A 144179-nucleotide genomic window follows, 5' to 3' on the forward strand; every position below is an offset into this window, starting at 1 on the left:
CTAAATGTTCAATCCAAACAACATTCCGAATAGCTTTGAGTTAGCGTTATTCTTAAATAGTAGCTATTCTAGCTATTTTTAATCTACTATTTTCAACAGTAACTATTCTAGCTATTCTCTAGTGCATCCAAACATACTGAACGACCACGTGGCCTATTGGGTTAATGGGCTAGGTTTAAGTCTGATTTGAAATATATTTTTAATATACAAAGATAGATCTGACAACAAATTTGTTCCATTAGAAAGTACAAATAAATATGGAATATTATAACTAGTGATCGGTCAACTTAACGTGACATGTGGAAGTGATGAATGAGGAATTGAAAATTAATATTTTTGACCACAGATCCATGTAACATATTTTATCTGCATTGATCTACTTAATATATTAGTCTTGTCAGAAAGAAAAAAAAAAACAGAAGATAATTTCTAATCTATAAAAACATTAAGAAATAAAAATGAGTAAAACCAGGGTGTTTTTATGAACTCGAAGTCTAAAACTCATCAAATCGGTTTTAAACAACGAATTCGAACCGTTGAAACCGACCTACCTTACGAGTGATGCATCTAGATGTCAAAATATTTAATTTTTAAATTAATTTTGCATAGAGTCAGTTTGTCAAAAAACGTTCAAAAAATGAATGTATTAAAATTAATTTATCAATTTTCTAATTTTGACCGCTTAACTTTATATTAAATTAATTTGAATGTTTAAAATTTTTCATCACTCGTAAGGTAGGCAACTTTCAACAGTTCGGATTTATCATTTGAAGCCGATTTGACGAGTTATACTTAATAAAAACAAACAAACAGAGTACCAGTAAATTTTTATAAATTTGGTAATTCTATGTATCCAAAAGTTTGAATTGGATTCTTACCGGTTTCTAAAAAAAAGTAGTTTTCTCTCAAATATAAAAAGCATTTAAAAAAATAAATGAAATATTTTAAAATTTAGATGTATTAGAAGAACTCCATCAATTTTCTTGAAAACTTTTTGTATTTTAATAGAAATCTAAAAAAATGGCTGGTTTGAATTGGTGGGAATTCAACTGATTGAAACTAATTCAAATTTTAAATTGATAAATTTCTCACCAATACCGATCTTTGTACCATAAAAATTTAGTGGTACTCTTCGTTTCTTTCTCCTTTATAATATTTTCTATAGACAATTTTTTTTTTAAACAAAATGCTCCTTTTATTTTGGTGTGGTCATAATAACTCCACTTTTACTTTAAAAAAATGAATTTAAATAATTATTTCTGAATTTATCTTTTTATTTAAAACCGATTTAACTGTTAAAAAAACATACTTTTACAGATGAAAATAGCGGCCCAAAATAAATGAACGGAGAATATTAATTACTGCAGTCGTGCTATTTTTTTTTTTTTTTTTTTACTTTTTTCCGAAATAATGCCAGTGATTTTACTTTTATTTTTTTCTTAATTTTTTGTCAATAAATAGTTTTCTGCATTGGGTGTTTTTCCTTGTCGCTCATTAGCCAAGCACTCAGAAGTAGGTGAGGATTTTTTTTTTAAAATAGAACTAATTTTAAATATTTTAACATAATAAGCATTATTGATTTGGTTTTTATAAAAAACAGCTCCACCAATGCGCATGATCAGTGGAGACAAAAACATGTTTGCTTCACCGATTTGCAAGATCGGTGTAGCTATTTATTATTAATTCCTGTGGTTAGATTTGATTTCTACGGTTAGATTTTATAGATAACTCATAAAATAGCTCCACCGATCCGCTGAATCAGTGGATCAAACATGTTTGTGTCTCCATGTATTTATGTAAAATTTTAATCAATGGTGCTGATTTTGTTAAAAATATTAAATTTGATTCTATTTAAAAAAATAAATCCGTAGGTGATATTGGCAGCTTGTTAGTTCGCCATTTGTGGTATGAAATTCTTTAATAAAGGAATTAATAAATGAAGGATACGCATATCGATTTGTTGCTGTAAATTTTAGAGCGCTGATCGGATGTCTCAAATTTAATCGTTATGCGTCTCTTTATTAAGATTTGTGGAGTAGAACTAGGGTGTTCTTAAGCTCACCAAAGTGTTTGGTGAGCTTAACTTCAAAATCCATTAAATCTGTTTCAAATGACGAATCCGAACCGTTGAAATCCGCCTACCTTATGAGTGATGAGTCTACGTGTGAAAATTTTAAACATTCGAATTAATTTAGTATAAAGTCAAGCGGTCAAAAAACGTTCAAAAAATGAATGCACTAAAATTAATTTATTAACCTTCTAATTTTGACCGATTGATATTATGCTAAAATAATTCAAATGTTTAAAAATTTCACATGTAGACACATCATGCGTAAAATAGACGGGTTCCAACGGTTCAGATTCGTCATTTGAAACCAATTTGATGGATTTTAGAGTTAAGCTCACCAAATATTTTGATGAGCTTAAGAACACCCTAGTTCTACTCAGATTTGTGCTATAAAAAATCTCTCTATATTAATTGCTCTTCTCAATTTCATCATTATTATTATTATTATTATTATTATTATTATTATTATTATTATTATTATTATTATTATTATTATTATTATTATTATTTCGCTTGTTATGCCTCTATCTGCATTGATCTACTTATTTTTTTTAGAAAAATAATGCTCCTTTTTATGATGTGGTCTGACCAAGGATTTAAACAGTGATTATCGCGATATCATGAAAAAGCTAAAAAAACAGCTATAGCGCCGAAAATATAGTAAAAAATAATAATAACACAGCTATAATCAGCTATTTAAAATTAGAATCTTCAGTGTGTCCGACAATATCCCCTTTTTACTTAAAAACATTTTAATTAAGTAATTATTTCTAAATTTATATTTTTATTAAAAATTTAACCGATTTAACTATATACGAAAAACAAATTTTGACAGATGAAATTATCGGATGGAAAAACTGCCCGGAATCATTCCTGTCATGCTTATTTTTTATTTTTTTCCGAAATAATACCACTGATTACAAGTTATGGCATTTGCAAAAAAGTTTGGATTCGATGTTCATGGGAAATAGATTTGGATCAGAGTCAGGGAACCAACTCTGCTGCTCTCCAAATAGGAGAGCAGGACTCTGTTATTCTAAATCGAACCGTTTATCTGTGTTGAGATCTGTGCATAAAAAAATTCAACGGTCCGATTTAGAATAACAGGGTCCTGCTCTCTTATTTGGAGAGCAGCAGAGTCGGATCCCAGAGTTGGATACCTTTTAACATTTTTTTGTGCTCCGTTTTAATATTTGTATGTATATTGGACAGTCATGATACTCATTAGATTCAAATTTTACTGTGCCTCGTTGTAAGATTCTTGTGCACAAATCTCAAAGCGTATTAGACAGTTTTGATGCCCATCAAACCCTAAGTGCAATATGTCGTTGTGATTCGTGCACACTCCGTTCTAAGATTCATATACATAAATTTTGAAGTGCATCAGACGGTTCATATGAAAAAAAATTGAACCCGATGAGCATCAAAGCTTTCTGATGCACTTTTAGATCCGTGCACACCTGTTCTAAAGTTCATGCACACGAATCTTGAAACATATCGGGCTCGTTTTATTCTAATGAGAATAACTATAAGAAAGCCGATTATTAATTTGAATTGTGTTTTTATGTCCTATATGTCAAAAGATCAGCATCGTAATAATACAACAAGACACGATATGTATGTCGGTTATGTATTGTAATTTGTGTATCTTACAACGTGTCTTTTTGTGTACTATGGTTACCTTTTGAAAAATTAACACGACAATTCGATATACTGATTGGTCTATCACAACACAATCCGGCACGACTAAGAAAACAACATGACACTTTTTTTTTTTACAACATAAATCCAGACAATGAAATTTGTTCTTTTAACATTATTTTTTGCGACATTATTTTTTTTATTTACAATTGTTTATATCTTCTTGACATTTTTTTTCTGATTTTTTATAAACTAATTTGAAAAATAAAATAAAATAAACATAACACGTGATCAATAACTAAACATGACTATCACTATCATGATCAAACGTGTCATATTTAATTCCAGTGTTATACAAGATTTGCCTGTGGTCACTATTTTTCATCATTTTGATCACAATACAAATAATAATTTCATCGATGTACACATGACGCGGGATCAGCTTTGTTTAGTCATGTCAGGGACACGAATTTGGGTTCCGAGACTAGCCGAAATTTTTATTTATAGCATAAAATAAATAAATCAAATCTCTCTGATTTTAAAGAAATTCGAAAATTATTCGAGCCGTACAGACATTCTGCGGACTCAAATACTGAGGTCAGCATAGACTTTATGTGGCTCCAGACTAGAGTTCGCAGAACCATTATGCAGTCCCAACTTTTTTTTTATTTTAAGAAAATTTATTAACTAAGAAACCTATACATCAGTTTCTGTGCCAAAAATCTTAGCGTTGGAAGAGAATGGTCGGCGAAATCGTTTTTTGTGCCAACTTTTTGTTTATTATTAATAAATTTTCTGTAAAAAAAAATGTTGGAACCGCAGAATGGTTCTGTGAATTTCAACTTGGGCAGCAAAAGGTTGTGCGGATTCCAATATTTGTGTCCGCATAACACTTCTGCGGTCTGAGTAATTTTCAAATTTTGATAAAAGTAAGTGTTTTGAATTTATTTTTATTATGCTATAAATAAAGAACAATTATATTACTCCCCCCCCCCCCCCCCCCCCATTCCATCCCCCCACCACCCCCCCCCACTCTATCTCTCTCCAAATTAGTTTGATCTCATTTCGATCTCGTTCGCATTTCTCACGATTTATGAAAAATTTTGCGAATCTAAAACCACGAACGTTTTCTACGTAATTTTCTCTTTCAAATGAGATCCATGATGACATACTTTCGGACAACTTGTTACAGAAGTATTTATCCCTCATCATGCAAGTATTTATATCTATACAGACATATGAAAATATTACTATCAATTATTATAAGTATTTATACTGACATATGAAAGTATTAATATCATGTATTATAAGTATTTATACTGACATATGAAAGTATTAATATCATGTATTATAAGTATTTATACTGACATATGAAAGTATTAATATCATGTATTATAAGTATTTATACTGACATATGAAAGTATTACTATCAATTATTATAAGTATTTATACTGACATATGAAAGTATTAATATCAATTATTATAAGTATTTATACTGACATATTAAAGTATTAATATCATGTATTATAAGTATTTATACTGATATATGAAAGTATTAATATCATGTATTATAAGTATTATATGCAAAAAAATACTTTTCAGTATAGATATAAATACTTACACGATGAGGGATAAATACTTCTGTAACGACTTGCTCGAAAGTATGTCATCATGGATCTCATTTGAAAGAGAAAATTACGTAGAAAACGTTCGTGGTTTTAGATTCGCAAAATTTCTCATAGATTGTGAGAAATGTGGACGAGATTGAAATGAGATAAAAAAAACCCACCTCTAAAAACGTGCATGGCCCCCTCCATGTGATTTGAGATTCCCCTCACCCTCCATGAAAAAAATGTGCATGGTCTCCTAAATACTTTCGTACTTAGAGATAAATAATTTCGTTCTTAGAGATAAATACTTCTGTACGTAAGTATTAATACCTTATGAAAAAAAAATGACAGCTGGAGTTTTTTGGCATTTTGTGCGGGATTAATTGCGGGGTGGGAGGTGCGGGGTTAATTATCAGCCTCCATAAATAAAAATTTCGGGGAGATGAGGAGTGCACATGCAGTTAACAGTGTGGCTTATCATTCACCACACTAGAACATGAAATCAAGAAATATCGCATATTTTGGCATGCCACCGTTATCCAAACAGTCGCAAGAGAATTTGCGTTTGTATTTTTTCTCTCTCTCTCGTTTTGGTCGCCCAATTCTTTTGGCTGTGGAGTTGGTAGCATGAATTTAACAGGCAAAATATAAATGAATAAAACGTACGCCGAGTGGTTGGCATGTCCAAATCAAAAGTTTTGCATCAAAATTTATGATTTTGAGTTTTGGTTGGATTCAACCATTACCATTTACCACTGTTAGTGGTTTTTGAGTTTCTTATCAATTCACTGCCAATGCATATAGATTATTAATTAAATAAAATAATATAAATTTGTATAAATTAATTTTGTAATAATTTATCAACTAAAAAATTATAGAAAATGATCTATATTCACTTTATCAAGTACGATCCGGATATAATAATAAATGATTAAAAGCTATCACTGACAATCCTGAACAATGATGCCGAATATTTTTTTTTAGCACCTCAGAAAATCGTAATTAAATGATTACCACCCTAATCAACATATTTCAAAACATACCACCCATACCAACTCAGTCAATGCATCAAATTGGAGTCCGGATCTGCTGAAATTCCGAAAGGAATTTCAGAAACTCTACAATCCTAATCTCTCCCTATCTCTCTCTTCTTTCTCTCTCATTAGAGTTGTTAATGAGAGAGAAAGAAGAGAGAGGAGAGAGATAGGGAGAGAGAAATTTCAGGGTCCCTGAAATTCCTTTCGGAATTTCAGCGGATCTGAATTCATCAAATTGGGCTAGTGCGCAGACTGGGTTGGGGCACCAAATTGGAGCCTTTTATGCGTATAATGGGCAGCAGTGGCCATTTTGGGCATCAACCTAGTCTACACACCAGCCCAATTTAATATACGGACTGAGTTGATATGAATGGTATGTTTTGAAATAGAGTGGGGTTAAAATGCACCCTCCTTTTTGTGCTCCTAACGTGCACCCTCCCCTCGTTTCTTCATTTTTAAAGTTCAAATAGTTGATTTGAATCTACCAACGTGTTCTACATATTAAAATGTGCTTGGAGACCAAATTTTACATTTTTTGGAAATTTTTTACTATTTTTTCAGAATTTTTTATTAAACTAAACAATAATAAAAAATTCAGCACAGTGATGATTTTAAAAAATTCTGAAAAAATAGTAAAAAATTTCCAAAAAATGTAAAATTTGGTCTCCAAGCACATTTTAATATGTAGAACACGTTGGTAGATTCAAATCAACTATTTGAACTTTAAAAATGAAGAAACGAGGAAAGGGTGCACGTTAGGAGCACAAAAAAGAGGGTGCATTTTAACCCCACTCTTTGAAATATATTGATTAAGGTGGTAATCATTTAATTACAATTTATTAGAGTGCTAAGTAACAAATTTCGGCTTAAAGCGGCACTAACAAAAAGTTTATGATAATTTTGTAAAATCTATCAATTTTTCGTGAACAGCGGCTAAAATTAGTCATTTTTTTCCATTTGTTTCAATGGGCGGAAACCCCACCAGTATTTTGCTGAATTTTTTATTTGTAAAAATGTATCAATATTTTTATAAGAGGAGGGATCTATTTACAATATTTGTAAGTTATAACATCTTACAACAATTTAGTTTTGTGATTTTTAAAGTTTAAACAGTTGATTCAAATCGTTCAACATGATATTTATATTAAAATGCGCTTGGAGATAGAATTTTACATTTTTTTATTTTTTTTTACTATTTATTAAGTATTACAAAACTATTATTTTTAGACAATTTTGGACCAATGAAAAATAATAGTTTTGTAAAATACTTAATAAATAGTAAAAAAATATAAAAAAATGTAAAATTTTATGTTCAAGTACATTTTAAATAAAATGTAGAAAATTAATTTTTTTTGTAAATAAAGAAATAATATTGTAGAAAAATAATCTCTACAAAATAAATTTATTGTTTGAAATTTGAATTGTTGTTTGGGATAAAAGAATGACATAAATTTCACGTTGTTTTCATCACTAAGAGACCTTATACATCTATAGCTAGATGCTGCCATCAGCAGAGTGGGACCAGTACTCCTTGACAAGTTCCCGAAACATTGATCCCTCTGTATTCATCAGCTTCATCGGCTCATCATATTCTACTAGTTTACCTACGTGAGAGGAAAAGAAAAAAGCAGCTAGTTAATTGATAAAAAAATAACAACTGTAGATAAGGACCTACCTCAGCCCAAATTTGGTAAATAAAAATATGTGCTAACCATCACTAATGGCGAGGACCATGGTGCAATCCATGACGGTGGGGATGCGGTGTGCGACCGTTATGACTGTACAGTCTACGAACTCAGTTCGAATCGTCTTCTGAAGAATTGCATCTGTTGTATTGTCGATTGATGCAGTTGCTTCATCCAGCACCAGTACGCGGCTTCTTCTTAAAAGAGCTCTGCCAAGGCAAAACAGCTGCCTCTGGCCCATGCTCCAGTTTGAGCCTTCTTCTACAACTGTGAGGCAGAAAAAAATGCACTTAGCTGAGAAAATAATATATCGATGCAACTTCACAGTGAACTTACAGATCACAACTTTATGGCCTTCTTCTTTTGTATCAAAGCCAATATAGTTTTGATTATTATTACTTTTCCAAACCACACTTACAGTGCTGCTTAATCTCTAGAAGTAGACCACAGAACATGAGGATAAATAATTCACACGAGGAACTATAGGTATTTCAGTTTTGTAAAAGTGGCAAGTTATTGAACTTTATTTTGAAAAACACAGAAATATTATAGAGTTAGCACCTAGTGAGTCCAAACCCTGCTCCTTCTCCTGAACTGCTTCCCTAAGCTGGCATTTGTCAAGAACCTTCGAAAACAAAAACAGTAAATGAACACATGTTACTTGTTAGATAAACATTTAATATAAAACAAAATAGCCTACGAGCAGTCTGGAAAAAAAAAAAATTAATACATAAGAAATGAGAGGGATAACCAAATTTAAAATAATTTATCCTCCTTTTGTATTCTGACTTCTGAGAGAGAACCCACTCCTAGCACTATTGATGGAAACGCTGACGCATTACAACAAGATTCACTAATAATTCGAAAATCTGTTGTTTTCAACACCTTCCAACAAATAGATGAACTAAGTAGTTTTTATGAACTTTGCAAATTATTTTCCAAATTATTTGTGAATTTCATGAAAAAGAACTTATTATTTCGTATTACTTGCAAGATTTTGTTTTCTTTCTGAAACCATCAACATTTTGGTACATTTATATGCAGTGTAAAAAACAAATTATTGTCAAACTATATCCTTATTATGCCCATACACAATTTTTAGATCTCCCCAAATTATTCCCAAATTCCAAACTTGTTAGTATGCCAGACAAAAAGAGTCTAGTCAAAACTTTTACCAGTAACAAAACCACAACCAACTTTAAATTTCACTGAAACTTACCTCCCATATTTGCTGATCGGAGAATTGACCTAATGGATCCAAATTGTACCTAACTGACCCATGAAAAAGGGTCGGATCTTGTGGTATAATACCAAACCGAGATCTCAAGTCATGCAACCCTATCGTTGAAATGTCCAGTCCATCTATTATTATCTTTCCTCCTGCAGGCTCCACCAATCTAAACAAGGCACCAATTAAGGTTGTCTTTCCACTGCCAGTGCGGCCCACGATACCAATCTTGTGTCCACCTTGAAAAGTACATGTTATGCCGTGAAGTACTAGGGGTGTGTCAGGTCGGTACCTTATCTGTTGAATGAAGAAAAAATCTTGACAACTCTTAAGAGACTGAAGTAGCTTGGTAGGATATCAGCTTGTAAAAAGTTCATTTTTGCAAAGAAATGTTATATCATGCATGTGTATTCTCTTTAGTACAGGCCTAGAGAACAGAGATACCAATACCCTGGATGGTATTGGTATAGGACTGGACTTGTGGTACTTGTTCAGTACAAAACTGGCACAACTTTTGTGCTGGTCAATTAAGTTTCACTTGTATAGGACTGTAAGCCTGATTTGAAATATCATGATCCTAGATTGAAATCCTTGATTGTACCTAAGAAAGTCATATCTTGAACCAAGATGATGCAGAGAGAGGGCATGTTAAAATCTGGCCCAAGTTAGAAGGATCCATCGGGCTCAACTCGAATCTGAAACCATACTCAATCAATTTGGGACCTGACTTTCTGAAATGACCCTAACTGATTCAAACCAACCACACATAAATGTTTGCCATATACATAATAGCCTGCATACAAGGGTGGAGTCAGACTTTCAAACCATGTCAAACGTAAATGGGAGTCAATTTACAGTACTCATGACATTTTACTCTTAATTATATAGAAAATCATATATAATAGAAAGAAATTTAAAAAAAATGGGGGTCTATTGACCCCCTTCATTGTGCACCCCTGCTGGCAAATATATAAATAAATAAATAAAAGTAACCTTTAAATCTTGGATCCTGACAGTACCAATGGCCGGCCAATTAGGAGGAGGTCGGCTGTCCTCTATCACCTCTGGCGCCTCGCTTTCTATGTTCATGTACTGGTACAACCTCTCAACTGATATAATTAAATTTGCAAGGTTGCATTGATTTTGTATGAACAAAACAAACGAATTATTTAGAGAGAGGCCATACGACAGTGCCATTCCCACAAACCCTGCATCCAAATCATTGCACATTATTTATAAATGGAACATATGCATTCTCAGAAAACAATAAAAATGGGTGTTTGGAAAAAAAAAATCTTATCTTTATTGCAGAAAACACGCATAACTCTTTTATATTTGCAAAAAGCACCCAATCTGAATGGATAAGGAGTCTAACAGTATACCATTTGGTTTCTACAATTTTGACTGACATTGTAGCACATTCATCATTGCTTTATTTTTTTTTTTTATATCATTTCACTGGTTAACTATGCATCTTTTTGAAAAGAATGTTTATTTCAATTTATTATTCAAAAATGTTTATTTCAATTTATTCACATACTGATACCATCAGGGGGTTTAAACAACTAAAAAATATAATTCTAGATATAGAAGGAAGTTAGAAGGAGAAGAGTTCAGTTTGTAGAAGAGAAACACTTTTGTTGGTCTCAATATCAGGTCTTGATGATTACATGTTAGTTTATTGAATATGGGCAAAGCGGTCATTTTTAACATTAAATATGCCCATGTCTTATGACTTTGTAATTTAAAAATTACCACAAATTTCTGGTGGCAAGTCCTTCAAACATCTGCAAATTAACTTCAAGAAAACAAAAGGTATTATACCAGCGCCAAATGTTCCAGGAGGAAGCAGTGCCATGACAAGTGCTGATGAGGCCAAAATGGCAGCGCTCATGATCTCTAGCCGTTGGATCAGCCACTCCGTCGAGCTAAAATTATGCAGGTAAGGGCTTGCATTATTATCTATTAGCTCAAGGTTTTTTGCAAAGAAACGGACTTCGTCCTCAAATGCCCTTATAGTAATTGCACCAGCAATTGACTCTGATAAGTGGTTCGCCATGAGAGATTTTGTGGTACCATTTATTCGCATCAGTTCCTTTGCTGAAGCCAGGTAGTATCTCTATATTTAAACCAAAGTTAAAAGGGAATTAACCAAGCATTATATGAAGCAAGAATCTCAATTTCAACCAGTGAAAAATGGCAGACCCTCTAACAAGTCAAAAAATGGTTTGTTGGATCATAAAAATGGCGGAATGGTATAATCTACAAGAAAAGGTAGGGAAGTGACAAATAGTAGATAAAAAATGTACTAAATAAGGAAAACAAAAATTCTAAATGAAAGAAAATAATTTGTGCATTACACTTAGGGGTGCAAATGAATCAGATATTATCCGTCCGTATTTGGAAATTAGATATGGATATCCGAATATCTGTGCGGATACGGATATGGTTTTAAATTTTTAATTATCTGCATCTTAACGGTAGATATATACCATATGGTTTAATATATATTATGAAAAATTTATGTATATATTCAGGGGAGGATGTACGATTTTCATCAAGATAGGGCAAGACATTATGAATCGGATTTAAATAGCTAATTAGATTCAAATCATCAGATAATCAAGTATTAGATAAAACATGATAAAAAACAACAAAATACTATTTTTTTTTTACATAACAAATAACAACAAATATTATCCTTTTACATATTAAATAGCAGGTTTGCGCTTTTCTTTTCGAGTCAAAGAGCAGGCAGGAGAGATTTTCTTTTCATCTGCGTTTTTCTATTCGAGTCAGAGAGCTCTAATATCTATTTAATTTATTTACCAATTGGGCCCTGAACTTTGGACTGTTATAAATTTTGGGCTCACATCACAGGCCAGGGTAGGGCAATATTGTTTTTCATGGACCAAAATCCAGTCCTGTAAATTGGTTTTCGGTTTCCAGAGTAGGGCAATTGCCCTATCCTATATTGAATTGGATCCGCCACTGGATATATCTACGGATATCAGATTCGTATCCGTTTAATATTCGATTCGTATCGGTTTAATATCTGATCCGTATCCGTATTCGTCTAATATCCGATCCGTATCCAATCCGTTTGCACCCCCTAATTACAGTGATACCAACCTGTTAGGGCCGAAAATGTTTTCATTTCATAACTTAGAACTTAGGGGGCTTAAAAAACTTTATTTGACCATATCTCGACATTAAGACCCAATTCTGCTCTCAAGGAGCCTACGCTCGAATGATTAAAAAAAATAAACAAAGATCAAAATGAATTAGTTTAATTGAAAAATGCAATATAATAGAACTCTATTCTTGCAATGAAATACTCCGACAGTGCAAATAATAACAAAAAGGGTACCTTCTAGTAAAACACGTGATATACTAAGATTCTTTTATGATGTACCTGTATTCGAACGGCCAAAACAATCATCAATACCGAGACAAATAAAACTTGCCATGTAACAACAGCCAATATGCCAAGATTGCTAAATGCAGACAGTGTAGCACCTATGGTCCAGACAAAGATAAATGGCACATCCAAATCTACAATAGTAAGGTCAGACGAAACCTGCACATCAAACAAATACTTCGGTTACAAATACAAAATCAATAGAATGATGCTACATCAAATACTTAAGTTTTGAGGAACTTCTCTTTTGGGTGTTTTATTGGCTATGCTGGATATTTAAATCTGAATGAAACAAATATTAGTGTGTATGACCTAGGAGCCAATAGTAGAGAGACTGTTGAGAATAAATAGGCTAGGGTCATATACGTAAGATGTACTTGGGTTTATACTCCACGTTTGTCTAATACTCTAATGAAAGATTAATCTTTTGTCTAAAATCAACTTGGTATCAGAGAATGGATAGGAGACCAGGGTGTTTCAGGGCAAATTAGAGGAGACCTCATCCGGTAGGACAATCGTGTCTGCACCAGAACCAACACAAGTAATGCAAAGGATAGAGTAGCCTAATGACATCAAGCTTGAGGGGACGATAAACTACATGAGTTGGTCTAGGAGAGCGTTGCTGAACCTTCGGATTAAAGGACTTGAAAATTATGTGAATGGGGAGTGCAGTGAGCCAAAGAATAAGGTAGGTGCTGAGTTGAGCACATGGAGTATAATGCTATGTACCTCTTATGACTTGTGAAATTAATTTTTTTTTGTGTAAATAACTTGGTAGTGACTATCAAGTATATATTAGTCATGATATTAATCATGTGAGATCTCATCTAGATATTAACCATGTGATCTCATCCATTCAAGAAAGGGTAAATTGATAATTTCAGAATAGAAGTGCTCTCATGTGGGAGGTCTATTTAAACTTCCATCTTTTCTCTCCTCCTAATTTCAGAATAGGAGAAAGGGATCGATTTGAAGAGAAGACTTGTGATTATCCCTAGCTTGGGAAAGCAACTCTTACTCCATCAAACCTTGGTGGACATGCTTGGAGGTTTTTTATTTTGGAAACTTGGAGAAGAAGACACAAGGCGACGCGGTGCTAGCACCATCTCGCTCCTCTCAGTAGAAGAGATGTAAAATCTATGCTATCTTCTAGTTTAGATGTGGTTTGATATTCATTCTAGAGCAGATCCTTGCAATGAAAGTAAGAAAAAAATGGAAATGCGTACCTTCTTGCGTGTGCTAGAACCCTACAACAAATACAACCATTAACAATTATAAGAAAAAGACTGTCAAAAGCATATTTGCCTCACCCGGCTAAGAATTCTACCAAGAGGGGTAGAGTCATAAAATCCCGTTGGTGCACGAAAGAGTGATATGAGCAAATGGGAGAATAATGACTTGGATGCCTCTAATCCAAGGACAACCACAAAGAGAGACCTGAAGAACAATATGAAAAGTGTCCCAAATCCAATTCCCAAATAAACCAAAATTAACTTCAGTGTTCCGACATTCGGGTTCTGAACATTTGCAGCCATCCATGTGTTTTGCAAAATTTGCCCTATAATAAAAATCATATGTGCCAGATTTGCAAGGAAAAAATATAAATATCCCTTATTCTGTCCCAAATATTGTATGTATGGTTTTAGACCTGTATTGCCCCTCTCTCTCTCCTCTTTCTTTATCAATTGATATGATCCACCTTCTGACAACTTCGAATTTTCTTTCTGGTGCACATTCTTTATGGTTCCCCCTTCAATTTTAATTATCTCATGGCCGCTGATGATTTCATTTTTATTATTTTGAGGGACCATGTTGTTAAGTTTCTCTATTCTAATAGTCTCTCTGTGTGCATGAACGAGATCCTGGAACTCCTTGCATGATGCAAATAATTTGTAGAAAGGGGCAGAGCGTATAATTTCTCCCTCTGACATTAACTGCAAGATAGATACTTGTTATAATTGGTCTAATCTGGTTGATTATAAATTATTTTACATAATCATGAGAATTAGCTAGGGAGTGATAATTACCATGACCCTATCAAATGTGGTTAAGAAGCCGACTTGGTGAGTAACTAAAAGAACTGTCTTGTTTGCCAGAGCTCCCATTACGTATTCCTGAAAAGGAATTAGATAAAATTTAAATAAACAGAAACAAAAACCAACATTCATGCTAATCCCATTAGTACAGAGGATAATCAGGATAGAGAAAAAAAGTTATTCTATGCTAGAAAGAAAAAGAGGAAAACTGAAAATATTCAATCTATAGTCATTTAATGAAGGAACATGTAGATAAGAATGGTTCTCGACAAATAATTGCTTAAATTGGGTTATAAACACATTTTCTAAATGCTTACCTTAAACAAACTGCTAGCAGTATGTGCATCGACCGCACTAAAGGGATCATCAAGGAGGTATGTATCTGCATTCTTGTACAGTGCACGAGCAAGCTGAACACGCTGCTTCTGACCCCCACTCAAATTGATGCCTCTTTCTCCTATTTGAGTTTGGTCTCCAAAAGGGAGAATTTCTAGGTCTTTGACCAATGAGCACCTCTCTAGCGTTTCTTGGTACCTGTTTTATATTGTAAACAAAATAAATCTTTGATGAAAGTATAGGATTCAAAGAAGATGATTGTAATTATACTACCTTTGTTTGTACATGGGAGACCCGAAGAGGATGTTCTCTTGCACCGTTCCGGTTTGGATCCACGCATTCTGAGACACGTATGCTATTTTTCCACAAACTTGGATCTACAATAGATAATTCAACCATCAGTAAGGATGGAGATTAACTATTTAATAATATATTTGTGTCTATTTTTCTCTCAACTCTCAACAAAATGGTTTCTCTAAAATCCAAATTAAAAATCACACTTTTAGTATTACTTCCCAAATGCTGTATCCAATTTACTATTTAGTATACCTAAACAAGCAACAAAAGTGATTCACCTATAAAAGAAAATTTATACCATGCCACGAGTATTGGGGACTTCACCAAGAACAGCTGCCAGTAGAGTCGATTTTCCTGAACCAACCTCACCACAAATTGCCACCTTCTCCCCAGCCTTCACCACCAAGCTCACATTCCTCAAAGTGGGCCTTGAAAGATTCTCATCCCAAGAGAAATCGCATGACTCCATCACTACCAATTTCTCCATACTCGCAAAAGCATCCTTCCTCATATTTTCAGTTTGCAACTCAGAAGCCTCCAAGAACTTTGTGACCCGTGCAAATGCAACTTTTGCCTGGATCACAACCCCGATCACTTCTGGTATCTGGCGTACTGGATCTTGTACCAGGCGAAGAGTCGCAAGAAAGGTGAAGACATTGCTCGGCTCAAGTGGTATTCCCAAAAGATAACATGCGAAGAATGTGGCTGTTGAGACAAGTACAGGGGATGACCAAAAGAGGAGAATGTTGTATGCTTTACGCAATTGAAAGGCCCTTATCCAAACATACTCCTTTTGCCTGAGTTCTTCAATAACCTTCCGAAAATGCCCCTCCCATGCGTAGAGCTTTATTACCTTCATGTTCGCCAAGGACTCAGACATGGCCTTTAGTCTCTTGTCCTGTGCCTCCATCAGCCTTGTTTGAAATTTGTGTTGTAAATTAGCCAAAGGGGCATTACAAGCAACCGTCAGAATTATCACGACCATTGATGAAATGGTTGCTAGACCAACAGCTTTGTAAAGGATCACCAAAGCAATGCATAGTTGCAAGCTTGTGGTCCAAGTTTGGTGGAACCAATACGGGAACTCCCCTATTCGGTACGCATCAACTGTCACATAGTTCATAATTTCTCCTGAAGAATGGGTCAATTTGGCTAAATTTGACAACCTTTGTTGCTTTTTATATATAGCAGCAGATACTAACGACCTAACTTGTAGGCCTAGCCTTCTCGTCCTGAAGTACCATTGCCTTTGCGAAAGGGACTCTGTGCATTTAGCAAAGAACAATCCCACAGCTAAAACATAACCTTCATATTTAAATGCCTCTTGACCCAATGACACCTTAATAAATGCATTCAGGATCATGGGGCCTGAAGACAGAGTGAGAACCTTGAGCAATGCAAAAAAGCCAGAAACAAATATTTCTCTTTTATGGCATGAAACAATTGTCCAAAAAATTGATGGGGACGAACACTTTTGCTTGCTTATTTGCTTTTTATGGTTAAATTTATCTAAGAAAATGGTGTACTGGGTTCCTGCCCGGTCTATTTCACCTAGTTCAGGTATGTCATTCTCTTCCAAAGGCTTCTCATATCCCTTCTTCATTAACGGGTTCAACCACCAAAAGGACATTATGCTAAAAAACCCAGCAGTTGAAAGAAGTGACACATTAGACTTTTGGTTCAATGGAACTGAAATATTATCGGTATTGAGAGGCTCGTAGAGATTTTCATTAATAGTTTCTTCTTCATCTCTAGATTTGTGAATTGCACAAGCAACCCAAAGAAGTGCACCTGGTAGAGACAAGATATCTAAAAACGCATCAGCAGTTAACTTCTTCTCTTTTAAAAGATAAGTGATTGAAGAACCACATGTGAACCCGGCAAATATGGTCGGTAACATGGACCAAATTTTGAGATATCTAAACCTACAGGTGAAGAGCAAGCTCAAAAGGAGTTGGTACAAGCCCAGAGAAAACATTGTAAGCCACCAGTGTGGCGCATAATAGGTTATATATCTCTTTGTAAAATTCTCTATCAACATGTAGGCTCCGAGGCCAAGATAAACAAATGCAAGACCACCATTAATGATAGCTGAGAGTACATGGATAGATGAAGACAGCCCAAAAAGCCTTCTAACTGGGACATTTGCCTTGCTTATTGTGAGAATTAGATTGATTAGAAGCAAAACAGAGAGCATAGAACTAATTGACAGCACCATTATATGGTTTATGCAAGTAGAAGAGTCCAAAATTTCCTCAAGTACACATGCACTATCCCCATAGGCACAGATGGTAGTGCCACATAAATCTGTGAGCGAACCTAAAATAATAAAAAAAATTGAAGAATTTTAGAAGAGCATTAATTAAAACAAAGAACGCCAAAGATAAAGAACTCTAATTTGGGTCTTACTTGCAAGAGAAATCATCTTGCCTGAATCCCAGGTTATGCGGTTGACATTGAATAGCTGCATCCTTTAAATTATGCAAGTAATTAAGTAAGAAAATTTCCAAGCTGAGTACAATGAAAACTTAGATTGTAACATAAAGCTAATCATAGCAAGATATTAGATCATATCCATCTTTTGAAGAGAGGCCATAACAATGTCAAATAGAGATTGCCCCGTAGAACGGGGATGAAAAAGGAGAACTGTTTTTGTGACTTGGTGCCTAATTGAATCTCAATTTATTGGTGTGGGGCTACAATTTGACCATATAGTATAGGTAACACAGAATAGCAGTTTCAAGCAGATGAAAGAAGATCAAAATGAATATGCAATCAAGATGTAGGAAACTTGAGAACCTCAGAAGATGCCAAACAACTCCTAAGATTTCTTTTCTTCACAAATAAATCAATTCAAGCAGCCACAACAATTTTAAAAATAAAAATAAAACAGCTAGTATTATATGTATATATTATATGGGAAAGAAAATTCGACATTCTACGCATACACAAGAGCAGAGCATACTATCAGTAATCAACAGTGAAGTAGTACAACATATATACGACTCGTTGTAAATACAATTTTTATTAATGGAATTGTTAATAGATATTTAAAGTCACTAATCTTAAAAGAATGATAATAAGAATTAAAAAAAAATGGTGCTTTCAAACTTATGCAAAATGTACCCTGCCTCAGTTCTGAAAAGAAAATAACATAATTCTGGAATATTCACATGCAATTTTGTAAACTAACCTCACGGTTGCAAAGCTATCAGAGTAATGTCACTCCTCTTTCCCTTTCTCGTTTGCTCTCTCAATTTCTCGTCTTACAATTGTTTGTTTTCTTTTCTGAGAACTTGATAGTATCGAAGAGAACAATACTGAAAAGCGTGACAGACATTTGGTGAGTTTATGGTCAAGTCTGGCGGCCTGTCCTTTAGCAATAGTGACTCCACACGGGGCAGCGTAAGAGCACTTTTTAAAAAAAAAAAAAAGTCCCTCTCACCTTTAACCGTAAAATAAGTCTTATATTTTCCTATTTCTTTTGGACTCTTGTGCAATAAATTCAACTATGAGTTCAGACAATGGGTACGATTTCACCAAATCTCGATTTCAGAAAATAAAAATATAGCCAATGGGTATGATTTCAGTAAATCTCGAAATACAGAAAGAACGGGATGGGGATGGGATGGTTCTGTAAAGTTCTAGCGTAACTGTGAAGATTGTAAATACCAAAACTGATTATCCTTTTTTACAGTTTATCTTATACTTTTTGTTGGTAATATATTGATACATTTCAAATAATATGAATCCGATTCAAGTATAATCCGAACTGCTCTTTTTGCCAGGACACATAAATCACACCTAACTCGATATTTTGGTAAGTTACATGTAATTTATGTGTCTCAGAGACAAACCGAGCAGGTTGGATTATGCTTGAATCAGAATCATATTATTTAATTAGTTATTATTGGCAGTTTTGTTCAAATAACACAGCCAATCTGTCTTTGTGTTACCAGAAAAATGACTTGAATAGCGAACACAAAACACATTGGATCCAAAGACTAATGATTTCAAGAACCCCGTCCTCTCAAATTGTAAAATGTATTTCTACTCAATTACAGCACAAATAGAAACAGAATACCTATAGGATTAGAAAGAAAGAACAAACAAAATAGCTCTAGGTTTAGAATAAGAATAAAATACAACCCAACTATATACAGGAAATAAGGAAATACACGTAGCAAGTTCTTAATTGTTAAGAAGATGGGCTAGGGCCTTGTCAGTGTCATTGTCATACATTGCCAAGACCTCTGCCACATTTTTAGACGTGAAACCCATTTCTTGAAGCTGATTATATCCCTTCACAAACTCCCGCACCTTCAAATAAGCCAAGTGAAAAGAGATTTTTAACAATAACTAAACTTCCCAATATTAAATTTGCTAAAATGCAGCTGAGCAAACAAGCATACAAACAATCCTTTAGGAAATTCTATTTGGTAGAAAAATCAATTTATATTTGTTGGAGCTTACTTAATAATTAAGAAAGGGCATTATTATAGATTGAGGACTGACTACTGAGAAGGGTTCTAATACCTCATGCCTTTCACACCTCATTATGTCTCATATTTAATATATTAGTTTTCAAAGTCCAAACTGTCGGTCCAAACCGCTCAACGTGATCCAGAGTAAAATATGCTTGGAGATCAAATTTTATGATTTTGGGAAAAAATTGACTATTTTTTAAGATAGGTACAAAATCACTGTTTCTACACTGTTCAAAAACAGTGATATCTATCTAAAAAAATAGTAAAAAAGTTCCAAAAATCATAAAATTTGGTCTCCAAGCATATTTTAGTATGGATATCATGTTGAGCAGTTCAGATTGACAGTTTAGACTTTGAAAACGAAGATATAAAATATGAGGTATGAAAAACATGACTACATGAGGTATTGGAACCCTCCTCTTGTAGATTTCAATGAACATAAATTGCTAACTAGAAAGAAGCCATGTTAAAAATCACAGGAGCCCTTTTTTTCTTTGAATTTTGTGGTAAAGGATGTAGGGGATATTTGCTACCTTTGATTATAATAATTCTCTTGCAAATTTGATAAAATCAAAGTTACCTTAACAGGGTTATCTCCATAATTGAGTACTGCAAATGCAACAGCATCACGTGCCAGTCCAGTTGCAACATATTTCTCCACAGCTGGATCCCCTGGAGGAGTCTACCAAAAAAAAAAAAGGAGCGGGATTACACAATGAAAATTAACAAAAAAACTCCTAAAATGAGTAACAGACGGCAAAGAGTCTGATTCCATCAATAAATTCCAACTGTTATTCTGATAACACTGTTGTGATTCAGTTTGTGAGTGTGGTTGAGTTAGGGTTGGCAAAAAAGCCCACGGCCCACCTGGCCCACCCATACCCACCCCGAGGGCGTTGGCAGGTAGCACAGGTAGGGCCTAGGCCCAAGTTAGGTCAGGCATGGACCTAGGCACAACCCTCCGGCTCTACCCAGCAATATTACGTGTAATTATGTAATATTTTTTGAAATCTTTTGTATATTTCTTGTAATTTTTTATGTATAATATTTATGAAAGTATTTAACATATATTAAGGATTACATTATGTGTTTGTTCATTAATCAATTTCAATAAACTACCTACACATATATTTTAAAGTAACCACATGCTGCTTATAAATAAAACATATAGGTGTTCATATTCAAATTAAAATTACGAAATGCAATTAAAAATACCATATAAAGTTCTAAAAATTATAATATTAAAACTCAATTATTTATTTATTTATTTCTGTTGATTTGAATTTTTTTTAATGACATAGGGCCGAGCTTGGTGGGCAGCACCCCAATTTTTAGGCCCAATGGCAAGGACTGGACGGATCAGGCCGGTCCTAAGATTTGGGATAAAGGGCTGGGTCTAGGGCTTGACATAAACCTGACCCAGTGTCTAAGTTGAGTACGAGAAAATAAGAACATTCTTTTAATATATACCAAGGCTAATAAGTCATTTGATACGCTATAGATGGATTTCACATTTGAAGAAAGGTTAGTTCATCACATCACCAGACTAAGCCCTCGCACTTTTGCATTGGATGGCACCACAAAATGATGGCAAAGGCAAACCAAAAGTAGGGACTTAAATAAAATTTCTTAATAAAGCATGGGGCATTTGAATAAAATTTCCTAACAAAATGAGAGGTAGTTCTGCAATTTGTTGACAAAGCAAGTAAGAGTAAATACTAGAGGAGAAGCTGTAGGGGCAGGAGGCCTTGAAGAAGAAGGCCGTTGGTGGCTTTCACCGACAAATTTGCTCCAATCTGGGTTCTCTTTCTCGGCCTCGGCAAGAATCCTCCTCTCAAATTCAAAATCAAATTTGAAAGTGCTTCGAGGGACATCTTGCACTGGGGGAGTCATTTGGGGCTGCAAATAGAAACCCAAAATTACCCCATGTTAAGACAATTACGAGTTCGAGGAAACAATCCTAGATCATCCACTTCTCTAAATGCATGCTAGGTTTTTGGTTGAAAATATTTTATCTTTTATGGTTCCTGATGAACTTTTGTTTCAGAAAAATACAGGCATGTACTATGATGGTCACCAAGTTTTAGTCACGTTTAATAGATAAAAAAAAAAAACAGAAACCACACACACACACACAAGCAAACACTACTTACAGGAGGCGTGATCTGATATTCTGGTTTTATCATAACTCTGATGCCCAGCCCAGCTGTGTAAAAAGTTACAATAATCAATCAAATTACAGTACCAGCAGTTTGAATATAAGATTATATAATTGAAAATTGAATTGGCATCAAGCCGTATCAACAGGTCTAAAAAACCAAACTAATTTTGAATTGGTATCAAGCCGTACTATTCACATATTTTCTTATGTCCATAAAGGTCCATTCCAATTCTAAGAATGGAGCCCACTAAATTGCTCGTAGACTCGGATAATATATCTTATTACTCTTTTTCTACTGAACCAATTCAGAAATTGGGATAAAATCCTAGGTTCAAGTGTTTAGCTATACGAATTGTCTAGTATAGTAACGAAAATCCAAATCACCACAAGGAAATAATTCAATCGAGTAGACAATCGAAGACTCAAACTCTAAAACCTAAATAGGCACATGAGGACAAGGTAGTTTGATGAGAAATTGGAGAGATAGAGAAAGAGAGACAGTACAGGAAGGAGGGGCTGCGCCAGCGGCGGAGGAGGAGACGCGGTATGAAGCGCCGGCGGAGGCCGACGGATGCGGCGGCATGGAAGCCACTCTCGGGTACATGGGTCCCGTTCGGTTTCTTAGGTCGTAATCCATCAAAGGAGAGAGAGAGAGAGAGACGACGGGAGATATATGCAAATTGCGTGTTGAATATTTCGCGCAGTGTTTCTATTTTCACCTATTTAGGGGGTAAAGATCTTAACAGAGCTGTTTTGGCTTCATGCATCGTACGGAGTAACGGAGTATAGAATTAGAACATATCTGTATATTGTTCTTGCGCTGTATGAAGAAAAAAGCTGCTCTGTTAAAACATTACCCTTATTTAGTGTGCCTATTTCTTTATGAGAAATTTCGTGTTCCTTTTCGGAATGGTCAGGTCCGCTAGTTGTCAATTATGTTAATCGTCAATTATAGCGTTGAACTTGAAGATTGTAATTGAACACGTTGAAATGTTGAGTTCTTTGCTATGTCATGTTGATGAAACCGTTATATGATTTTTTTAGAAGAAGATTGTTGCCAAATTCAATTTTTAAATCAGTGTTTTCAATAATGGTATGTATTTATAGGACAAACGGGATATCGTCAAGCGATTAATCGGTATGTGATTGATTAATTGATTTTTTACTTAAAATTTTGTATTTTCATTAAAGTTACATACATATACTTGTAATTATTAAAAATGATTAATTTAACTGATTAAACTTATCAAATAAATTTATTTTAACTTAATTTTATTGTTAATTAATAAAATTTTATGAATTTATTATTTAAAAAAACTCAAATAAGATATTAAGATGTTTCAAAATATAATACATATAACGGATACATGAAAATAATAATAATAATAATGTCCAAGTAATTGACCGTATAAATAAACGATTCGTAATAATTTGATTACCGCCAATAATTAATCAACCGATTAGTCAGACTAAACGGCAGTTTTTACAACATTGCTTCAAATATCACACTCAACTCACTTTGAGTAAGACTATAGTACTATACATAGCGCAAATTTGAGTAAGGCTATAGTATATCTTATCATAAATTAAGCATATCATTAGTATTTATAAGCATTCATAATAGGGTTTTCTTTGTAATTTTCAGTATAAGCATATCATTAGTATTTATAAATTAAAAAATAAGAAAATTCATGATAATAGGGTTTTCTTTGTAACAGCTTGCGTGTAATGCTATGGCCTTTGTTTAATTCACCTTTTTATATCATATCTACATGGAGTCTGTATCCTCTGAGTGTTTAAAGGCCAAGAGATAGCAAGAAAACCAAAGGAAAAACAATGAAGCACAAAATCGAGGGCAAAATTTCCAATGTATTTTTTTTTCTTTTCAGGTATATATGTCAGAAGAAATGGAAAAACCTAGATTCTGGTAAACAGAAGTGATTGCACTTCTATCTTTGGATGATAATTTTATATCAAGGTATATAATCCTAGGAACCAGTGGTTTCAATTTAGGTATAATTCCTTGCAGTTTGATTTTGATTGAATCTTCCCTTTTTCTATAGCATGGTCCTGCTAATTGGCTAAAGTTTGCAGCATATATATATGGATTTGATAATATAGCTGCTTATATTATTTATTAATATTTATGACTAGCAGTTAATATATGGTGTCTTTTGGTCCTGAACCTGTTTCTTAAAATAAAATAAAATAAAATGAAAAAAAAAAAAATATATTGAATGCACACATCATGTACCGGCTAAGAGTATTGAATGCACATCATGTTCTAATTAAATTAAATACTTCTTATTTAACTATAAAAAATGTTTCTATTTTTATAAAATAATAATTAAGAAGAAATATTATATTATTATTTAATATATTTATTTAATTGCATTATTGATAATATATTAATAAAAAAATTGTATAATATCAAATATTTTAGAAAGAAAAATAGAATTTTCTATAACTAATCTCACGGTACAATCGAACACTTAATTCAACACATTCCCATAATTAATCCCGTGTGTACCCATACTTGTGGGTTCCCACTTTTTCAAAAGTGAATTCTCATTCCCGTCAAATCTCATCTCATGTAATCCCATGACATCCGAACAGGCGCTAAGGGAATGTTATTGCATTTGGTTGGATCCTTCAAAAGGGGAAAATCATATTGCTTCTTTTATCATGTTCAGTGTACTCAGTTGGATAATTTGAAAACTTAGAAATGAGATGTGTTTTCAACACTCCCAAAAAATATTTTAGAACAATTATTTTAACTAATTATATCTTTGATCAAATTGGACACGAATAATTAAGAGATATACCAAAAACTTGGTGCATGCATGGCTATTCCACTACATATCTGAGATCCCAATAACACTCAGATGGTGGTATATCAGAGACCAAGTGAGGAAGATGATTCCTCTTGAGTACAGAATGACATTGAGAAGTTTGTTGTTTATGGGATGTAATACATATTAGTTGTATCTCAGCATTATCATGTTTTTGAATCTAAACAGTAGCTGCTATTAGCAAGTGTTATTTCTGAACAATTTATATATGTAGCTTTAATTCTGAACAATTTAGGAAGCTTTTGAACATTGGTCCAAGGATATTTGTGATATTATAACACACAATCCTTTTGATTTAACTGGTTAGTGGTTACCAAGTTTCTCTAATAAAACGGACATATTAATATGGAGAATTTTCAGATCAAGTGATTTTCTAAATATCTAAAAAAAATAGTAAAAAAAATTTCAAAAAATATAAAATTTGGTCTCCAAACACATATTAATATGGAGAACAAGATGAACGGTTCGGATCGACCATTAGAATTTGAAAACTCGAATATAGAGCCGTAGCACGGTAACAACCCGTGATATGCATAGTAACATAGACTCACTCATAACCTTTTATCAAAAAAGAAATAAGAGATCCAAAATGCAGAGTGCAAGAATATTTTTTATAGTAAAGATCGAGTTGCTTAAAATAATTTTAGTAATAAAAAATTGCTAAAATTTTGAAATCGAATATAACAGGTCAACAATTATTTATGATGTCACCGAAAAGTTACAAGAACTATGAACTGAGTTATTCTGTTATTGTCATTTTCAAAGATTAATTCTTTGAACTAGGCTAATTAACATTTTTCGATATTCGTGCTAAAAATGCATATCATTTTCAAAGATCAATGCTTGGTCTGATTGACATCTTCAGCCTATGCTAATATATTTATCAAAATGATCTCCAGAAAATTAATATGTAGAATATATTTTGCCAGTTGAAAGTAATTCACTATATATGTACCAACTTTTGGGAGACTTCATTCTAGAAGAATAAAAATTAATGTGATGTTCATCATCAATACCAAATATGACTAGTTGCATTTTGTTTTCTTTAGAGTGCGCATATGTCATTTGAATTCATATACTTTGTCGTGATGAGTATGAATTAACTTGTCTTGTTTTTTTGAAGGTTAACTTGTTGTCTTGTTGATGTCTTATCTCGGTGTAATGCGTCAAAGATGTGACCTGATTATTAACTTAATAAAAAAAGGAAAGGAACTGGATATCAACCTACTACATCACAACACTATTGATATCCACCAAGGCATTCAAAAAGATTGAATGCTGGAGTCAGCAAAAGTTCTTTAAAAAATAAAACAGCAAATTCAAATCTTGTCCGAGATCAGGCTGTATAATTAGGTGAATTCATATTATTTGAGGCAACTCAAATTTGAATTTGAATCCGAACCATCAATTACAAATTGGTACAAATTCTAGAACTGTTTGTTCCTTATTAATTTGCTCCGTAAATTTCGGTCAGACTTTGAACTAATTTAAACTTTATGTTACAACAATTAAAGAATGAGGAGGGTTCAAATGTACCCAAATTTTTGTGCACCCAAATGCACCATATTTTTCAAATCTTACATTTTCTGAAATTTTTGTGCACCCAAATGCACCAAATTTTTGTGCACCCAAATTTTACATTTTTTGAAATTTTTTTACTATTTATTAAGCCACTTTGAAAATCACTGATTTTACATTTTCTGGACCATTGGATCAGCCATTTTCAAAGTGGCTTAATAAATAGTAAAAAAATTCCAAAAAATGTAAAATTTGGTCTCCAAGCACATCTTAATATATAGATCGCATCTAACGGTTCGGATTGACTATTCAGACTTTGAAAACAGAGAAAAAGAATAGGGTACATTTGGATGCACAAAAATTTGAGTGCATTTGAACCCTCCTCTTAAAGAATACATACTCATAATTAAATAGTACCTGAAGCCATTCACAATGTTATGGACGGAAAAGGAAAACAAGCTTTGTCAATTTGGTTCATGCTGTTCCGGTTTTGCTCGTCGAAACAAATCAATCATTATGATCCAACGTAAGCCTGATAAGGAATTATTCTGTTCGGCAGCGTTGTTATGTAGTTTCAACGGAATTTTGGTTTGAAATTGAAGGTAGATGAAAGCGAGATGTACAAGAAACATATGGACTGATGTGGTGGCACGGTTTGAGAGCCGATTTTTAAGAGTTAGCCCAACGAATTAGGGAACCAGCATGATTGTTTTTTTTTTTTGAAAAACCACAAAGACCGAGTGGAGCATTCGGTCTCCACTTTTTTTTTTCTCCAGACCGAATGCTCCACTCGGTCTCACCATTTTTTTCAATTTTTCACAGATTCGGCCACATAAGATCCGAATAATCCTTTTATGTATATGTATAGAGAGTGACTTGAAATTTTAAAATCCAAAAAGTCGATCCGAACCGTTCATCTTGTTTTCCATATTAATATGTGCTTGGAGACCAAATTTTACATTTTTCTGAATTTTTTTACTATTTATTAAGCCACTTTGAAAATTGTTGATCCAACGGTGGCTGCTAATTTTACTGTTTTGTTAAGCCACCGTTGGATCAACAATTTTCAAAGTGACTTAATAAATAGTAAAAAATTTCAGAAAAATGTAAAATTTGGTCTCCAAGCACATATTAATATGGAAAACAAGATGAACGGTTCGGATCGACTTTTCGGATTTTGAAATTTCAAGTCACTCTCTATACATATACATAAAACATATGCCACACCGTTTGCCGCACGGAAAAGTTGAAAAAAGTTGAAAAAAGTTGAAAAAAGAGTGAGACCGAGTGGAGCATTCGGTCTGGAGAAAAAAAAAAGTGGAGACTGAATGCTCCACTCGGTCTTTGTGGTTTTTCAAAAAAAAAAAAACAATCATGCTGGTTCTCTAAAAATTGTTTTTCTATTTATGGTTTATAAAAAAATTCCGGGAAATAAGCATATATGCACGTGTGGATCTAGAATTTCTGACATGATAGGATACTAATCGGATTTAAATAACTAATTGGCACTAGTATAAAAAATCCCTTCACCGACTGTTCAAATACCCCTACACTGACTGTTATAGCGGCGTCAGTAAAGCCGGCGCCAGTGAAGGTTACCTTTTACTGATACTTGAAAAAGAGTCAGTATTGAACACAACACTGACGCTCTAAAAACAGTCAGTGTTGGTATTCAACACCGACTCTTTTTCAAGCGTCAGTGTTGAACACCAACATTGACGCTCTAAAAAGAGTCAGTGTGGTATTCAACACTGACGCTTGAAAAAGAGTCAGTGTAGGTCCTAAAAACAGTCAGTGTTGGCATAAAAATTTTGGCACGGTTCTGCTTGTATTGAGACTAGCCTCCATATTTTGGTAGCCATATAACTATTCGACATTCATTGACATTAAATAGAATATCATGCAAATAATGTAGACAACATAAATAAAATGCAACACAATTTAACAACATAACATGTTCATTCACAAAAAACCACACTATAGCAAAATTTACATAACCCATAAAAACAAAATATGCAACTGAAATTAACAACATTGTATTTCTTGTAAATAGGTTAGAAGTTGTCCAAGAAAAATATACAATTCTTGTAGTTGACTGGACTAAGCAAGGACACGAGAAGTCTAATTAATTACCCAAAATTGCTCCAATTATCGCTTGACAAGAGAGGCTTACTTCATGTGTGCTTTGACAACAAACTCAGCAATTTTGAAAGGTACCTTGCAAGGATACGATCAAGCAGTTGACCTCCTTTGCACAACCTGTATTAACAGAATGTCATTAATCACCTCCAAATATCCACACTGAAATTTGGAAAGGACTAAGCATTTCACGCAATATATAGCTCACTGGTTATTGATTCATCACTATTATAATGAAATAAGGCCTACTATTGGTGTAGAAGCACAAATCACGGAGGATTAGGACTTTTAGTTTGGAACTAATGAATAAGCATTGCTAGGAAAAAGGTGAGTCATACGGACTGATTTCTCCCATGGGTAACTCATTAACTTATCAGATACAAAAATATTGCAACTCATTTCATGTAACCATGTTTATTATGAAATATGTTATAATTATAAAATCGATTAACACAACATTGATATATTTTTTTTAACTAATTAAAAATTGTTTGGCACAGTTCATGGTAGGACTGTTCTTAGCTAATTAGCAAATTGAAGTGAAATCTTAGATAAAAATTTAACAAAAATATAAATATTGAATAATAAAAGGTCCAAAAAATTTGACCAGCTCATTTCCTTAGAATTGTAATGATAGGACGTCTCACCATCAGACAATTCATGTCTTGTTCTCTTGTTCTCATTCATTCTATTTACGAAATAGAGCATCGTATATCCGAAATAAAAAAAATGAAATACGCAGAATCAGTGAAAGTTCGAAAGGAAATGATTCAAGGATCAGACTAACTCGGATCAGAGGTAGGCAGTAGACACATCGAACAATTAGTAGTGGATCAAAAAAAAAAAAATTAAAATTCAGGAGTAGCCACTTGCCTACCCCTAAGCTAACCTAGATCTGCCAATGCATATATGTACATGAATATTTGAAGTATTTATTTCTTATTTTTTACATAAAGTAAAGTAAATGCATTAAAATTATATTTTATAAAAAGCGTCAAGGTTTTAAATTATTTTAATTATGTAATGTCATTTATATTTTTATTTCTTTAATCATTAAAATTATTTTTTATAAAAAGTGTTAAGGTTTTAAATTACTTTAATTATGTCATGTCATGTCATTTATATTTGGGGAAATTGTGAAAATGCCACTGCAAAACCGTGGAAATGTGAAAATGCCACTCCGAACTTTGAAATTGAAAAAATGCCACTCCAAACTACAATAATTCTGAAAATGTCATTATTGTTGTATTCTAATACTATTTTTATTAAGAATTAATTGAAAAATACTGTTTTAGTATATGTATTTATGTATTTCCAATTTTGCCCTCCATACAATTGTGAAAATGTCATTATTTGCCACCGTACCCTCCAGTTCAGGCTGTTCCTCACGTCTTGACCCTCCCGATTTCTTCTAAAGGGAAATCAAAGGCTGGTTTGGATTTGGGCTCGGATTCTAATTCGGATTCCTCGACCGTTATGCCTCTCTCTCATGCTCTCTCGTTTGAAGATGACGAGGAGAAGTTGAACACGAATACTTCAACAGTTACGCCATTGACGCACGATCTCTCAGTTGAAGAAAAACGAAAAGAGCAAGAACCTCAATCTATCAGTAACGCCATTGACGTACGATCTCTCAGTTGAAGAAAAACCCGAATTTTGATGACCGACCTGGTCCAAGCAAACCAGCGACCCCACCCATGCCGGTTCAAGAGAGCTCTGCTTGGGAATTCTTTGACCCTTTTTCCAATTATGATGAATTCTTGGAGAGGTATGGGAATTTGAACTCAAATTCAAATTCTTATCTTAGCAGCCCTGACTTGACCAGAGTAAGGAAGCAAGAAGGCATCCCTGATTTGGAGGATGAGATTAACTTTGAAGAAAAACAAAAGGAAAGAGAAAGAGAAAAACAAAAGGAAATAGAAATAGAAAATGAAAAACAAAGGGAAATAGAAACAGAAAGAGAAAAACAAAAAGAAAATGAAAAGGAAAAGGAAAAGGAAAAAGAAAAAGAAAAAGAAAAAGATGGAAAAGATAATGGTATATTGGATCCCCCTATCAGTGTCACCATGGAAAATGTAAGTATCAGTGCTGAAGGGTCAGTTGGGAAGAATAAGGATGTGCGATTTGAGGATGAAAAATCCACAAGAACACGGGATTTCGACAATGGACCTGACATGTTAGTGGCTGTTGAAATTAGAGATATGGGGCAGGTAATGGAGGAGATTAAAGAACAGTTTTGATTAAGGGTAGTTTGGGTATTACTATTTTTTTAAAGATTAATACAGCAATAATGGCATTTTCACAATTATTGTAGTTTGGAGTGGCATTTTTTCAATTTCAAAGTTCGGAGTGGCATTTTCACATTTCCACGGTTTTGTAGTGGCATTTTCACAATTTTCCCTTTATATTTTTATTTGTTTAATTTAGTTTTCCTTTTCTTATATATTTTTCTTTTTCTCATTTAAGATACATTTCATGTTGCATACGTATATTCTTTTTTCTTTTTCTTTTTTGAAATCCTGACATAGGCTGACCAAGAGGTTGCATACGTATATTCAAACTTGTAAATATTTTTGGAATCTTATTTTGGATCATACAATTACCAAAAAAATAATAGATTTAAAATTATTTTAGTTATAATAAATAAAGTAAAAGTTTATAAATTTTGTATGTAAATATGTTACTCGTAAAATAATTAATTTTAATAATTTAAATTTATTATTGAAAATCAATCTAATAAATTTTACAGACACAGACTATAACATCACTAAAGTAAACATGCATAGCACTCTCTATATATAAACATAAAATCCGTAAACGAGGACTTAATTCGACTTTCGCATTTCGGAAGGGACAAATGAAAGATGAAACCGAAAGCCGAAAAAGCAAGGGTTACATGCATGCACAATATTCCAATAGAAATATAATATTAAAATCATGCGGTTAAGGTGAGAAGAGAGGACACTTGTAAAATAGCGCCATCACGCTGCCCCGTTTTCTCTTGTCAGGAGAATCTGTTGCTAAAGGACAGGCCGAAAGACGTGAGCGGTGACGGATCGAATTACTTTCCCGCTATTCTCTTTGCGTAAATTATACATTCTCCAAATCTGAGGTAACAGGATATTTCTGTTTAGATGTGAACTGTCTGATCAGAATCCGGCCCGAGGTGGGATGCACAGGTCACTTCAATATTCGTGCGGATTCTGATCGAACGTCTGGATCTAAAGAGAAATATTCTGTTACCTCAGAGGGAGAGAGGGAGTGGCTCAGTGGCATTACTCTGATAGCTTTGCAAGCGTAAGGTTAGTTCATAAATTATAAATTGAGAGAGCGAGCGAGAGAGGGAGACAGGAGCGACATTGCTCTGATAGCTTCGCAAGCGTAAGGTTAGTTTATACAATTGCATGTGAAATTTCCAGAATTATGTTATTTCTTCTTTTCAGAGCTGAGACAGTACATTTTGCAGATGTTTGAAAGAGCCAAATTTGTTTTTGTTTTTTTTTTATCCTTATTACCATTTCACTCTGTATAGTTTCATTGGAAGATACTTACGGGTTAAAATGGTCTTAAGATTATGTTGTATTACTTTACTGTCTATTACTGATGGTATATATGCTCTGATCTTGTATATGCGTATAATGTGGAATTTTCCTTCCCAAATTATATATTATATATGAGTGAGGCTATTGTACTATGCGTAGCGCATATTGGCCCACACTATTGACTCAAATCTTTGGTTTGAAAGTACTAACGATCCAAAACCGTCCAACATGGTCTCCATATGAATATGTACGTGTAAATTAAATTTTACATTTTTTTTGAATTTTTCTACTATTTTGTAGATGGATAGAAATAGAATATCACTTGATCTGAATATTCTGAATATTCTGGATCATCCAAAACAGTGTTTTTTCTACCCATCTAAAAAATAGTAAAAAATTCTAAAAAATGTAAAATTTAGTTTAAAAATACATATTCATATGGAGATCATGTTGAACAGTTCGATCGACCTGAAAACAAAAATATTGATTTGTAGTAGGGACCAATCCGCTATGCATGGTACCATTGTCTCACTCATTATATATAGTACGAGCTCTTTTGTTAATTTTTATTTCTAAATGCTTGTGGCTGCTTGAATTGATTGATTTGTGAAGAAAATAAGTCTTAGAATTTGTTTGGCATCTTCCAAGGTTATCAAGATTCATGCATCTAGATTGCATATTCATTTTTATCTTCTTTCATCTTTGTAGCCCCACACAATATTAAGAATCAATTATGCACTAAGGTCATGTTTGGTTGTGGAGTAAAGTTACTCTGAATTAAATTGCTTACTTCAAGTTAAGATGGATTGAATTAATCATGTTTGGTTGGAGTTTAGTGGAGTAAGTTAATGATGGGAGAGAAAATTATAAGTTGAATGGTGTTTAGTGGAGTAAAGTTACTCCGAATTAAATTGCTTGCTCCAAGTTAAGATGAATTGAATTAATCATGTTTAGTGGAGTTTAGTGGAGTAAGTTAATGAGGCCAAGATAACATTGCAAGCCACCAGGACCCATAGGTGGAATAAGTTACTCCACCTAAAGAGGTGAAATAACTTACTCCAGATTAACTCAAATGGTACTCTCTTAATCCTTCAAATTTACTTTTCGTTTGGCTATCACTTAAAGGTGGTAGCCAAACATGACCTAAGACACAAAGAGGTTCTTTTCCTTTTTTCTTTTGATATGAGGCATTTCTCTTCTTGACATGTTGATATGGCTATAGCTAGCTTTTGTGCTAAGGCAGTGGTATGCTGTTTTGGCAAATTAACAATATGATGATCACACTACAACAGGTTTTGGATGTACATAAAACAGCCAGTTTCAGAAATGGAACAGGGTGCAAAGCCTTATTTTCCAAAAAAAAATGTTTCTATCTCTCTACAAAAATGGATATGATCTCTACAAAAGATATGGATATGATCTAACTCTTAGTTTTTCTGTTACTAAGTTTTCATTGTACCCCGTTTGGGAATTTAATTTCTTACTTCTACTTGCATAATTTGAAGGAAGCAGGAGCAGCTATTCAATTTCAAGTGGATAATTCAGGATTCAGGCAAGATGGTTCCTCTTGCAAGTAAGACCCAAATTAAAGTTCCTTATCTTTGGAGTTCTTTGTTTTAATGCTTTCTAAAATTTATCATTTTTTGTATTATTTAGGTTCGATTACTGGTTTCTGTGGCACTACCATCTGTGCCTATGGGAATAGTAGTGGATGTATTCTCGCAGAAATTTTGGACTCTTCTACTTGCATAAACCATATAGTAGTGCTCTCAATTAGTTCTATGATCTCTGTTTTGCTTCTAATCAATCTAATTCTCAGAATAAGCAAAGCAAATGTCCCAATTAGAAGGCTTTTTGGGCTCTCTTCACCTATCCATTTACTCTCTGCTATCTTTAATGGTGTTCTTGCATTTTTTTATCTTGGCCTTGGAGTATATATGTTGTTAGAGAATTTTTCTAAGAGATATAGGACCTATTATGAGCCACACTGGTGGCTTGCAATGTTATCTCTGGGCTTGTACCAACTCCTTTTGAGCTTGCTCTTCACTTGTAGGTTTAGATATCTCAAAATGTGGTCCATATTACCAACCATATTTTCCGGGTTCATATGTGGTTCTTCGATCGCCTATCTTTTAAAAGAAAAAAAATTAACTGCTGATGCAATTTTAGATGTCTTGTCTCTACCGGGTGCATTTCTGTGGGTTGTATGTGCAGTATACAATTCTAGAGATGAAGAAGAAACCATTAATGGAAATCTGTACAAGCCTCTCAATAGTGATATTATTTCAGTTCCATTGGACCAAAAGTCAAATGTGACACTTCTTTCAACTGCTGGGTTTTTTAGCATAATGTCCTTTTGGTGGTTGAACCCATTAATGAAGAAGGGATATGAGAAGCCTTTGGAAGAGAAAGACATACCTGATCTAGGTGAAATAGACCGGGCAGGAACCCAGTACACCATTTTCTTAGATAAATTAAACCATAAAAAGCAAACAAGCAATCAAAAATCTTTGTCGCCATCAATCTTTTGGACAATTGTTTCGTGCCACAAAAGGGAAATATTTGTTTCTGGCTTTTTTGCATTGCTTAAGGTTCTCACTCTGTCTGCCGGTCCCATGATCCTAAATGCATTTATTAAGGTGTCAATGGGTCAAGAGGCATTTAAATATGAAGGTTATGTTTTAGCTGTGGGATTATTCTTTGCAAAATGCACTGAGTCACTTTCGCAAAGGCAATGGTACTTCAGGACAAGAAGGCAAGGTCTACAAGTTAGGTCTTTACTATCTGCTGCTATATATAAAAAGCAACAGAGGTTGTCCAATTTAGCCAAATTAACCCATTCTTCAGGAGAAATTATGAACTATGTGACAGTTGATGCATACCGAATAGGGGAGTTCCCATATTGGTTCCACCAAACTTGGACCACAAGCTTGCAACTATGCATTGCTTTGGTGATCCTTTACAAAGCTGTTGGTCTAGCAACCATTTCGTCAATGGTCGTGATAATTCTAATGGTTGCTTGTAATGCCCCTTTGGCTAATTTACAACACAAATTTCAAACAAGGCTAATGGAGGCACAGGACAAGAGGCTAAAGGCCATGTCTGAGTCCTTGGTGAACGTGAAGGTAATAAAGCTCTACGCATGGGACGGGCATTTTCGGAAGGTTATTGAAGAACTCAGGCAAAAGGAGTATGTTTGGATAAGGGCCTTTCAATTGCGTAAAGCATACAACATTTTCCTCTCTTGGTCATCCCCTGTAGTTGTCTCAGCCGCCACATTCTTGGCATGTTATCTTTTGGGGATACCACTAGAGCCGAGCAATGTCTTCACCTTTGTTGCGACTCTTCGCTTGGTACAAATTCCAGTACGCCAGATACCAGAAGTGATTGGGGTTGTGATCCAGGCAAAAGTTGCATTTGCACGGATTGAGAAGTTCTTGGAGGCTCCTGAGTTGCAAACTGAAAAAATGAGGATGGATGCTTTTGAGAGTATGGAGAAACCGGTAGTGATGGAGTCATGTGATTTCTCTTGGGATGAGAATCTTTCAAGGCCCACTTTGAGGAATGTGAGCTTGGTGGTGAAGGCCGGGGAGAAGGTGGCAATATGTGGTGAGGTTGGGTCAGGAAAATCAACTCTGCTGGCAGCTTTTCTTGGTGAAGTCCCCAAGACTCGCGGCATGGTATAATTTCCTTTTATAGGTCAATTACTTGCATTTGGTTTTTTAAAGACTGAAATCATTTTGTTGAGTGTTGAGGCAGAATTAGACTCAAATCTATAATTAAAATAGTTAATCTACATCCTTACTGATAATTGAATTTGCTAAATGTAGATCCAAGTTTGTGGAAAAATAGCCTATGTGTCTCAGAATGCATGGATCCAAACTGGAACGGTGCAAGAGAACATCCTTTTTGGGTCTCCCATGAATAAGCAAAGGCAGTATAATTATAAACATCTTCTTTGAATTCCATACTAAATTAGCGTATATGAGTAACACCAAAACTTTCACCAGAGAATTTATTTTATTTCCTTTTCAACAGGTACCAAGAAACACTAGAGAGATGCTCATTGGTCAAAGACCTAGAAATGCTCCCCTTTGGAGACCAAACTCAAATAGGAGAAAGAGGTATCAATTTGAGTGGAGGTCAGAAGCAGCGTGTTCAACTGGCTCGTGCATTGTACCAGAATGCCGATATATACCTCCTTGATGATCCCTTTAGTGCGGTCGATGCACAGACTGCTAGCAGTTTGTTTAATGTAAGCATTTAGAAAAAAGTGTTTATAACCCAATTTAAGCAATTATTCGTCCAGAAGCCATTCTTATCTCATGTTCCTTTATTAAATGACTATGGTTGAATATTTCCACATTTCCTTTTTGTTTTCTAGAATAGAATAAATTTTACTGGGATCGCTATCCTCTGTACTAATGTGATTATCATGAATTTCTGTTTATTTAAATGTTTTCTAATTGTTTGCAGGAATATGTAATGGGAGCTCTAGCAAATAAGACAGTTCTTTTAGTTACTCACCAAGTTGATTTCTTACCCACATTTGATAGGGTCATGGTAATTATCACTCCCTACTTCTCATGATCATTTAAACTAGTTTCTAATCAAACATACTAGACCAATTATAACAAGTATCTGTCTTGCAGTTAATGTCAGATGGAGAAATTTTACGTTCTGCCGCTTTTTGTGAGTTATTTGCATCATGCATGGAATTCCAGGACCTAGTCCATGCACACAAAGAGACTGCTGGAATAGAGAAACTCAACAACATGGTCCCTCAAAATAATAAAAATGAAACCATCAACGGCCATGAGATAAGTAAAATTGATGGCGGAACCATAAAGAATGTGCTCCAGAAAGAAAATGCAAAGTTGTCGGAAGGTGGATCTGATCAATTGATAAAGAAAGAGGAGAGAGAGAGGGGCAATACCGGTCTAAAACCATTCATGCAATATTTGGGACAGAATAAGGGATATTTATATTATTCCCTTCTAGTTCTGGCACATATAGTTTTTGTAACAGGCCAAATTTCACAAAACACATGGATGGCTGGGAATGTTCAGAACCCAAATGTCAGCACACTGAAGTTAATTTTGGTTTATTTGGGAATTGGATTTGGGACAGTTTTCATATTGTTCTTCAGGTCTCTCTTGTTGGTTGTCCTTGGATTAGAGGCATCCAAGTCGTTGTTCTCCCAGTTGCTTGGATCACTCTTTCGTGCACCAATGGGATTTTACGACTCTACCCCTCTCGGTAGAATTCTTAGCCGGGTCAGACAAATATCCTTTTGATAGTCTTGTTCTTAATGGTTGTATATTGTTTGGTTGAGATTTGAATATCCAGCATTACCAATAAAACACACAAAAGAGTAGTTCCTCAAAACTTATTAATAGTTATTTGATGTTGCAGGTGTCATTCTATTGATTTTGTATTTGTAACCGAAGTATTTGTTTGATGTGTAGGTTTCGTCTGACCTAACTATTGTAGACTTGGATGTGCCAGTTGCCTTTGTTTCAGCCACAAGTGCTACATTGAATGCGTATAGCAATCTTGGTGTATTGGCTGGAGTTACATGGCAAGTTTTATTTGTCTCGGTGTTTATGATTGTTTTGGCCATTCGAATTCAGGTACATTATAACAAAGTCCTTTGTATATTACGTGTTTACTAAAAGGTACTGTCTTTGTTAGTACTTACTTGCATTGGTGGAGTATTTCATTGCAAGATCAGAGTTATATATTATATTGCATTTTCAACTAAACTAATTCATTTTTCTCTTTGGTTAATTTTTTTAACTGAAGCGAACGTTGTCTCCTTCAGAGCATAATTGGGTCTTAACATTAAGAAATGGTCAAATAAAATTTTGGTAAAACCCCTCTAAGTTTAAGTTATGAAAATGAAAACTTTTTGGCCCCAAAAGGTTGGCATTTCTATAAGGGTATACACAAATCATTTCTTTATTTAGTATATTTTTTTGATCTACTATCTATCGTTACCTTCTTGTTAACTATACCATTCCACCATTTTTACGATCCATCCAACCATTGTTGACTTGTTAGGGGGTATGATATTTTTCACTGGTTGAAATTGAGATCCTTGCTTCATACAATGCTGGTCAATTTCCTTTTAACATTGGTTTACATGTAGAGATACCACCGAGCTTCAGCAAAGGAATTAATGCGAATAAATGGTACCACAAAATCTCTCATGGTGAACCTCTTATCAGAGTCAATTGCTGGTGCAATTACTATAAGGGCGTTTGAGGAAGAAGACCGTTTCTTTGCAAAATACCTTGAGCTAATAGACAAAAATGCAAGCCCTTACCTCTATAATTTTAGCTCATCAGAGTGGCTGATCCAACGGCTAGAGACAATGAGTGCTGCGATTGTGGCCTCATCAGCACTTGTCATGACATTGCTTCCTCCTGGAACATTTGGCGCTGGTATATTACTTTCTTGTTTTCTTTAATGTAATTTGCTATAGGTGAATGACTTTTGTCACCAGAGAGCTGTGGTGATTTTAAATTACAAAGCCATAAGACATGAGCATATTAAATATTAAAAATGACTGTTTAGCCCATATTCAATAAACTAACATTTAATTATCAAGACCTGATATTGAGACCAACAAAAGTGTTTCTCCTCTGAACTGAATTCTTGTCCTTCTTACTTCTGTTCCTAGAATTATTTTCTTATTGGTTTAAACCCCTGATGGTATCAGTATGTTAATAAATTGAAAAACATTCTTTTAAAAAAGATGCATAGTTGATGAATGAAGTGATAATAAAAAATAAAGCAATGATGAAAGTGCTACAATGTCAGCCAAAATTCTATAAGCCAAAAGGGATACTGTTAGATTCCTTATCCATTTATATTAGACGAGTTATGCAAATTTTCTGCAATAAATATAAGCTTTTCTTTTTCCAAAAACCCATTGTTGTTGTTTTCTTAGACCATATCTTATGAGAATGAAAATGGAGATCTCACTTGACCTATCGCACCTGTTCCATTTTAAAATAATGTGCATTAATTTGGTTGCAGGGTTTGTGGGAATGGCACTGTCGTATGGACTCTCTCTAAATAATTCGTTTGTTAACTCCATACAAAACCAATGCAAACTTGAAAATTTAATTATATCAGTTGAGAGGATCAACCAGTACATGAACATAGAAAGCGAGGCACCAGAGGTGATAGAGGACAGCAGGCCTCCTCCTAATTGGCCGGCTATTGGTACAGTCAAGATCCAAGGATTAAAGGTTATTTTTTTTATGTTTGATAAAAATGGTGATTCTGATTCTGGCATGTGCCAGCATATGCTGACTATTATGTATATGTGGCTAACATTTATGTCGGGTTGGTTTAAATCAGTTTGAGTCATTTCGGACTCAGTCAGGTCCCAAGTTGATCGAGTATTCTTTCAGGTTCGGGTTGAGTCTGATGGCTCCTTCTTACTTTGGGCCAGATTTTAACATGCCATGTCTCTGCATAATCTTGGTTCAGGATATGACTTGGTTAGTTACTATCCAGGATTTCAACCTAGGATCAGGATACTTCAAATCAGGCTTACAGTGAAATTTATTTAGCCAGAACAAAAGATGTATCATTTTTGTACTAAACAAGTTAGTATTTTCTTTTTATTTATGTTTTATAGGATTTGTCCATTTTGGTAGTGAGTACCACAAGTCCAGTCCTGTACCAATACCAACCCGGGTATTGTTATCTCTAGGCCTGTACTAAAGAGCACTCACATGCATGGTATAAGATTTCTTTGCAAAAATGAACTTCTCACGAGCTGATATCCTACCATGCTACTTCAGTCTCTTAAGAGTTGTTAAAAAAGTTTCTTCATTCAACAGATAAGGTACCGACCTGACACTCCCCTAGTGCTTTGCGGCATAACATGTACATTTCAAGGAGGACACAAGATTGGCATTGTGGGCCGCACTGGCAGTGGAAAGACAACCTTAATTGGTGCCTTGTTCAGACTGGTGGAGCCTGCAGGAGGAAAGATAGTAATAGATGGACTGGATATTACAAAGATAGGATTGCATGACTTGAGATCTCGGTTTGGTGTTATACCACAAGATCCAACCCTTTTTCATGGGTCAGTTAGGTACAATATGGATCCATTAGGTCAGTTCACTGATCAACAAATATGGGAGGTAAGCTTCAGTGAAATTATAGTTGTTTGTAAGTTTGTTAATGGCAGAACTTTTGACTGGGCTCGTACTTTTGGGCATACTAACAAGTTTGGAATTTGGGAATAATTTGGAGATATCTAAAATTCGTGTATATAATTTGACAATAGTTCATTATTTATATTGCATATACATATACCAAACTAATGATGTTTTTAGAAAGAAAACAAAATTTTGCGAGTAATATATATGTTAATAATGTTCATTTTCATGAAATTCACAAATAATTTGGAAAATAATATGTCAAATTCATAAAAACCATTTAATTCGTCTATTTGTTGGGAAGGTGTTGAAAATGAAAAATTCACGAACTATTTGTGAAGCTTGTTACTATGCTTTTGAGTCATCAATAGCACTTGGAGTGGGTTCTCTATCAGAGTACAAAACATCATAAATTTGTTTAAATTTGGTGATCCCTTTCATATCTTAAGTTTTAAATGTTTATCTAACATATGTTCATTTACTGTTTTTGTTTTTGAAGGTTCTTGACAAATGCCAACTTAGGGAAGCAGTTCAGGAGAAGGAGCATGGTTTGGACTCACTAGGTGCTAATTCTATAATATTTCAATGTGCTTTTTTAAAATAAATTTCAATGTCACCTGGCACTTTTACAAAACTGAAGTACGATATATAGTTCCTCTTATGAAATATTTGTTCCCAAAATTTATTGAACAAAAGAGGTTCTAGAGTTTGCAAAAGTAACAATTAAAACACTATTGGCTTCGATACAAAAGTAGAGGCTATAAAATTATGGTCTATAAGTTAACTGTGAAGTTGCATCTATATATTATATTCTCTGTTGAAGTCTTTTTTTTTTCTGCCGTGCAGTTGTAGAAGATGGCTCGAACTGGAGCATGGGCCAGAGGCAGCTGTTCTGCCTTGGCAGAGCTCTTTTAAGAAGAAGCCGCATACTGGTGCTGGATGAAGCAACTGCATCAATCGACAATGCGACAGATGCAATTCTTCAGAAGACGATTCGAACCGAGTTTGTAGACTGTACCGTCATAACAGTCGCACACCGCATCCCCACTGTCATGGATTGCAACATGGTCCTTGCCATTAGTGATGGTTAGCACATATTTTTATTTTCCTAATTTGAGGCTTGATTGTGTTATGATGTTAAAATTGCTATTGGTGGTAAATGTGGCGGCTGTTTGGTTCGGGAGAAATAAAAATTAGATCTAGGTGATTCTGATTTCAAATTGTTTTGTTGTTGGGAACAATTTGGGTCCAATGCCCATCGGATCCTCTTTAAGATCCGTGCACATCTGCTTTAATATTCATGTGGATCTAATGCGCATAGATCCTAAAGGGTATCGGACGGATGCGGAACCCATCAGACCCAAATTGTTCCCTTAGTTGTCCAGCTAATGAGGTTAATTGGTATAGGCCACTTGTTTCTCAAATTTTCTCTGCTCAGGTTCATTATTAGACTTCCAAAATTTTATGGATGGCCAGATTGGTTTTGGGCTCTTCGAGTAGGTCCTTGTCTACAGTTGAATTTCTTTTTTAAGATTTTTGATTCCTTGCCTTGTTGGTATTTTTGTTTGTCTATTTATGAACTTAATAAGGCCCAATAATCTTTAGCAAACTCTCACCACCAAGAACCCTTACTAAATAGAAGCTTTAATAGATGTAATAGTTGGTGTATCAGTTTAATAGGTTTTGTTGATGCTAATTGGTACATGGAGCTTGAATATGTATCCTCTTTGGAGTTCTCTAACATTTTGCCCTTGTTCCTTCCTAAAAATTCTATTAATTAACAAGCTTTTTTTTTCCCCCCTTTTAGGTAAACTAGTAGAATATGATGATCCAATGAAGCTGATGAATACAGAGGGATCAATGTTTCGGGAACTTGTCAAGGAATATTGGTCCCTCTCTGCTAATGGCAACATCTAGCGTGTATCTTGAACTACTTAAACTAAATAAAATTGATACTCTTACAGTGTCGCTTTATTTTTAAATCACATTGTCTGAATCGGACAAAACAAAAAGTTTCTCTTTCACTAACAACACGATAAACAATAGCAGACATGAACACAAATAATTTTGCAGCTTAGATCTGATTCAAGGGGTCACAATATTGGAACTTAATTTATGAGAGCATATATATCAATAAAAATAATAGAAATTAACTCAGAGTATCTTTATTTTTAAAATTAATTAGACATTAAATACCACGTTTGATTAGAAATTAGAATTGAAAGTCCAATGTAGAATTAGTAATAAACAATTACGAATAAGAATTCATAAATTTGTAAATATGACAATTAGAAAGTATTTTTTTTTAAATAAACCTGTTAATTATAAAATTCTTATATGTTTCAGAAATTTTAAAAAATTGTCAGCTTGAATTAAAAATAAGAATAAAAAGTTCAATGTAGATGTGAATTCTGGTTTCAATTACGCATGGCGGAAACATGCCAAATCGCATGTTCTGATTTCTTTAAGAGTCGTAAATGCTAATTTAATGTGCTTACATGGACCACATCTTTTAATGACGGTAAAATATTGTCCGGTCCGGGTGCTTGGTAAAATATTTTGGTGTAAAAAAGTAGAGTGAGTCTATGGTACTATGCATATCACGGGTTGTTACCGTGCTACGGTTCTATATTCGAGTTTTCAAATTCCAACGGTCGATCCGAACCGTTCATCTTGTTCTCCATATTAATATGTGTTTGGAGACCAAATTTTACATTTTTTGAAAAAATTTTACTATTTTTTTAGATATTTAGAAAATCACTTGATCTGAAAATTCTGGACCATCCAAAAACAGTGATTTTCAATAAATCTAAAAAAATAGTAAAAAAATTTCAAAAAATGTAAAATTTGGTCTTCAAACACATATTAATATGGAGAACAAGATGAACGGTTCGGATCGACCGTTAGGATTTGAAAACTCGAATATAGAGCCGTAGCACGGTAACAAATCGTAATATGCATAGTACCATAGACTCACTCAAAAAAGTATTATTCACCAAACAGTTCCCCCGAAATATAAAGAAAAGAGTGAGTCTATGGTACTATGCATATTACGATTTGTTACTGTGCTATGGCTCTATATTCGAGTTTTCAAATCTTAACGGTCGATCCAAACAGTTCATCTTGTTCTCCATATTAATATGTTTTTGGAGACCAAATTTTACATTTTTTTGAAATTTTTTTTACTATTTTTTTAGATTTATTAAAAATCACTGCTTTTGGATGGTCCAGAATTTTCAGATCAAGTGATTTTCTAAATATCTAAAAAAATAGTAAAATTTTTTCAAAAAAATGTAAAATTTGGTCTCCAAACACATATTAATATGGAGAACAAGATGAACGGTTCGGATCGACCGTTAGGATTTGAAAACTCGAATATAGAGCCGTAGCACCGTAATAACCCGTGATATGCATAGTACCATAGACTCACTCTAAAGAAAAAGTTAACACACAAATGTTGGACCGGATAAATAAAAAACTTTGGATCGGAAAATATAACACATCCACATTATGCATTTTTCACAACGGATTGAGAAGAGGACTAGAGAAGTACAGTGCCTAATCCTTACAAGAAAAAAATGAAGAAAGTTTGGTGATATACCCGAAATTTGTTAGTTATTGTTTTAATATTTTAACTATGTCATAGTCTCATAGACTTATGAAAAAGTTCATCCGATTTTTTTATTAATAGAAATAAAATAAAATAAATATCGAAAAACGGGATTACTTTTGATTATTTTCGAAATATAGGTATAACGGGTTTACACAACCCGTCCCACCGGACGGGTCTAATTATCCCGTCCGGGTTACATTCCGTTAATCCATCATCTTAATTAAATTCCAACCCAAAAAAAAGAAGAAAAAATCGGACGGTACTACACAACCCGTCCTGGTTTTTTTAAAAAGAAAAAACAAAAACAAATATCCGGACGGTACTACACAACCCGTCCTGGGTTAAAAAAAACAAAAAATGTCGGACGGGTTAAGTAATCCCGTCCGACAAATAATGTGACTGAAGAAAATAATCAAAATTTTCCGCTGGTCTGCAAAATCGTGATAATCTTCCGATTGAGGGATTTTGGGTGTGACCACCATTAACACCCCGAATATAACCACCGCCGCTCCCCACGCAATCCATCTACTTTTCTCCATTGTCACGAGCTTTGTCGAATCGACTCAAATCTAATCTCTCTCTTTCTCAGGGTAAACTACGAAGCGCATCGGTCATGCAGAAACTGGAAAGATTTCCAAAAATAAAAAACAAGCAATAAGAAGGGAAATTGCAGCCTTGCAGACAGGTGTCCAATTCCGAAATGAAAAGACTGGGAACTAGATTCGTGAGTTTCAATCTGGTATGTTCGTTAAGTAATCCCGTCCGATATATATATATATTTTTTTTAAAATCCGGGACGGGTTGTGTAGTACCGTCCGGGTATTTATTTATTTATTTATTTTTAAAACCAGGACGGATTGTGTAGTACCGTCCGATTTTTTCTTTTTTTTTGTTTGGGTTGCACGAATTTAATTAAGGGAATGGATTAACGGAATGTAATCCGGACGGGATAATTAGACCCGTCCGGTGGGACGGGTTGTGTGAACCCGTTATACCTATATTTCGAAAATAATCAAAAGTAATCCCGTTTTTCGATATTTATTTTATTTTATTTCTATTAATAAAAATTTCGGAAAAGTTCATTACTATCATCCACGCACCACTAGAGTGCACAAAAATCATGATATCTATACACTTTCAGGCTTATGCGTATCCTGGAGATGCGTGAATGATAATAATCGACATTTTTAAAAATTCATGATAAAATTGAAATATTAAGATGGTAGCTAAATTTTTTTCGATATACTAAATTTTTTTTTTTTTTTTTAAAAGTTGGTGGTAGCTATCAAGGTTCGTGAAGGAGAATCGAACTCTCGACCTTTGAGTATAACAACTCTAGGACATTTTTATAGCCAATTGTGCTACCTCCCCTTTCTACGATATACTAAAATTTTAAAGTTGAGAATTTTCTAGGAAGAACTCTTCTCACTGTGCGATAGTGCAGTGGTAAAGAGGGCTGATGCACTAGTCATAGAGTCACAGGCGAATTTAGAATTTTAATCAAGAGTAGACACAAAATATTGACAATGTATAATTTTTTTTTTGACGAATCAGAACGAAGTAGTGGATGGGAATCTAAAAAAATCGCAGCACAACCGGATATGTCACGACGCGACATGGTTCCATCAGGGCACATATGACGATTACATAATGTGACTCGCGTGTCCTATGTCATGACTATCTTTCGAAAATTTGGACACATCATGTGTGATCACGGCGTGATTAATGTGTTCTGACTAGTTTTGTAAATAAAGGTATGCGGTCGTCGGACAGACAGGGTACCGCCAAACGATTAATCGGGAATAATTGTCTATATAATCAGAAATAATCGGCCGATTAGTCAGAAAATTCTGTGACAGTTTAGTCACCGCCAATGACTAATCGATCGATTAATCAGTCTAAACGGACGTTTTTTATAACACTGGTTCTGACCATTCATGTGCCATGACTATATTGTTCAAAATTTGGTCACGGTAAGACACGACACGTGATCCAACTCATGGTACATATTTATATCCTTAGTAGTTGATATTTTTTTTTCTCCGAACTAATCAACGATTCTTGTAAGTGGAGTAGTGAATCAGACCGTGTCTTTTTTCTTTCTTTTACGCAAATAAGTTTGAACTGACTTTCTTTTCTACGCAATTTTCTTCTATTGAACTGTAAATTAAATTCAAAAGTAGACATTAGAGAGATTCAGAAGTAGGCACAGGTATGAAATCACACTCCATTTAATTTTTTCTACGCATAGAGCTATGGTTTGACTCTTGCTTATAGCATGATTTTTGCTCAACTAATTGGTCTTGCGCAGCTCACGGTTCATGGTGCACAAAAAAATGAAATGGGGACAACATTTGGTTCCATGTCCGGTCTACAAAAGGGGATCAGATTCGTTTGCAGATGTATCAGCTCCGTATTCGCACAGAGAGGGGCCGTATCAACACGTTTCAACGACCATACCGGAAGGTTAAGGTTAAGGATACGCCACGTCGTCTGATACGCCAGCTGGCATATCGAAAGCGTATTGGGTCCGTATAGTACCTGTATCGGTATCCGATGCACACCCGATACGGGTACGGGGTCCATTATGAACATAGATTTAATCCAAACTAATTTTTGTAAGGTTTCCTCTCTTATCATGAGCAAATATAAAAATTAGTGTGAGGTGACTTAGCTATTTCTTGTGATTTTGAAAATTTTAATTAAGTATATTAAAATTTAGTTGATTTCTTTTTTATAACTTTTTATATAATTTAATCTCCCTTATAAAATATTAAATGTTTACTGATAGTTTTATTTTGTGAGTGTGAAAACTTAAATATCTCATATCACATATTGTGTATTTTAAATTTTAACCACCTCTATAAATTTTTTCTAGTTCTGTTCTATCTCCATCTCTTATTCTATAATTTATGTAAAATATACTTAGTAATCTCAAAATTAATGTATAAAATTGTAAGAGAATATGTGTAAGAGAGTGTTATTAATTTGATAATATCATTATATTGTAAAAACACTAAATATAGTGATTTGTGGAGATGAGTTACGGTGAGTTGCGAAGTAAAACACGTTTCTACTTCACGCCGTATTGAAATAAAAGTAATGTGATCTCCATATTGAAATGTGCTTGGAGACCAAATTTTATATTTTTTTGAATTTTTTTACTATTTATTAAGTAATTTTGAAAATTGTTGTTTTGCTGTGAACAGTAAAAAAAATAAAAATTTCTGGACCATCCGATCAGCGATTTTCAAAATTGCTTAATAAATAGTAAAAAAATTCCAAAAAATGTAAAATTTGGTCTCCAAGCACATTTCAATATGGAGATCATGTTGAGCGGTTCGGATTAGTCGTTTGAATTTTCAAATATTAAAATATGAGTGTGAAGTAAAATAGTCGCTTTACTTCGCAACTCACCGTAGCCCATCTCGTGATTTGTGTAGTGTTGCTGTGATTTATTCCTGTAACGAATTTCACGTAAAAAATTATGTATCTTTTATTTTCTTGTATTTCATTGTTTTCGTGTACATTTCATTTTTTTTTTACTTGAGCGAACATTGATATATGTCTGCATGTTTGATGAAATAACCTTATTTTTAATATTTCTGCATTCTTCCCCAACAATCACAGAAGAAAACTTGATGTTATGTGCTCAGCAGCTCCGTTTGTTCAACCGATTAGTCCTTGCTCCTTGGCTCCTTGCCAAAACACCAAAAAATTCACCAAATGCATTTTTTATTCATGAACTGCTAATGTCTCATCTAATCTAGTTATCTCCCGACATAAGCTAACCGAAACCATTAATTTCATTCAATTAAATGCCTAAAATAATAATTGCAACAAATCGCGCTTAGCTTCTCTTTCGTATCGATTTCCACGCCATGCCTACTTCTCCCAAGCTCTTCTCTTCGTACTCTCACTCTCGCCGCTTCGTTAACCTCCGCCGCTTCATCCCTCTCTTTTGCTTCCTCTTCGGCCTCACCGGTTTCCTTTTTGGATCCATCTCGTTCTTTTCCGCTAACTCGCGGACCCCCAAATGCGCAGGATCCAACCCGCTCTCCGTCTCCGTCTCGTGGGATCTGAATCCACAATCAGGCGATGGAGTTCTGGGAGGTAAGGAACGACACAAGGTGATGGGCTTTGTTGGGATTCAAACGGGTTTCGCATCCGCTGGGAGGAGGAAGGCACTCCGATCCACTTGGTTTCCTTCAGATCACCAAGGCCTTCTTAGGTTTTTCAGATATTGGAGCTATCTCAAATTTATTTATTCAAATTTTAAGCACCTGTACTTTCACTTGAGGTTTAGTAAAATATCTAGCTAAATATGCTGTCATTTTGATATTTCAATTTTTTTTTTTCACAGATTGGAAGAGTCAACAGGACTGACCTTTAGATTTGTGATTGGAAAAACCAAGGATAAATCAAAGATGGCTGCTCTTCAGAGAGAGATTGAAGAATATGATGATTTTATCCTTTTAGATATAGAGGAAGAGTATAGCAAGCTTCCTTTTAAAACGTAAGAACTAATTGTAATTTACTGGTTTTAGTCAAGTTTATCCAGCATGTCATACAATCAGTTAAGAGTTTATAAAAGGAGATAGCTGATCTGATCTGGTGTTGTAGGTTAGCGTTCTTCAAGGCTGCATATGCATTGTATGATTCAGACTTTTATGTTAAAGCTGATGATGACATTTATCTCAGACCAGGTAATTTGTATTCGTAACTTTTAGTACTATTGCTTTTTATTTTTGGTTTGTGTGGGATTTTGGTGAATGCTTAACTTATAGTAGCATTCTGTAACTTATGTTGTTATGCACTATTTTTTACTTAGTGCTGATTTGATACTAAAGAGCTAGCAATACAGGCTCAGTCCAGAAAAGGGAAACCTGTATTAGGCCTTTAGTTTTGTTTTATGTTCAGCTTGTAGTCAGTGTACTTCATTCCTCCGAGATCATCATGCAATTCATAATTAACCTTTTTCTTTAAATGACAAGATTTAAAGTTAAAATTACCCCAATACTGAAATCATCTAGAAACATAAGGCCCAATCTGTGTCAGACCAAAAAAATGTGACAAATGATTAATGGGTTGATGACGTGAGTCCGTGGGTGATGCAAGATATGTTTAAGTTTTAAATAGATGTGCCAACCTGACTATAACCATTATGATTCCTACATGTATATCCATTGTCAGGAAGAAATCTTTGTTCTTGATTTTTGTTACTTCCATTAGCACAGGTTAAGTCCATTGCTCTATTAGGGTCTCATTCCTGCACTTAATATAGGGCACTAACAATTCTATATCAAAATATAAACAAAATCATGACTTTACTTTTCAGATCGGCTTTCATTACTTGTAGCTAGAGAGCGGTCTCACTCTCAGACCTACATAGGATGCATGAAGAAGGGCCCTGTTTTTACTGATCCCAAGTTAAAATGGTTAGCATTTAATAATCTAGTAAATGTTCATGGACATGAATTACCTTACTAGTCATTCAAACCTTATGAAGTGCTTCAATAAACAAACAAGCCAGTTGGAATTGTCAAGTTAGTTTAAATCAGAAACTAAAAATGGGAAAGTTTGGTACAAAAGAAAAGTAAGTAATACGCTATTGTTACAAATACTGTGATGTATTAATTAGCCTGACCCTTTAATATACTTCTAAAAAACACAGGTATGAACCTTTGTCACCCCTTCTTGGAAGGGAGTATTTTCTTCATGCATATGGGCCTATCTATGCACTTTCAGCAGATGTTGTTGCAAGCTTGGTCGCTCTTAGAAACAATAGGTAAGTTAAATAAAATTTGTATCTGTGCATTTAGAAAACCTCAGTACCATCACATATAACTGTGCTAAATATTAGTCAGGCCTTTAATGTACACCACATCACTCTTAGAAACAATAGGTAAGTTAAATAAAATTTGTATCTGTGCATTTACAAAACCTCAGTACTATCGTATATAACTGTGCTAAATATTACCCAGGCCTGTAATGTACACCACATCACTCTTTTCATAAATCACCACATACCTAGCACTATAGCTGTATTGTAACTAATTCCAATACCCAAGTTACCGCTTTTGGTAAACTGTGTAGATTTAACGAAGGAGATATATATTTGGCATACTTCAAGGTAATTGAGGAGAATAAACACAGAATAGAAGTTCTAGGAAAGGGATGATATTGTAAAATTTCCCCTGGCAGAAATTGACCATTGCAAGGGTATGGTACTTTTAGTCTCCATAAAGGATGTATCTTTTCTCTTCTCTCAGTTTTCTCCTTAAAATCTCAAACAGCTTTAGGATGTTCAGCAATGAGGACGTGACTATCGGTGCGTGGATGCTAGCGATGAATGTGAATCATGAGAACGAGCTTTCACTCTGTTCGTCTGATTGCACTTCCTCTTCTATTGCGGTCTGGGATATTCCAAAATGTTCAGGTCTGACCTCCTTCCAAATTTTATGGCTGGTCCAAACCATCTAAGCCTCACCTATAATGGTTAACACACAGGGACTTGAACCTATGCTATTGATTTGTGTTTATTATAACTCATCTCAACTGACATGAGCTTTTTGTATGGGCCTACCTGATCCAACCAGAGCCTTCTCTTTATGCTTAATTATGGCCTTTGTTTGAAAGCACACTAAATGGGTAAACTGTCTCTTAGACCCGATCGCACTTTAATAAAATTATGGTGGCGTGAGCTGCCTCCTGCTGCCAAACATACACCGAATATCTTTGGGTTATTACACCAAACTGTTAAAATTAAGGTTTATTAATCAAACTTTCTTGATATTTTTGTATTTTAATGAAGCCCATTTATAAATGGTTTTCTGGGAAATGTAGCAAGCTACATCTCAAAACTCTTTATTAAAATTCAATTTGAATTTCGAACATAAATAGTGAGAGTATTTAGGGAGAAGTTTCTTTATTTATATTGGAATTTCTTCGTCGTCATGGATGTTATACATGGATTGCATATATGACCCAAAAAATAGGAAGTCAGTTGCAGCTTATAGTTTGATGTCAGTAATGTTGCAAAACAAAGGCTGAGATAGCAGGGGTGGGGACAAATCAGATGTATGCTGTTCCAAAATTTGAGTATATTTTGAGTAGTTAATGGAACTGGAGAGGCATTGGTTCGAGTGGTTATGATTTTGCTGGTACCAAGTGCTATTTGCATATTATAAAGTTGCACATGGAGAGTAAATTTTAAATTATTTTCATTCAGGGCTCTGCCAACCTGAGATTAAAATGCTAGAGCTGCACAAAAGAGAAGAATGTCATGGCGGGCCCACCACTTCTGATAGGTGACCCTGTACATGTAATCAGAGAATATTGCTATTCCAGGTTTCATCTTTGTTTTAGGTTTTTATTCCCGAATTAGGCCTTTCTTTCACGGCTTGATTTTTTTTGGGACATGATAGGTCAGAGATATTTTATTTCTTTAATTTCTTTTGTTTTCCTTTCCTTTCTTTTTTTTTTCTCTCTTTTTTTCCTCTTTTTTTGGCTTTTTTTTTTTTGGCATGTTATTGGGTAATTGTTTCATGATGCAAATCCGTAGGCAAGTTAATGTGATTAATTGTTCTCTCACCAGTAGAGAAAATGAGAAATTATTCTCTGGAATAAAATGTAATTTCAGAAAAAGTAAATCCCTTCTCAGCATATTGTTTTTGAAGATTCTTAAAATTTGACAATGTTAACTGAAGGTTTTGAGTTGACATGTGCACGATAAACTGAAGCTCTTAGATTTGTAGCCAATTAAGAAAACTAGAATAATTATCAAAACAAAATTGACTCCAAAAATAGCAAAACAAAAATTCTGGACAATTGTGGCAACTTGGATTGCTGCTAGTAAATTCTTTTCCAAGATATTTCATTATTATTTTAGTAATATCTTAACTGGTAAGTGCAATAGTAAATAAAATAATAAGATATTGCAAACTAAAAACAACTACTTTCACGTTAACTCTGGAATTTCTTCAAAGGATTTGGTGAAAGCCCAATTGTGAACCCATTTTTTTTTCACTTCCAGTGTTAAAGTATTGTATGCTTCTACGACTCAGATCAGAGGTGCTAAGTCACTTTCATGATTTTAAAATTTTTAATTATGTATATTAAAGTTTAATTAAATTTTTCGTATTTTGTAAGTTTTTGTATACTTTAGTCCCCTAAGTAAATTGACAAATGTGTGTTTGAATGAAGAGGATATTCTCAATTCATTCTTACAATGAAGAGTACAGTAAAAAAGATGAATTCCTCTTCTTCTTTTTTAAAATACTGACTGTGGCTGTCAGTTACAAAGCATAAAAGAAAACTGCAAAACAATTACAACCCACATCTAAGCAACAAAAACAACAATCAGAAGATGGATAGAAAGAAAAGCAGACTGTCCTTGAGAGAGGGTAAATATGTAAATACTTCGATTATTTTCAGATGTGGGAATAAGAAGCGTTACGATTTATTATCTCTTTCAAAGTATCATTTTTTTTTTTTTTTTTTTTTGGATATTCTCAATTTCATTCTCACAATGAAGGGGATGGTAAGAAGATGAATTCTTCTTTTAGCACTTACAATATGTAAATATTTGAGAGCTAGCCTTTAGTCTAGTGGTCAAGACATATAGTTTTTATGTGGGAGGTTATGAGTTAGAAATCCAATTGAGGGAGATCCTTTGTTTTAATAACAAGAGTATTAAATATATATAGTTGAGTGGCTTGATTTTCAACCTTTACTCAAGAAACAATATATGTAAATACTTCGATTACTCTCACAAGAGAGGGTAAATATCTTACTTTTTGTATTTCTATGTTGTCTCTATTATTTAGAACTTTCAAAACTTAATATCTAAGTATCAAATATAGAAGTTCGCCAACTGACATTTTTCAAAGTGAAGATATTGGCATTTTTGGAGAAAAAAAAATTATTTATGATGTGTTTTTTAGCATGCCTTATAATAAACCAATTAGAACGAAGGAATTAAAAACTCGTTATAAAACTATCAAAAGTGTGGAACTTCAAATCTCTATGCTGGTTCAGCGGCAGGAAGCAAAGAAAAAGAAAAAAAAAACAAGAAGTAACAAAAATAAAGAGTTTAAATGGTTGACCTGAAGCCGAAAACCTCAAGTTAATTCAGCCCAATGAATGACCCCAAAAATTTGAAGTTGACCTGAAAAAAATAAATATAAAAGTTCCACACCATACCATATATATCATTTAGGATAATTAATATGAAGTTCCAAGTTCAATTTTAACTCTAGTACTACTTGTGTGCTTGGTTGAGGGTCTAATTATTTCTCTGATTAAGTACCATATCATATATTAAATTCCCTCCCATTGTAAAGTAGTAAAATAATACAAACAATTAGGTGGACTTGAACATCAACATAAAATAATACAAATACTCTCTGACTGTTCTGAAGTGGTTTGCTCAATCTCGCATAAGCCACCGCTAATCCAGGATTGGAGATCGTCTCAGGAAATTTGGGAGGCATGGACTGCTGAATCAGATGGGGGTAGCTTTACTCTCTCATATTGTGATAGGAATATGGAGGGATTGACTATAGCACATGATCTTGCGAATCTAGGTAGAGTTAAGGGTTGGGAAAGAATGGGATCAGAGAGGGTCCCAACTGTAGCAGATGGAAGTTGACCTATGGGTCTTGTAAGAAACCAAAAAAACATATAACACTTCGTTCAATCCTTACAGTAGAAAATATTCACATCATCAACGAGCAAGTACTAATCCCAAATACATATATAGTTGGAACAATAAAAATGTTCATAATTTGTATTTCTACCACGGATTAGGCGAAAACCAGAGTGATCAGTATTGACTTTCTGCAACAGCAAGTGAACAATATTCTATAGATTGATTGGTTATATAATAGATATGGGGATGGTCGCCATGAAGGAAGTAAATACAATTTCCTTAGGTCCCATGATACAAAAGATGAATCAGCATATAGACCTTGTGATTCGATTATCGACATCTTCAAACATTTTCCATTCATAGCTATTAAGATAGTCTACTCCGTAATGCTTATAATACATGCTTAACTTGAAAATCTCAAAGTGTGGAATGCCATCCAAGTGGTTATTTGCCTTTTCATGTGTTACTAGCAACAAATCGCCTGATGATTCCACTAGAAATTTTGTAGAGCCTAGTTGTAGATTCCGATAGGTCTTCCACACTAACACGAGTTGCATATCAATGGTATACTCCTTCATGGTAATTCTATAAAGATAATTTGTATCAATTACATAAAAAATGCCCTTATTATTTATGAGATTCTCAATTTCATGAGAACGTTGAGGAGATTAGATCCATTTGTTATCTCCGACCCTGCAATAGTATATATGACTAAAATTGCTAGCAAACATCGCCATACAATCGTCTTTATTAACTATAGGGTTTGAAGAAACTACATTTTTCATAGCAACAAGCATTGATAATGAAGATAACGACGGTAAGCATACTTCTGCTTCTGTAAGTGGATTTATAAAGGTGGCTTCAAGAGTAGTATAGTCAACCACAAACAACCAACCTATCAATGAACCCGCAATCCATTTGTTTCTTGTTTCAAACAATTTAAGTTGATGTGAAACCTTTGCAACCTTCTCATTTGAGAGACTGAACATAATATTAATCTTTCCATGCATTGCATTGTTGTGTTGTAGTAGTGGCGTGGGTTTCCTTTCTGTAAACAATGCGATGTGGGGAATTTGGAAGGAAGGCGGTGAATACATGTTACAATTAATGAAGATGCTCAGGTACGTAGTATAGACCAGCAATCCATGGAGATATGTGCTGGAAAAGAAATATCAAGAATACATGTTACAATTAATGAATTTTTGACCGGAAATAGTTAATTACTTTAACACACACATCTTTTATTTTAAGATTTTATCATCAAGAGAGAGCATTGACTGTATCTACAATTGCTGACAGAGATTTAAGGCACCTACTTACAAGGTATACTATACCGTTGGATCCAAGGCCCAACATTTTCAATTGTTCAGTTTCCACTTTTTAAGGAAACATTGTGTTTTTTTAACAATACTTGAAAAGACAATGCTGCTCTCAAAATAAAAATAAAAACTGAAAAAGTTTAACAGGGGAAAAGATTAGATTATCGATTGAAACAAACTAAATGTAAAATTATCTCACACTTAATGCGGTTGTGCGGTTCCTTAAAATTTACTCTTCTCTTTTATAACTTTGTAACTTTCGTTCTTTCTTTTTAATTAATATCCAAATTATATTTTTCAATGGCCTTAAATGTGGGAATAAGGAGAGGATTTATTATCACTTAAAAATATATATATATTTTTTTTGCATATTATAAAGTTGAATCTCACAATAAAATTCAAGGGTGGGTAGGAAAATGAATTCTTCTTTTAGCACTCACTATCAGTATATACTTTAATAATTTTTAGAAGAGAGTAAATGTCTTTCCTTTTGTTTTTCAACAGTGCCTTCTTTTTTAGAACTTTCAAAATCTAAAATCTAAGTCTCAAATATTGCAACTCAACTGACATTTCCTAAGTAAAGATTATGACATTTCGGTAAAAAAAATATTAGTTGTTTATGATGCATAATAACTAATCGACCAGTTAGAACTAAAGACTAATACTATTTTTAGTGTGTATAGTTCTCAGTTTTCTTAGACAAACAACAAGTTACGGAATTAAAACCTCATTATAATATAATCAAAAGAGAAAAACAATATGTATAATTGAGTATTGGAACCTGAAAATCTCTATGCATGTATGTTCAGGGGTCAAGAACCAAAGAAATAGAAATACAAAAATTAAATTGGTTTAATTTTCAGGTCATCGAGACCCAATGAATGACCCCAGAGATTTCAAGATAACCTAAAAAAGAGAAGTACATAAATGGCACACCATTTACCATTTAGGATAATATATATCAAGTTGAATTTCAGCTCTTGTCGCGCGTGTGCTTGTTTGATGGTACCTAATATGTCTCCAATTGAGTTCCAACTCAAATATTAAATTCCCTCCAATTATAAATAGTAAAATAATATCAAACAACTAGATGGACTAAACTCCAACATATAACACTTCATTAAATCCTTGCAATAGCAGAATATCAGATCATCAACGAGCAAGTATACTAAACCTAATTAAATACATACCAGAAATAATAAAAATGTAAATAATTTGCATTTTTTTTACCAAGGATTAGGCGAAACCAGAGTGCTACATCGAAATTTGTTGCAACATCAAGCGAGAAGTGTTCTAAAGACCGACTGATTAAATTATAGACAACTGGTTGGAGATGTCCCATGATACAAAGATGAATCAACAGATAGAGACCCATTAATTGTGCCCAAGAAATATGATTCGGTTACCGACATCTTCAACCTTTTCCCATTCAAAATTGTTGACATAGTCTACCTCGTGATGCTTAATATAACTGCTTGTTAACTTGAAAATCTCAAAGTGTGGAATGCCATTCAAGTGGTTATTCGCCATTCCATTAGCTACAAGCAACACATCGCCTGATGATTCCACTAGCAATTTTGTAGAGCCTAGCTGTAGATTCCGATAGGTCTTCCACAATAGCACGAGTTGCATTTCAATGGTATACTCCTCCATGGTAATTCTATAAAGATCATAATTTGTATCCATTGCATAAAAAATTAATGCCATTATTGTTTATTAGATTCTCAGTTCCATGAGAATGTTTGAGGAAGTTCCATTTGTTATCTTCAATCCTGCAATAGTATATATTACAGTGCTAGCAAACATCACCATACAACCGTCTTCATTACCTATAGGGTTTGAAGAAACTACATTGTTCATATGAACAAGCATTAAAAATGAAGAAAATGACGGTAAGCATACTTCTGCTTCTGTAAGTGGATTTATCAAGGTGACTTTAACAGTAGTATAGTCAACCACAAACAATTACCAACCTCTCAATGAACCTCCAATCCATTTGTTTTTTGTTTCATACAATTTGAGTTCATGCGAAACCTTTGCCACCTTCTCATTTGAGAGACTGAACAGATTGAGATTATTTCCATGCATTACATTAATGTGTTGTAGTAGTAGTGACATAGGGTTTCCTTTCTGTAAACAATGCGATATGGGGAATTTGGAAGGAAACCAGTGAATACTGTTCTTGAAAACGGAGCGTCATGAGATGCAGACAGCACCGAAACTTAGAAAATCCTTATGGTTGTCTAGTTTTTCAGCAAATATTTCTACCATATGCTCTGGAAGTATAGACCAACAATCCATGGAGATATGGGCTGGAAAAGAAATATCAAGAAAACATATTTCAATTAATGATTTTTCGAGCAAGAATAGTTTTTTTTTTTGAGTGGAAATGCCCTTAGGCTTTAACTTAACACTTACCTCTTATATTTCAAGATTTTATCACGAAGAGAGCATTGACTGTATCTACCGACCACAATTGCTGACAGATTAGGCACCTACTTATAAGGTCATAATTTCGTTCAAACCTATGTTTTGCGTTAACTAGGATATTGCCTTCAAAATCTTTTGTTATATTTCATTCAAAAAAAAAAATCTTTTGTTTTAGTCTTTTTTTTTTCTTAAATCTTCGCAGAGGCTGCGAATCTTTTTATTATAGTCATTTTATTGATAACGCACTACAAGAACGTTCAAATTGACAAAGTTTTTTTCTTTTTTTGTATCAGCATAAAAAATTCTAAGCCATCTATATATATTATGAAATTAAATTTCGAGAATTGTATCGGCATGAAAAATTCTTCATCATCATGACCATGAATAATTTTGAACCATTTCTCATAATTAAAAATAAAAATGCATAAATAATTTACCATTTTCTGATTACTTTTGTCAGTACTTTCATTAGTACTTTTGCTTTAATTTAGAATTGATTTTGTTGTGCTCTGAGAAAAGCTAGTTTAATCAATCTAAGTACTTTACAGTAATTGTTACGTTACAGGTACAAATGTGATACCATTGTTTGAACTTGTTGTTTCTCATGAAGCTGGTGGATATCCAAAATTTCAAAAAAAAAGAAAAAAAAGAAAGAAAGAAATGGTAGAAATATGAGTATCTAATTAAATTTAATGAAAATATATTACTTACATGGTTCTTTTACTTGGTGTTTTTCCCATCAAAATCCAGGGAAATTATTAATGAATGTTTGCTTCTTCTTTTTTGCTTTTGGTTGAAAGAGAACTTATTGTTCGCTAGAAATAGAAGAAGAGCAGCGTCTGTAGCTCTTATTTTTATCTTTTTCTTTCATTTCCTATTTTAAATCACCTTTTTATACCTGTTTACTATTTTTTCTTTATTCGTCGCCTTAAATTCTGATTTAGTGAAGGGACGACACGTCTATGTTGAGAGAGGGGTGGACACATTTAGTGAACCTATTGATTGTTTGGTGAAATAACGAGGTCTAAACTCTAAACCTCTTATGTATTTCAAGTTTGGGTCTCAACAATATTCAAATATGGTGACAGAGAGAAGAATTTTTTTTTAAAAAAAATATATGAGCCGTACATTTAAATCTAACGGTTAAAAATGTAAGTGGACAAGAAAATAGTGCTTTTATGGGCTGATTCTTGAATAGGCTGGTATAGTACTATACCGTTGGATACTTGGATCCCAGGCCCAACATTTTTAAATGTTTAGTTTCCTCAGTTTAAAAGACATTTTTTTTTTTTTGACAATAATTAAAAAGACATGCTGCTATAAAAAAACGACAAAAACTGAAAATTTTAAAGTGGAAAATATTAGATTCTCAATTGAAGCCAAAAAAATTTTAAATTTACTTTACGTCTAAGAGTATCTTAGATTTGGTGCCAAATTTTTTATTCATATTCTAAAAAAAACGAAATTTCAAATACAACTTCTGATTTTAAAAATTTTGCCTCTACCACTGAAATTGCATTCAGCAGACTCTACCTCCTGCTGGCAATGCCAGCCCTACTGTTTTTTTTTTTTTTTTTTTGTATATCTAGATAATGACTCAAATTATTTTGGATTGACGGCTCATTGATATTTTTGTAATGAAACATCAATGTACTTGTGTTGAAATTAACTAGAGTATAAAACATCAACACTTTATCAATAATTTTACAATAAAACATCGATACATATTTCTAAACTTTAAACAGTCATAACTTTTGGTAGAAACTTTGATTTGAATATTTGACCACAATTTGGACTTTCAAACTTTCAAAACATTGACTATTAATTTAATCTCCATATGAAAAAGTAAAATTTGATCTCCAAGTATTTTTATATAGAGATAATGATTAATGGTTGGGATCAACTATTTGAATTTTAAAACAAAGATATAAATCTATAGTACAGATCAAAGTGTGCTATGCATATTACCATAGCCTCACTCAAATGATATGTATATATATCTTCTTTTTATTTTCATAATTATCAAAATTATTCGTGTTAAAATATTATTATCAGTAGATAATACATGTTTATATATGAAAGTATATATGGATAAACATTGCAAAATTTGTTTTAGCGACTAATCAATAAAATAAAAATGATGTTTTTTCGGAATAATTTTTTTAGGCTCCCCACTAATAAATTTCCATAATATGCGTGAAATTTTTATAAAAATTTAAAACATATAAATCTTATTAAAAAATTGATTCCACTTGTGCTACATATAAATTGAACTCTTGAAATATGACACTTGCAATAAACTTAATATAATTTGTTTCCTTACATAATTAAATTATGAACACTTGAACATTACTCATAACAGAACCAAACATAACGCCGAGAAATAAAGCCTTGAGGTTTACTTGTTCTCTTAGCTTATTGACCATTTCTAAGATAAAATCACTGCATATATATATATAAAAATAACAAATTGGGTCACTTGAATTTATAGTTCATGTTGGTGTTCTAGTTGTGCAGAATGGGAGGGCTGGCATAGGGGCCTTTGAGCCATCCATTTGTGATCTGACGGTAGGCTGCCTCTGTCAAGTGGATCCCATCCCAACTGAGGTATTTTGAAGGATTAGAGCAAGCACTGGCACCTGCCATGCCACAACGCTTGCTGTTGTCATAGTTGTACTTGCCTCCCCCGGCCCCACAACATGCTTGCAAGCCAGAGACAAAACCTATAAAACAGATGCGGTAAAATGTTATTACAGAATTGGATATCCACACAGATGACCACATGGAAATCGTTACACAAAATTTTCATTTTTGCCTGTAACAAGGGTCAACCGAATCAATCTAGGTTTGCACAATTAAAATGTTATTAAAGAATTTCAATAATGTTGTAGATAGGGTTTTAAATTAGGTGCACAATACATGATCACACTGAAACCGCTACAAAAAAATCTAACTGCCTTTTTTTTTGTCTGTAACAAGGGTCAACCGAGTCAATCTAGGATTACAGCATTGTCTTTTTTTTTTTTTTTTTTTGATTAAAGTCCTTAGGCACTCACACAACACACTCACACGACTCGAACCCATGTTCTCCCGTGGGAGAACGGATGTCTTATCCAACTGCTCTAGACAGTGTTGACAGGATTACAGCATTGTCAAGTATAGATTTGTGACTTAAGTGCACAATAAAATGTTATTACAGAATTTCAATATTATTGTAGATAGCCACACACACATGACCACACGGAAATCGTTACAGAAAATCTGATAGTTATTTTTTTGTCTGTGAGCTGTAAGAAGAGTCAATTGAGTCAATCTAGGATCGTAATTAGGTGCACAATAAATAGGGAAGTTGGGATATATGCAAATTGCAAAGTTGGAAACCACTATTTGTTCACGGATGACAACTGTTTCGTTTGAACAGGCTTGATTGCTTGATGCGTCAATACTGGATAGCTAAAATCAATCAACAATCTGAGACAATGACCTAGGACCAATTATATTTGGCATCTCTGTAGCACCACAAGATCATATTTTTTGAAAGGAAAGGAAAGTATGAACTGTCCTGTCACTTTTATTTGTAAGTAATAACTATTTATTTATTAAGTAAATAATATATAGTTACTTACATCTATAAACTGTACGTAAGAGGTGGACTCATAAACCCTTTCTGATCTTATAACAAAGGATTTTATTCAATTTTTTTATTATATCTTATTAAAGGTGTAACTTCATTTCAGCTGCATTTCAGGCAAATTAATAAATGCTTGAAATGTTTAATATATAAAACCATATAATTTGTTGTATAATTCAAAGGGAACAAGCACCTATTTATAGGCTTATACAACAAGGTAATTTTTTGGAAGGAAATAAACAATTGCTCCAAATACATTCAGCATATATACATGTGTTATGAATAATTGAGGTCTGCTTCCTGTCCTCTATCCAATTAACTATTATGTCCCCATATCCCTTATTTCAGCAAATTTCTTAAATTTGGCGTACGTGTTTTATTTAAGGAACACTTTTTGGTGTGTTGAGATGTCTAGATATGCAATTGTCATAGGAGGTATCCTATATATCACGCAATGCAACCGTGCATGATTGAATTAGGTCAATCTCATCACCATCTCTTTCATTCCATTTGGTAAGCAACCAAAATCAACCTTCTTTTACAAACCACCAATAGTGTATGTATATATATACCACCAATCATATAGTCTAATTACACCAATGGACCTTGCAAATCAATGCCTTTCATTTTCTGATGATCTAACCACTCATGGGACTTTTGAAAAGTCAGAAACAGGATAATTACAAACCTATTCATGTATGCAATCCGATTCTTCTCAAGTCCAAAAATACAACATATATGCAAAATTATGAAATTTGTGATAAATATATAATATATGCAGAAAATATACTTTGTGGTTGTTATATTTTTGGTCTGGTATTAAATATAGAGTGAAATTAATGAATTAATAAATATTATGTAAACTCACCGTAGCTGGAAGGACTTTGCACCATGGAAATGACTTGGCTGTAGAAGTCGGCGTATATAATTCTCGTACTGGGATACTTGCTTTGGAGGCTGTTTATAGCACTCTTGAGCTTTGAGTTGTGGTAGTTGGCTAAGTTGTTGAACGACTTTAGGCAGCCAAGGCTGTCATAGTCGCCGGCATTCGAGCTCTGGTACAGTGACAGGTACACAGGGAAGCACCCGGTTGGAAGGACGGATGGTATGACAATGTCCACTGCTCCCAAGTTAATCAGTTTCTATTTAATTAGGACAAAAAATCAATCACATTCCTTAATTTTCATTATTAGTTGGGGATTGATGTGCTACGTCAGCGTGTCATTAATATAACTAACTTTTCTTAAGACCAACGATCAAGAAAATTTAGGTATATATTTAATATTTGGCAAAATAAAAAAGTTTAGTTAATTTGTTGAACAAATATTTGATAAAAAGGACAGTTTAATTACCTACCGATACTAGATATTAATTTGGAAATAAAAAAAAAGGAAGATAAAACTGTTTGAGTATAAAAAAAAGGGATCTCTACAAAAATGAAGGATTATCATGTAATTTTTCATATCTTATAATATTCTTGAAAAAAAAAAAATTTCTACCTCAGCGCCATTAGAAATGGCTTGAACAATTTGAGGGACATAAGCGCTTGTTTGCTCAGGGGTACGGCCCCCAAACAAGTTAGCATTGTAGTCGTTTCCTCCAAGTTCTCCAAGAACGAATAGAGAATTCTTAAAATATGCCTTGCAATCTAATTTCACAAATTAAATAAATATTAGAAGTTATATAGTCGATCTCACATTACAGACTAATTGAACTCAAGATTGTTATATTATAGTATTATATTTTTTAAACAAAAAAAAGGGAAAGAAAAGGATTTGGAATAAACCCATCCTTATCTAGGCCCTACATGGCCTTCAACTAACACATAATTGTATACCAGTTATATATGTACTATTCACTAGCTAACATATACTTCTTCCTTTTTTAATATTTGAATTATAGATATTATTAAATTCATTTATCCTATCAATATAGGACAGCCTATCTAAGTTGGTGTGCATTTATTCTACTATAAATCCTTATCTTATATTTGTTTTTATACGGCTTCCTTGTTTACAACTAGTATAAAACAAAATGTATACAACAAAAATAAAATAAAATGGTTTCATAACCCTACTTGAGCCGCAGACAGAAGAGGCAATGTTTTGAAACCACTGGATTTGGGTGTCCAAGGGTCCATTGTTCCATATGTTGCTTCCCACCCCAATTGAGTAGAAGAAATCCGAGGTTTGTGCCGTCGCACCGATGATTGCCATGTTTGCGCCTTTTTTGAAGTCGCTTCCTGATGCCTTTGATGGTGGTAGCAGGGGCAAACCAAAATACTGAGCTGTGAAATATAGAAAGTATAAAAGAAAAGTTAGTGTGGCATAGTAACACAAGTCGATGTATAATGAGGTGTACTTGCATATTCGGAGTATTGGTTTAGTAATAACATGTTTCTATGTTTGAATACTAAAATCTTTAATTTATTGAAATACTACTGTTACTTCTTTCAATGAAATAGGTAGACTTCTCACCTAACTTTTCAAATAAGTTTCTTCAAATAGTAGGTAATAAATAAAACAATTCCTGTACGTAGTTATACTAATAAATTAAAGCTGTGAATCCACTAATAATTAATCAAATTTATCTGTTAATTACCTATTTCTTTAAGGACTTGACATGGATCAAAATATCAGCTTTATTTACTGCTAACTTGCTTAGTGCCAACTCAGTGCACATGCAAATATTCTCACTGAGAGTCGGGTAGAACTTAAAATTAATATAACATTACCAAGGAAGTCTACAACAAGACGGCCGTCAGAGCAGCGGCACGTGACCTTGCCGAAATATGTCTCGCCGTAAGGTGGCTGAGCCAATGTGAGAGACGACGGTCTTCCACTCACGCACAAGTTGCCGGTGTCAGAGACCGAATCACCAAAACTATAGATAGCATTGTACTTTTGAGAATAGGAGGTGTGAAGATAAGAGAGAAGGAAGAAGGAGATGAGAACCAATGTCTTCATTGTTTCTAAAAAGATGTTGTTTGATGTTTCTAGCTAATAGATACAAGTGATCTATTAGCTAGCAAGAGATGAGATATGCAGAAACTAATGGAGAGAAGCATATATATAGTGTTTACGTATATATATTTTGGCGGTTGCCATGTCCCTATAGTTATTACTGAAATTTGACTTTAGTATGATTGTGGAGGCCATCTCTCTTAATAATTTTCTTCCTGTTTCCAATATTTTTATAATTTATTTAATACCCATGATGTTTGACCATGAAAATAGGTACGAACCTAACTGTCTATGGATCAGAGGGTGAATATATAGCATTCCTTATCAACATATATCATCACTAAAGTAACAGAGGTATGATTGAAGTTTATTATGAAAGACAAATTTAACACTGTTGATTCAGTAATCAGATCGAAGTTCATCTTCTAATATAATTCTTCATTTGTCTAACAAATTACTTACAAGTCAATAATAATTTATCTGAGCATAATAACACGACTGAGTGTAACATATATACCAATAATAATGAAGAATTATTCAAACTCAAAATAGTAAATCGGAATCCGAATCTCAGCTTTATGCTGCTATATCAGACCACCAAACTCTTCAAAAGCTAGTGTAATTGATTACTGCCAGAACCTGATACACATAAATGTGAATTCAAAAAATAAATTTGATATTAATTTTGTTATTGGATATGCTGTAAACTTAACTATCGCACATTTTGTTTTTGAGTATGGTAGATAATTGGCCACATGCACTTGATAGCACCTTGTCCGTTTGCCCAAAAAATAAATGTTCTATCCACTATATATATATAGAGGAGGGTTCAAATGCACCCAAATTTGTGTGCACCCAAATGCACCCTACCCTTTTTCTCCATTTTCAAAGTCTGAATAGTCAATCCGAACCGTTAGATGCGATATACATATTAAGATGTGCTTGGAGACCAAATTTTATATTTTTTGGAATTTTTTTACTATTTATTAAGCCACTTTGAAAATCGCTGATCCAATGGTCCAGAAAATGTAAAATCAGCGATTTTCAAAGTGGCTTAATAAATAGTAAAAAAATTTCAAAAAATATAAAATTTGGTCTCCAAGCACATCTTAATATGTAGATCGCATCTAACGGTTCGGATTGACTATTCAGACTTTGAAAACAGAGAAAAAAAATTTGAAAGATAGGGTGCATTTGGGTGCACAAAAATTTGGGTGCATTTGAACCCTCCTCATATATATATCCTTTTTAAAACTTAATCCAAGGATTTAATTAGAAAGTACCTATTCCAATATATCCCAACAACATAGTAATTAGCTTTCAGTAAATAGCATATCATATTGTTAAGTAATAGCATAAATTATGTATAAATTTGAAAAACTTTTGGACATCTAACCTTTTTATCAAATTTGGTAAATTAGTTGGTTGTTAGGTGTATTGCGGAAGTTGGCACTTCAATTCATGATAACTCCAAATAAAAGCGCTCCAACACTAATTTCTCAAAAAAAGCGCTCCAACACAAGATGTTCGTTAAGAGATAACAACATTCTATCATTAGTGTATCTTTCATTCAATTTATATGATAGCTCCCAATAACAACCCCAACACGAGATATAATGTTCTATCAAGCAAATACGAGTTCAGAAAGGTACTCTCAGCTACTAAATTAATAAAGGGGCCTAATTTTTTGTTTGAGGGGTCAATTAGTGGCACTTCATTATTGTTTGAATGTGTTTTGTTAAGCCACCGTTGGATCAACAATTTTGTAAAATACTTAATAAATAGTAAAAAAATTCAGAAAAATGTAAAATTTGGTCTCCAAGCACATATTAATATGGAGAACAAGATGAACGGTTTGGATCGGCCATTTGGATTTTGAATTTTAGATTTATGGTCCAATGCACAAACCCCTCCATGCATTGCAATCCACCATAGCCCATCTCTCTCTCTCTATATATATATATTTTGATAAATAGATATCTATATTTGGGTACACACACACACACACACACACATATATATGTATGTATGTATGCTTGTATTTGGCATTGTCAAAGTTTTAAATACATTAATTCCTAATAGTTGAATTATATTAATTTTTGTTTTTGTTTTTATCCTATTATTAATACTATGATCATCACATCATAAGTGTGTCAAGTGATGGGTCACATTAATGTTAATCGTGACAAATGTGGAATTAATTAAGTTACCCCAAACTAAAGTTGTTGGTAGATCTTGTTTAGAAATGATCTGTAATATTTTTAGTAGTGCACGTTATACTAATTAAGTATTATATAAATAACTAGCTCAGCTAGGGTTTTATTGGAAAATTCAACACCAAATTACACAATATTTTGTACGTGAGTACGTCGACGTTGCAAAATCCTTGCTTTTGAAGGTTCTCTATATTGATTTGATATATATATAAGTGCTGGTGTGGGAACGAACTTAATTTAATTAAAAACTCAAAACGGTGTTAAACCTATAATATGATCTTCATCTCATGATGAGAAATTTTTATATTTATTTTCTCTGTCAGTGACAAACTCATGCAGATACGTACGCCGACAAGGGCATGTGGCATGCAATTAAATAGATGGAACGCCAATCAAGTACAAGTGGCCTTTGTTTAAAAAATGGTTTAATTTAATCTAAGAATTAAATTGTTCTACGTGTAGTTGAGCTGGTCAAATACTCCAATTGACATCTTTTGACTGAGCCAGTTGATTTCCCTTTCTTGCGAGAAATCTCTGGTCGTTTGAATTGAAATAAAATATATTATAGATACTTTACAGTTGTTTTTCGTCCTTATCCAAATAATTTCGATGAGACACTCTTTATTACAGATGCCGGGTGCGCCACAGAAAATCCAGTCGGTTTATAGAAGTCGACAATTGACCTTTGTTTTTCTGTGTTCCTAGCTTATATATATTCCTGTACTTCAGAGATGATTTAACAAATTGTAGATGCATAATATGTTACAGTTACATATCTCACGGGATGGTTGGCTTCTAGTTGCTTTCTTTCTGCATTATTCCAAGTACTTTTGACCTTTTTGCCTCAATTGTTTCACGAATCTTTTATAAAAATTTAAGGAAATAAAGAATTATGTAGTCACCGAATTTGTCTAAATTAAGTGTTTTGACAAACTATACAAAGTTTAGTGTTTCAATAATCGTGCTCTACTTTTAAAAAAAGGTTGACAACGAAGTTCTAAAACACACACAAAACATAAACGTATATATGTTAATTAGGTGCGACATATTAATATTTTTTAAGCATAAGATGAGGGTAAAAGTGGATAAATCTGTAATCTTCCATACAAAAGGATTATACGAAAAATTAAAACATAGTAGAATTTGATTTATTTATTTTTAATTCACGGATATACATCAAAATATATTTGGATGCACTATAGAGTAGCTAGAATAGCTACTATTTGAAAATAGTAGATGAAAATAGTGATTTTTGGAAGAGTATGAGAATAGTGTTGATGTGGTGCTATTCGGAATAGTGAAAATATTGTTTGGATTAAACATTTATAATAGCAATGGAGGGATTGAACATTTGAGAGAGCACCATTTGCTATTCCGACTTTTTGTAGGAATAGCGGAATAGTGCTATTCTCGTTGTTCCGAATAGCAATTAATTATGTTTGAATGGATCGGAACAGCGCTATTCTCACTATTCTCAATACATCCAAACATAGCCGACAGCTTTGAGTATACGTAAAAAACAGCTTTGAGTATAATATATACCTTGTTTTCTAGGATGGTGTCATTTATATGAAAATGTCATAATATTCAGTGGCGAAATCACATGCATGGGATATGCCACCTTGTAAGATATTTTTGAAAAATATATTTCTTTTATGAGTGAATCCCATGGACAAAAAAAAAACACTCACTTTCTTTTTGTTCATTTCAGAATTTGCCTTCTTTTATTATTATTTTTTTTGGGTCGTAAGCCATTAGGTGATTTTATTAAACATCAAAACAAATTACAAGTCTGTTCTAGCGTAGATATTCCTATTACACAAAGGTAATATCCTATACTCTGAACTATTTGTAAAATCTTTCACTGCAAAAAATTACAGAGAAGAGGAAAAGTAAAATCAGTAGTTACGAAATGTTCAGTTCGTATCATATTAGCAAGTTAATGGATATGTTCATTATCTTCTTTTATTATTATAATTGTTAGAAAAAAGTTAAAAAAATTGCATTTAAAAGAATTGTAAAATTATATCTTATTTTTAAAACTTTTGTTCCATCTTATCACACTTTCTGGCTCCCTTCCTCATAATATTTCGTCAAATGAGGGTAGCATAGAATACATAACAAAATAAAATTAAGGGTAAATTTCGTCATAGGTCACTAAACTTTGTAATTTGTCACTCAAGTTTGATTTGTCATTTTTTAGTCACTCAACTTTGTTATTTGTCCCAATCAAGTTCATTTATACTTTTTCATCCAAAGTCTTAACGGAATATGCCTATTCCGTTAGTATTTTGGATGAAATATGCTCATTATGTTAATATTTTGGATGGAATGAGTATATTCCGTTAATATTTTGGACGGAATGAGAATATTCCGTTAATATTTTGGACGGAATGAGAATATTCCGTTAATATTTTGGACGGAATGAGAATATTCCGTTAATATTTTGGACGGAATGAGAATATTCCGTTAATATTTTGAACGGAATGAGAATATTCCGTTAAGATTTTGGATAGAAAAGTATAGATGGACTTGATTGAAATAAATAATAAAGTTGAGTAACTAAAAAAAGACAAATTAAACTTGAGTGACCAATTCGTAACAAGTAATAAAGTTTAGTGACCTCCAGCAAAATTTATCTTAAAATTAACTATAGGCATGATGGATATAAGGAAATAAAATAGACATTTGAACTTTTTTTTTTGTGTGAGGAAATATTTCTATCCACCACCAACTCTCGTCTTCAGATTTATCACCAGCTTCCATCTCTTCTTTTTTGGCATCACTCACCGTTTCCTTTTTGGTGTCACAATGCGCCCCATCATCATTTCTCGTTATGGTAAACACCTTTAATTTCTTCATTTTTGTGTTTTCGTTTTTGAGCAATTTCTCTCATCAGCATTAATTAATTTGTTTATCTAAAAGTTCTTTTTTGGTATTCTATAATTAATATTACCGATGTGATTTAAGTGTGGGACAAACATGTTTATACATATGAAAGTAATATTTAATTTGCAAGTATTAACACGTAGAATATTTGGTATTGACACATGAAAAATAAAATTTTAATTAGATGAGCAATGTTTAAAATGATGCAATTTCAAGTTTTCAACACCGGCTTGTGCAAGTATAAATATTAAAAAAAATTCAACACATCAAACATGAAATTTTAATCTCAAATAGTAATTAGAATGTTGTATAAGTCTGGACACCAGTTTGTGCAAGTGTAAGCATAAAACATATTCGATTCTACTGTCTAAAATTTGTAAGTTTGAACAACATAAAAAAAAAAAATCCGATATTAACACATATTTATGTGGGTGTAATTGAACGAGGATGTTGATAAGAGGTGCGAGAAATGAGCAAAGGAACGAAGTGTGAGCCTGTGGATGCAGAGTTAAAGAGTGTGCGACTGCCGACTAGCCTCTCCTTCTTTATTTTAGGCAATACAAAATTACTATTTTGGCTATTTATGGTAAAAATCATAAAATAATAATATAAAAATAAAAAGAGGGAGTGGTAATGCTCTTGTTGTGTAGTGATTGAATCTAAATTTTTTTGATAAGTAACATTCAATGAGTGTGTGGCAAGCGACGGGTTTAGAGAGGGGCCTCAAAAATTATAAATTTCATGTGTAGTTTTTTTATAATTTCTAATAAAATTTTATATTTTATCCTCTCCATGTTAATGAAATATTTGTTTTGTAGCAATAATTATATATATCTTTTATTACAATAAATTTCTAGTTGCGCTTACGTGTGTGCCATTCTCTAATGATAAGCAACTTCCCTTCGATATTTTGAGTGGCGATGATTAGCAGCCCTTTCATTAAAAAAATCATATAAAAAAACTTTCTCCACATATTGATGACCTGCATCATGTACATTACCTTTTCATAATCCGTAGCCTTTTTTATTGATGAATTATTTGTTTTTATTCCATTACATTTGGATTTTAGTGTGATGGTCTGATGGACAAGGAAACCGACGGCCTAATTCGTCCCAGCTCCATTTCTTTTTTTACTTTCTCTTTCATCATTTTCTTTTTTACACCTTTTTCAAATTTTGGTAGGTGCATCGATCCATGTGCCTGGATGCATTCTCTGGAATTTTGGGATTCAAATCTGCTCTTTTTCTCAAGAAAAGGAGCACCCTCCTATTCTATTCTTCAATTCGAAATGTTCAAAATTGATCAAACATTTTAAATTATATCTGATTTATTTTATTAAATTATATTGATATAAATGAAAAAAGTAATTGAAGTTGTTTAATCAACTTTGAACAGTTCGAATTAAAAAATAGGAGGGTGCTCATTTTCTTAAGAAAAGGAGTAGATTTGAATCTGGAATTTTGAGATGCCTCAGGAGTCAGGACTGCATAGTAGTAGTCTGTAGTAGCAGTTAAGGGTGTTTAAACGTTCGGTTCGGTTAAAACTGATTAAAAATCGAATTGAACAAACCGAAGTAAATTTCGGTTCAAACTGAAATAAATCTATTAATGTCATTATTAATGAATATTACATATGTTCATATACAAATTGTTCAATTCTATACAAAATATTTAAACTAAAATAAAATAAAAGAAGCAATGATTGGACCAAACATAATATAAACCATACTCGAACAATATAATTCAATAAGTTCGATTTAGTCGGTTTTAAAAATCTGAATCAAAATGATCTATTTAAACCGAAATAATTCAAAAATTCAACCGAATTGATCCATTTGAACTGAAAAACTGAACAATTTAAACTGAAATTTTTTGGTTCGGTTGAAAACCGAACAAACCGAACCATTTGAACAACCCTAGTAGTATATTATTTAGATTATCTGATTCATTATCCCTACTCGATCAATACATGTGCATTTTACGAGGTTTAAATGGCCAGCTCATATATACGCGTAAAGATTCAATTGCAGTATATATGAATCCTTTGACTTAAATTGGATACCGAATTGGTGACTATTAGTGTAGTACGGACAAAAGCTGATTGGTTACTACAGCTAGCGAGGTAACAAAATTGTATAACTTGTGCTATGCTAACTGCTAAGCCTGTGATTCAGGTAACAAAATTAGATAGAACTAAGCTAGATTATTAAATTAGTGATAAATTCTAGTACAAATTAGTTCCCTTACTAAGACGAAAAGTTCAAGTACGAATTATATATTGTTGGGTTAAGAGTAGAACTAGGGTGTTCTTAAGCTCACCAAAGTGTTTGGTGAGCTTGACTCCAAAACCCGTCAAATCGGTTTCAAATGACGAATCCGAATCGTTGGAACCCGTCTATTTTACGTGTGATGCGTCTACATGTGAAATTTTTTAACTTTCGAATTAGTTTAGTATAAAGTCAATTGGTCAAAATTAGAAGGTTAATAAATTAATTTTAGTGCATTCATTTTTTGAACATGTTTTGACCGCTTGACTTTATACTAAACTAATTCAAAAGTTCCAAAATTTCACATGTAAACGCATCACACGTAAAATAGGCGGGTTCCAACGGTTCGGATTCGTCATTTGAAACTAATTTGATGGATTTTGGAGTCAAGCTCACCAAACACTTTGGTGAGCTTAAGAACACCCTAGTTCTACTCGTTGGGTTAATGCGGGAGAGATGGGGTTTTGATGGACATCACATAGAGATCTTTCTGATGTTAAATGCAAATCATACGATTTGTGTCGATATTTATGAATATCGGACAATTTAGATTTCAGAGAGCCGTTGGAATTAATGTAGATTAAAATTTGTTGACACGAATCTCAATACAGAACAGACAATTTAGATCGACATCAGATGAATTTCAGTCTGTTGCTCAATCACAACCCCTTCTCTCTCAGAAGCGCAACTAGAAAATTGAGATAAAAAGGGCTAGATGCATATCCATTATATTATTTTCCTTTATGAGGGTGGCTACTAGTATTAATTTTTATAACATTTCAAGATTTTAGAGGACATAAATGAAAATTTCCAATTGATAGGGGTGGCTTAGCCCCCATTCAATTACACTATGTTCCGCCATTGTCTTCTCTCCCAGTACAAATTATGTTGGGCTATTGCGGGAGATGATTGAGGGGTTTTGATAGGCATTAAACTGAAATCTATCTGATGTCTGATTTAAACCGTCTAATTTGTGTCGATGTTCATATAGACAGTTTAAATTCGCTGAGCGGTTGAAATTAGTGTCGATTTAAATTTGTTAGCATGAATCTCGATACGAATGATACAGCTTAAACCGGACATCAGATAAAATTTGTGTAATGCTCATCGGAAAACCTCCTCATCAAACCGGACATCTCGATACGAATTCAAGTACAAATTAGTTTCAAAATTATCCAAGTACAAATTAAGTTAGGATATTGCATGCATGCATGATGCATGTTAATTATGGTAAGAGGTTGGTTTCAATTAAATTAAACAACTAATTAATTATGCATGGGGACATGTGCATTTACTCTAACTAATAGCCAACTGCATTAGCTTAGGGTTCTTAGCTAGCGTGGTTGGGTTGCATTTTTCCAAGTGGTTGCGTGCATTGTTTTGTTTGTTAGGTGGTTTATTCGTACGGTTCGTTGTTCAGTGCTTCTTCTGTACTCTTTCTGAGCTCAAAATTCTTCTCAACACATTTCGCTATCTGTCTCATTTTTCCAACTGCTTTAGTTGGTCGAGCCATATACGACTCTTTCAAAGAAAAAGAGCCCATAAAAGGCCTTTCAACTTTTTTGTATGGAAAAAATTACCGATTAAAAATACATGATTAGGTAATAATTTGGGATGCAACATAAGTATAACTATATGAAGAGTAAGCCGTTTTTAAAGTATCAAGTCTTTTATGTCTCACATTTTATTTTTGTTTTCAAAGTTTAAACAGTCGATCCGAACCGTTTAACATAATTTCTATATTAAAATATGTTTGGAGATCAATTTTATAATTTTTTGAAATATTTTTACTATTTTTTTTCTGAATATACTTTTCTATTTATAATTTTAGATATGTACAAAATCATTGTTTTTGGAACGTAAAAAATTGTAGAAAATTTTGAAAATATATATATATATAGAGTGAGTCTATGGTAATATGCATATCACGATTTGGCACCGTGCTACGGCTCTATATTTGAGTTTTCAAATCCTAACGGTCGATCCGAACCGTTCATCTTGTTCTCCATATTAATATGTGTTTGGAGACCAAATTTTACATTTTTTGAATTTTTTTTACTATTTTTTTAGATTTATTGAAAATCACTGTTTTTGGATGGTCCAGAATTTTCAGATCAAGTGATTTTCTAAATATCTAAAAAAATAGTAAAAAATTTCAAAAAATGTAAAATTTGGTATCCAAACACATATTAATATGGAGAATAAGATGAACGGTTCGGATCGACCGTTAGGATTTGAAAACTCGAATATAGAGCTGTAGCACGGTAACAACCCGTGATATGCATAGTACCAAAAATTCAACGGTCTGAATATAGCGATTTTGTTAAATACTTAATAAATAGTAAAAAAAATTCAGAAAAATGTAAAATTTGATCTGCAAGCACATTTTAACATATCAATCAAGTTGAACGGTTTGGATCGACTGTTTGAACTTTGAAAACTTTGAAAATGCACGATGTCATTCGATGTCACCAAAAAAGGGTGTCATCCGATCCCTCCTCATATATATATATATATATAGAGAGAGAGAGAGAGAGAGAGAGAGAGATGGGCTATGGTGCATTGCAATGCATGAACCCCCTATGCATTGCACTATAATCACGGATTTAAAGTCCAAACGACCGATCCGAACCGTTAGATGTTTAATCCTTATTGAAATGTGCTTGGAGACCAAATTTTATATTTTTTGGAATTTTTTTACTATTTATTAAGCATTTTTTAAAATTAATGTTTTGCTGTGAACAGTAAAAAACAGTAAAATTTTCTGGACCATCAGATCAGCGACTTTCAAAATTGCTTAATAAATAGTAAAAAAATTTCAAAAAATGTAAAATTTGGTCCCCAAGCACATATTAATATGAAGAACAAGATGAACGGTTCGGATCGGTCATTTGAACTTTAAATCCATAATTTATAGTGCAATGCATAAGAGGGTTCATGCATTGCAATGCACTATAGCCCATATATATATATATATATATGAGGAGGGTTCAAATGCACCTAAATGCACCCTATTCTTTTTCTCTATTTTCAAAGTCCAAATAGTCAATCCGAACCGTTAGATGCGATATATATATTAAGATGTGCTTGGAGACCAAATTTTACATTTTTTGAAATTTTTTTACTATTTATTAAACCACTTTGAAAAATTGCTGATCCAATGGTCCAGAAAATGTAAAATCAGCGATTTTCAAAGTGGCTTAATAAATAGTAAAAAAATTCCAAAAAATGTAAAATTTGGTCTCCAAGTACATCTTAATATATAGATCGTATCTAACGGTTCGGATTGACTATTCGGACTTTGAAAACGGAGAAAAATGATTTGAAAGATAGAGTGCATTTGGGTGCACAAAAATTTGGGTGCATTTGAACTCTCCTCTCTCTCTATATATATATAATTTGATCTTCAAGCACATTTTAATATGAGGATCATATTAAGCAGTTTGGATCGATTGTTTAGACTTTAGAAACGAAAATAGAGATATAAGGTACGATTCAGACATGAAAGACGTGAGATATTTAAATTCTACTCTATAAATTATCGTCATAATAATTTTTGATAGACTCTGCAGCTTCTACGAACGTTTTACAAAAATATATATACTTTCTGATAGAATCTCTAGAGAATATTTGAAGATTAAATAAGATTGTGATCTGGAATAGTATCTCACAAGATTTAGGGCATTAATTTTTTAGATTTAGATTTATTATATATACTTACGAAAAATGATAGCATTTATATATAAATCTTTGGCTTCATTTTAATACAACAAATGAATAAAATAAAAGACTAATGATAATTACATCTCTAATGCATCCAAAAGTATGGTTTTAAAAAAAAATAAAAAAAAAATAAGGTGTTTATAAATTCAAGTAAAATTATTTATACTTTGCATTTTATGCAATTGATGAAGTATTTAACTTAATCTTTCTTATCTTCTTTTAGAAAGTAAGAATGGTCAACACTTTATATACTACGTATACAAACTTGTAAATTTTGATAGAAACAACTTGCATGCATGTTAAGTATAAATACATTTTAGATGTTGCACATCGGTGTAAATATAATTTTTCCAAATGAAATTGTAATTTTCTTGATCAACTATATTTTTCTTAAGAGAGTAAGAGTATAGATATTAATCGCAGTTATTAAAAAATGATCTTGATAACAATCCCCGCAGGTCTATCCCCGCAAAAAACCCCGCACAAACTGCCAAAAATATACCGCTCAATAATTAAAACTCCGCATAAATTGTTAGTATTTAACTTGAAGCATCAAAGTATTTATTCTGGATTTTCAAAGTATTAATCCCTATGCAATGATCTCTATTTTTGACTGAACAAATCAATCCATCAATTATCCCCGCACAAAATTTCCTTTTTTTTTGAATTGTCCCCGCACAACTGGGGACCATTAAATAAACAATCCCCTCATAAATACTTATCAGTTATCCCCGCACAATTTTTTTTTTTTGGATTGTCCCCGCACAACTAGGGACCATTAAATAAACAATCCCCTCACCCAATGGTAAATATTTCTCAGACATAATGATAAATACTTTATGCTACATGAATAAATACTTTATGTTACATGGATAAAAACTTCTCAGACATAATTGCAACTTTCAGTAAAACATCAATAATAAATATTTTCAGACATAATGATAAATGTTTTATGTTACATAGATAAATACTTCTCAGACATAATTGTAATTTTCAGTAAAACATATATGTATGTCAAAGACAACGATAAACACTTCTCATAATCAATGATAAATACTTGTCAGAAACAATGATAAATACTTTTCTTGAACTTTGTTCTTCAACTTGTTAATAACTAATGTTTAATCAAATCAATGTATTATTATGTCAGAGACAATGATAAATACTTCTTAGACATTATGATAAATACTTGTCAGAACAATAATAAATACTTTCTTTATGTTGATCCTTGTATTTTTTCATTGGAGATGCAATTTTGTTGGAGACCTTTAACCAAGAGGCATCATGTCATGAATCACATGCACACTCCTTTTTTGATATGTCGGATCTAATACAACTAAGTATGTATGAAATTTCGGTCCAAACTAGATCATAACCAAGTATTTTGGCAACATGAGCCCAACCTTGATCACATGGTTATTAAGTGATAAGGACATAACTTTTATATAAACAATTATATTGGATCTTGAGGAGTATATGTTATGTGTTGGATCACATGGGATTGCATGTGTACAAAAGGCAATATGTATATATGTTGCATGAATTGAAATATGTTATGGTTTTATATGAATTCATATATAATAATCGGCCCAACGGAAGTTTGTTGTATATTTTTCATATAAATAATTTAAACCATATAACGTTATTTTTTTTAATAATTGATTGTTATCAATTTTTATCAACTCTAAATTGCAATTTTCAGTAAAATATATGTATATCAAAGACAATGATAAATACTTCTCAAGCATAATGATAAATACTTCTCAAGCATAATGATAAATACTTTATGTTACATGGATAAATACTTCTCAGACATAATTGCAATTTTTAGTAAAACATATGTACGTCAAAGACAATGATAAATATTTCTCAGATATAATGATAAATATTTGTCAGAACAATAATAAATATTTTCTTGAACTTTGTTCTTGAACTTGTCAATAAGTAATGCTTAATCAAATCAAAGTATTACCATGTCAGGGACACTGATAAATACTTCCGAGACATAAGGATAAATACTTGTCAGAATAATGGTAAATACTTTATTGAACATCAATAAACAGATAAATAATTGTTAGCGGTGATTGTTATTAAAGGACATTATAATTAATGCGGGGATTGTTATTAGAGGACAGTATAATTAATGCGATGATTGTTATTAAAAGAACATTATAATTAATGCGGAAATTGTTATTAAATGATAGTAATTAATGCGGGGATAAATAGAAATTCGTAGTGGAATTAATGAGGGGATAAAATGTAGTTAAGGAAGTTAATTTGGAGAGAGAAAGTGGGGGATAAATGGGGGGACACGGATGAGGGGATTGATATAATTATTCATTAAAAAAGACCGGGGCAACATCAATTAATTTTCTCCAACCACGTATACCTGCTTTTCAACACAATCTCAAAAAATATATATCCGGAAATTGACAGAAAGTTACACCTCAGTTCATAAAATAATTATTTGCACATGTCGTCGAAATTATGCCTACTAAATGGATTATATATTCGACGTTAAATAAAAATTCTCTGTATTCGGTTGGTTGAAAATCCGGTTTGTCTTTTATCACTAAATAATTTTATAGTTAGTTCCATCGTCTTTTGTTTTAATTTTCCATTTTTTTTATATGTAAATCAGTATCTTTTTTTCTTATAATTCTTGAAAGTTTCCTCGGAAAGACCGAAATTTTTTTTAGTTAGCACCCATAAAATCAAAATTAATTGATTACCACTCAACTGATATTTTTCAATTCATACCACCCACGTGAATTGGGTATACACATCAAATTGGATTGGTGTGTGGACTATGAATGTGCACCAATCCAGTGCTTATATTGGGGAGGCGCACCCATTTTTTTTGTGTTTCCATTTTTTTTGTGTTTCTGTTTTGTGGTTTTGGAGTTAAAAGTTTTAATTTGGAATTCTGAATTTGAATTTTCATTAAAAGATACAAAAATTAACAATTAGCTAGTTTTAACTAAAAAATAGTCCAAATAAAATCACAACAAATAAATTCTATTACATTCAAACTAATAAATTCTACTTCGACAAAACATAAATTGTACTACAACATAATTAATAAATCCTACTACAACATAACATAAAAAATTTGTCTCAAGCACACCGTAACCACCTCTTGAACGATGAAACTGCCATAAGAGAATATCTATTGTTAAAACAATTGTTAATTCTTTGACATGTAATTTAAAAAAAATATTTACCTTATTAAGTACGATTTCTCGCATCCCTTCTTCTTCTCGTATTCTTCTTGAGGGTTGCTTTATTGGTCTAGTGACTCTTTTGTCTTCCTTCTAATATATACATCCACATTTGAATCCGATTGTGTCGTCTCCTACCCAAGTTCACCAACTGATGCTCTGGATTATTCTATCTTTCATTTTATCCTTGCTGTCATACGTTATCTTCTCAAACAATTCATGTCTTTCTCCAACCTAATTTACAAAATTAAACAAAATTAAATTTAAAAATTTAATAATGAAATTAAAATTAAATATAAATTAACAAACGAACTTAAACGTCACAAAAAAAGAGCTGTCAACCTCTTCAAACCCTGATGTGTCATGAAATTGTTTGAACATGTGTCTTTCCCCACGACCCAATATCAGCCACTTCTAACTACTATGCACAAGACGACTAGTATCCTCATCACTGTTATCTGATGCCCCACCGTCTTCACTAGCATCCAATTTGCTCTGCCTCCCGTTCTTCAGGATCCTTATCCGTATTGTCAACATAATAAAGCAATTCTGAGGTTTTAGATCGGTCTCGTTCAGATTGTTCTGTCTGAGGTTGGCTATCACATATAACTCTAGGAATTTAAAAAGAGTGGTCATATTCATTGTCATTTGGACATACAACCCTTGACTGGTATCGTCTTGTACCAGAAACTGTTGGAATCATGTTTGGTTTCCTTGGCCAATATTTATCCTTGCGGTAATTACTGGTTCATAATTATGGTGGTCAATACCAAGTTGCTGGTACACTTAACTAGTTACACCTCTAAAATATAAACATGAGCTGATATTGAACATTTTATGAGGTTTGATACTGTAATAAGCCCCTTTGGCTCTTGTAATACTTCACCACCAAAATAACAAGCAATTCCTGTCACAGTTGGTTGAAATAAAGGAGAAACCTAACAATTAAATATTTACACTAAATTAAAAATACTGCCAAAATATATATATATATATATATATATATATATATATATATATATTTAAGAAGGACCAAAGTGCTCACAAGTTACTCTTCTTTTCCTAGCTTTCTCACTTGTTCTTCCCCTCTCTGCCTCCTTGCTGGATGAATAAATCTAAAATTTTTGCTTATATAACATCAAAGGCTTGGTGCGCCTCCTCAGTATGCGCATGGATCAATGCACATCCCCAGTATGCGCACCAATTGGTGCGCCTTTCCAATGTGCACACCAAATTAGTGTGCATTCCCAGTTCGCGCACCAATTTGAATCAATGCGCGTACCCAGTCCATATGGATGGTATGAATTAAAATATGATTTAGACAGTGGTAATCAATTAATTTTAATTTTATGGGATGCTAACTAAAAAATTTCGGTCCAAAATAAATGTTCTCGAATGTTGAATTATTCTGCTATAGAAAGCAATGGCTAAAATTAACTGTGCTAATTGTAGTCGGCATTATTTTTTATTTATTTTTTACTAAAATTCATTGTTAAGATATTATCATGGCCAGTCACTTCATATAGATTCCCAATAAATCTCCAAAAAGCGCTGACGAACAACTAAAGCAGCGCACTACCCCTATCTCTAAACCCAACAAACAAAAGTAAATTACCGTATGAATTAAGTGCTAAAATAATACCATAATTTTAATTATATAATATAAGAGTAAGGTTACGGTGCTATGGGTTGCATAGAGGACTACGGTGTTACGGCTCAATATTTGACTTTTTAAAATTCTAACGGCCGATCCGAACCGTTCATCTTATTCTCCATATTAATATGTGTTTGGAGACTAAATTTTTTATTATTTATTAAGCCACTTTGAAAATTATTTATCTTAATTGATACAAATTAACTGTTTAAACTTTAAAAATAAATATAAAACATAAAATACACGAGACATTTGAACTTTCCGCATAAAAAAAAAAAACTAGATTATATTTATTATATCATGGTGTTAGTCAGTAATTTATGAAGCACACAAAAGAACACAAGTGTCTGAGTCTGACGTGACACGACATGTTATTTATAATTCAATTATTGTGAGACATGGATGCCGACGTTATATCGGATATATACATATATAATACGTGTCAAATACATACTAATTAAGTTTGCATTTATGTTGTATAGATTGCGACCAGCAAGCAACGAACTTCCGATATGGACACCAACAAAATAAAATGGGGTGCCTTTTTCATTTCAGTTTAGTTGATAAATTAATTGGTTTGCTATCTAATCAAGGAAGGAAAGGGGCATCCCTAACAACCAAAGTTGGTTCTCACTGTTGGCTTTTATTTCTTGGAACGCATCTTCAATTCAATCCCCAATTATTCACTTCTATAATTAGGAAAATTTATTTAATTATTCTTTGTTTCTTGTATTATTATTTTTTTGTAACTCAGTTGACCAGCTCTCTCAGCAAAAACCAAAAAAGGAAGAAGAGAAAAGATAAAGAAAATGTTTCCAATTTATCTTGCCCAATTGGTGGCCCATTTATGGTAAAAGGTTGGATTATACGGCCCATTTTACAAGAAGTATAAAATATAAATTTCATTGTATTCTTATTAGGTGTTCCGGAACGGATAGTGATAATATTCGTATTCTTTTTTTATTTACTGGATACAGAGATACAAATCAGATATTAGATATTGATATGGATACAAATACATATCAGGATATTTATTAAAAATATATTACAAATATACTAAAGTTAATAATATTTATCTAATTATAATGGTGAATAACATATTTTTTTTCGTAATTTATATTAAAATATATGATATATATCTATTATTCAGATACAGATAATTGAAACACAAAGCCATATCAGTATCTATATCCACACGGATATTTAGCTATCAGATATTCATATCTAATTTTTTGAACAGAAATTGAATAGGAATCGGATATTATCCATACCGTTTTCACCCCCTGAGCACTGAAAATTTTACTCTCGTCTGCTACTTTGTCGCTGGATCATCTTATTTTTATTATAAAGAGGACCGATTTTGTAATTTTCAATTTTATCATTTCAGAATGTGGCGCCAAAGATAAATTGAAGCTAAGAAAAGAAATATGGGATGTTGAGATTTTGGACATATATGCGCATTGATGACCAAACTTTCCCTCAAATTAATGCCAGTATTAATCACTTCACCTTCAGTTTATCTTGTGATGCTTTTTTGAAAGGAATTCTTTTACCAAGGTCAATGTTTGCTTTTACAAGGATAGCTTGCATTTTACCTACTCAAGGACAGAGAGTGTTTTATATATATATATATATAGAGTGAGTCTATGGTACTATGCATATTACGGGTTCTTACCGTGCTACGGCTCTATATTTGAGTTTTCAAATCCTAATGGTCGATCCGAACCGTTCATCTTATTCTCTATATTAATATGTGTTTGGAGACCAAATTTTACATTTTTTGAAATTTTTTTACTATTTTTTTAGATATTTAGAAAATCACTTGATCTGAAAATTCTGGACCATCCAAAAACAGTGATTTTCAATAAATCTAAAAAAATAGTAAAAAAATTTCAAAAAATGTAAAATTTGGTCTCCAAACACATATTAATATGGAGAACAAGATGAACAGTTCGGATCGACCGTTAGGATTTAAAAACTCGAATATAGAGCCGTAGCACGGTGCCAAATCGTAATATGCATAGTACCATAGACTCACTCATATATATATATATATATAGAGAGAGAGAGAGAGAGAGAGATGGGCTATGGTGCATTGCAATGTATAGGCACCCTTGTGCATTGGACCATAAATCATCGATTCAAAGTTCAAATGACCGATTCAAACCGTTCATCTTGTTCTCTATATTAATATGTGCTTGGAGACCAAATTTTACATTTTTTGAAATTTTTTTACTATTTATTAAGCCACTTTGAAAATCGCTGATCTGGTGGTCCATAAATTTTTACTGTTTTTACTGTTCATCCGGATTTTCAGATTTTCAATAAATCTAAAAAATAGTAAAAAAATTTCAAAAAATGTAAAATTTGGTCTCCAAGCACATATTAATATGGAGAACAAGATGAACGGCTTGGATCAGTCATTTAGACTTTGAATCGGTAATTTATGGTCCAATGCACAAGGGGCCTATGCATTGCAATGCACCATAGCCCATCTCTCTCTCTCTCTCTCTATATATATAGAGTTTGGCTAATATAACATCAGTGTCATTTCAGCCTACATAACACCAACTCTAAAACCTATCAAATCGACTTCGAACGACTAATCCAAACTGTTCAAACCGATTTACATTATGAGTGATGCGTTTACATACAAATTTTTTATATTTTTGAGTTATTTTAGTATCAAATCAAGCGGCAAAAATATTAAAAAATTAATGTATTAAAATTAATTTAAAAACTCACACATTTGACCTCTTGACTTAATACTAAATAAATTCGAAAAGTTATAAGTTTTGCATGTAAACGCACAACTAATGAAGTAGATGGGATTGAACGGTTTGGATTCATCGTTTGAAGTCGATTTGATAAGTTTTAGAGTTGGTGTTATATAGGTTGAAATGACATTGATGTTATACTAGCCAAACTCATATATATACAGTGAATGAGCTGAAGAAAAGTAGCCTGAGCTTTGAGACATTTTTTGTAGACTTGCCTCTTTTCTCTAATCTTGATCAGAACGATTTCTTACACTGTTCTTTAAAAATTTCATGAGAGAGAAGCCGCGTAAAAAGCTTACTTTCTCTACACCCCAATTTGAGAATTACAAAATATGAATAATTTGTATATAGAGTTCTCCTCTTTCTTTTTCTTCATCTCAAAATTTAGCATTTTGAAGCAAATATACAAGATTAAAGTCCTTTACCGACTTATAATAGTGATAACAATACCAGGAAGACGCTTATTTTCTCTCCTTTTTAAGGACATCAAACAAGTTCTTTTATACTACCAAGTACTTGGTTTTTCTTGTGTGTCATGACTCTTGAAAAAAAATTTCCGCTCCTAATTGTGTCTTGAGTAGCTGAGTCTGCTGAACTCAATTTTGAAGCTGTACTCGAGAGAGAATTTGGCGACGAATGAATTGCTTGTACCCTGTACACTATTCAGCAAATGCCCCTTGGAATTAATAAACAAAACATTGCAGCTCTTGTTCAACTTTTTCAGAAGCCCATGATCTAGTGTTCAAAATACAAGCTCAAGTTACAGGCCCAATATATAAAAGTGCATTAATGAATTTTTTTTATTATTTTTTTTTGTTTAGGAAAACCCGGTGGTGGAAAAATGTTGCAATGAGGGAAATGTTAATAAACCCCTCTATAAATCCCAGCCATGGCCGCAAACACATTTGGTCCGTGGCTTAACCAAACAGTAAAATCATAAGCTACCGTTGGATCAGCGATTTTTAAAGTGGCTTAATAAATAGTAAAAAAATTTCAAAAAATGTAAAATTTGGTCTCCTAGCACATTTTAATATGGAGATCACATGTAACGGTTTGAATCGATCATTTGAACTTTAAAAATCGGAAAACTACTTGGTTGGACGGAAGGCTAGGAACAATCAATTGTATATTAGTCTATCTCTCTCTCTCTCTCTCTCTATATATATATATAAAGAGAGAGAGAGAGAGAGGGGTATATATATAAATATATATATAGGAGGGTTAAAATGCATCATTGGTTTTGTGCTTCAACCATACTCCACGTCTCTATTTGCGTTTACAAAGTTCAAACAGTCGATCTGAACTGCTCAACATGTTTTACATATTAAAATGTGCTTAGAGACCAAATTTTATATTTTTTGAAATTTTTTTAGATAGGTATAAAATCACTGTTTTTGGATGGTCAAGATGCAGTGATTCTGTACCTATCTAAAAAACTAATAAAAAATTTTCAAAAAATATAAAATTTGGTCTTTAAGCACATTTTAATATGTATAACATGTTGAGCTGTTCGGATCGACTGTTTGAACTTTGTAAACACAGATAGAGACGTGAAAAATGATTGAGGCACAAAATCAATGATGTATTTTAATTCTACTTCAAATAAATTCTTATATTAAAATCTATATATATAAATTCATATTGAAATCTACATATACAGTCCCAAACTGCAAATGCTTTATACGCTTTAGGTAGTGGTTTTCTATATACGTGAATAAAATCGCATTTTAAAGCATTGCCCGAAACATATTTGATCGGCCAATCGAAATACTATCATATCCGTACTTCAATAGGATTTAACTTAAAAAGGATAATTCGGTTTAAACAGTTCAGTTCTTATTTGGGTCGCCATTTTAATTTGATTGGTTCGATTGGGTTTTAAAAAAAAATAAAGTTTGAATTATCTATTTTGTTTTGATTTCAACCGAACTGACTCTTTGAAGTTTGAACACCCCTAATGTGGTCCGAAGACACTGTAAATATTTTTTAACAACGAAAATCGCATGATGGAATATTGTCACCTTATCCAAAAAGAAAAAAACATAATTATTCAATATAATGGTTTTATCATTTAGTTTATTTTAATAATATATAATAGAGATGATAATAACGAAGGTTGTGCATGAATATTCCACTTATATAACATTTATATCGGAAATATGACTGTGTTTTCCATTGATATTTTGCAAAGAAACTTGTGTAACCTCCTATAGGACCAATTAGGATCCGGTTAAGGGATGATTTCGGCGAGATTTTCCTTTTTTTCATTCTTCAATTTTTTAATGACAACTTGCTTTGCTGTGTTATTTAAATTCTTCTTGATTACAGGTGTGCATATCAATACAAAATAGCACTTGATATATATAGAAGAATAATCAAATGTTTGCACCATATTCTGTGAATAAATTTTACTATGAAGATTTATTAGGAATATATTTATTTTGTTTTTAAGAAAAAAAATCTTCTAACTTTAAATATTCACAACAAAAATCTTACGTAATTTTCTATATATTTGTGTTTCTTGTTTGAATTCTTCCCTTGAATAAACGACCAACAGATTGGGGGAAATAGGTGCATCAGAGAACCCAACAGATTGCTGAATAGAATTGTGTCTTTTTATTCCTCAAACATGTTTTTCAATGCGAATCAGAGTGATCAGATTTCATAATTATTTTTTCCAATTTTGAAACGCGGAGTACTGGCAATTTCTTACTATTCGTACCAATCAAAGGAGGTGATGTGATCTCGTATTTCTGTTTATAAATAGAAGATATATAACAACTAAAATTTGTATAATAATATATATTGTATATAATGAGACTACAATATTACGCATATTGTGCATAGCGCACATTAATCCGTAGTATGAATTAATATCTTCATTTTCAAAGTTCAAATGAATATGAACCAACAAAATTTCATATGAAAACGTACTTGTTTAATTAAATGTTACATTTTTTTATATATATTTTTACTATTTATTTAACTAGGTGAAAAATCACGTGATCTAAATAATCAACCAATCAAAATGTAATGATTTCTACTTATCTAAAAAAATAATAAAATGTATCTAAAATATAAGTACCATAGCCTCACTTATTTATACATAATGAAAATTTATATAAAAATCAGACATTTTAAATATGACAACATAATATTTACACGTCTCTTTTAAGATAGCAGAGGAGCTAGGATAAAAAATATTTTCGAAAAAAAAAATCATTTCTCTTAAAATAATAAAGTTGTCACGTCACGTGAGGTCCTAAATCAAACAAAAGATTTGAAACTTTTGCAAGAGCCAGTTCTGGCATTAAAATTTAGCTTTGTATCAGTGGTTCTCAGGTGTCCTACTTTGGTAAAGAAACTTGTCCTATTTAACAAATTATTCCAAGTGTTTACTAAAAAAAAAGCTAATTAATCCAACTGATGAATGGAAGTAAGATATGATTTCGTAAAGAACCAATGGCGCCAAAAGCACCTGTATACAGGGGTGCAAACGGATCGGATAATATGGATATTATCCGACCGTATCTGAATTCGTATCCGAAAATTTGATATCCGAATATCCGTACGGATACAGATATAGATATGGTTTTAAATTTCAATTATCCGTATCCGAATAGTAGATTTATACAATATAGTTTAATATATATTATGAAAAAATTAATGTTATTTACTATTATAAAATATGGATATCCGTATCCGGTTAATATCCGATCCGTATCCGTCTAATATTCGATCCGTATCCGTATCCGGAAAATAAAAACAGATATGGATATAATTTTACCACTATCCGCTCCGTATCCGATCCGTTTGCACCCCTACCTGTATATTCCTCATCAATTATGTTAGTGTCAACTGCAAAATTACAAGTTGAAATTAATATATGGGTTTTAATTGGTTCTTCAAAAGTTCAAAGCAATATCTACAACTTGAGATGAAGATAACAAGGTAAAAAAAATATATATATTTGTCTTTTTTATTTGAAATGCATTGCATATTCTCTGGCTTCTTAGCTTAAAATGTAATTCTTTTCCTGAACAAAATAAATAAATAACTTTGACATCCAATAAAAAGCAGTATGTGAAGACCTTGTTTGATTTATATTTATTTCAAATTATTTTATTTGATTAAAATGTAATTCTTTTTGTAGTGTATACCACTCAAACTATTTAATGCCTATTGTATATCCTTTAATTCTTTAAAAACTTTCAAATTTACCCATTGCTTCTACAATATATCTTGTATAAATATCATTCAAGTTAAATCCTTTCATATTTATCGATGAAGTTAAATAAATATATTAACTCTAGTTAGTACACACCAAACATAATTATCCTTATTTTTCTAAACGTGACTTTTTTTTTATATATTTTATCTTCTTAAAATGTTCATATCTGGTCATTTTCTAGTTGCTCCTTTATTGAAAACTACTTTTCTAAATTGAAATAATTAGAGAAAAATAGTTGATTGATAAAAATATTAGTAATTCAAGAAGTTTTAACGAGTATATTAGAAATTAACTCTTATTTTTGTTTGTTATTGGATAGCTAATTTAAGGTGCATTTTAAATTTAATCACTTCTAGAACACTTTTTTTGGACTTGAACAATTTTTAAATATACCATAATCCAAAAAAAAAAAACCAAAATGCCATGATTTTCTGAATATTCGAAAAATAGCATGGCCGCCTCCCATAAAAGCGGCCACTTTTTTGGTGGCCACATCTAGGCGTATATCCCTACTAGAAGACTATATCTCTCGTAGATGCCATGCTATATTTTATATTTTTGTCTTATTAGGATTTCGTGAAATTAACCTAATTACAATTTCTCTATTGGTCTAAACATGATCGGTGTTAATTTTGACAGCTACTTAAAATTTGGACTTAATTTACTTGGTCTGATAAAAATAAGTACATTTGGTAAAATAAACTAATTATTTTGAGATATAACTAATTTTGGTACAATTCAATATTTATTTTAGTCAATATCTAAGTTTGGTACAATTCGATATTTATTTTGGTCAATAACTAATTTTGGTACAATTCTATATTTATTTTGGTCAATAACTAAGTTTGGTACAATTCGATATTTATTTTGGTCAATATCTAAATCACAAATTCTAAACCCTAATCCTAATTCTACTCCTAATCTTACTCCTACTCCTACTCCTACTCCTACTCCTAATCTAAACTAAAAATTGTAATTATAAAGAAGGAAAAAATTACCCGATTCAAAGGGATTGAAAACCAAACGAAATTGTGACAAAAATGAAACCAACGCCCACTATTTATAGGGCAAGGGGGTGGCTGCTTCTCCTAGATGCGACCAGGTGTGGCCGCTTCCCCTAGATGTGGCCACGGTTGCTGGGCCTAGAAGCGGCCCAAAATCTTGGCCCACTTCGCCTAGATGCGGCCCACCAAATAGTGGCCGCTTCTATAGGATGCAACCATGCTATTTTTCGAATTTTCATAAAATCGTGACGTTTTGGTTTATTTCATTTTGAATTATGGTATATTTAAAATTTTTGGTTTGATGAGACCTCTTCCCATAATATTCAACAAATTGTAGCTTAGTCAAGCAAAAGTGTTATCATATATATATATATATATTTAAGCAGCTAGGGGTAAAAAGATAAGAGGGAATTATTTGTATACTCATTTAAACATTTTAGAGTGAGGTTATGGCAATATGCATATTATGAATCCACCTATGCTATCTCTATTTTAAATGTTCAAATAGTTGATTTAAACCGTTAAACATGATCTTTATTTCAAAATATACTTGTCAACCAAAACTTAATTTTTTTTTTTTTAAGAATCATGTTTTTACTATTTTTTAGATTGGTACATATAAAATCACTTGATCTAAAAATTCTAGACCATCCGAAAATAATAAATTTCTACCTATTTGTACAAACTGTAAAAGATTTCTAAAAAATGTGAAATTTGGTCTGCAAGAATATTTTCATGTTGAGATCATATTTAACATTTGCATTGACTATTTGAACTTTAAAAATAGAGATATGGATCCATAACACGTGTCGATCCATAATGTATTGTGCATACAACCATAGCCTAACTAAACATTCTAAATTGCATATTTCTCCATCAAAACACTTTAATTTCTTATTTCTCCATTTTAAATTTAAATGATTATTGTCATGCTCATTAAAAACTTCTAAATATTTAAATTTTCCATTAAAACTTGAAAATTACTTATTTCCCCGCTAAAATCAAACAACATTTGTCATTTTTACTTTCTTTAATCTAATTTTAAACTTTTGTTTCAACAGGTTATTAATCTTTATTTAAGATGAAAGGACTAATTTATCTTCAAACTCATTCTTAATGTCCAATTACGATCAATATTATTTTGCATTCTAATCAATAAAATATTGAATGCTAATGGACAAGTTTAGCTAGTGAATTTGTATTGATGGAAAATAAAATCTTGATACAAGTGTAGCCAATTTGTATTGGTAGAAGTGACAAACTGACAATCGTCTTTTTAATTTGTTGTCAAATTTAATTTTACAAACCAACTGATGTCAAATTAGATACAAAGTTTTATCTGGTTCATAAATCAATTTCTATAAAATCAAGTACTTGTTAAGTTTTTTCATGTTCCACTTCTTTTTTTGAGTTTGAGTTTGCGGAAAGCTGGAATTAACTTGTAGCAAATGATTGGGAAAATTACCGCAGTGAATCTGCACTGTCTATTCTCTGTAAGAGTCGTGGGATTTTATTTATAAAAAGGTAAATAAAAAAAAAATCAGAAAACGAGTTGATTAATATCTAAATTACAAAAATCATCATGACCGAAAATAATTTCCGGTTATCTCATGGGGTAACTAAGAAAAAATTTCGGTTATCCTCTTGCTACTCCATTACACACTGTGTTAGCACAGATTTTACAAATAAAAAATAAAATAAATAAGGTGGTAACCGAAATCAATTTTCAGTTACCATGGAGCAAAAAAAAATATATATTCTTTTTTAAGAGTGATGCTTCTATGGACATAAGGATCTATTTGTAAAATAAACATATTTTTATTTTCAAAGTTCAAACAGTCGATCCGAACCGTTCATCTTGTTCTCCATATTAATATGTGCTTGGAGACCAAATTTTACTATTTATTAAGCATTTTTTAAAATTGTTGTTTTGCTGTGAACAGTAAAAAACAGTAAAATTTTCTAGACCATCAGATCAGTGACTTTCAAAATTGCTTAATAAATAGTAAAAAAAATTCCAAAAAATGTAAAATTTAGTCTCCAAGCATATTTCAATATGGAGAACAAGATGAGCGTTTCGGATCGACGTTTTGAACTATAAAATCGCAAAATATGAGCGTGAAGTAAAATAGTCGTTTTACTTCGCAACTCACCGTAGCCCACCTCAATATAATATTATGTATATATAATATGAGATGGAATATGGTGAGTTGCAAAGTAAAGCGACTATCTTTTGTGGTAGTGACAAGGAAAATGCTTAAAATTGTTCAAATTCAATACCGAATATTATATCCGTTTTCAAATTTTCATACCAGATACTGTTTTCGGTGAAGATGATTTTTGTAAAAAAAAATTGTAACCACGTTGATTTAGTGAAGCTTTTAAAAAAATTGATTTCGTAATTTTTTTAAATTTAGTGAAGCTTTAAAAAAAAATTGATTTCGTAATTTTTTTAAATTTAGTGATGCTTTTTAAAAAAAAAAAAAAAAAAAATCCCTTTTGGCAGATCACAGTGCGGAGATGCTGCGGACCAATCCGAGAAAACGCATGCTAAGGGGGTCCTTGGCCATTTAAGGCACCAATAATGCTCCGACATGTGGCTAGAGGGATCATTACCGTGTAAAACCTTTTATTGGCAATTGTATATTTTTTTCCTCAGAAAAATAAAAAATTGTATAAATTTAAGGGTATTGGCTAACTACCTTAATTTGGAGGAGGGTGCGCCAATTTTCAAAATGGATTTATTCCAACTGAAGTGCATGAATCACTAGCAAGTTGGCCGTTGCTCAACTAATTTGTTTCTTTCTTCTTGTAATATTATTTGAACTTGTAGGCTCCTTTATAATAAAAAGAACTTTGGAAGAACGCATTGAGCAATAAATTATAGCTGATTAGTTATTCAAAAATCTGGAAAGGAAGATACCTTTCACTAAATAAATAAGAAAAAAATATTGCGACCTTCAGTGCATGTATAAGAAATCTAGTGCAGAGTTTGTCATTTATCATTACTTCCACAGGGGCCTGTTAACGGTCATATATCCAACAACTGCCTACCTCAATGCATATATCCTAAGTTAGCACTTTGATCAGAGGATTTGACAATATCTACTTTGCATATTTTATGACGAGGAAATAATGATGGTGTTGTCACCTGATAAGCCGATTTTTTTTTAATTAGCACCTCATTAAATCCGAATTAAATAATTACCACCCAATCAGCGATATTATAATTGTTATCACTTATGCATACTCAGTATGAGCACCAAATTGGGTTAGTGCGCAGACTTGGGAGGCACACCAATTTGGTGTGCATACTAGATTGGCGCACCGTAAGTTTGATTTCAAATCATAACATCAACTCAAAGATATTAGTACATATTAGTCACGTGGTACAATTTGAAAAGCAATGTACAATAGATAATAATACAAAATTTTCCTTCTAATTTGAAAAGTATTGTACATTAGATATGATTAGTCACGTGGGTACAATTTTTCAACAGTTCCTCTTACTAATTTGGTGCGATGTACCTAATAGATCGTAACATCAATTCAAGCAGAAAAAAAAAAGGAAAAATCATTGGTGTGCCAACTCAGTATGCACACCAAATTGGTGTGCATCCCCAGTCTACTCACCAACTCAATTTTGTGCGTCGACTGGGTATACATGGGTCCAGGGGCGGAACCAGGAGGCATTCATTTGATAAGTTTGAGGGGTGCCACATGAACATGACTTCTTTGGTGCACAGTATTTTAATTAAGCAAATCAGATTTTATGGGGGGGGGGGGGGGGGGGGGTGCCTGGCCCCTGCTTGCACCCCCTTGGTTCCACCACTGATATGGGTGATATAAATAAAAAAATGGCTGATTGGATGGTAATTGTTTAATTTGAATATAATGAGGTGCTAACTAAAAAAATTTCGGACTGATAAGTGAATCTCTCATTAAGATACCAACTTAATTTTTTCTGTATTTAATATTTTTGGCTGAAGAAAATGGAAAGAGTGGGTGGGTGGTTTGCAACATTATTAGAAATATTGGGTGTTAATGGTTCCGATTCAAAATTTGAATTGAGTTCAATAACTGATCCAAAGTTTTTTTTTTTTTTTATCATTCCGCACATATTGTGAATTTGCTACAATATTCGAAACCACATAATAAAAATAAGTTTGTATGGGAATCATTGGGTTCAATCAAAAAGGAAAATTTTCAAACGAGGGTCAAGCCCCCGTTTGTATATTGATTAAAAGAAGTACATATATAGATCTTGAAATAAGACCTAGATACAAAACAAAAGGAAATAGGTCTCAAAAGATTTGAGAGCCTGATAATAAGAAAGAAACAGAAATGAAAATTTTAGAAATAAAAGTAAAAGAACAAAGAAAGAGAAAAAAGAAAAAGAAAAATTGACAGAAATTAAAACTCTTCTATTTTGCCATCTGAAGTGACAAATCTAATGCATGTAATTCCATACGCATTTGCCACCTTCCATATTCTATGAGTATGAGAACCGATTAGGGGGGCATTCTTCAAAGTAAAGTAAGCTGATCTAACCGTGAAAGAGCCCGATTTATCTTTCTTCCATAATACATCATCTGGCTCTCCTGTAAGACCTTGCTGCTGAGCCCATTGAAATTCTGTTATTGCTCTATCAGACATATTGGATAAAAACAGAGAAGCAAAATGTGGAACCTGAACTACTTCCCTGAGTGATAGCATTTTATCAATAACATATGAATATAGTTCAGAGTATTTGGTTTTCAAGAATAATCCTAAACCCCAATTATGCTCCCAGAAAGCTATTGTAGTGCCATTACCCGGGATTCTTTGTGTAAAACACTCGATAAAATCTGTCGAGAGTTTTAAATTTTGCTTGAAAAATGCTTGCATGCTCTGGTAATAATTAATGGATGATTGTCCCAGATTATTTGTATGAAGGACTTCCATAATTGCTGTCGAGGTGATATCCATTGCCAATACCAAATCCATTTGGCTAATAGCGCTTCATTGAAAATTTTCAGATCCAATACACCCAATCCTCCTAACTTTTTCGGTTGACATACTTAGGGGTGGTCAAACGGTTCGGTTTAATCGGTTTTGGACCGAACCAAATTAGTTCGGTTTAAACGGTTCGGTTATTTCAGTTTATTGGATCGGTTCGGTTGGCTTTTTAAAACCGAATTATAACTTCGGTTCAGTTCGGTTTGAAAATTTTCAAAACCGAAATAACCAAACCGACCGAACTTTCATATAATATGAATTTGATCGGAATCACCCCGGTTTATTTTTTAATACTCCGATTTATTTCTTAATCAATTGCTTTAAATACTTGGTTTATTTCTAAATATCTTAGTTTATTTCTTAATACTCCAATTTATTTTTTAATATACTTCGGTTTATTATAAATTAAACCAAATTAGTAATACATGGAGGTTTGGACCAATATTCTCGGCGACTGGCCCTTCATATGATTAAAAAAAATTATACCAAATTACCAATGACATATGACTTTTTTCTCGCATTGTAATTATTAAAACTTAAAGAGTTTAATCCCGTTCTTAATTGAGAGAATCCACAACATATAATATTGACTAAATTAGATATTTTCTGTCATAATTAATTTGGTCGATGATAGAGGAATGCTACGGAGATAATACACACACTGTGAATAAGTTTGACTAATTAATTACTTTTCAATTTTCATACTTCACATAACTTATCACAAACTTTACACAATATTCTAGCAAACTCACTGATGATTCGACGAACTTTTCTTTCTAAAAAATATATATATATTCAATTTATTGATGTAATATTTAGATTATTGATCTTATTGTCCATTGGTCTTAATATTCAGTTTATTTGTCTTAAGATTTATGACAAGTCTTAGGTGGCATTATTATTTATTTTAAGGCTTAGGCCCCAAAAATTATGTTATATTATTATTTCACAATTCAGTTTATAGACATTAGTATTCATTTTATTGACTTTATTATTTAATTTTAAAAAAAAATCGACCTTCGATCGTCAAAATTTTGACGAAGCACCATTCAACTATACGGGAAGTTGACCGATCCGCCAAAAGGTTGTCGGGGTTTTCGTGGAGATTGTATGAGATCGATAGAGAATTAGATTGTTTAAAATCTTGAATAGTAATGACATAAAATTAATCAATCAAGAACAGAGTTAAATGCACTATTATTTTGTGCTCCAATCATACTCGACTTTATTTTATTTTTCTGTTTTCATAATTTGAATAATTGATTCGCAATGCTCAACATGATCTTCATACTAAAATATACTTGAACACATGAAAAACACTTCATAAAAATAAATCAAATTTTAAAAAAAATTTGAGGGAGGGAAGACCCTAGCCGCCAAAACCCCCCACAACCCCCACCCCCCACCCCCCACCCCTCTCCTCTCACCAGTCCACCTCAAGTCTGTCTCAGTATATTCTGTTGGCTAACTCTCCGCCCTCTTCATCTCTTCTTTCTCTTTGGTGAGAACCGTGAGCCATTAGCTCCGACATTTTCTCTGTTTCAACTTCGGATTTATGTGACTTTTGTTAGAGTTCGGTTTGTGAAAATAACAAAAGGAATGGTAAAAAACAAGAGGCGTACCCCCTTCGCCTCTCTCATTTGTCGTTTCCAGCTGTTACTTTCTCTGATCGTCTCTCGCATTTGTCTTCTTTAGCTGTTACTTTTGCTAGAGTTTGGTTTGTGAAAATAGTAAAAGAGATGGTCAAGGAAAAGAGGCGTAGCCCCTCCGCCTCTCTCTCATTTGCCAACTCCTGCCGTTACTTTCTCTGGTCATATCTATACTATTTTATATTTTTGCATTGCTAGATATTGTTGTTAGATGTTGATGTTATGAGTTTTAGAATGTTGAAGTTATTTGATGTTGATGATATTGTAGATATGAAACGATGGATAATGAATGTAATTTTATATTTTATTTAATGAAAATTATACTTGACAGCCGCTGCCAAGATTTCAAAAAAACAAAATGCTTGGAGACCAAATTATTGAACTTTCTTCAATCCAGCAATTGGAATTAATTGCTAAACAGCAGTTATGAAAATTTTAGAAATTAAACAATCCATCCCTACATTGGTACAATCAACTAAACACTTGAGAATTAAACACTTTGCCAACTCATTTTTGGAAAATAATTTTTTATTAAACGTTATTTTTCAACAATTACTAAATAAGTAATAGCCATACAACCCATCAATTTTATTAGTAATTGACACAGCAGAACTAATTGACACATCAGATTAGGCTAATGATGCTGTGGGTCGGGTCCACCGGGGCTCTGTCGTTTGGATTCCTCGTAGAAAGCTTCTCGTACTATTCCCGCTTGGTGCCTTAAATTCTCTGAAGTTATAACAGATGGTGCTTCAACTAGAGCCTGTTGACGTGTCAGATTTTCAACCGTAAATCGAGAATTTCTTGAAGCTTCAACAATTGAGCGGGATTGTGCGCTTGAGATTAAAAGGAGGATAAGGATGGAACGGATTGGTATCAATTGTTTGAAATTCTCCATTGATCTTTCCTTGCTCTAGCTTGTAGTTTGTAGTGTTGCTAGTTAGTTGAAGTTTTCGAAGTGGATCTTCCCACATTTATACAAATTAAATGAGATTCTTAAAAAATACAAGTTGATAAATCAAGTTGTTTTAGCTCAATAAAAGACTCGAAGTGGAACTGTAGTGGGGCCCGTTTAATAACAAAATTAAAATAAAATTTTAATTCAATAAAAGACTCGTTTTCAAATGAGAGTGTTGGAGTGATGCCATCCGACACTCTTTTCAAATTTATGTTATTATAAAAGAAAAAAAATTGTCACATCCGAATTACGAACTCATAACTTTTTACATCAGAAAACATGTGTTTTTATTACTAGATTAAAGACTAATTATTTCAATAAGAGACTCGTATTCATATAAAAGCTAAGAAAATTTAATTCTGAAAATAAAAGTGTTTTACAATTAATTAAGATTTAGAATAAAAAAAAAAGCTGACAAGGTGATCTTCATCCACATTGAGAAATCGATATTCAAGAGAATGAAGTGATTAAGAAAATTGAAAGATACTTAAAGAGGTTAAATGATATGTTGTGAAACTGAACCACATATTTAATGTGTCATACCAACATGGATATAGATGATCAAAATGTCTTTTTTTTTTTTTCAATTCTCGAATAATAGCTTACTCTTATTAACAAAGGGTTTTCACTTTCAGAAAAAGAAAAAGAAAAAAAAAAGTATTAGTATCTGCAAAAAAAAAAAAAAAAATTAAGTCTAAAGTTCAATTAAATTTTATGACAAAAATATTTGAAAAATGTTATTTAAATAATGGTTAAAATTACAAATATATCAATTACTTCGATAGGATGTGTTAAATTATGATTTAGAGTTTAATCGGCCATAAAAATCCACTGTTGAAGTGCCTGATGGATGGAAGACTTAATATTAACGTCTTTCAAATCGATTTAATTTTGATACTTATTCCATCTAAATAATTGAGAACAAATCTATATTAAGTTTTTAATTTAAAAATCAAATATGGGTACCATACAAATTAGATGTCCGCTAGATTATCTTTAAAAAAGTCCAGGCCCCGAAGGTTTTACTGGTGAATTCTATAAGACTTTTTCTACTGTGCTCTTACCAGATATCATGGCGGTTCTTACTCATGTCACCACTACAAATGAGAGTTTATTCCCTCTCAATTCCTCTTATGTGACATTGATACCAAAAAAAGAAAACTCTTCAAAGCCACAAGACTTTCGACCCATAAGCCTAATTCATGGAATACAAAAAATCATGTCCAAAATCTTGGCTAACAGGTTACAAGAACGCATAGATGAGCTACTGTTACCGTCTCAAACAGGTTTTATCAAGGGAAGACATATTGTTGAAGGCTTTATTTATGCACAAGAAGTGTTACATTTTGCAAGAAACAGAAACATGCCATTAGCCTTGTTTAAAGCGGACATTCATAAGGCTTTTGATACATTGGATTGGAATTTCTTGTTGAAGATCATGGCTCACTTGGGATTTTCTGAGACATGGCAAAACTGGATAAAAAATCTGGTTCTAAAAGGGAATTCACAAATTTTGATAAATGGATTATTGGGAAAACGAATTCATTTGAAGCGAGGTGTCCGACAAGGCGACCCACTTTCGCCATTCATGTTCATATTAGCTATGGACTTCTTGCCGAGGTGGTTCCAAAAGCTTACTTCAATTGGGGCGATAAGAATGCCAATTGAAAGGATGCACCCCTGCCTTCTCTATGCTGACGATGCTCTCTTCTTCATTAAGCCCGAAATTCAACAAATTCAAATGCTTAAGGTAATATTCATTACTTTTGCTACAATGTCGGGTCTTCAAGTGAGCATGCAAAAATCTGAATTGTTGGTACAAGGGCAATCTGAGCAAATCATTCAGTCTTTGATAGCAATCATGGGATGTAGACGAGGTTGGTTTCCATTTACATATCTCGGTCTTCCGCTATCAGCTAATCGATTGCCCAAATCAGCTTATATGCCACTGATTGAGAGAATAAACTCCAGGCTGTCGGGTTGGGCGGCAAAATTTCTAAGCATAGCAGGCAGGGTACTATTGATCAATGTTGTCCTAACTTCAATCCCGATATACTACATGTCAGTGTTTAAACTCCCAGGTTGGGTGACAGCACAAATTGATAAAATTCGGAGAGGTTTCTTATGGCATGGGATGCAGGATGGCCGAAGGAAAATTCACCTTGTTAATTGGGATCTCGTATGCACACCTAAACAACTTGGTGGTTTAGGTGTGATTGATATCAAGGCTTTTAATCAAGCCTTACTTTCGAAATGGATCTGGCAATGGTATAAACCTCAGCACAAACTGTGGAAAACTATAATGAGAGCATTGTACAATCAGCACCCTGTTGGTTTTCAAGTCTCCTCTTTTTTTCAAAATCATTTGAAAGAAACAATTCCATTTTGCAACTGTTTTATAAAGAGAATTGTTGGAGATGGCAGTACTATAAACTTTTGGGAAGAAGACTGGGGTGAGGAAATAATGAAAAAACGATTTCATATTCTATACACTTTTACAACAGAGAAGGAAACCTTGCTTCAGTCAGTGCTACAAGTTTCTGATTTGTCAGTGCTGTTCAGACCTGTTTTATCACAGCAGGCACGACTTGAAATGAATTCCTTTGAAGAAGTCGTGATGCAAACAAGGCTGATAACATCAAATGGAAGAATAGATGATGCTTTTTGGAAAGGGCACGAAGATGGAAACTTCACAGTGAAATCAGCGTATTTCACTCTTAAAAATGGACCAAGGATCGCTACAAGATTGAAAGGATTATGGAAGCTCTCTGTGCCTCCACGTTTCAGAATATTTGCTTGGCTTCTACTGTTAAATAGAATACTAACTACTGATAACGTCAACAGAAGGGGTTTTTCTCTTGTCAGTATATGCTATCTATGTCGGGCAGACGAAGAAACAACAACGCATCTTTTCAACCAATGTCCTTTTTCGAAGTTGTTATATGAGAAGGTATTCAATTGTAGTTTCCAACATTTTGGGTATCGGATGGTGAATGGTATCAATTTTGAAACTTTCTTATTGGACAAAACAAGGATGAAGCAACTCCGAGAACTACTGCTCATTACCATATTCATTCTATGGAGAGAAAGATGTGCAAGAATTTTTAGAGAGAAGACCAAAACGATCGATGAACTGATAGAAGAGGTGAAGACTCAGTGGAGCTTAACAAATGCATGACATTTATCTTGACAAGAAAAGAAGCATAGTACCCTCTGTTTTTTCCTATTCTCCTTTCTCCTTTTTTTTTTTTCTTTTTTTTTTCTTTTTTTTTTTTTTTTTTTTTTTTTTCATCTGTAAATATATCATAGGGTTTTCTCTCTAAACCCTGAAACCATGTAACCAATTATGGTTAATAAAAATAGGAGCATGACTCCTATTCTTACTCAAAGATTATCTTTAAAAAAAAGAAGAAGTAAAAATGTATATAAATTTGAAGAAAAAAAAAATTTAAGAAGGGAAGCAACATCAACACTAGCATCATTAGATCGATCCTAGTCTAATCCGATTAATTCAATTCATTAATACCTCTAATTGTACAAGAATTATAACTTTTGTTTAAAGGTTAAAGGTCTATTACAGTACCATGGTAGTGTTGTTCGCGCTAATTTGTATCATCCAAAGTCATCATCCAGTAAAAGAAGAGAGAGAAAAATGAAGTTGTGAACGCATGTAGGTATCGGATTAGGCATATATAGTGTTCATCTCTCATAATGTGTTCAATACATTGAAAAGCTAAATCTACTAATGGTGTATAATGCATAGCTAGAAATATTCAAGACAAATGCCTACCATAAAATATTTTGAAGTTCATTGCTCAATTTTTGTCTATTACATTAAAAAGTAGACTAATGCTATAATTGCCCTTAAATTTTGTCTACAATTTATTTTAATAAAAAGAAAATGTGTTGATTACTGAAATTCTACGCCATCCAACAACAACAGTCTTGATATAGTATGTTCTTAGATGCATGAAACTACCCAGCAAATCCAATCCAAAAAACCTATTGAACCTTCTTCTTCCCTCCTTCTCCCTCCTCCATCATCTCCTTCCTTCCTTCTTCCTCCATCCTTCCTCCTCTTTCCACTACCACCACTATGTCTAACCTCTAACTACCTCCTTCCCTAATCCCCTCGGCCTACCCTTCTTCTTGTCCCTTAATCTAAGCCATCATACAACCAAACCATTGTCTTGAGCCTTATTCATAGAGGTCTCTTCTTTCCAAATGGGGATGTTCTGACCAACCAAGCCCATGTCTATGTCTCAAACGGCATATAGTACCCTACTAGAGAATGATACGAAGCATTACATACTCGCCTACTTCCTCTATAGAGCAACAAATATAAACCATCATTAATCTAATACAAATTAGCAGAACCATATAGGGGAAACACCAGGGATTATCCTATATTGGTTGTTTCCACCAAGCTGGATATTGTTTCCTTGCCGGAGTTCCTAAATATAAATCAGGTGTTACAAGACCTACTAGCTTGGTCAGTTCAAGTAACATCCACGTATGGCGATAGGACCATGAAGATGGGTGGATTCCAACTCCGTTGGATTTTAAGGTCAGCCTAGATCTATGGAACCCTCAGTACTTTCACTTTGTTCGTAGCAGATTTTTGTTCCCCTTTGTATGTGGATGATGCGAACTCCATGAGCAATGACCGATCCACACTAAGAATGTCTATCAGCTGCGTTGATCCATCTCGTATTCCTCAGGTCATAGTTATCATATACAATGGTAGATGGAGGAGATACATTATCTCGGTCCTGGGATGGTCCTACAATTGATCACGTCCTCTCGAGGACCACGTGGGCTCGCCTTCAGGGGGGTGCCTACTCAACGTTCAATGGCTGAGGGACACTCAAACATATAACTTATAAGATGATCAGAGGGTTGGGGCCCTACTCAATCAGGCAAATAGAGCTGTAATGAGGAAAACACAAAACCTAGCATCAGAGAATGATCCTATTTGGAGTTACAAACTCTGTCAAACGCCACGGTTCATGGCTTCTAGTCGCATTTCATCTTGTTCTAGTTGTATTTCATCTTCTTTTAGCTGTCTTTCATCTTGTATTGATTGTTTTTCATGTTCTACTGTTTATTTTTCATCTTCTACTGATTGTTTTTCATGTTTTACTAGTTTCATCTTCTTCTAATTGTATTTCATCTTCTTCTAATTGTCTTTCATCTTGTGTTAGTTATCTTTCATATTCTGCTAGTTGTCTTTCATCTTCTTCTAGTTGTCGTCTATCTTCTACTAGTTATTTTTCATATTTTTCTAGTTATCTTACATCTTGTAATTGTTGTCTTTAATATTTTATTGGTTGTCTTTCATGGTTTGTTGGTTGTCTTTCATCTACTACGAGTTGTATTTCATATTCTTCTAGTTGTATTTCATCTTATACTTTATGTCTATCATGTTTTACTGATTGTTTTTCATCTTTTTCGTAGTTCTTTATCTTCTAATAATTATTTTTCATCTTTTTCTAGTTGTCTTTCATTTTGTATTGTCCGTTTTTCATGTTCTATTGGTTGTCTTTCAAATTCCTCTAGTTGTCTATTATCATCTTCTAGTTGTATTCCATCTTCCACTACTATAATTTTCACTTTTTCCATGGGCAAGTTTAGTTTTTTCCAAGGGTAGGAGAGGCCGTCAGAAATAAAATGGTATTTTCTGACACACTAAAATATTTCCAACGGCAGGCCAACGGAAATAGTTGCGCATGGAAATCTCTGCTGTCTGCCCTTGGAAATACTTCTAGATGACTCATGACCCGCCAAACAGGCCAAATACTATTTTTTATTGATAGCCCATGGAAATAGTTGACTCCATGCCCTTGGAAATGTTTTGAAAGTTATAACACATATTATTTCCATGAGCTACCCTTAGAAATGTTTTGGTTATTATGTTTATATTATTTTATAAGGAAGGCTCACAGAAATATTGGCTGCTATGCCCTTGGAAATGTTTCATTGATACAGTTAATATTATTTTATATTTATACTAACTATTTCTGTGAGGCTACCGTTGGAAATGTTTAGCTCTTGGAGACAGAAGCATCTCTATTTATTGAGATCTCCCTTTGAATGTTGAACAAAACTAAATCACAACAACAAAGAGTATTTAATTAAGGTATTTAAAATGAAATATTTAATTGAAATCTTAAGTATAATTTATTGTGTTTATTCATTTCTTTAATAACTTTTGCTAATTGTTTTTAATTATAACTGTTAGTGTATCGTTAAGAATTTTGGCAACACCATTTTTGCAATTGGCTAGCCCTCCACATTTTTGCTAGCCACAAACATTCAATTAACTTAGAATATAATCCCAAAATGATATACCTCATTAATCAACAAAATAATTTATATAACACATCCTAATTAATAAGAAAAATACTTGAATTAGATAGTGATTTAATAATATCATCATTATTGCTAACAATAATAAAAGACCTTTGGAAAGATACTGGGACTTGAAGCAAACAATGCTTACAAGTTACAAGAAGGAAATTAACAAAAAATGATATGTATCTCATTGAGATATTTAAAATGAAACATTTAATTGCAAACATAAATTTTGCTCTTTGGACTTAGCCAATCTATTTAATTTAGATACAAAATATTTTGACAAATGTAAGCAATAGATAAGATCTCCCTTTGAATGATTCTTGTGTAAACACCTGTTACAAACCAAAAAAAAAGAGGAAATAGACCAGATTGATAATAAAGTAAAAAAAAAGATAATAAATGGTATACAAGCAATCAGAGGAAATGGTAGAATTATAAAGTTCATTATAGAAAACTAGTAAGTTTCTACCGGTATAGTTCATCATAACAAGGGTTGACAAGGGAACTCTAGTTATAGGGCCCACAAATTCATTACTAGTAAACAAGTTTTCTTACCAATTCACTGGCTTTGAATTACCTCACAATATTGGCCACTACAAAACCATGGTTCCATCAAGTCCATTGAGCACTGTCAAAGAATTTCTTTGTAAAATAACTATGCTACTATCAACGAGTTTGGACCTTTGAGCAAATTGATGCTCGTAAGACTCAAATAGGTAGAAGGGGTGTGTGTAATAATAAACATGTGATTTTGAAATTAAAAAAAATAAACAGTGATCTATATATGCATCAGTACACTAAATTAACAAGGTCATATAAATAAAGTTATTTTCTAATAAAAAACAATACAAGATGGTTAATGTCTTATAACAGTTATATCATCTTTTGAAAATACAACATTTATAAAGGATTTATATGCAAATAAGAATAATGAAGATGAAGATGTAAGGACTGAAATGAGACTACCTCATAAAGAGCATCTTATGATTCTTAATATAGATATTCATTTTTTTTTAAAACAAAAACACAAAAATGACATAATATAGGGACTTATGTGTAAAGTTCTCATTTATTGTCCTGACAAGGTCCCATATACATAATGAGAATGAATTTTGATAGAAAAAAACAAGTGCTTAATGTTTGATCTTTACATCTCCTTTTTCCATATATGTAATAACTAAGATATGTTTGGAGTTAGTAACCATGTATATATCAATGTCAAAATACCTCTAAACAGACCCTATGTGCAACCCAAATACTGTACCAGGCAACTAAGTAAAGAAAAAGCGAAGGAATGAGCTGCTGGTACTAAACATCCTAGCTCAAAGTAAACACATGTTACAAACCATAAAAGAGAGCAAGGTTAGAAAAGATATTTGGCCAAGATGATTTACAGGCTAGTAAAAAGACATCATCATGAACAAGCCGAAGCAAAAATTTTCATTTTTGGAATTTTCTACGATTTATAATGAATTCTCAAAATTTGGCTTCTAGAAATGCAAATTCTGGTACAATAGTGATGATGGTGCAGAACTTCCCTATGCAAAACTCCAAATTCAACCTAGTTAGAAAATCTATAAAAATGTGAAATAAATCATAGTGAAAGATCTTAATTTCTTGAGAATTTTGGTACTAAGAACATTCAATTTGAAGTTGTAGTTTCTCATGTGCAAATTATGCAAAACTGGTTGTCAGAAAATAAAAACTGGTACAGAACCAAAACTGGTACAAAAATGGTCTTGAGAAAAACTTAAGTTTGGAATAGCTTTAGGTAATACAATGAGTTGAAATTAATTGTGGGTGTAGATCATGACTTCCTAAAAATTCTAGACAAAAAAGCATCCAATTTGGATCTATGGTTTGTTCTACACAAAAATAAGAAAACAACATGTCAGAATCATCCAAACAGCAGCTCACAAACTGAAAAGTTATGAAATAAAATGTTAAAAATATTGCAAAAATAAGAAAAAACATGCACAAAGGTTGTATGAAGATCTTTGGGTAAGTTGTGCATATATTTTTGTGATAAAATCATCAAATTGAGCATTAAGGAGACTACAAACTGACCCATAATACATGTTGCTTTTGCGCTATGTATTGACATTAACCTTGAAATGTCGATATTTGGGTGCGTGGGGCTGGTCGTCGGGCAAGGCAGCTCATTCACGCTTAGTTTGAATTGCTTGATTTGTTTGAGGGGTTGCTTGAATTGCTTATTAACTGAATTCTTGTTATCTTATAAAAATATTGGTTACTTTTGATGTTTTATGTGATTAGTAGCTTTAGCAATCATAAAACTTTAAAAAAAGATGAGATGCATAGGCATAAATATAGCCTATCTGTGAACTAAAATCTTAGGCTTAAGCATTTGAGTTGGTTGATGTCATAAATAAAATTTTCATAAATATACTAGGCAGGAACAGCTCCAGAAAATAATATAGCTAAGGGCTATGCAACTTTTCATTAAAAAAATATTAAATGAAAGTACCATTTCTTTTCTGAAAAGATACAGGTGGAGTAACAAGATTTGTAAGTATCGAGCTCAAACGGGACAAGAGGTATGTATTATTCATGGGCTTAGGAGAAACAATTCATGACAGGGAGGTAATTTCTAGTAGCAGCCCAATGCTCAGTGAAGTTAGTCTCGCCCCTGACTTGGAGAAAAAATGAGAACCAAAGGGGAAAATTAGAAGAAGTCCAAGGAAGAATACAAGGAAATTCTTTGGCAAGCCGCACAAGGAAAAGGAAGAAAAGCTTCAACTCATCTTCCAGAATAGACAGACAGACATTGATGCAAACCTAGCGATTCATCTCGTGCAAGAGTTAGGTACTGAGATGACTGATGAAATCAAGGAATTGTTTCTCACTACTACAATGCAAGGTCATCAGGTATTGATTCAAGGGGAGACTAGCGCAGCTGTGACTTATTTGGAGGTCGAATTGATGAATACCAATGAATTGGCGTATTATATTAGGGTTGTAAATGCCCTTTTATCATGTCATTGAGGGACATTACTAGAGTGCTCCAAACACCTTCAATTGGAGTGTTGTGGGTTGTAAATGCCTTATTATGTTGCCATATAGAAACACTACTAGAGTGCTCCAAACACCATCAATTGAAGTGTTGTATTAGGGTTTTAAATGCCCTACTATGTTGCCATATAGAGACGTTACTAGAGTCCAAACACCTACAATTGGAGTATTGTATTAGGGTTGTAAATGCCATATTATCTTGCCATCTGGAGACACCACTAGAGCGCTCCAAATACCTTCAACTGGAGTATTGTATTAGGGTTGCAAATGCTCAATTATGTTGCCATCTGGAGACACTACTAGAGTGGTCCAAGCACCTTCAATTGGAGAGTTGTATTAGGGTTGTAAATACCCTATTATGTTGCCTATTAGAGACACTACTAGAGTGCTCCAAACACCATCGATTGTAGTGTTGTATTTAGGTTTGTAAATGCCCTACAATCTTGCCATCTAGAGACACTAATAGAGTGCTCCAGACACCATGAATTGGCATATTATATTAGGGTTGTAAATGCCCTTTTATCATACCATAGAGGGACATTACTAAAGTGCTCCAAACACCTTCAGTTGGAGTGTTGTATTAGGGTTGTAAATGCCCTATTATGTTGTCATATAAAAACACTACTAGAGTGCTCCAAACACCATCAATTGTAGTGTTGTATTAGGGTCGTAAATGACCTATTATATTGCCATAGAGAGACACTACTAGAGTGCTGCAAAAGCCATCAATTGGTGTGTTGTATTAGGGTTGTAAAAGCCCTACAATGTTGCCACAAAGAAACACTACAAGTGTGCTCCAAACCCCTTCAATTGGACTGTTCTATTAGGGTTGCAAACGCCCTATTAACTTGCCATCAAAAGACACTACTAGAGAGCTTGCAACACCTTCAATTGGAGTGTTGTATTAGGGTTATAAATGACCTATTATCTTGCCATTTGGAGACACTACTAGAGTGCTCCAAACACGTTCAATTGGGGTGTTATATTTGGGTTGTAAATGCCCTATAATCTTGCCAAGTAGAGACACTTCAAGAGTGCTCAAAACCTCTTCAATAGGAGTGTTGTTTTAGGGTTGTAAATGCTCAATTATCTTGCCATCTGGAGACACTACTAGAGTGCTCCAAGCACCTTCAATTGAAGTGTTGCATTAGGGTTGTAAATGCCCTATTATGTTGTCATATAGTGACACTACTAGAGTTATGCACAAACCTTCAATTTGAGTGTTGTATTAGGGTTGTAAATGCTCTTTTATCATGCCATATACGGACATTACTAAAGTGGTCCAAACACCTTCAGTTGGAGTGTTGTATTAGGGTTGTAAATGCCCTATTATGTTGCCATATAGAAACACTACTAGAGTGCTCCAAACACCTACAATTGGAGTGTTGTATTAGGGTTGTAGATGCCCTACTATGTTGTCATATAGAGACGTTAATAGAGTGCTCCAAACATCTACAATTGGAGTGTTCTATTAGGGTTGTAAATGCCCTATTATCTTGCCAAGTAGAGACACTATAAGAGTGCCCCAAAAACCTTCAATTGGAGTGTTGCAATTGGGTTGTAAATGCTCAATTATCTTGCCATCTGGAGACACTACTAGAGTGCTCTAAGCACCTTCAATTGGAGTGTTCTATTAGGGTTGTAAATGCCCTATTATCTAGCCATCTGGAGACACTACTAGAGCGCTCCAAATGCCTTCAATTGGAGTATTGTATTAGGACTGTAAATGCCATATAATCTTGCCAAGTAGAGACAATATACGAGTGCTCCAAAAACCTTCAATTAGAGTGTTGTATTATGGTTGCAAATGCTAAATTATCTTGCCATCTGGAGACACTACTAGAGTGCTCCAAGCACCTTCAATTGGAGTGTTGTATTAGGGTTGTAAATACCCTATTATGTTGCCTTTTAGAGACACTACTAGAGTGCTCCAAATACCATCGATTGTAGTGTTGTATTTAGGTTTGTAAATGCCCTACAATCTTGCCATCTAGAGACACTAATAGAGTGCTCCAGACACCATGAATTGGCGTATTATATTAGGGATGTAAATGCCCTTTTATCATGCCATAGAGGGACATTACTAGAGTGCTCCAAACACCTTCAGTTGGAGTGTTGTATTAGGGTTGTAAATGCCCTATTATGTTGTCATATAAAAACACTACTAGAGTGCTCCAAACACCATCAATTGTAGTGTTGTATTAGGGTTGTAAATGCCCTATTATATTGCCATAGAGAGACACTACTAGAGTGCTGCAAACCCCTTCAAATTAACTGTTGTATTTGGGTTGCAAATGCCCTATTAACTTGCATCAAAAGACACTACTAGAGAGCTTACGATACCTTCAATTGGAGTGTTGTATTAGGATTATAAATTACCTATTATCTTGCCATCTGGAGACACTACTAGATTGCTCCAAACACGTTCAATTAGGGTGTTATATTAGGGTTGTAAATGCCCTATAATCTTGCCAAGTAGAGATACTTCAAGAGTGCTCAAAACCTCTTCAATAGGAGTGTTGTTTTAGGGTTGTAAATGCTCAATTATCTTGCCATCTGGAGACACTACTAGAGTGCTCAAAACCCCTTCAATTGGAGTGTTGTATTAGGGTTGTAAATGCTCTATTATGTTGTCATATACACTACTAGAGTGCTGCAAAAACCTTCAATTGGAGTGTTGTATTAGGGTTGTAAATGCCCTTTTATCATGTCATATACGGGCAGTACTAGAGTGTTCCAAGCAACTTCAATTGGAGAGTTGTAGGGTTGTAAATACCCTATTATGTTGCCTTGTAGAGACACTACTAAAGAGCTTGCAACACCTTCAATTGGAGCATTGTTTTAGGGTTTTAAATGTCCTGTTATCTTGCTTTCTTCAGATACTACGAGAGTGCTATAAACACCTTCAATTGGAGTGTTGTATTAGGGTTGTAGGTGCCCTATTATGTTGCCATATAGAGACAGTACTAGAGTGCTCCAAACACCATCAATTGGCGTGTTGTATTAGGGTTGTAAATGCCCTTTTTTCATGCCATGTAGAGACATTAATAGAGTGCTCCAACTACCTTCATTTGGAGTGTTTTATTTGGGTTGTAAATGCCCTATTATTTTGCCAAGTAGAGACACTATCAGAGTGCGCCAAAAACCTTCAATTGGAGTGTTGTATTAGGGTTGTAAATGCCCTATAATCTAGCCATATAGAGACACTACTAGAGAGCTCCAAACACCTTCAATTAGGGTGTTGTATTAGGGTTGTAAATGCCTTATAATCTAGCCATATAGAGACACTGCTAGAGTGGTCCAAACACCTTTAATTGGAGTGTTGTATTAGGTTGTAAATGCCCTATTATGTTGCCACATAGAGACACTACTAGAGTGCTCCAAAGACCTTTAGTTGGAGAGTTGTATTAGGGTTGTAAATGCACTATCATCTTGCCATATAGAGACACAACAAGTGTGATTCTTACACCGTGCATTGAACATTTGTATTAGGGTTTTAAACACTATCTCGCCATCTAAAAACACTATTAGATAGCTCCAAATACCCTCAATTGGCATGTTGCATTAGGGTTGCAAATGCCCTATTATCTTGCCAAGTAGAGACACTATAAGAATGCTCCAAAAAGCTTCAATTGGAGTGTTGTATTGGGGTTGTAAATACCCTGTCATCTTGCCATATATAGACACTACAAGAGTGATTCTTACACAGTGCATTGATCTATTGTATGAAGGGATTTAAACACTATCTTGCCATCTAGAAACACTGTTATATAGCTCCAAATACCTTCAATTGGAATGTTGCATTAGGGATGTAATTGCCCTATTTCACTACTAGAGTGCTCTAAACACCATCAATTGAAGTGTTGTACTTGGGTTGCAAATGCCCAATTATCTTGCAATACAGAGACTCTACTAGAGTGCTCCAAACACCTTCAATTAGAGTGTTGTATTAGGATAGTAAATACCCAAATTACCTAGTCTTATAGAGACACTACTAGTAGAGTGCTCTAAACACCATCAATTGGAGTGTTGTTTTCGGGTTGTAAATGTCCTTATTATCTTACCATATAGACACTATTGGAGTGCTCCAAACACCGTCAATTAGTGTGTCGTATTACGGTTGTAAATACCCTATTATCATGCCGTATAGAGACACTAGTAGAGTGCTCCAAACACCATCAATTGGAGTGTTGTATTAGAGTTGTAAATACCCCATTATCATGCCGTATAGAGAGACTACTAGAGTGCTCTAAACACCATCAATTGGAGTGTTGTATTTGGGTTGCAAATGCCCAATTATCTTGCAATATAGAGACTCTACTAGAGTGTTCCAAACACGTTCAATTGGAGTGTTGTATTAGGATAGTAAATACCCAAATTATCTAGCCTTATAGAGACACTACTAGTAGAGTGCTCTAAACACCATCAATTGGAGTGTTGTTTTCGGGTTGTAAATGTAATTATTATCTTGCCATATAGAGACACTATTGGAGTGCTCCAAACAACGTAAATTACCGTGTCGTATTACGGTTGTAAATGCCTTATTATCATGCCGTATAGAGACACTACTAGAGTGCTGCTCTAAACACCATCAATTGGAGTGTCTTATTTGAGTTGTAAATGCCCTGTTATCATGCCATCTGGAGACACTACTAGAGTGCTCCAAACACCATCCATTAGAGTGTTGTATTAGGGTTGTAAATATCCCATTATCATGTCGTATAAAGACACTACTAGAGTGCTCTGAACACCATTAATTGGAGTGTTATATTTGGGTTGCAAATGCCGAATTAACTTGCAATATAGAGACTCTACTAGAGTGCTCCAAACACCTTCAATTGGAGTGTTGTATTAGGGTTGTAAATGCTCTATTTTCTTACATTATAGAAACGCTACTAAGAGTTCTCCTAACGCCTACTATTGGAGTGTTGTATTTGCATTGTAATTGCCCTATTATCTTTTCATATAGATAAACTATTGGTGTGCTCCACACATCTTCAACTGGAGTGTTGTATTGGGGTTGTAAATGACCTATTATATTGCCATCTGGAGACACTATTAGAGTGCTCCAAACACCTTCAATTGGAGTTTTGTATTAGGGTAGTAAATACCCTATTATGTTGCCTTATAGGGACACTACCAGTGTACTCCAAACACCATCCATTAGAGTGCTGTATTAGGGATGTAAATACCCTATTATCATACCGTATAGAGACACTACTAGAGTGCTCTAAACACCATCAATTGGAGTGTTGTATTTGGGTTGCAAATGCCCAATTATCTTGCAATATAGAGACTCTACTAGAGTGCTCTAAACACCATCAATTGGAGTGTTGTATTTGGGTTGCAAATGCCCAATTATCTTGCAATATAGAGACTCTACTAGAGTGTTCCAAACACCTTCAATTGGAGTGTTGTATTTGGATAGTAAATACCCAAATTAACTAGCCTTATAGAGACACTACTAGTAGAGTGCTCTAAACACCATCAATTGGAGTGTTGTTTTCGGGTTGTAAATGTCCTTATTATCTTGTCATATAAAGACACTATTGGAGTGCTCCAAACACCGTCAATGAGTGTGTCGTATTACGGTTGTAAATACCCTATTATCATGCCGTATAGAGACACTACTAGAGTGCTTGAAACACCATCAATTGGAGTGTCTTATTTGAGTTGTAAATGCCCTGTTATCATGCCATCTGGAGACACTACTAGATTGCTCCAAACACCATCAATTGGAGTGTTGTATTAGGGTTATAAATACCCTATTATCATGCCGTATTGAGACACTACTAGAGTTCTCCGGGCATCATTAATTGGAGTGTTGTATTTGAGTTGCACATGCCTAATTATCTTGCAATATAGTGATTCTAATAGAGTGCTCCAAATACATAAAATTGAAGTGTTGTATTAGGGTTGTAAATGCTCTATTTTCTTACATTCTAGAAACACTACTAAGAGTGCTCCAAACACCTTCAATTGGAAAGTTGTATTTGCGTTGTAATTGCCCTATTAACTCTTATAGAGACACACTACTAAAGTGCTGCAAACATCATCAATTGGAGTGTTGTTTTCAGGTTGTAAATGCCCTTATTATCTTGCCATATAGAGACACTATTCGAGTGCTCCAAACACCGTCAATTAGAGTGTCGTATTAGGGTTGTAAATACCCTATTATCATGCCGTACAGAGACACTACTAGAGTACTCTAAACACCATCAATTGGAGTGTCTTATTTGAGTTGTAAATGCCCTGTTATCATGCCATCCGGAGACACTACTAGAGTGCTCCAAACACCATCAATTGGAGTGTTGTATTTGGGTTGTAAATGCCCTGTTATCATGCCATCTGGAGACACTACTAGAGTGCTCTGGACACCATCAATTGGAGTGTTGCACTTAGGTTGTAATTGCCCTATTATCTTGTCATATAGAGAAACTAGTGGAATGCTCCATACATCTTCAACAGGAGTGTTGTATTAAGGTTGTAAATGACCTATTATAGTGCCATATGGAGACACTGCTAGAGTGCTCCAAACACTTTCGATGGGAGTGTTGTATTAGGGTTATAAATACCATATTATCATTCAATATAGAGACACTACCGTTGTGTTCCAAACACCAACAAATAGAGCGTTGTATTTGGTTTGTAAATGCCCTATTATCATGCCATCTGGATACACTACTAGAGTGCTCCAAACACCTTCAATTGGAGTGTCGTATTAGGGTAGTAAATACCCTATTATCTTGTCTTATAGAGAAACTACTAGAGTACTCCAAACACCCTCGATTGGAGTGTTGTATTAGGGCTGTAAATACTCTATTATCATGCCGTATAGAGACACTACTAGAGTGGTCTGAACACCATTAATTGGAGTGTTGTATTAGGGTTGTAAATGCTCTATTTTCTTACATTTTAGAAACACTACCTTAAGAGTCCTCCAAACACCTTCAATTGGAGTGTTGTATTGGTGTGCTCCACACATCTTCAACTGGAGTGTTGCATTGGGGTTGTAAATGACCTATTATATTGCCATCTGGAGACACTATTAGAGTGCTCCAAACACCTTGAATTGGAGTGTAGTATTAGGGTAGTAAATACCGTATTATGTTGCCTTATATAGACACTATTAGAGTGCTCCAAAACACCATCAATTAGAGTGTTGTATTAGGGTTGTAAATACCCTATTATCATGTCGTATAGAGACACTACTAGAGTGCTCCAAACACCATCAATTGGAGTGTCTTATTTGAGTTGTAAATGCCCTGTTATCATGTCATCTGGAGACACTACTAGAGTGCTCCAAACACCATCAATTGGAGTGTTGTATTAGAGTTGTAAATACCCTATTATCTTGCCGTATTGAGACACTACTAGAGTGCTCTGAACACCATTAATTGGAGTGTTGTATTTGGGTTGCACATGCCCAATTATCTTGCAATATAGAGACTCTACTAGAGTGCTCCAAATACCTTAAATTGGAGTGTTGTATTAGGGTTGTAAATGCTCTATTTTCTTACATTCTAGAAACACTACTAAGAGTGCTCCAAATACCTTCAATTGGAGTGTTGTATTTGCGTTGTAATTGTCATATTATCTTGTCATATAGAGAAACTATTGGTGTGCTCCACACATCTTCAACTGGAGTATTGTATTAGAGTTGTAAATGACCTATTATATTGCCTTCTGGAGCACTACTAGAGTGCTCCAAACACCTTCAATTGGAGTGTCTAATTTGAGTTGTAAATGCCCTATTATCATGCCATTTGGAGACACTACAAGAGTGCTCTAAACATCTTCAATTGGAGTGTTGTATCAGGGTAGTAAATACCCAATTATCTTGCCATATAGACACTACTAGAGTACTCCAAACACCATCAATTGGAATGTTGTATTAGGGTTGTAAATTCCCCATTATCATGCCGTATTGAGACACTACTAGAGTGCTCCGACCACCATTAATTGGAGTGTTGTATTTGGGTTGTAAATGCCGTGTTATCATACCATCTGGAGACACTACTATAGTGCTCCAAAACCATCAATTAGAATGTTGTATTAGGGTTATAAATACTGTATTATCTTGTCATATGGAGACACTGCTAGAGTTCTCCAAACACCATCAATTGGAGTGTTGTATTTGGGTTGTAAATACCCTATTATCCTGCCAGATGGGGACACTACTGGGGTGGTCCAAACACCATCAATTGGAGTGTTGTATTTGAGTTGTAAATGCCCAATTATCTTGCTATATAAAGACACTACTAGATTTCTCCAAACACCATTAATTGGAGTGTTGTATTTGGGTTGTAAATGTCATATTATATTTCTATATAGACACTACTAGAGTACTCCAAACACCATCAGTTACAGAGTGCTCCAAACACCTTCACTTGGAGTGTTGTTTTAGGGTTGTAAATGCCCTTATTATCTTGCAATATAGAGACACTACTGGAGTGTTCCAAACACCATCAATTTGAGTATTAGTGTATTAAATACCCTATTATCATGCCGTATAGACACAGTACTAGAGTGCTCTTTTACCCCATCAATTAGAGTGTTGGATTTGGGTTGTAATTGCCCTAATATCTTGAAATATAAAGACACTACTAGAGTACTCCGAACACCATCAAATTGGAGTGTTGTATGAGGCTTGTAAATACCCAATTATCTTGCTCTATAGAGACACTACTAGAATGCTCCAAACGCCATCAATTGGAGTGCCATATAGGGACACCACTCAATTGGAGTGTTGTATTAGAGTTGTAAATGCCCTATTATCTTGGCACATAAAGACGCTACTAGAGTGCTCCAAACGCCGTCAATTGGAGTGTGTATTTGGGTGGTAAATCTCCTATTATCTTGCCATATAGAGACTAGTAGAGTGCTCTAAACACCTTTCAATAGAGTGTTGTTTTTGGGTTGTAAATGCCATTATTATCTTGCTATATAGAGACACTGTTGGAGTGCTCCAAACACCATCAATTAGAGTTTCGTATTAGGGTTGTAAATACCCTATTATCTTGTTATATGGAGACAGTGCTCCAAACACCATCAATTGGAGTGTTCTATTTGGGTTGTACATGCCCTATTACCTGCCAGATGGGGACACTACTGGGGTGCTCTAAACACATTCAATTGGAGTGTTGTATTAGAGTTGTAAATGCCCTATTATCTTGGCATGTAAAGATGCCACTACAGTCGACGGAAAAAGTCAGGAAAATGGTATTTCCATCGAGGTTATTTTTAACGGTAGTATTTCTGTGGGTAGCGCACGGAAATGATAATTTTGGGGCTTTTTCCAAGGGTAAGCCGACGGAAAAAGCCATATTTTAACCCACGGAAAAAGTGAGAATTCTAGTAGTGAATTCTTCTAGTTGTCTTTCATGTGTACTGAATGTCTTTCATCTTCTTCAAGTTGTCTTTCAAGTTCTACTGATTGTCTTTCATCTTCTTCAAGTTGTTTTTCATCTTCTACTAGTTGTCTTTTATCTTCTTCTAATTGTTTTTCATCTTGTATGTGTTTTTCTTTCATCTACTATTGGTTGTATTTCATCTTCTTCTATTTATATTTCATATTATTCTAGTCGTTTATCATCTTGTACTTATTATCTTTCATGTTTTACTAGTTGTCTTTTGTCTACTATTGGTTATATTTCATCTTTTTTATTTTTATTTTATCTTCTTCAAATTATTTTTCATTTTCATCTAGTAGAAGATGAAAAACAATTAGAAGAATAATGAATACAACTAGTAATATATGAAAAACAACTAGAAAAAAGATGAAAGACAAACAATACAAGTTGAAAAACATCAAAAAGTAGATGAAATACAACTAGAAGAAGATGTAATACAGCCAGTAGTAGATCAAAGACAACCAAAAAAGCATGAAATACAATCAGTAAAGAAATACAATCAGTAAAACACAGGCTTCTAAATAGCTAGCTATAGCTACGCTATAACTTTTTCGAACCATAAACGCTAAGCTATGAGATAAAATTGCGCTAACTCAGCTACGACCGCTATTACCACTATATGAGACCCGCTATAGCTACCGCTATGCTACATGGTTTTTTTTTTGCAATTTATATGAACTTCTGTACTTCTATTCTTATTTCTAATGCTACATGGTCTTTTACGATAAGTATACTAAACCAAACTATATGATTCTATTTTTATTTGTGATTTATTCTATCATTCTATATCGAGAAATATTCAAATATTAATTATTCATTTTTATTACTCTTTTTATAGTATTCATTTTCAATTGAAAGCTGATTTTGATTATTATTATAATTATAAAATGTTTAAATATGTATATTGACTTCATTTACCTTATAAAATTAATTGCTCTTTGTCTATTATAATATGTAATACCATGAAGTATAAACTATTAAATAATGTTACTTTTTAGATTTTTTTCATTCTTATTTGCGTAATTGATAAAAAGTATAGACTTAGATTAGTTGTCATTTAGTTGTTACTTGTTACATCAATTCTCTAATATTGATTATGTTGATAATTAGTAGAAATATAGAATATAAAGTTTGAAAAGAAAAAATCGCTATATGTGATAGCTTCCGCTATAGCTACGCTATTCGCAATAGCTTTTTTTTTTTATCTCCCGCTATGCCGCTATAATCGCTATTTAGAACCTTGGTAAAACATGAAATACAACTAGTAGAATATGAAAGACAAATAGTAGAACATGAAAGACAACCAGTATAAGATGAAATGCAACTAGAAGAAGATGAAAACAACTAGTAGAAGATGAAAGACAACTAGAAAAAGATGAAATACAACTAGTAAAACATGACAAATAATTAGTAAAACATGAAAGACAATCAGTATAAGATGAAAGACAATTAGAAGAATGTGAAAAATAACTAGTAGAAGATGAAAGACAACTAGAAGATGATGAAAGACAATAAGTCGAATATGAAAGAACCAGTACAAGATAAAAATAACTAGAAAAAAAAAGTTAAATACATCTAAAAGAAGATAAAAGACATCCAACAAAACATAAAAGACAACCAGTTCAAGATGAAAGACAACTAGAATAACAAAATATAAAACTAGAAGAACATAAAATACAACTAGTAGTAGATGAAAGACAATCAACGGAACATGAAAGACAACCAATATAAGATGAAAGAATACTAGTATAAAATTGAAGACAATTAGAAGAAAATGAAAAACAACTAACAAAAGCATCAAGACAACTAGAAGAAGATGAGCTACAACCAGTAAAATATGAAAGACAATTAGAAGAAAATAAATAAAAAATAGAAGAAAGTGAAAGATAACTAGAAGAAAATGAAAGACAACTAGAAGAAAAATCAAATATAACTAAATACAACCAGTAGTAGATGAAAGACAACCAGTACATGATGAAAGATAAATAGAAGAAGATGAAATACAACTAGATGAAGATAATAAACAACTAGAAGAACATGAAATACAACTAATAAAACATGAAGATAACAAGTATAAAATGAAAGACAACTAGAAGAAGATGAAAAACACCTATTAGAAGATGAAAAACACCTATTAGAAGATGAAAAAAAAACTAGATGAAGAGGAAAGACAACCAGTACAAGATGAAAGACAACTTGAAGAGGATGAAATACAACTAAAAGAAAATGAAATACAATAAGAAGGAGATGAAATATACAACTCATAGTAGATGAAAGTCATCCGACAAAACATGAAAGACAACTAGTAGAACACTGAAAGACAATCGTTAAAAGATGAAAGACAAGTAGAAGAAAATGAAAAATAACTAGTAAAAAATGAAAGACAACTAGTAGAACATGACAACCCGTACAAGATGAAAGACAACTAGGAGAAGATGAAAAACCACTAGTAGAAGATGAAATACAACTAGAAGAAGATAAATGTCACGCTCCGGCAGTCGGACCGGGCACGCGATGCGACAGAACGGCACCCTCGCATCCATCCGCCGTTCTATCAACCTACGTCGCAACAGAAAGAAAACAGAAACAATACGGAGTCAGCTACAAAGCCGAGTAACCAGTTATTTAACGACGTAGCTTCTCTATAATTGGCTTAATAATAGTAAACAACCATTTCAATATGACTAGATTAATCCACACAATCAAAATATCAAATTACGTATGCATATTTAATCGGCAATATCAGTTGGGTCTAGATTTTCAATAAAAACAGTTCCATTTCAGTTGGCATCCTTGAAACAGGCGATTCCCAGTATTCTAGTCCAATAAAAATGACTTCAGTATCTATACCTCATATTCCAGTTAAATATACTATCATAATTTGATTTATCCAATTCAATACTCAATAAAATCTCATTTAACCATCCAAATCAAAAACTCATATTATAGAGAAGTATGATTACCTGGTAAGCGATCAATTCAGAAATCCAATTCGAGATGCAACACTTGTTCGGAATCAACGCAACGTACTCAGAATTTCAATCGGACGTACAATCAAAATATTTCTATTCTTTTTTTTCTAATTTTCTTTTCTCTTTTTCTTTTCTTTTTTCGATTTTATTTCATCTATTTTTTTTTCTTTTTAATGAATCAATTAAAGTAAGGGGAAATTCATACAAAGGAGTGGGGACATGCACACGGCCGCGTGGCATGAGTGCCACGTTGGTCTTTTACCTTTTTTTTCCTTTAAGTTTTACAATTTACATTTAAACCTACATTTTTTGTAAATATTACAAATAAGTTCAAAATAATTCAAAATGTATACGGGGTGTTACAATACAATACAATCAGTAGTAGATGAATGACAACAAGTAGAACATGAAAGACAACCAGTAGAACACAAAAGGCAACCAGTACAAGATGAAAGACAATTTGAAGAAGATGAAAACCAGCTAGTAAAATATAAAAAACAACTAGAAGAAGATGAAAGACAACCAGGAGAACATGAAAGACAATTAGAAAAAAATGAAATACAACCAGCAATCAATAGTAGATGAAAGACAACCGACAGAAGAACAATCAGTAGAACACATGAAGACAACCAATACAAGATTAAAGACAACTAGTATAAAATGAAATATAACATGAAGAAGATGAAAAACAATTAATAGAAGATGAAAAATTATTAGTAGAACTTGAAAGATAACCAGTACAAAATAAAAGACAATCAACAGAACATGAAAGACAACCAGTACAACATGTAAAGACTACCAACATAATTTTTACTTATCCAATATGTAATATTATATTTTATTTTAAATTTTTTGCTTTACCTTTAAAAAATATCATGAATGTTATATAAAATTAGTCCTCCAAGGACTACCTATTCTAGCAGTGAAATAAGTAATATTGCTACTGATATTTAAAATTAATATGAGAATTAATTAACCAATACCATTTTTAATTTGGCGGGGCCGTTGATGTGCTTATTTCATAATATTAGTTATCAAGCTTTTATGGGTATCTCATTTGGATCCCTCAAGCTAAGCTCGATTTAATTAAAGAGAAAAGGTTCTTGTTCACACTGTTCTGTCTACAATTTATCCACAACATTATCCATTTTGAGTTTAACTGTTATTAACGATTTGATTAACTATCCCCACTCAAAACTTTCTATTTAAAACTTCTATCTCCTTGTTTTCTTTCTCTCTCCTCATTTTCAGTAGTTCATTTTTTCGTTCATTTTTCATCTCTTTTCGTAAGATCTAAATTCGACCTGCACCAACGACCTCCGGAGCCTCCCCTCAACGGCCTCCTCTCCGATGGGTCTCCACCGACAGCCTCTCCTTTGACGGTTCTCGTCTCCTCAACCCCTTCCCTCCGACGACCTCTCCTTTGGCAGTCTCCTCTTCGACGGGTTCTTGATCGTGCAGATCTGAACGGCCTCCTCTCCTACAGTTCATTTTTCAACGGCAACACCACTACTCGATGCTCGCCGGCACCACTACTTGCCGGCGCTTTCTTCTCTCCGACGGACTTCTCCGGCATCTCTCTTAGATTCTAATGGATAGAGATGATCTAAGAGAGGCGATCTGAAGAAGAGATCTGGTGAAGAGAGATGAGAGCTAGGCGATCTGGAGAAAAGAGATGAAAGCGAGGCAATCTGGAGCATAATCGGGTTGTTTTACAGTATTCACCTTGTAGTTTTACAATATGCATCATGTGGTTTTACAGTATTCAAAACAACTTGTTTATTTACTAATCTATTTAAGTTTCATTCCTTGTATTGATTTGAATTGATAATCACGATTTCCTTGCTTCTATTGAAGTTTCATTTGAATTGATGCAGTCTCAGGCATGTATGCATTATATGAACTTTGATTTGACTTTTAATTGTATCATTTACTGTTCAATAACGAATATCTCATTATCTGATGGTCTGATTTGAAATGCATAGTTTGTTTTCTTTATGTCGTTGTTTTGAATTGTCTGATGTACAAAATTACATAATTCTATATTTTGTTTTACAGTATTCGATTTCACCTTCAAAAGAAGAACACGATGAGATTTTGTCATCTATGTAGTAGTTAATTAACCTATACCACTTCAGATCTGGTGAAATATTTAGAGTATTTTTATTGGATATAGTTCATAGTTTTACATGATATATGCACAATTTTATAGTATCTATTATTATTGATGTTTACAGGTTTACATTATATAGTTCACAATTTTACATGATATAGTTCACTGTTTTACATGATACATAAAGTGTTTTATAGGATATAGTTCACAGTTTTACAATACCTACATGATATGCAATATTTTACAAGTTATTGATGTTTACAACATATATGCAATATTACAGGATCTATTTAATAGTTTTACTGATTTAAATTTCCAGTATTTTTCTAATAGATTTACATGATCTACACAGTATTTTACAGGATATATGAATCATGATATATTTCACAGACAGTTCTATGATTTTCACACAAGTAAAAAACTTGTAAAGTTTATTTTGTAATTCTTATTTGTGATAAATCTAATTTGTTGCATTGTTTATTTGATTTGTATGCAGGATGATATCTCGAAAGAACGTGTGGTTCTTGTGATGAGGCTTCTTACTCATCCCAACAATGTTCACAGGAGGTTGTTAATGTAGAAGTTTTATTTTTTCATAGTTTGTTTGATACTATTTTGGATGTTGAATGATATACTTATGTTTGGTATTGTGTGGTGAATATTATAGATGTGTGTTGAACATATGCTGTTGAACTGATATGTTTTGTTGAGCAATTGTGTATTACAGTTTGGAATTGTTATATTTTTTTTAGTTAAGATGTGTCATTTTACAGTATTGAGCTATTGTTGTTTTTATTTTTTGACTTGTATTTTGAATGTTCTGGATGTTGTATACATGCAATTGATTTATAGTTTAGATATAGCAATTTTACAGTATTGGTTTTTGTATGTTATATGTTTTGTTTTTATAATTTAAGTTGACAATTTTATAGTATTGAAATTTTGTATTTTTTTACATTTTGTTTTATCGTTTTTATCTGTTTATTTTACATTATTGAAATTTTATAATTTTTACGTTTTGTTTTCACAGTTTAAGTTGACAATTTTACAGTATTGAAAATTGATATTTTTTTAATTTTATTTGATCATTTTCATCTGCTAATTTTACATTGTTAAAAATTTATAGTTTTTACGTGTTGTTTTTACAGTTTAACTTGATATTTTTACAACATTAAAAATTAATATTTTTTAACATTATATTTTATCGTTTTCATTTGTGAATTTTGCATGTCTGTAATTTTATAGTTTGTACCATTTAATTTTATAGGTAAAGTGGTCAATTTTACAGTATTCAATATTAAATCGAGAAAAAAAATTGAAAATTTTAATTTTACCTTTTTATCACATTTTTTGGCAAAATAACTGCTAATAACTAACATTAACTGTCAATAACTTCCTATGACTACAATATTCGAAAGTATAGTTTGAAAATACAATTTTTTTGTCCTGTAGTGCAAGTTGCAATCTGTTTTTAACTATCATGGGACCACTTCAAATAGTTGCTGGATGTTTTGTGATTAGCTGATATATTTTATGTGATATATTGTATAATTATATAGCATGTAGAATTAGTTTTACAGTATTCGTGCAAGTCAAAGCTGTGGACAAATGGTGGATAAAATTATGTGGACAATTAGACGCTTCCATGACTTTGGTATATCTGTTAATATTGCAATATTTTTTCTACTTTTGGTCCTTCTTGACTCTTGAATTTTCTGAGCTTGAGTCATCTGTTGACATGTAATTATGACTAATTTAATTAATAGTTAGGATCAGGGGCGGAACCAGGGGGTGCAGGGGGGGGCCAGGCACCCCCCAACTGAGGCGGAAGTGCTTACTGGGGTGGTTATTTTTATGTGGTTTTTTACAGATGCATACCGATTGGCACCCCCCATGCAGTTGTTCTTTCGTCTTTCGGCAGCTCGCCCGCCCCCCCCCCCCCCCCCCCAAGTTCAAGTCCTGGTTCCGCCCCTGATTAGGATTGTAACAAATGCTTGAAAAGTGTGTGCATGACTAGGCTAACCTGGCTCAACGCCCTGTCACTAAACAGTCTACAACGGTTTTAAAAAATATATCTTTCCACCAAACCGACACTCAAATTGAGCCTATGTGGTCAAAGCGGCCGTGCACTATTTCTAGATTTTCCAATAATTATGTCATAGGTTTAAAATCATTTTTTTGAATGCTACGGATAAAAAAATCAAATGGTACTAAGTTGATCTAGGGGAACGGATATAATTAAAATGACACCAAACAATAGACTTGCTAAACCTAAAACCCATAATGCAAATTGGTTAATTTGGATATACTTTCATATCACTTCGTATGTAATTGGGACATCCATTGTGCAGTCCGAGATAGACTAAAGTACAAAAAAAAATGTACAACAAATCAATGAACAGAGCGAAAAAAAAGTGAAGCATTGACCGACACGCACTGAAGTTATAAAATTTATGCTGGAAATTTAAATCAACAAAATGGGAACTGGATTACGCGTTAGATTCATCCAAGACACAAAAGTAGAAAAAAGTGTTTTTCCTCGTCATGTGACAGTCAATGGCACGTGGACACAGCCAATGAACGATATTTTCTTTTTTTAGTCCTCATTCTATAATCCTGATAAAAATATCAATCTACGTGATTACATTCTTTCGGGTAGTTGACACAGCACTGTATCAACAACCAAACAGATTAATCAATTACAAATTGAAAGAGTTGAAGAATTTTGTGCGAAACACGCCAACAAGGCAATAACTCGCAGGATTAAATGGCAGTATACACAGCTTGTTCAAACTATGGACCCTACAATTTAATAATTGTTGAGATCGGAACAAAGATGTAAATATAAGTTCTCTAAAAAATATGTTATAAATAGGAGTTTTAACACCTAATTAAAACATAAACAATTTAGAAAGAATTACAAAATAATGACTAGGCTGCTAGTCACATTGGTATGACAATCTCATAACTATCCGTACGTATTTACATTTGGTCTTAGAAGTAACTGATAATAGTATAATACAGTGACCTCATGAACTAAACCCTCTGAAAAATACTTTTGCAGCATTGACCTTGTAAAAGTACCTGATTTAGAATATAATGCAATTAAAGACCAAAGGAAACTTCACATTGAAGAATTAGGTTAAATTATATTAAAGAAAAAAAACGTACAAGTGCATAGGGAAAGGAACAATGCTAGTCCGGGCAAAGAGGCTGATTAGCAGCACCATTTCGTGATCCAAGTGTATCATTCTCTACATTGTCACTTGAATCTCCAATTCCTTTGATAATTTCGTCAGTACCAGTGTCAAGTGGAAGAATCCTCAGGCAGACATGGGGGTCCCGCCTGACAGTTTCCCACTTGACCCGGAAGCTTTCAATCAGCTCTATCTGAGCAGAAATAATGGCTTGGGATCTCGGGAGCAACAGCATGCTCTCTCCTTTTGGTATAACAGTTCGTTGTATAGCCAATCTTGTTTCCTGGCAATTTAACATCAGGGTTAACAAATGGTGAATTTTACTTTAGGGATGGCTGCAATAGAAAAATGAACAGAATGCATTAATTACCAGAAAGATATTTTCTCTGTGAGAGAGTTTTGAAATTCACTAGTCAATCCGATAGCAAACATGGAAATTAGACCCTGAACTTTTGCATTTTGTTCAATAAGACTTCACTTCCTTTTTGTTTTGAGTAAAGGAAGACTTCACTTATTTTGTTCGTAATTTTTTTTTCTGTTCAATAAGGTCACAAACCATTGAACAAACTGTAAATAGTTGAAGGGTCCATATCAGACCTTTCTCTTACCTTTTTTTCTTATGTTGGTTTTAATTTTTGGGGAAGGATGGGGTCTCAACATAGTTACTTTTGACTGAGAACAAACAGTAACTAGGTATTCTTCGGTGCAAAAGAAAAAGGAAGCACAATCAGTTGGTGAACTCTGCAAAACATAGTTTACAAAAGTAATAAGCACCTCTAAAGCATCAGCCATTTCGGAGGGGTTTACTTGCTCTTTTCCATCAAATGTGTCTGGTCCAATTACATACTGATTTACAAGAGCACGTACTGCCTTCCTGACTTGTACCAATGTGTTTGTCTAGAAGTAAAGAAAAATTGGAAAACAAGATAAACTAACAGAACTGGCAGAATGAAATTTTGAAATATGAGAGCCATAACTCTAGTATAGAACACCTTACTGGTAAGTAGGGCAACAGTTGAGTGAAGTCAGGTTCACATAACTATTTTAAAAATAATAATAATAATAATAATAATAATAATAATAGAATCTGGGAGTGGCCTGACAGAGATATTGGCTGAAAAACCCAACACAAAAAAATCTGGTCAGAATTCAGATCAAAACATGACAAGGTGTGCTGTTGCCAGATCATAAAATTTTATTGGTTTTGGTATCTGAAATTCTGCCAGAGTTAGTTCAAAGTCTCTAAGATTTCTTGATGAAAAATATGGTACAATTGGATTTAGCCTCTGTTTGATAAAAACAAAAAAACAAAAAAAACAATTTTAGAGCCAAACAGGTGAAGTTGGCACCGAGACTAGCATGTTATCAAGAAGAGATCCTGAAATGAACCGGAGCCATAACTCAATCTGCATAGTCCATTCTGGTAGGCTCATTTCCGCTGTGGTCAAACTAACCAAACTAGTAATGTGATCCTCCACGAATTTAAAAATCAATATGCTTGTTTTTTCAACATCAATTTTACTTTGGATTAGAATTTCAAGCGACCACAATTTTCATGGCAGTTTCTACTAATGTGATTATTTTAGTTAGGACCTGGACCAGTGTATTTGCTATTATGCTGTGGTCTAATGGAGATTAATGGAGAAAAATGAGGTGAATCTTTGCTATCAAGTGTCATTCCCCCTCCAAATTCGGAGTTCAATTTTGTGTAACCGGGTGATTTGTCTCTCCATTTCCCTGCCATTTCTTCCCCTTCCAAACTTAGGAGCACACCCAATAGACTACATATCAGAAAGACCAAATCAAATTACCTTCGTTACAAAAATTGGGATTGCTCGAGACTTTGCAAGTTCTTCAATGTGTTGATTTTTCTTAATCTTTGCAGACAAAGCAAGCACTGCATCTGCCTCGCTGATGATATCAGTTGTTCTCATGACTTCATTCATTCCCAGCTGTGTGATTGCCTCTGAAGCAGTCTTCTCCGAGATCTAGATAAACTGCTCACATATAACTTATTGCTTACAGGTGCTTGTTGTGTGTGATAAATGAATATTGTGGGTTTTTAACTTTTTTCGCATAGAGACCTCAAAGAACAGTTTTATGCAAATGAAAAAAATCTCTCCAAGTTCAGCAATTTTAACCCTGAAACCCTTTTCTTTTTCAATTGACTTGTATGCTTTATGTCACAGACACGTAATATATAGCACATTTGGTGGTTTGACCAACCTAATATTCCTCAATTTTGCACAAAATTTCAGAAATGGTATATATTAATTGGTGAAATGAAATTCTATTAAGTAGATAAAACTTTGCCAACTACCAGAACATCTATTGGAAGGCATATATGCACAATTTGTGTCACAAAAGAAGATTTAAAAACTTCTATGGATAAAAGATGTTATTACCCCATAAGCATACAGGAGAAATCCTTTGTCATGAGATCTCTCCTTTCTTAGAGGAAACTCATGCTTCAATGGAGCACCATTTCCATTTTTTTCGTTTGGAACTTCTTTTTCAAAAGTATTATTCCACAGTTTCTCTTTTGCTGGGATTTCAATTATTGGTCCCTCTGAACCCAGCTTACGAACTTCATAATATGGAGCTTTACCTGTGGAAGCAGACGTGATCAATACAATATAATCTAGAGGAATTAGCACACATAAACACCTGATTTCTGTACTTTTTCTTTTAGGATATTAGTTGAAAAAAGATGGGAGTAGAGCTATGTTGCATCAAATACGATATGCATCCTTCGTGTATGATGTGCATCAGACAAACCTGCTCACACATCTAATTATTTTATTAAATCTCCCCCATCCAATTATAACCATGATTTGTCAGGACAACAACTTGGATAGGGTGCAGAGGCTGCAAAGAATCTCAATCATTGGTTCCTTTTATACAATTCTTTTCCTAACCTTCCACCACCACCTTTCTCATGACAAAAGAATAAAGTTTTCATTCATCCCTGAAATTTCACTAATTGTCCTTAGTTATTGTCAGTTATTTCTTATTGTTTGAAAATAAAAAAGTTTGGTATCTTTTTATTGCCATGTTCTTCTTTTGAAACTAGAACTAACATTTTATAACTTAATCATATATAGCACGTACAAAACTAATAGAAAGACATACATATAAAAGAAATATTGTATCCTGAGATTTTGAACAAAACAGTATCGCAGTATCCATGAAGCATAGGAGTTTAGTGAACTAAATTGGCTCCAAACTGAGGCTCAGTTACAGAAATTGGCATCTGAATTAATGTCTAAATTTTGTCGGATTGAATTGAGGATAACTTTATTACTTGAGGAATTATTATATATATCACACCTGATTAAGATTTCAATTGATGACAATCTAAGAACAAATTGGTTAAATTGAGCCCTATTTGCAGAAACTAGGGTTGAACTCGGCAGTCAAAATTTACCTCAAAAGAACTTGGGAATCAAATTTCACAATTCAGGGCTTAATTCGAAAAATGGAGGCTAATGTTAAATTGGTGATACTGATGTCGAACTTAGCCATCAACAGGACATTTAGGTGTTAATTCTACATTGGAAATCCATACCAGAGTGTTATTATCTAGATAGCAACCCATTTTCTTAGCCCGGTATCAGCAAAAGCAGGCCATGGATAAGTTTTGGTTTTCCAAACCATAATGGTTCTTACAATAAACATGCAACCTACACGAATTTTGTTTTTCCTTTTCCATATTCTTTTTAAACAAAGTTTTGCAGTAAACAAGACGGAAATGACAGAAAAGAAGTAAATATAGAACCTAAAAGAAGAGCATCCACTGTTGTTTCCAAGCTTGGATGGACCCGCAATTCAGTCTTAGAAACTATTTCCACCCCACAAGTGAAGGTAGAAGGGCCCCGTCTTTCTAGTACAGTTTTTTGTACACCTCTTCTAGTTGCTTCTTCATCACCTAGTGTAACATTCTTCAAAAGGTACCACCATCAAATAATCAAAATTTCCTTTGACCAGGACAAATAGTAAGAATTTTAAAAATGGTCTTTTTTTCAAATAGGCCCAATACTTTATTTGCAAAATAAGACTCAACATTTACCACATCCGCGAGCATTTTTCTGCGATGTTTGGAGAACACCCATCCTGACCATTAGTTTGGTGGAGAAAGTATATTTTACAAAATGGCATAACAGCCACTACCAGTTTCAACAAAAAAAAATCGGCATAACAGTAACCAGTCCTTATTTAATTTTTCTTAACCAAAAAGAAGAAGACCTCTCCAAGAGAATGCAGGCAACATATGCAACTTAATAGGAAACTATTATGAGTGGTATATGGAGAGGCAAATAACAACATAGGAGATAAATGCTAGATGTTATTTTCCAATATGGCAATATAACATTATTGTTTTTAAGTATTGTTTGCAAAAGGCCCTTAATACTATGATCTAGACATTTTACTAATACCAAACAATAACAAATAAAATAAAAAGACTTCCACTCGAGGCACACCGCACATAATCAAATACAAACATTATTGTTTTCTTTGAGAAAAACAAAAAAGATATCACTATTACCTGTATGCCACCAACAAGAGTCTCGAGTGAAGGGTTCATAACCAGATTTTCAATCGTGACTCCATGGGCCGTCGCCACAAGCTGAATGCCACGCTGTGCAATTGTACTCGCAGCCAGGGCCTCAAGCTTGGTTCCAATTTCATCTATCACTATTACTTGTGGCATATGATTTTCCACTGCCTCTATCAACACCTGTAATGACATTTGCTCAGTGTCTCTAATTTGACATCGCATCTTGAATTTGTTAGGTTTTTGAAAAAGCTGTTCATTAAAAGATAATACGTGAAGAGTAAACCAGAACTATATGTTTACAATAGAGTAAACTACGATATCCAACTCAATAATACTCTATTTAACAATTGATTGCATAGTCCTTTACTAGGCTAAATTTCTGTTGTTACTTGTTGCAGCTTTTTATGTGGTAGAACAATAAAGGATCTTACTTATATGTAATTTCATTATTATTTCATATGAATTTTTTAAATGAACTTGTTACCATTAAATGTGATTGAGTTAACATGAAAATATTAGGGGTATATTTAGTCACCTTGGTGACAACCTTGTCTAAGAGTTAGGTACTGTTTTCCTCAAAAAAAAAAGAGTTAGGTACTGTGAATAAATCAAAATTTGAATAGGTGGTGATTGCAAATATGAGCTTTGTTGGATGTATTATTTGCAAATAGAATAAAATATCAGCTTCTTTCTAGCAAATCAAATAAATATATAATGCATGATAAATAGTCCATAAAGTTAATGCCGCTGCCTGACACTGAATCCTTGTAACTATAAATAAGCATTAAACAAAGTCATAATAAGGTACAAAGTACTGCTACAAAAATTTGCATGAAAACTGACAGAAATTGCAAAAAGAAAATAGTGGAAAGGAAAACAACAGACATGCCTTGTGTTGCATATCAGAATTAGGCACTTGCAACCTACGGGCACCGCCAATACCCGGGTGCGGTATATCACCATCCCCTCCAATCTCATTTGATGTATCAACTATGATAACTCTCTTTTTATAATCATCTGCCAAAATCCGTGCTATTTCTCTGCAACAACAGAAAATAAATGTAATAATTTGATAAACCTTAGTTATAAGTCAGAAATGTCAGGAAGAAAATGACAGGTCAAAAAGAACCTTATGATGGTAGTCTTTCCGACACCAGGGGGACCAATTAACAAGAGTGAAGTGCCTTCTTTGACCATGTCATGCAATAAAATTGCACTTCCTGTTACTGCCCGGCCTACCCGACATGTGAGGCCAATTATTGTTCCCTTGCGGTTCCTTATAGCACTTATTCTATGGAGAGTTCGGCTGATGCCAGCTCGGTTGTCGGCCCCAAAATCACCGACCTAACATAAACCTTGTCATATTTCATCAATTTATTTGGAACCTACTTGTGTACTATTGCTATCGTACCAGTCACTTGTCGGTTTAGTCTGTACTGGTGCCAACAAAATATGACAAACCCACAATTCCTATTCAAATCTGCAACTAAACCAGAGGAGTCCTATATTTTAATATGTCGACAAACAAATACCACAATTGAACCAAATTTGAGCCTCAACGAACCCAATCCTGACAAGCAATCTATGAATTAAAGCAACCTAGACTTGGAAACCCGAGGCACAACTTAGAATCCATTATACATTCAACTTGAGCCCATGATAAACCAGGCTGCAACTCAATATTTTTTTTTTTTTTTTTGGTGGTAATAGCCCAGCATGAAGCAAACCTTGTTCCTAAATTTAACTGATCCACACCAACTGACATGAAATAAAAATTGAAATAGACACCAATTTAGCGACCTGGCTTGCTCATCTGCCTCTTCCAGTCCGAGCTAACAAGTTTCGTATTAATTGCTACAATAGTAATATATCAGAAAACGTTCCACTAATAGATCGTACCACTGGAGATTGCACCTACCTGTAAACCCAGATTATAAAATAGATAGATACCTCATACCTGAGAGGTGGCATGGAGGATGTCTTGAGCCGAGATGGGCCGGTCAGAGAGGGAGAAATCACCAGAGGGGAAACGGGCCACGGGTTTTCGGCCCAAGTCCATAACGATCTCCACCAGTTCGTTTCTCTCCGGGTGACCCGCCACACGCTGCTGCATCTCACTTGGTAGCAGCTCCAACAATCTCCCTATGTCATCGGAATCATCATCTCCTCCTACAAAGCTCGAATGGGGAGATGGGGAGGTGGGGCCCCGTGGCAGAGGGACGCAGTGGAGGGTTTGGGCGTAGAGGTGAGGGGAGGAGAAAGGTTGGAGGGAAGACGAGGGGAGGCGGGAGGAGAGGAGAGATGGTGAAGGTGGGAGGAGAGAAAAGGAGAGGCGGAGGAGAAGCATTGTAGGTAAAGGTGAAGAGAGGGGAAGGGGATGAGTTCAATCTTTCTTCCTCACTCCCCTGAGCTAGAGCAACGAGGAGAGGAGAGTAGGAGGCATTGGGGTTTTGGATGGAGGGAAAGAAGAAGAGGAGGTTTGGATTTTTTTTTTTTTTTAATGTTTTATGCCTACGTCATATTTCTATTTTTTAAATTTGTTATAAACAGAATCCAAAAAAAAATTGTTACAAACAAAAATATAAAATAATGAAATAAAATTTATATTTTATCAATATAATTTTGTTACATACATATATAAAAAGTAGACTTTCAAATTTATTTAATGATAATCAAGAAAATAATACTAAATTTTCAAAAAAAAAATCCAAATGAGTGAATTTTACAAATTGGTATTGGTCAAGAAAAGTCAATATGTTACATTTTTTTATGAATATGTAGATAAAGTGACATACAATATGCAACTAATAGTTTATATTTTAAAATTTGAGATTTAAGTTATGACTTATTATAGTTTTAAAATAATAACATAAACAAAATATAAAAAATAGACATTTAACCCTTCTTATGGTCATAATACAATCCAATATTAGTATAATTTTTAGAATTCTTTGCAATTAGCATAATCTACTTGTTATTTCAAATATAACTCTTAAGGAATGGATATTTGAAGAAAAATTTAATATTTTCTACACATGTAATGGGAGAGTTTCATATTTCATTGAATTTGTATACCAATTTTTTCATAAAATTTGCGAACTTATCTATTCATTTGTATAAATATTTATTTGCACTATATACCCTAACAAAATTTCGAAATTGTCATAGCCTGGGTCAATTTTGTGCCTCCTGTAGATATTTTCAAGGGTTAATTTCACTTGGAATATTCGTATAACGCTTCATATAATGTTCTAAATAAAGCCCAGAACAAAACGGACCACAGCCTATAAGCCCAAAGGATTGGGTACCCGGCGACTGTTTCTTTTTTCAAATTCATTTCTATAAATGGCGAATCAGGCCCATAGTTCCCTTGCTCGCATTTATTGTATATCGCTGATCTCATATTTCCCTCAAAAAGCTTCTACTATTGGTGTAGCATCCAAATTATAGTCCTGGTTCACATAGATTTATCCATTTTTCAAACCTTGCAAACGTGGTGCCCGTCCTTCCACGTCAGCTTCTCTCAAAAATCCACCACCAACTACCTTCCCCTCCAACTTCAATTCCTAACATTTCTCAAGTGCAAAAGAAAAGGACTTCATTTCATATTCCCTATAAATGGAAAATAAACAGAAACCAAAATCAAATCACAAACTTATTTCATTGCATACATGGAAGTTCAAATCCTGGAAAGAATATCCATTTTCCCATCGCCTCCCCCCTCTCTCCCCTCTCTCCCTCTCCCTCTCTCCCACCTCGACACCGATCGAAACCTCCATGTCACATTTCGTACTCTGCGTCTTTACTCCAAATCACCGGACAAGGACCCGTTCCAAGCAATCTCACCTGATGCTGTTTCGGCTGCATTGTCTCTGTTTTTTCCACTAACTGGATCTCTCCATTGCCGTCAACCTGATTCCCGGCTTGAGATACAGTGCACTGCTTCTGACTCCATTCCATTAATCCGCGCTGTAACTCAGGTTCGACTGAGTGAGGTGCTGTCGTGGCGGCCTGATTCGACTTTTCTAAATCAGCTGTCACCTTATTTAGACCAGACAAACAAGCTAGATATTACAAAACCCCTGCTTGCTCTCCAGGTTAGAAGTTAGAACCCAATTGTAGTGATATAGAAAGATTTGGGTTCTAGGTATTGTCCTGAATTTGACTAATCTGAAACAATCGCTGTCTTACCAAAATTTAACTTGTTATCCTAAATCAATTGAGAATTTCCATTAGATATTTCCAATTCCGTCATCAATTTATAGCAGATTATTCAATGATAACAAGGAATTGTACTCAAGTTTTTAGTTCAATGTAGCAAAGATTACCCTGAAATGTATCAAACTTTTACCTGCACCTTTTTCTATTTAATTGTTGTATTGAAATATCTAACAACCTAAACAGTAAAATTATTGGTGAATAATAAGAAGCACTATATATTATCTGAAAAAACCCAATAGCCTTTGGATTTTCAAACGACCAGCTTTAAAATTTATACTTTTTAAAGGAAGTCAGTCATGCATATCTAACCTAATCTTTCCATTTTAAGATAACCCAATTCTCATGCGGTGGGTTTGCATTTGGGATGTGTGTACACCATGCATTGTGTGACGGTGCCGGTGCAAACCAATTCTTAGCTAGCATTGCTCGCTTTGCACGTGGTGAAGGCCCACCAGTTATTCAACCACTGTGGGAGCGGGCTGAGTTACTGGGACCCCGGAACCCGCCACATGTCAATGTGCCATTCGATAGGACCATTACAATAGATGCAGATGTGGTGGAGCATGGGACATACTGGAAGCACCAAAAAAGTGACGGGGGTTGCCGCTTAGTAAAAGAGTGGTTTGATGTCAGTGACAAGTGTGTTGAACAGTTTAGGGACCAGCTCAAGGAGGAGGCTGGATTTGGTGTCAATTTCACAACATTTGAAGTACTGAGTGCATTCATATGGCGTGCCAGGTTCCAACTTTTCAATCCAATATTTTAAACAATATTTATATATCATATATAAGATTACATGAGTTAATTTATAGCAAAATAAAAGTTTGTTTTATGCAAAATATGTATGTGTGTATTTTAGGACAGAGTTTTACCCATATCAACATGTGCAATACAAAATGCACAAGGATTGAAAATTTTCACTCCATGATCACAACAATCTTATTGTCCTCTTTACTGTTGTTTATGGTTTGATTCAATTACAACAGGATTAAAGCCTCTCAACAAAACACAGATGAAGTTGTCAAGATGGTATACTCTATGAATATCAGCAAAATACTAAATCCACCCCTACCTGCCGGCTACTGGGGCAATGTGTGTGTACCAGTATATGTCACTCTCACTGCGCATGAGCTAACAACCCAACCTCTTTGGAAAACCACAGCCCTGATCAGAGACAGCAAAAGATGTATAAATGATGAGTATGTCAGATCCTACATCGACTTTCAGGAGCTGCACTTTGCAAAGGGCATTAGTGCAGGTGCAAGAGTAAGTGCATTTACTGACTGGAGGCGTCTGGGCCACTCAGAGGTGGATTTTGGGTGGGGCCCGCCAGTCAGTGTGATGCCTCTGTCGTGGAAGTTGCTTGGTAGTGTTGAGCCATGCTTTTTCTTGCCGCATAATCCCCTTGAGGATAGAAAGGAGAAAAATGGTTTCAAGATTTTGGTTTGTTTAGATGAGAAGAGTCTGGAGTCGTTTAAAAAGGAAATGCAAATTTTCTCGGAATGATCCTCTTTCAAATCAAAATAAGAGAATGCTAGATTTTAAGCACATATGTCATGAATTGTTGATGAGTTTGAATGGCGACCACCAGGAAGCTTTTGAATGTGCTTCTTTGTTTAAAAATTAGCAAAGGGCAATGCTTAATTTTCCAGAAATATATGCTCAAAATATTATTCATTAGAGAATGTAATAGGATATATCAAATATAATCAACAATTTAAAGTTCACAAAATAACACAAGAGCTGAAGCCAACCAAGTAATTTCTCTCCTAGAGAGCACACCTCAATCTTATTACAAGAGCAAACACAAAAGAAAAGAACTATCCTGATCAAGCTCATCAAAGAGTATAATTACTGTATTTCAGTTATCATTTTTTTATTATTATCCTCTTCTAATTCTAAAATGCAATCATAAAATGAGAAAGCCGCAACCATTCTAATTATTAAGATTATCTATCTGCAAAATAATTACCACCTTTTTCCATCAATTGGATCCTTACCTCTTGTCAGATGTTTGTAAATTTCATATTTACCCTTTGAAAAATGACAAGCTATAAAACAAGAAATTGTACAGTCTGAACTTTCACATATAATGAAACATCAATTTATTTCAAATGCGCTTGCTGAAATGGAACTTGCCCAAATACTTGTTTTTATGATGCATTGATTGGACATTTGGACAATTTCCTCAAAGGGCAAACATAAAATTTTTGAAATTTACAAGATGATGGTAATTAATTTGTATCAGAAACAAACTAAAAACACAATAACCAAATTATTCCTTGTTCACCTTCACGCTCTTAGGTTTTGGCTTCAATGAACGGACGTCATTTGTTTTCAGATCCTTTTGTCCGTTTTTCTCTACAGATTGTCGTGCAATGGTCTTAATTTTTGGCTGTTTCGCATCATTTGGAGTTTTATTATTGGAGCTGACTTCTTTTGTTTTGGGCTCCTTTTGTGCCTTTTTCTCATCCGACTGTTGTGGCGAGGTCTTAGATTTTGGCTCTTTTTCATTTGGGGTAGTATTATTATTCAAAGTGGAGGCTTGTGGTGGAATTGCACTGTTACCAACTTTGCTTGATATCTTTGGCAGCTTCTTTTTCGGGTCCGTAGAATTAAATGAAACCCTAGGTTCCCATGGTCGAGCAGCAATCCAACGATCAATCCAGCTCCATCCCCAGCCATTCTTTCCAGCTCCATAGACAAATGGCCCGAGATTGACACCTGGCCTTGCTCTCCACTAAGCATGGTACATAGGTTAGATGCAACAAGTGTTGAATAACTTCTCAATTTTTGGTATTAAAATGAGAAAATAAAATAAAATCAATCATCCATTGGTTTGAATGAAGAATGGGGAAAGAGGCTAATTATAATCACCCGCATAATGTTCCACTGCATGCAAAATAACAACAACAGTAATAATATAGGGATCAAATCCCCACCTTATAGGTACCCAGTCATGTCTGACTTATATTTCATATTAGTAATTCATATTCACATTATTTGTACCATTGAAGTTGTTTTACATCACGAGTAATGCATTCTTAACATAAGGACAATCCAAAAACTTTGTTTTCAGATATAGAGGTCACAAAGCAAAATCTTTCATTCTAATTAATCCAGTTCATTTTTTTAATTACTTGATCTTTTTACGTAATGAAGTATAATTTTTTCATCATTCTTATTTCTTAATGAATAAATGAAAAATAGGCATGATGAGGCACCAAGAAATTGGGCATTTGATATTATGGTTTACAGAAAAAATAAAATGTGAAAATAGCATAAATTATCTTTTCAGTTTGTAAAAAAAAAAAAAAACCTGATGTAAATATGCATATGCCATTGTCCTTTCACGCTTCACAGACGCTTCTTCCCTTTGTTGAACCCTCGATAGAATTACCTCCATGCTATCTGATCCCCCACACCAGTCAACCTTTAAAAGACGAGTTCAAAGAACAAAAAAATAGGAAATCTTCAGCAGGATACAAATTTATCTGGTCAATAAAAAAATAAAGTAAAAATTAAGTTTCTAAAATAATAATCCCCAAATTTAAAAAAGGAATGTGAAACAGTCAAAGTCTTCATTCTTGGATCTCTATGTAATACAGCTCAATTGTGCACTCTCTAAATGTAACATAATATATCCTTTCATTACTTTTCTTTTCTTTCATTTTTTGTGTCAAGTCTTTATATTCTGGAAGTTCAGGTATTACATATTTGTCGCAAGGCTCCAAAAAAAAAATTGTTGGACAGAGAGCTTTTATAGAGCAACTTGTTTAGTCAGTAATAATTCTAGTAATCTCTGTGTATGTGTGTTTAATTTCTTTTTCTCGAGTTAACTATACATGTATGTGTACATTTAACAAAAGACTCCTTGTGATAATGTACAAAAGTGAATGTCCACTATGTCAAATTGGTACCTTCTTTGCACATAAACCCCAAGCAATACCACTTTACATATAAATACAAATGTCTTCATATTTGCAGTATTAGACGTTTTCTGAATACCCCAACCCTATATTTTAGGTAAACATTTTTTTTAAGTACCACAACACTGTATTCTGGAAACAGTATCTCCTCTTATAGAAGTAATTTGGTCATTTTACCATTGCCTTACGAATATACAGTGTGGCACTTATTGTAAATAGCCCAACAGAATTTGGTCATTAATCAATATCAAAGAAGCCAGCAAATTTGATGATTTTTACCTCTATGTCATGAAGTTTAGCATCGAGTTTTTGCTGGTTGTCTTGTTTTTTCTGCTTATTTCGGGCTTCAGTCACCATATACACACGTCGGTTTCTGACCTCAGTCTGAATCCGGTTCCATGATTGGATATATTCCAGTGCACCTGACGCTTGCTTGTTTACTGGGTTTCTTAGAATAACCTTGTTCAATCTTTTTATCCCTCTTAAGCATCGCAGAGTTTTTCTTGCCTAAGAAACATAAAAATGAAAAAGAAAAAAAATCAACAGCTGTACCAGTATAGTAAAAGTACTACTTTTCCAAAGCAACACCTATTATGTATTCTCCTTTCGACATCAATTAAGCCCAAAACATTCAATTGAGACTTTGTTCAATCTCATGCATCAATTATCATCACTTAAGCAAAGTGCCTCAATTTAGACTCAATTTTAACTCCAATTCCACCACACTTTGCCCCTAAATTTTACCTTTTGCAAACATACACAAGATGCCCAACAAAAGACCAAAATAGGATAAGACTTGAAAAATGGTACCAACAAAAAAATAAAAAGATAAAGATAATCTTTGAATTATGAAGAGGTAAAAAATTCAAGTTTGAATTATAAGAAGTAGCATTTATGGTACCTTATACCTACGATAAGCAGTTTGAATTCGAACTGCAGCCAACTCCTCAATGTTTATACCAGAACCAGTGCTGTTACTTTTCAAGAACTTGAAACTCTTTGGCTTGATCCCATTAATCTTTTGACTGTCAGAGACCTGTCAGAACAGTCTAATTACATTACTACGATAACCAATTCCCTGAATCTCAGTCCAATATTTCAACAATGAAATTTAAGTTTGCTAACCCTTTTAATTTAGATGAACGTTTGGCAATCTAAATTACAAGAATACTTTACCTTTGCTGATATTCATCACTTGGTTACAATTCCTTAGATGTGTTATTGCCAATCAAAAAAATCTTCTCACAGAAAGTTTTGGAGGAAAAAATTACCTTTAATTTTGATTTCTTCTTTCTAACAAGACTCTTAAGCCAATCACCAGATCCCATTTTCTCACTTCTTGTACAGTTTGTGTATCTCCTTCAAACTTAACCAAAGATGGATCAGTTTGCCAATCTCAAAACACAGTGGTTATATCCTTTCCTGCATAAATACAAATGATGATTTATAATAAGACATCATAACCAGATTAACTATTACTTCAAATTCTAATTTAATGTTAGAGCGGCTAATGAATATTCCAATCTATTAAAAAAAGAGACATATAGTTATTAGTGCTTTGCATGTATGTTGAGAACCTGAAATCATGTAATTAATTACAATGAGTGTGAGATTTATCAATTTACAATTACAGACCGGCCTGTAAGCAACGGAGCACTAAATAATACATATAATAAAATAAGATGAAAGATTGAAAAATATAGACAATAATAAAAAATTGAAGGGCCGACTGATATTAGCATACGATTCTGGGATAAAAACGAAAATGGTAGCATTAAATGTAGAACCAAAACGACAACAAAAAGAAAGAAAGACCACCAACATGGAAAAGGTCAATTATGCTTAAAAAAAGGAACCTCCATGTTAGTCAAAGCAACTCCTATGTTTTATGAGCAAGGACCACTTCTCTGTTTGGATCACAGTATATATCATAGATTGCTGAGCGAACAAAAACGTAACCAAGAATTGTTTGACTACTGATTAAAGGAGACACAGAGAAGAAGCGCTATGAACTACTTGCGAAGTATAGTAGGAATAAAAAGAGGTGAGCGGATGGAGAAAATACCTGGGAGGGAGGTGGGGAAGCAGAGAGAGAGAAAAAGATTAGAAGTGACTTTCAGGAGAGGAAGAGTCTAATTGTCAGATAACAAAAGGAAACCATCCGATGCAAGCAAGATGCGTCTTTTTAATTAGTAGACAGAGGAGATTTCAAAAAAGAGATGAGAAGAGGAGAGACCGAGAGAGGGGTGGGGGAGAAAAGGTGCAAGTTGGACTTGACCTATGGTGGGGCCTTTAGACTGACAGCACTCCTCCTTGGAAGGATCCAATGTGGCAATATAAATATCCCTCAGATCTGGTTTTTTTTTTAAAAAAACTTAATAATTGGTTATTTACCATTTGAGGAACAGAGAACATGTCTCCAACATTGTCTTTGGGGTAAAGATTTTAACAGAGCAGCTTTGGCTTCATGCGGAGCATTGACTATAGTTTCAAAACAGCACTGCTTAGGGTCCATCCGTCCATGTGCAGCATGTAAGCTAAAACTGCTCTGTTAAATATTTACCCTTATTTTGATGCATTAATAATTAACATATTGGCCTCAATTGAGAAAGCACGCCTCTTTATTAACATCACATCTTTCTCCGGGCCATTTTATTGAATGAAAGAGAAACATTTAAGATCTTCTCTTTCGAAGTTAAGTACATTAAGCCTTTTCAAATTTTGAAATAGATCCATGATATATCAACAAATGAAAACTGTTTAACACATCTCACTCGACAATTTAATTTTTCAATAACCGTTACACATCACATTAGTTGATGTACCCTAAATAGTATTCCATCTATAGATTGAACGATTCAAGTAATAGTACTTTTATTTGAAATAATTTCATTCCAATTTCAAAATATAGGTAGCAATTTCATTTGTAATTTTAGAGATGTATGATAGCTTTATAAATAGAAAAAAAGTTAGTGAAATTGTTTTCAAAACATTATGTTGGTACAAATATTAATTCATATTCGCTTATCCATCTCAGAAATTAGTTTCTGAAATATATGAATTTTTATCAAATTATGAATATCAAAAAACAATCAAAATAAATTACATGAGTTCAATGTTTGTAAAATTAACTTTAAATTAATTTCAGTTATTTCTACTGTAATTTCAATTTAATTTGATGTAGATAAGTATGTCAACATTTTTTAAATTAATCTTAATCATAGCCACATTTACCATTACAAATCAGAAAATCATTGCTAATTCATGAAAACTAGTGACGTCACGGCTGTGAATCTCATTCTGGATTTATCGGCCTAAAGATGGTCTTGGAGCACCAAGGTACAGTGGAAACCGTACTACCACACATCCCAAAGCTAGTTTGCCAAACGGGTGTATGTAGACCGGACATGAGAATAACTTCTTTAATTACTTCTGTAACATGATAACTTCTTTAATGCCTCGTTTCAATCAAAAGTAAAACGAAGATCTCCAGGTCCAAAATTTTATTTGGACCCGGGACAGATGTGAATGCGTGAACCTCAAGTTCGTGAATATTAACTGCAAGTCTGCCAACAGCCAATAAGTGTATCCAGCGACGGGTACACATCTATTTCTTCGTTCCAGTTGTATACAAAAATTGTTCATTTGCCTAACCGTCCGCTGCACTCATGTGGGAAGAGGTTCTGCAACTGGAGATCTTATCCAGCAGGTTAATACTGTGATCTAGGGCTCAAAAAAAAAAAAGTTCGTAGTTCCTATTTCGATTTGAGTTCGATTTGGTTTGATTCGTTTGCAGCTCTAGTCATCCCATTCAAATACATTTTTATCAATTGGAAAATTTTATAATATATCCATCTTTTTCAAATACATACATGCGAACACCTTCTTTAAATATCTTTCCTCTTTTTCAAATACACAATTTAATACATGCAAAAAAAAAAAAATTATCAGTTGTTACTAATTGATAACAAGTCATAACACATTCGACTCGTACAAAATATCGTCCAGTGGTCATATCATATGCATGGGCGACGTCAAACTGATAATCGGGGCAAAAACCTCAAGATAGGGCATAAGTTCTTAATTATATCTGAAAGTATATTTTTGTAATTTTTTTATATCTGAAAGTGTAGTTTCAAGGGTTTGTTTTACAAAATATTTAATTGCATGAGCATAATTTGTTAGTAATTTTAAGACTATAACATATCATCTCCATTTTTATATTAAGCACACAGATGTTCTAATTTACCAATGACTGTGATTAAAAAATAAAAATCAAATAGTTTGTTTTCTTTCGATTCTATGTGTCATTTTGATATTTTTTTTACGTGTGTAAATCTAAATTTATTTAAACACGTACTCTTTAAATATAAATTGTATTATTTTTCTGATTGGTTCTTTTTTTTTCTATTTTTAAATATTATTTAAGGGAACTTTTTGATTGATTGATAATTTATTAGTCATGTCTTCATTCTTTTTCATTTTTTTATATCATTTAAGTAATGTTATTTCTCATTTAATATGTTATTTTGTACAAAAAATGTGTCAGAAAGATAAAAAAAAAATCATATATGTTATGTAATGAAATATGTTATTTAAAGAATGTTATTTACATGCAGATGTCATTTAATTTGTCATTAGATATGTTATTTGTTATTTAATCAATTTTTTTTATGAAAATATGCTATTTTGTATGATCTTTTGTTTTTTGTTCTCTTATAATAAATCTATGTTGCAAGGAACACCGTACTAGTTTCTATACTTATTTATGTTTAAAAAAAGTTGGTGAACTCAAAAACATTATAATTCTACTTCCAAAAATAGAGCAGCATTTGCTCGTTACAATTACCTTTACAATGAATACTTTATCTGTCTATTTTTCTTTTCTCACGTCATTTTTTTCTTAAATGATTTTTAGTGCATGGAAGCCAACTTGCATATATAAGTTTCATTTTTATATACTTGTTTTTCCATATACCTGCTTTCATGCACATAGAAGCTCAATTTCTCTATTTGTTTTTTTTTCCATTTCTATACAAGTTTCATCCTCATGCATACATCTTAAATTGGAAGAACTAATGTGAAATTTGAGGACTACATTTTGGAATCTTTCACATCAAATAAAAAATTATGAAGGGGAAAGAACTTTTCAAGGCAAAATCTCCTTATTAATTGATGATTATTGAGAAAAATAGAGGTGTAACTCGTTTTGGTCAATTTCACACCTTATTTTGTCTACATATAATTACTGTCTTACCTATCCTAATTAATGAAGTTTTTGATACTCTCTCAAACCATTAAAATTAAAGAATAACATACCGAACCATAATTACCTTAGAATTCATATCACCTAAGCCCTAAGGTACCTCAACGGCTCAACCTTTGAATTTGAATTCAGTTCTTAGACATAGACACAAATCTTAAAGAGCCAGTACATTACAAGTTTGGATCAGATTGGTTTTATCAGGAGAAGACAAAAAAAAATTACATGTACGACTAGCAAGTTGCAGACTGTCGTCAATTAACTAATTCAATCTGTAGACTGTTTAGGAGAAAAAATTTTCTCCAGAACCAAACAACAACCCGATTATACGTAGATCTATATTTGGTTTTTAAATTCCAAAAGTGTATGTTTATAGATAGACCAATTCAAGCTGGTTCAATGTGGCTCTGCCAGTGCATACATTCAAATTCAAACTCAAACAGCGAGGTTTTTTTTTTTTTCATTTAAGACCTGTAAGCAGTATTACAGAAATAAATCTACTTACAAAATTAACATTACACAACGCTATTCTAAACAAAAACCTTAGCCTGATTAAGGACAACAAGGTAACATATAGCCTAATTAAGGAATAAATTCACTTACAAAATCAGCATTACACAGTGCCATTTTAAACAGAAACCTTAGCATGATTAAGGAAAACAAGGTAACATATAGCAGGTACAGTCCTAACCATTTAAACTCCGTTTTTTAGCTAAATTATTGGCCATTTCATTCTGACTTCTCTGCAGGTGAACACACCAATGACTTTTCGCTGGTAGAGATGAATTCACATCCCCTCATGTTACCTGACTGAATACAATTACAATCGGACGGTTCTCTTAGCCTAGCACGAATCTCAAAATAGGCCCCTACAATCTCCACATGAACCGGATTGAGTTTGATCCGGATGGAATTAATCTGGTCTGTCAATTTTAATTTGCTTGAGTCAGGTACCTGGGAGGAGTCCATGTCCCCACAGGTACCGAAGGTGCAATTGAAAAAAATAGACGGCTCAGATCAATTTCATCCATATCAAACTCAATCCGGTGCCTGTTGAGGTTATAGGGGATCTGCTTTGAGATTCATGCCAAGTGAAATGAACGGTCCAGATTCACCACTTTGCACCTGGGGTGATACGGATTCTTTTTCAAAGTGTGTTTGTCACTGGTAGAGATATGCAGCACTCCCAGGACAATTGGTAGGGGTGTCAACGGGTACGATACGGGTCGGGTGGAGACATTTTCATACCTATATCCGTTATGATAACGAAAAAAAATCTTTACCCTTATTCGTCTTTTCGAATACGGTACAAGTCGGGTAAACGGATAAAAAGTGTCATTAACATTTCGATTTGTGCTTTCGATAAAATATTTTTTTAAATAAGAGAAAAAATAATGAATACAACTAATTTGTATTATGAAAATTTAATAAAATACAAAATTTTATTGTATCATGTATCATCTTCATACAAATATATATCTATATATATAATTTTATTTTTAAAAATTATCTTATAAGAAAACGGGTAAGATAATGGAAAAAAAATCATTACCCTTATCTGTACCCGATTAGCTAACGGAAAAAAAATTTTACCCTTACCCGTGTTTTCGGATACGATACGGGTCAAGTAAACGGATAAAAGGGTGCCATTGACACCCCCTTACAATTGGCGGGTTTTTGATGAAATTTTGAATATATGGAGTTTCGGGGGCGAGGTAATGTTGAGAATCCGGATTCAAGTACTTTAACCGTGCAGCGATTCAGATTTTTTTTTTTACATAGGTCAGGCACAAAAAATCAAGGCTCATGATACATCTACATCCATACTGCCACACGGTCACGAGAAATTTGGTGCACGAGTTGCTTTCTGTTGGGACCCACAGCTAGCCTAGGCAAACAGCGACCGAAGAGCTAATCAGCCAATCGATTAGAAAAAGAAATTCGAAATCCCCCAAAATTTTATACGCACCTGATCCTATGTCGATTGATTTGTTTTTTATGCACTGCACATTTATCCGCACAGCACAATCATTTCTTTTCTCCTACTTCGGTCCCACCCACCCCACTTGATTTTACTGCAATGCCGTGTTTTCTCCGATTCCTCATTTTGTATTCTGTGTAGGAATTTTTTTTTTTACTTTTCTAATCTTCCTTTTTAAAAGCATTTTGACACGCATGCTCCAAAAAAGAGAAAGTTACAAGATTTAATATATATGATCTAAGATCATCTCTTGTCATTATTTGTGCAATTACTGTTTTGGTTTAGACGCACAAGATTAGACATAATTTTGGAGTTTGAACTATTGCAATTAGAATATAGGTATGCCTATGCTTCTATGCATGTTTTATTTGAACTAGAGATGTCAAGATGAAATTATTCTATTTCAAAAGCAAGCATAAATTTGTATTCATTCATGGTGCAGGAGCAGGGCTGCAGGGATATATCTCTTTCTTTTAGCAAACAAAAGAGATTTCTTTTATTAAAGTTCTCCGTATATTTCTTTTATTGAGATAACTGTATGTCGCCTTTAACACACCTCCCGTAGTTCAAATGTATTTTCCATTCCGTACAAGAATGGGTCGATTTTTCAGTGACTCGCTACACGAAATTAACTATACTTTTAAGTTTTAAGTTTTAACTTAATTTCATATTTGTGGCCTAAAAATGTTTATAATATGTCCAATATGCCTGCCTAATAACTCCAACTTCATTATTCTCTGCCCCCTTTCTGCAACCTGGAATCTTTATTTTATTCTGCCCCCGACAAGGAAAGTAACTTTTTGCTAGCATTTAATGTAAAAAAAAACCAAAACTTTAGAATTTTTCTCCAAAGCGAAATATGTGAAGTCAAAAGATATCAACCACGCCGCGGTATAAACGATTTTTAAAAAAAATCTTGGATATTTTGATCTAAAAAAAGGAAGAAATTTATTTATTTGTTGGCCCAACAACAAATAGATAACATAACAATTGGACCCGAGATGATTGAGTGCGTCTCAACAGAAGGATGTGCTAGCTTGCTGAATATGAATAAAATCCCCATAAAAAATTTAAGAATATTCTATCATCTACTGCTAGGGGTGAAAACGGAGCCGGATTATCCGGCGGATATCCGCTCCGTATCTGAGGATTCCCGGATACGGATTCGGATAATTATCGGAAATCCATAGAAGATCCGGATTCTGATACGGAGTCCTAAACGGAGCGGATATCCGGATTCAGATAGTTTGACTAGACCCATATAAAAGATGAATTAAAATTTGCTATAGGTGGGACTAAGTTTCAAACCACTAGACCACAACATCTTTTGTTACCATTCATTTATTTGATATATATATTATATGAATAGATTATCTCTCATCTCTTATAAGTTCATTAATATTTTAATTAATATTTGTATCTTAGAAGTTCATATATCTTAATTATCCGACCATTATTCGTTTTATATCCGTATTCAAATCCGTATCCGTGGACTATCCGTTCCGTATCCGTATCCGTTTAAGACGGATTTGGTTTTGAATTTTGATATCCGTTTACTATCCGTATCCGTATTCGTATCCGCTCATTATCCGACGGATGCAGACATGGTATCAGCATTATCCGCTCCGTTTTCACCCCTATCTACTGCCCTCCAATTTTTTTGTTTTAATAGCACTTCAAAAAAATTTGTTGCAACAAAATCTT

The 144179-nt window shown here is 33.5% G+C and overlaps 8 protein-coding genes and 1 long non-coding RNA gene across 11 annotated transcripts; 4 read left to right on the forward strand and 5 right to left on the reverse strand.

The window, feature by feature from the left end:
* Positions 1-7783: 7783 nt before the first annotated feature.
* LOC144564139 (ABC transporter C family member 10-like) lies at positions 7784-17830 on the reverse strand. Its single transcript, XM_078313673.1, has 13 exons — positions 17769-17830; positions 15658-17678; positions 15336-15439; positions 15044-15260; positions 14718-14804; positions 14001-14624; positions 12685-12849; positions 11094-11388; positions 10263-10477; positions 9261-9566; positions 8603-8666; positions 8069-8308; positions 7784-7960 (listed from the first exon to the last, which is right to left on the reverse strand). The coding sequence occupies exons 1-13, from the start codon at positions 17827-17829 to the stop codon at positions 7851-7853; spliced, it is 4509 nt and encodes a 1502-aa protein (XP_078169799.1). The 5' UTR covers position 17830; the 3' UTR covers positions 7784-7850.
* A 1519-nt stretch (positions 17831-19349) lies between these two features.
* On the reverse strand, positions 19350-22702 carry LOC144564235 (Ubiquitin-associated/translation elongation factor EF1B protein). Its single transcript, XM_078313814.1, has 5 exons — positions 22512-22702; positions 22000-22052; positions 21566-21745; positions 20427-20528; positions 19350-19679 (listed from the first exon to the last, which is right to left on the reverse strand). The coding sequence occupies exons 1-5, from the start codon at positions 22642-22644 to the stop codon at positions 19551-19553; spliced, it is 597 nt and encodes a 198-aa protein (XP_078169940.1). The 5' UTR covers positions 22645-22702; the 3' UTR covers positions 19350-19550.
* Positions 22703-31784: 9082 nt separating this feature from the next.
* Positions 31785-42198, forward strand: LOC144564142 (ABC transporter C family member 10-like). Of its 2 annotated transcripts, XM_078313680.1 has the most exons (14): positions 31785-31902; positions 33564-33631; positions 33715-35738; positions 35889-35992; positions 36097-36313; positions 36535-36621; positions 36711-37334; positions 37527-37691; positions 38210-38504; positions 39103-39317; positions 39918-40223; positions 40741-40804; positions 41088-41327; positions 42049-42198. In XM_078313680.1, exons 2-14 carry the CDS (start codon positions 33616-33618, stop codon positions 42156-42158), a joined length of 4467 nt encoding a protein of 1488 aa, XP_078169806.1. In that variant the 5' UTR covers positions 31785-31902; positions 33564-33615; the 3' UTR covers positions 42159-42198. The 2 variants fall into 2 exon arrangements, with proteins under 2 accessions (XP_078169806.1, XP_078169807.1); XM_078313681.1 differs by lacking the exons at positions 40741-40804; positions 41088-41327; positions 42049-42198 and adding an exon at positions 39713-39816 and having other exon boundaries at positions 39918-40030.
* A 5368-nt stretch (positions 42199-47566) lies between these two features.
* Positions 47567-51519, forward strand: LOC144564521 (putative beta-1,3-galactosyltransferase 14). Of its 2 annotated transcripts, none has more exons than XM_078314117.1 (7): positions 47567-48085; positions 48218-48370; positions 48478-48560; positions 49193-49292; positions 49529-49642; positions 50151-50293; positions 51086-51519. In XM_078314117.1, the coding sequence occupies exons 1-7, from the start codon at positions 47736-47738 to the stop codon at positions 51166-51168; spliced, it is 1026 nt and encodes a 341-aa protein (XP_078170243.1). In that variant the 5' UTR covers positions 47567-47735; the 3' UTR covers positions 51169-51519. The 2 variants fall into 2 exon arrangements, with proteins under 2 accessions (XP_078170243.1, XP_078170244.1); XM_078314118.1 differs by lacking the exon at positions 51086-51519 and adding an exon at positions 49951-50076 and having other exon boundaries at positions 47576-48085; positions 50151-50279.
* An 8004-nt stretch (positions 51520-59523) lies between these two features.
* Positions 59524-64010, reverse strand: LOC144563962 (GDSL esterase/lipase At5g45910-like). The gene is made up of 5 exons (XM_078313414.1): positions 63621-64010; positions 62964-63173; positions 62386-62534; positions 61755-62028; positions 59524-59978 (listed from the first exon to the last, which is right to left on the reverse strand). Exons 1-5 carry the CDS (start codon positions 63850-63852, stop codon positions 59761-59763), a joined length of 1083 nt encoding a protein of 360 aa, XP_078169540.1. The 5' UTR covers positions 63853-64010; the 3' UTR covers positions 59524-59760.
* LOC144563963 (uncharacterized) lies at positions 60058-60788 on the forward strand. The gene is made up of 2 exons (XR_013514515.1): positions 60058-60100; positions 60418-60788. It is a non-coding gene; the product is annotated as an uncharacterized LOC144563963 (long non-coding RNA).
* A 58161-nt stretch (positions 64011-122171) lies between the features above and the next one.
* Positions 122172-129511, reverse strand: LOC144564587 (P-loop containing nucleoside triphosphate hydrolases superfamily protein). Its single transcript, XM_078314197.1, has 10 exons — positions 129039-129511; positions 128211-128425; positions 127971-128121; positions 127070-127261; positions 126302-126464; positions 124929-125131; positions 124335-124511; positions 123298-123420; positions 122498-122806; positions 122172-122410 (listed from the first exon to the last, which is right to left on the reverse strand). Exons 1-9 carry the CDS (start codon positions 129426-129428, stop codon positions 122522-122524), a joined length of 1899 nt encoding a protein of 632 aa, XP_078170323.1. The 5' UTR covers positions 129429-129511; the 3' UTR covers positions 122172-122410; positions 122498-122521.
* Positions 129512-130658: 1147 nt separating this feature from the next.
* On the forward strand, positions 130659-132892 carry LOC144564095 (HXXXD-type acyl-transferase family protein). The gene is made up of 3 exons (XM_078313612.1): positions 130659-131178; positions 131631-132040; positions 132289-132892. Exons 1-3 carry the CDS (start codon positions 130753-130755, stop codon positions 132806-132808), a joined length of 1356 nt encoding a protein of 451 aa, XP_078169738.1. The 5' UTR covers positions 130659-130752; the 3' UTR covers positions 132809-132892.
* An 80-nt stretch (positions 132893-132972) lies between these two features.
* Positions 132973-137457, reverse strand: LOC144564096 (protein IQ-DOMAIN 9-like). The gene is made up of 6 exons (XM_078313613.1): positions 137297-137457; positions 136503-136653; positions 136133-136267; positions 135511-135738; positions 134622-134735; positions 132973-134042 (listed from the first exon to the last, which is right to left on the reverse strand). The coding sequence occupies exons 2-6, from the start codon at positions 136557-136559 to the stop codon at positions 133578-133580; spliced, it is 999 nt and encodes a 332-aa protein (XP_078169739.1). The 5' UTR covers positions 136560-136653; positions 137297-137457; the 3' UTR covers positions 132973-133577.
* Positions 137458-144179: the final 6722 nt, after the last annotated feature.

The sequence above is a fragment of the Carex rostrata genome, chromosome 13 (assembly GCF_964058835.1).
Source record: "Carex rostrata chromosome 13, lpCarRost1.2, whole genome shotgun sequence".
NCBI lineage: Eukaryota > Viridiplantae > Streptophyta > Magnoliopsida > Poales > Cyperaceae > Carex > Carex rostrata.

Coding starts and splice junctions, on each gene's coding strand:
- LOC144564139 (XM_078313673.1), bottom strand. CDS start 17,829: ATGCAGCTATTCAATGTCAACCGCATAACCTGGGATTCAGGCAAGATG. Junction 10,478..11,093: donor TCCTGGAACATTTGGCGCTG/GTATAATACCTT, acceptor ATTTGGATGCAG/GGTTTGTGGGAATGGCACTG. Junction 9,567..10,262: donor TCAGGATCCAAGATTTAAAG/GTTACTTTTATT, acceptor TTCATTCAACAG/ATAAGGTACCGACCTGACAC.
- LOC144564235 (XM_078313814.1), bottom strand. CDS start 22,644: ATGGATTACGACCTAAGAAACCGAACGGGACCCATGTACCCGAGAGTG. Junction 21,746..21,999: donor AATATCAGATCACGCCTCCT/GTAAGTAGTGTT, acceptor TTCTATTTGCAG/CCCCAAATGACTCCCCCAGT. Junction 19,680..20,426: donor ATGGAGATAACCCTGTTAAG/GTAACTTTGATT, acceptor GCTTATTTGAAG/GTGCGGGAGTTTGTGAAGGG.
- LOC144564142 (XM_078313680.1), top strand. Junction 36,622..36,710: donor CCACATTTGATAGGGTCATG/GTAATTATCACT, acceptor TCTGTCTTGCAG/TTAATGTCAGATGGAGAAAT. Junction 37,692..38,209: donor TTTTGGCCATTCGAATTCAG/GTACATTATAAC, acceptor GTTTACATGTAG/AGATACCACCGAGCTTCAGC.
- LOC144564521 (XM_078314117.1), top strand. CDS start 47,736: ATGCCTACTTCTCCCAAGCTCTTCTCTTCGTACTCTCACTCTCGCCGC. Junction 48,371..48,477: donor AGCAAGCTTCCTTTTAAAAC/GTAAGAACTAAT, acceptor CTGGTGTTGTAG/GTTAGCGTTCTTCAAGGCTG. Junction 49,643..50,150: donor GTCGCTCTTAGAAACAATAG/GTAAGTTAAATA, acceptor AATCTCAAACAG/CTTTAGGATGTTCAGCAATG.
- LOC144563962 (XM_078313414.1), bottom strand. CDS start 63,852: ATGAAGACATTGGTTCTCATCTCCTTCTTCCTTCTCTCTTATCTTCAC. Junction 63,174..63,620: donor TCTTGTTGTAGACTTCCTTG/GTAATGTTATAT, acceptor TATATTTCACAG/CTCAGTATTTTGGTTTGCCC. Junction 62,535..62,963: donor CTCTTCTGTCTGCGGCTCAA/GTAGGGTTATGA, acceptor TTGTGAAATTAG/ATTGCAAGGCATATTTTAAG.
- LOC144564587 (XM_078314197.1), bottom strand. CDS start 129,428: ATGCTTCTCCTCCGCCTCTCCTTTTCTCTCCTCCCACCTTCACCATCT. Junction 128,426..129,038: donor TCCTCCATGCCACCTCTCAG/GTATGAGGTATC, acceptor GGTTTATGTTAG/GTCGGTGATTTTGGGGCCGA. Junction 128,122..128,210: donor GGAAAGACTACCATCATAAG/GTTCTTTTTGAC, acceptor CTGTTGTTGCAG/AGAAATAGCACGGATTTTGG.
- LOC144564095 (XM_078313612.1), top strand. CDS start 130,753: ATGGAAGTTCAAATCCTGGAAAGAATATCCATTTTCCCATCGCCTCCC. Junction 131,179..131,630: donor AACCCCTGCTTGCTCTCCAG/GTTAGAAGTTAG, acceptor TTCCATTTTAAG/ATAACCCAATTCTCATGCGG. Junction 132,041..132,288: donor GCATTCATATGGCGTGCCAG/GTTCCAACTTTT, acceptor CAATTACAACAG/GATTAAAGCCTCTCAACAAA.
- LOC144564096 (XM_078313613.1), bottom strand. CDS start 136,559: ATGGGATCTGGTGATTGGCTTAAGAGTCTTGTTAGAAAGAAGAAATCA. Junction 135,739..136,132: donor CTGCTTATCGTAGGTATAAG/GTACCATAAATG, acceptor TATGTTTCTTAG/GCAAGAAAAACTCTGCGATG. Junction 134,736..135,510: donor CTAAACTTCATGACATAGAG/GTAAAAATCATC, acceptor CGTCTTTTAAAG/GTTGACTGGTGTGGGGGATC.